Source organism: Gopherus evgoodei, chromosome 13, assembly GCF_007399415.2.
Source record: "Gopherus evgoodei ecotype Sinaloan lineage chromosome 13, rGopEvg1_v1.p, whole genome shotgun sequence".
Classification (NCBI taxonomy): Eukaryota; Metazoa; Chordata; order Testudines; family Testudinidae; genus Gopherus; species Gopherus evgoodei.
The window spans coordinates 19,693,874-19,837,080 of record NC_044334.1 but is presented as its reverse complement, the minus strand read 5'-3'; the positions used below and the strand labels follow the sequence as shown (position 1 = coordinate 19,837,080).

Genomic DNA, 143,207 nt, shown 5'->3' with positions numbered 1-143,207 from the left:
CCCATGTTTACAAAAAGAGAGAGAGTGGCAGTTGTAAATCCACGCAGCTTCTTAGGGGAAATCTCTGCCAAATACTGTCCATGTAAACAGCAACTTAAACCTTGAATAGGGGAAAAGAGGGAGGGGAGGACAAGTTTGTTTTAAAAGAAGGAAAATGTAACTGAAGTCCCACTGAAATTAGTGGGTTTTTCTATTAACTTCAATGAAAGTAGGATCAGTTCTGTGGCTCCATATCACAAACTAATGTTACAAGTTTCAGAGTAGCAGCCGTGTTAGTCTGTATCCGTAGAAAGAACAGGAGTACTTGTGGCACCTTAGAGACTAACAAAGCCAAACAGGACAGTCTCTACGCAAAAGAATAAATGGACACAAATCTGACATCAGGAATCATAACATTCAAAAACCAGTGGGAGAACACTTCAACCTCTCTAACCACTCAGTGACAGACTTGAAAGTGGCAATTTTGCAAAAAAAAACTTCAAAAACAGACTCCAAAGAGAGACTGCTGAACTTGAATTAATATGCAAATTAGATACAATTAACTCAGGCCTAAACAGAGACTGGGAATGGTTGGGTCATTACACTATTTGGATCTATTTCCCTTTGTTAAGATCTCCTCACACCTTCTATGGGTCATCTTAATTATCACTTCAAAAGTTTTTTTTTCTCCTGCTGATGATAGCTCATTTCAATTGATTAGACTCTTCCTGTTGGTATGCATACTTCCACCTTTTCATGTTCTCTGTATGTATAAATATCTCCTGTCTGTGTGTTCCATTCTATGCATCCGAAGAAGTGAGCTGTAGCTCACGAAAGCTCATGCTGAAATAAATTTGTTAGGTGCCACAAGTACTCCTGTTCTTTTTAATGTTACAAGGCGGATTCTTCTGTCTGAGTGGAAATTAAGAAAGATCAAAACTGTTTTTAAAATAAAAAAATAGGGTGAATTCAGGTTTACTCTTTAAAAAATAGGAAATCTAACTGAAGTTGTTCCTGTGTAGTCAGACTGAGATGTAATTTTGATAAACATACAGAGGGATAAAAGATATAAGAGGCAAACCATTTCAGTCTGGGCAGGATACAGTACAAAGAGAACATTTTATTTACTTATTATTTGTAAGCCTGCAATATTTTTGCTGTTAGCTTTATTACGTATTTTTTAAATTCAGTCTTCCAAGGTGTTTTCCCTTAGCCTGGAATATTATTATGCAGAAAATAGTCTCAAGCAATCAAATGCATTCTCTCATTTCTCTCCCTTAACCCCTTTATCCCATATCCTTTGGGTTATCATCTCTTTTCTTTCACCCTATAACAACTTATTGACCCTTTTCATTCTGACACTTAGGAATATTGATCCTGCCTTGGTTTACAGCCTTGCAAAACCAGGGGGATCCCAACTGATTATTATTCAAGTAGAAATCAAACACAACCTACCTGTATATAAACCACAAAGGAAACGTCCAATCAAAATCATCTCAAAGGACTTTGCCATCTTACTGAAGCCCCAGAAAAATGCAGCTGCTATCAGGAGCAGGTTACTGAACGTTAGACATTTCTTTCTGTAACAGCACATAAGAGACTCTCATAAAACTGGCATCATCATCATTCTTGCTTTCCCCAAATACCCTCTTTTTATCCTCTGAATATACAGATATATAGACTTTATCACTGAACCAAGAATTTGAAAGTGGGACCTAGCAGTTGCTTATGCCATACTGTTGAGTCATGACTTAAATTGATACCGAAATTGGTGTGATCTAAGCATAAAGTGGACTATTCCACTGTAAATGGGAGCACTTCAGTCAGATAAAGCACAGGCTATAATGAAAATTTTGAAATAATATTTCTTCAAAGATACTCATCCCAACAGACCTCCCACTCATGGATCTGTGCTGTTTGGTGGGAATTCTTTAAGTTCTGAGATTTTGGTTTCTCTAAGGGTTTCTGGCACTATCACTGCAGAGGAACCCCACAGTGCTCTCCTAGACAGTTCCTTTCTGAACACAGTTTGTGAAGGAGCTCCTCTGGAGATTGCTTCCCTGCTGTTCAGCCGCACTACAGCCTAGTTCTTTTTGGACACATCCCCTACAGGTAAAGTCTCTGTATCCTTTACAAGTGTTCGAATGTCAGCCTTCTTTGTTTAAAAAGAAAAAATATCATGGAACTTACTCATACCTGGGTTAGATCGCCAACAATCCTGGCAACACCCATGACTTCCACACCACCTCAAACATTTTTTGTTTCATCTTCATTTTTATTGGTGCTATCTGTGCTAATTAATGACCCTCATTGATGCTAGCAGCTATGCTGTGTCAGTGAACTTTGACCCATTCTTTTTTTTGGCCTTTTGCTCTTTTGTGCCTCCCTCCTCCACCCTTCCTCTTATGCCTTGTAAGGGAGAAGAATCTCAGCAACTTCAGGAAGCATTCTTAATGCAGTCAGATCTCATTCCCCAAGGACATGCACATTTAGCTAGCTTTCGAAGGAAGAAGGCTAGGGATGATTTACACCCGGTTGCTTTGGGTGTATGAGTCCTCAGTATTATCCAGTAGGGACTGTAACATCTGATTGATAGAAATTCTCATGGGTGAAAGAAGGCCAATACGGTGTACCCGCAAGAAGCCAGTACCAGCCCATACGCAGCCGATGTTAAAGCGCTGCCACAGGGCTGCCAACGAGGGGTAGGAGGGGCAGCTGCCCCCAGGCCGGCGATTTAAAAGGGCCTGGGTTTCCCAGCTGCTGTTACTGTGGCAGCAGCCGGAGCCCCAGGCGGTATAGACCAGGTAGCGTGGATGGGCCGGCTGGGGGAGGCCGAGACCCAGTCCCTTCAAGGGGCCCGGAGCCGGGCTTCCATATCGGTAAGAGTTTAATGTTACTTTCACCCTTGGAAATTCTGTACAATTGACTACCGCCCTCAAGAATGCACTAAAATTGAACAGTATAATGAGGCCATACATCAGAAAATCCATCTCCTGGGGGAAAAAAGGCACGTGGTCTATACACCTGGATGAAAGGAGAGATTTTTATATTAGATACTCCCTGACACTCATTCATCCTAGTCATTCTGAATCTGAGAGCTCAGTTTTTCTTACTTTTAAAATGTCATGGTAATATTCTATATTCCTTCCAAAGGACTATTCTAGACTGTTCTTCCTTTCTGTAGGGACAATTGTCTCAAAGCCAACCACAATTTTTCTACTTTGCTATAGACTACAGTTTTTAAAAGTGCTTTTTACTTGATACAGACTTTCCATGTTTTGCAGACAGGTATCTTGAACTGATGGCTCCCAAGAATCCCCCAAGGCTAAAAGTAGAGACAATGAAAGACCATAGTAATGTGAGGGTCTGCTCATCGATGACAGAGTGGTATCGCTCTTGCCAGGTGTCATTGATGAAGTTCTTGATGTACTAGAAAGAAAAATGGGGGGGCAGAGGAAGAGGAGTTTCATTATCCATTATCCTGATTATAGGTGTGACAAATATGATAATATTCTGCACAAACCTTACTGAATTAAATAAAACTTTATTGAATTAAGTTGAAGTATTTTAGGAGATCAGTCTATTAATGCAAATGTTTATGTACTATTGAGGGATTATATGCATTTCTATGGATCTGGGGCACCACAGCCCAGGAACTAAGCCCTGGGGACCACAGCCCTGGGAACTAAGCCCAGGAACTAAGAATAGTTGGGTCTAGTCAGACACATTCACTCAGGTTGTAACACCTCCAATGAGCTGCTACCACCACCTCGAGAAAGGCGTGCATATACTGATTTAAACTGGATTCTCCAGGGACCCACAGACAAATAAAGGATTTTTGGTTAAATAGTCTGAGCTAAAACTGTCTTGTGGTCTTCTTTCTGATCCAGCAAATAGACTGGATCTCAAGCCCAAGAGGATCCCCAATCTTTATGGAAGGGTTGGGAGGACTTTGGGCTACTGAGGCTCCATAAGACTGAAAATTCTTGTTCTGAGCAAAAACATTTGCATTTTAGTGATGAATGGGTGACCACAGGAAAAAGTCTTTTGTGAGTTTGAAGAACTGTTCGCTTGCCAGAGCCCTTGTTGGAGTTAGGGTGATCTCTGGTAAGCTTATTAATATGCATGTAGGTGCTTTTATTGTTTTAATGTATTGTCTGTAATGCTTTTACCTTAAGAATAAGTGTGCTTGCTTATAAAGGGCTGTGTGGTAACCTGTAACTGTTGGTGATTACAGTGTTGTTAGTCTCTGAAGACAAAGCAGAAGTGCCGATGCTGGTCGTACAGGCAGTCTGCCTTGCTAGGGGGATATCATGGTCAGTGGGAGCTCCAGGCACCAATGCTTCAAGCACATGCCTGGGGCAGCAAGCTGCAGGGGGCACCCTGCCAGTCCCTGCAAGGGCAGCAATCAGGCAGCCTTCCGCAGCTTGCCTGCAGGAGCTCCGCCCGTCCCGCAGATTCGGTGGCAATTCGGTGGCGGGTACGCCAAAGCCGCAGGACTGGCGGACCTCCCACAGGCAAGCCGCCGAAGGCTGCCTGACTGCTGTGCTTGGGGAGGCAAAAAAACTAGAGCTGCCCCGATCTTGGTGTAAGCAGTGGGCTGTGCAGCCTGGAAATATTTTGGCCAGGAGGGAGAGAGACACGTCTCTGCCTAAGAGATATGATGCCTGAGGAGTTGGGACCCTAGACTGGGTGCCCTTGCTGGACCACAGAGGGGGATTACAGATGTAGTTGCCCTGAACTGTGACAATAAGGTCTTTTATTATATCTAAAAATTCTGATTTAGAAAAAAAATTATAGTGTAAGTTGAACCAATTCTTTCCATATTCTGAATTATCCTCCTTCAGTTAAAGTATTATAATGAAGTTGGTATGGGAGATGAAGGCACTTCATTAGCTATAATAGTTCAGAGCTCAGACTTTAATTTGTACATTGAATTTCACTCTGTATCTTTGCTCCTTTCATGTTCTAGTCATTATAAGAGACACTTATGCCATCAAGGCCCATATGAGACTCCCAACAGTAGGGATACATGCAATGAAATAGACACTTTTTAAAGAGTAGCAAATCACATGAGCCTTCACCTTCTAGTAAAAATCTCTGGTGCAGTTAGTCTCCTGTTCCTTTGCAAAAGTCCATGATCCTTAACAAATTCTGCTAAGCTGTCATCCTATGGAGTTTTACAAACTATTCTTACTGTTCTTCATGGACAGAATGAGAAGAGAAGGAGTTGAGGAAAGAATTTCAAGGTGTCTTGAAGAGCATCCTGAGGCCAGAACCTGACACTATGTATTTAGCTGTAGAGGATGCTGTGCTTACCATGGAAGGAAAGCTGATCATAGAAACTTGGAAGCCATATGAGAAAGTTCCACCAATTCCCAATACAAAAATCATTAGAAATAGTTTCCGATACTGAACCTGGAAGATAGAAAACAAGTTTTTGGTATTCAGGGTATTCTTGCCGCCTCATCCTTGCACATACAAAATTCTTAGAAATATTTTATTAACAGGGGATTTGAACAACAAATCATGCCTTGAAATGCTAGACTATATCCTTAAAAAGCTCTTTAAATTAGAGGGATGTTTCTCACTTAGAATGTAAGCGTTCTTCAGCTGCATGTGACTGTCAAATATAGGTATTCAGGGCTTGAAAATACAGTATTTACTTTTTATTTTGTTTTCTAACTTTGGGTCACTAACTACATTCAAATGAATAACTGAACATTCTTCACTGATTACATATCCCTGAAAATAGGATAATATAAATTTAGAATAATAAAATTTTGGAAACAAACAGTGTCAAGTACCACATTTACTTTTCAGATTTTGGGGAATAAGTGTTAAAATGACTAAATTATTGAGTTTGATTGTCACTCTAGAAGTACAGGAAGTTCTCCCTTTTCTCTGCCACCCTGCTGGATTTTTAGATAAATGACAGAGAACTCACCAAGTCTGAGAGAAGGTTACCCATCGTCAGGGTAAGAGTATTCTTAGCTCTTTGTTTTGTGGCAGGTCTCTTGAATTAGCAGTCTGGTTGCAGTTATTCCTCACTTAAATTGTATAATCCAGGCACTAAAAGAAGCTTGTCTGTTTGGATCAGTCAAAGTTCAGCTTGACTTTGTACTGTTTGCTTTGCATTATGTTCTTTCATGCCCATTGGATAAGGTTCAGAACACTTAAAATCTGTCTGTGTTCATTCTGTATCATTCAGTATCCTCTTGTAGGGAGATATTTCTCTCCAACTATGAAAGTGTGTAGAAAGTGAATGTACATAGACTAAAAATTACAAAATTAATTGTATGCCTATAAGTGGTAGCTGTTAGTATTTGATTTGGTTTAGGAAATGGTTAATCCTGGAAAGAGACAAGGTGGGTGAGTTAATATATTTTATTGGACCAGATTCTGCTGGTGAGAGAGACAAGTTTTTGAGCTTGCATAGAGCTCTTCTGCAGGCCTGGAAAATATACTCAGGGCTTGTCTACACTTAAACCACTGCAGCAGCTACTCCACCTCCCTGAGATGCAATAACTAGGGCCTGGTCTACATCACAGAGAGGTTGACACAAGGCAGCTTACATCGACCTAACTTGTAAGTGTCTACACTAAAATAATGTAACTTGCCTGCTATGCCGACTTAATAACTCCACTCCCACAAGAGGGGTAGCACTTAGGTCGACGTAGTGCACCTCCCCTCTAAATCCCCGTGAATTTTTCAAATTCCATTTCCTGTCTGCTCAGTGTGGAGAGCTCACCTAGTGGCTGCCCAGCTGACCATTGTGGCTCCATGCTGCAGACACACACACTCTTGCCTAGAGTATACAGGAGGTGATGTAGCTCCTGGGTCTGTGAGGAGAAGAGGCTGTGCAGGCATTGCTCTGATCCTATAGCAATGTCTCCCTCTGTCTCCGATTTATGTGGCTCCCATGTGCTCTCTTAAAACCCACTCGGAAAACAGCTGATGAGTTTCAGGTGCGCTGGTGTCTTCCTCCTTAAAGGGCCAGTGTCGCCCTAGGACAATCCCTGCTTCCTCCTCTAACATGGTTACAGATACATCTTGCCTCCTCGGTTTCCTTTAACTTTTTATGTTCTCAGGATGTTGGAGTGTTATATAGATTGCCTAATTCATATTGCCATAATGATGAACATGGGATAAATGCCTAATTAGTAGGTAGTTAGAGTATATCTTGTTGACTGATTTATTGCAGGTATATATTTCTGTACTGATGTGTACTACTTCTTTATTACATCCAAAAACTGACATTAAAGGAATGGTATGATTGTGAAGTCAAACAATAACATTTTTGAAAATGTCAAATAAATTTGCAACCTTAATTTGGCCCCTTTGTGTGTATACATAATGTATATGTATGGTGTCTAATTACAAAATGTCATCTATTTCGCTGGACCCCAGCCTCATTGAGAGTGCAGGGTGGATGGTGCTCCTGAGAATAAATCAAGGTTGTGTAGTGAATAAGGCTTTTGTCTGTAGGAACCTTGCCTCATTATCTGCAAATTTTGGAAGGTGTGCAGTGAATGAGCCAGGAAATTGCAGAAAAGAAAGGATGATCTCATAGTTCAACAAGTTTAATGCTGCGATGGAGAACTGTATTCTATTCCTGCCTCTATCTCTGTCATAGAGTTCCTATATGATGCTTGGCATGTCCTTAAATAAAATGTTCACAGTCCCTCAAGGCTTCTATCCCCATCTGCTGCTGGCCCTCACTCACTAGCTGCTTCCTCTCCAGCTCCTGTCCCTCTGTCCCTCTGCTCTTTCCCACCCTCTGGCTCCTGCAAATCCCCCTCATTCCTCTGCATTCCAGTCAGACAGCTTCTTCTCTGTATCATGAACACTGGAACTGGAGATAGGGAGCCTTTGTTCCCTAGGGAGACTTATTGACAGGACACCAGTGGAACAGGAAATGCAGGAAGTTAGGCTGGAAGCGACTGGAAGCTACATGGATAGAGGGAGGCTATGGGGTTTAGTAAAGTTCCATTTGTTGAACTTAACTTGGATTCAGCTTCATAATTTTCAAATAAAACATTGTAGCAATGTCAGAGCTGTGAGTTCTCTGAAATGCAACAGCAGGGACTGTGAGCCATGGAGTTTGGTTTGAAGCCCTGGATTTTGAAGACATAGAACATGTTAGACTATGGACCTGGTGGAAAGAGGAGTTTGACCTGTACACAGACCTAGTCAGGCAGGGCGACTACAATGGAAAAGTAAAACTATTTTATCATATTGGGGAGCAAGGCAGAGAGATCTTCACCACTGCCACAAGCCTCACAGCAGGCCTAGGAGCCCTGGGAAACTATTGTTCCCCAAAGCAGAACAAAAGTGTGGAGTGACACAAGTTTTTCACTACAGACCAGTCCAAAGGGAGGGATAGACCCCTATGTTGCAGCCTTACACAGGCTGCTACATGCACATTTGGGGACTTGACAGACTCCCTGATTTGGGACAGGATAGTCTGAAGCACTTGGGAACACCATCTGTGGGACTAGCTGCACCAGGAAGCATAGGTGACACATGAATTTTGTGTTTGGGGAGGCTGGGCATGAGCGGCAGAAGCTCCCTAGAAGTGGGAGGGGCCATTGATGCCCAGACTGGGGCCATGTCCCCTGCTCCACCCGAGGCACTGCCCACGCTCCACCCCTACTGTGCCCCAAGGCCTTGCCCCCATCCCACCTCTTCCTGCCTCTGCTCTGCCTTTTCCTGCAAGTCGCTCCACCTACCGCTCCTTTTCACCCCCTCCACCTAGCCCCCCACCACTCCTTTCAGCTCCTTCCTGCCTTAAGGATGAGCAACTTGGAGAGGGGGGCAGAGAGCAGCGAGTGGCAGGCTGCGGAGTCCTCAAGGAAAGACGCGGAGCGAGGGCGGGAAGAGGCAGAGTGAAGGTGAGGCCTCGGGGGGAAGAGGTGCAGCACGGGCGGGGCCACAAGGGGAAGAAGCAGATCAGGCACAGGGCCTTGGGGCAGAGCAGGGGTGGGGCCATGGTCTGGGCACCAATGGTCTCCCCAGTTCTTGGGAGCTTCCGGCAGCAGCACTCCAAAGGTCGTGAGCTGGCAGACGCATCTGACATTTCTTGCCCCGTTTGGGGAGGCTTAGCCTCTCCAAGCCTCTTACATCCGCCACTCGTGTCAGGAAGGCAATCTCATATTAAACAGGTGCTTAGACATGAAGCATGCAGCAGAAGCCTCGAGAGAGGATGAAAGCGTAGGAGGAAGACACACACCCAGAAGTACAAGCAGTGAGACAACTGCAAAGACAACCAGATGGCCAGTGTTCCAATTCCACTGTGTGATGCATTTACTGCAGAAAACAGCACTAGCAGGTAAAGGAGAAGTGCCCTGCACTAATATAGCATTGTGTTGTGTCAAGTTGGACCATTTTAGCAGTACGTGCAAGAGCAGAGCCAGGTCTCAAAGATTAGTCAGACTTGTACAAGAGAGGGATGGCACATCAGACAGCAGGGATGATATCATGACTCTTTCCATCAGTTTGAGAAGTACCAGGTTCAGGTTGTCAGGACAGAAAAGCAACAAGAGACAATATCAACCTCTGTGCATGCAACAATGTTAATAGAGAAATGCCCTGTGCTATTTCAGCTGGATGGCAGGGCCCCCTTCAGTGAAATTCCTCAGTGTGAATTGCACTTGAACAAACCCATTACAAAGAACAGGCACAATGTACAATGAGAAAATAATGTAGCTCGTAGGAAAATGTGACTTTGTAATAACTTACCTGAAAAATAAGAAATGGTACCAATTGAAGTTTGTGGTGGTGGATGGCAAGCACTACAGACTCCTCTTGGGAAATACAGCCATACAAACCATGGATCCGTTCTGGGTTCAGCTTCAGATTTTATAGCTGCAGTGCAAGAAGCAAAAGGGAGAGTCTCATAGACAATGGAAACAACTTTAAAAGCATATGGATGTTTTCAACAACAAAGGGTGCCTCGAAGGAAAGCTAAGACTGAAAGTAGACCCCACAGTGGAACTTGTGTGCTTACGTCAAAGGAAAATTCTGGTGGCAATACATAAACTAGTATGCAACGAGCTTGAAAGTCTATAGAGCAGGAGTATCCTAGCACCTATAGAGACCAGTACAGCCTGGGTAAGCAACATGGTGGTGGTAAAAAAAGCCATCAGGCAAATCACATGTCTGCATAGATTCAAAGCCACTGAACTGGATATTGAAAAAAATGCCACTCTCCACAATTGATCACATATTGCCAGAACTCCAAGGCCAGAATTTTTATATTCTGTGATGTGAGGACTGGGTTTGGCAAATAAACCTTGATAAAGAGTCCAGCATGCTCACAACCTTTGCTGCGTATGGCTGCACATGTTAATAGATATAAACCCTGCCCCAGAGGTGAGCCAGATAAGACTCACCCAAGTGCTGGAAGGACTGCCTAGGATGAAAATAACTGCAGATGATATCCACATTCTAGATGAAGGTAGCAATGTCACAGAAGCTGAACAAGACAGAAAACTAACAACTTTTCTACAGTGATGCAGAGACATGAATGTAAAACTCAACTCAGAAAAAATAGGACTCAGACAGCAGGAGGTGAGCTACACTGGACATCCACTTACAGCAGAGGGACTAAAAATAGATCCCAAGAAGATCAAGTCAGTCAGACATGCCAGCTCCAATGGATGTGAGAGGGGTACAGTGCTTCATAGGAATGATACATTTTCTGTCCAAGTTCTATTCACATGTGGCTACAATAGTGCAACCCATACATCAGCTCAAAAGGCAGGATGCTGAGTGGGACTGGGCAGGTCCCTAACAGCAAGCATATTACATGCTTAACCACAACGGATGTCCTGGTCCTGAGGGACTACCAGCCAGGAGAGTCACTGACACTCCAGGGTGATGCATTGGAGAAAGGGATTGGGTGTAGCTCTTTTGCAGGAGCAGTCAGTCACTTATGCCAGCAGAACCCCATCAGACTGAACAGGGATATCCCCCAAAAGAGCTTCTGGCTGTCATATTTAGAGTGGAGTGATTCCATCAGTACACCTATGGCCACCCAGGAATAGTTTAATTATGGCAAGGCCTCTTCTTAATGTTCTAAAGAGATTGCAGTGCATGTGGATGTGTCTTCAGCCCACCAGGTAGAGATAATGTGCAGGCAGATTACTGGTGTTAGCTGACACCTGAGCAGGGCATTTACCCATCATCCGTGAGCTGGGGGAAGGGGAATCAGAACACTGTATCCATTAACATGCTGCATTATCTCCCAGTTTCAACAGCGAAGCTGATGGAAATCAAAGAGGTTACAGAAAAGGACATCTGACTACAGGCAGTATAGAGATACTAGCAGGGTGGCCAGAAGACAAAAAACATGTACCGATAGGAGCAGAACTGTATTTTCAAATTAAAAATGAGCTGAGTGTGCAGGATGGAATCATATTTTGAGGGCAAAGCTATTGTCCCTGCCTCATTATGCAAGGATATCATGCAAAAAATATGCCTTATACCTTGGCATTGACAACTGTCTTAGATGGACTTGAGAGTGTGTTCACTGGCGTGGAATTAATACATAACTGAACTCCTTAGAAGGGTGTGACCACAGCTGGTGGAGTGATACCTGCCAACAGAAAGACTCTTACTATATGAATTGCCCACTCAACCCTGGGAAAAGGTGGGAGAGGACTTGCTTACCTTCAAGGAAAGCCAATACATAGCTACAGTGGATTACTAGTCCAATTTTTGGAGGTTGATGCCCTACCTGTTACAAAAAGGAAATCAATGCTTGGCAAACTGAAGATCCACTCTGAGATATGACATTCTAGATTCTGTGCTCAGTGACAACAGACTCCTGTTTGGCTTGGAAGAATTCCAGGAATTTGCATATAAATGGGAGTTTGACCACCACACCACCTCTCCAGCATACCCGCAGAGAAATGATAAGGTGGAATCAGTTGTGAAAACAGCTAAGACTCTTACACAAGGCTTTTTTCTTCTGGTTCATACTCCTTGTTAGCATTTTTGGCACACAGGAGTACCTCATGACAGGGATGCCAAAACTGTCTAGCACAGGCACATGGGGAGAGCAAAAGGCACATTCCTGACACTTGGATGGCCATCCTGCCAAATGTTAAGTCCTTTCTTCAAAGGATGGACTTGGTAGAACTTCTCAACAAAACTGCTGTAAGAATTTTTTTTAACATGGGGAAAACATGTTTTTATCTAATCTCATTTTTGCCAACATCTGAACTGTTTATCTGAAATTTAAAGGAGAAAAAAGTGGTGAATATGAGGCATTGGGGGAAATCAGCCTGAGGCATGGAAAATTTCAGCCAGAACAGTGTAAATTTGGCAAACTTATGAGCAACTGAAAGCAGAATCTTAGAGTGGAAAGTATTGAGCAACCGTAGTTCTGCCTATAACACCATATTTTATGGAGAGTTATCTGAGCTCTTATCCCTTTGTGATGTGAATCAGAATTTTTCCCATTCAATGATGTTGGGCCAAAAAGAACAATGGATTTTCTCTCCTCTTTTTAAAAACTTTTTCTTGAATCTATTACTGACTAAACCTTAGTCCTGGGTAGCAAGCAAATAACTTCACTAATCCCAGTTTTGTATTGTAAAATAACAATTGGAAGTCACTTTGGAAGAGGTGGGTTTCTATTTCCTCTCTTTACTCATGGTTCAGCTGAGAGTTGTTTAAAAGTTTTAAACATAATGCCAACCTTTGATTCATTGACAGATGGTATAAAAGAAGATTAACAGTTCACCAAGTTAAGCCAGAGTTCTCAGTCATTCCAGTTTTGCGTGCTGGATCTGTTACTAATAGACATCATCCTGTTTCTGAGCTGACTGGAAAGCAGCACTTGGTCCCAGGACATTAGAGAGAAAAGGTGGGTTGAGGTAATATCTTTACTGGATCAACTTCTGCTGGTGAGAGAGCCTCTTCCTCAGGCTCTGTGTGTCTTGAAAGTTTATCCCTCTCACCAACAGAAGTTGGTCCAATTAAAGATATTAAAGCTGACTGTCCAGTGTGGCTTTACTTTCCAGTGTGAAAGTCACTAATGTCTCTTCTTTCTTCCTTTGCTGACTCCCTTTGATGGCCAATCAGAGCTGAGTGCAGAAATTATAATCTCCACTGATGTTCTTCTCCATGGCTGGGATACATTTCTTCCTAAAATTTAACTTATGGAATTCCTCTTGGATTTCAGTGATAGACTTTCCCTTTGTTTCTGGAAGCAACAGGTAGATAAAGATCCCAGAAGTGACAAGAACTCCCATAAAGATGAGGAAGAAGAACTGACCTAAGTTCTCCTGGGGAAAAAACCTGAGAGAAATATAAACAAATCTTCTGACTTTCAGATTCTTGAATGTGACTTAATATCTTTGAAGTCAGATAATGTTTAAATAAAGGAGAAATCAGTCTTTACATGTTTGAGTTTGAGATCAGTTCAGTCTAAAACTGAAATACACCACCTCTGTTTCGTAAGTGGTCTACATCAAGCAGGAGCCAAAAGATTCCAAACTGACCCAGCATTGTGATTTACTGCTTTTTATTCATCCCCATTTTCCTGCAAAGCTACTAAGGTGGTTTAAATTAGAAACAGTTGGGAAATTTTTCAGTTACAATCACTTACCACAATGAATGGGAAAATCATCCAAATCACAAAGATTCCAACCCAGTTGAGGGCCCCACCAATCACAAAGGCAGATGGTCTGGATGTCTGGTCAAAGATTTCAACCCTAATGGATATTGTGGCACCAGCTGAAAGGAAAATGAAACATGAATAAGTAATAATTGCTGTGTTGTTTTCTTAGCTACTCTGTTTCCCTTCACCTTCTTTCTTTCCTTTCTCCCTCCAGTGAAAAAAACTTTCAGTAAAAGTTGTTGGTGAAAATAGATAACCAAACTATCTTGCTAATATAATGGCCAAGGTAAGAGGTTGTATGGGATGCATACTGAATATAGAGCTGAAAGCTAGGATCTTGTGAGTTCTGATTTCTTTTTCTCCACAGAAACTTCACTTTGCGAAGTCAAACAATAACATTTTTGAAAATGTCAAATAAATTTGCAACCTTAATTTGGCCCCTTTGTGTGTATACATAATGTATATGTTTTTTGTCTAATTACAAAATGTCATCTTTTTTGAGGCTGGGGTCCAGCGAAATAGATGACTTCTCATTTGGGAAGTAGTGTTTGAATAGATTGTTTGAGGGTGAGTTAAGAACCTTTCTCCATGCAATGCAGCATTGTAATGCAGTGATGAAACGTTGCAATACGGAATTGTTCCCTTTTAATCTGTGCTGCTTGTGTATGCAATCCTTGCACACAAGGAGGGAGCAGAATATGACACTGACCAGGTTTTATCAGTTTTCTGCTGTTGCTGCTGCTGCTCTAGGGACCTGTATTTGTAAGATGATATTGTATCATAAATAGACCTGCACTATAGTCGCTCAAGGTACCTCCTTATATTTATACTCCTCAATCCAGTAGTCCCACATCACAGTGGGAATTTGCAAATGAGTCCTATGTAATAATTTTGACATTCGATTCTTAAGCTTGTGTGCTTGCATTACTCACCTTCCTAGACAGAGTGCATGTTAGCTTGGCACAGAGTTAGGTGTCTTCCTTCCGTGGCTAACAATTGCAGCACAAATTGACATATGCGGGAGGTAGTCCCACTACTTATCACTCCAATGATCTTCACTAGCTATCAGAAACAGCTACATATACCGGACACTGCAGGGACAGATCCAAGAATGTCATGGTAGAACATATTCTTCCTTCCAAGAATGCTGATGTGTGGAATCTTGCAGTACTCAAAACTATCACCCTTTCTCTTAAATATACATTTGAGATTGTTTGTGAGATTCTGAATTGCTATGGACTCCCATGTTAACCAAATACCAATTATACTGAGTCTATAGCATTTTCAAGGCTGCATAATAGTTTTGAGACTTAAAGTGAGGAAGAACTCAGCTGTATTGATGCCACAAATCTGCAGGGTAACTGTAATAATAATTATGGTATACAACTGCCAACGCAAGGATACTTCTTTCATTAGCTTCAAGACACTGAGAATCTTGGTGCTTTTCATTGTAGCCTTCTCCTTCATCATGTCATCAGTCTCTGCTTGATGAGTCCCTTTACCCTAGAAGTGCTTCATGGCTGTCCATGAGAGAGAAAAAAGTCCATCACGTTAGTCCATCTCTGTTATTCAGTTAACTGTTGAATTTACTGAGTAGATAATGCATTAATTGTTCAGTACCCGCATTGATTATTCCATTGAACTGACAGGCCATGTCTCATTAATCAATCAGAATGATCAGTGCAATAATGAAGTTAGCTGGTAATAGTAGAAAGCTAAAGCTTCCCCTAATACAGAATTTTACAAAGAAAAGGTTGTCTACTAATTTAGACCTGTATCAAAATCTGTAGGTCATCTGTATTCACAGAATCAGCTTAGTAATGGGCAGTGGGGAACTTGGTACCATCTAATATCACACACACCCTTAACAGGTGCTATTAACATCACAAATCCAAAAACCCAATAGAAATAAAAGTGAGGGCCAGGGAACTCTCTGTTAACTTTCAGGCAACCTTCCTCATCTCCTTTACATATCAGGAGGTAGGGTGGAGACTCAGGAAAGAATGGCAGAGTGACCAGCTGGATCAATGATGTAATTCCACAGGAGGCCTCAGTAATGGCCACAGTGATTCAGTTCCTAAATACTCCCTGGAGCATATAAAAATGTAAATATTATAAAATAGAAGTTCAGCAGATTTTGTTTTTTGAGAGATGCATGGGCAAATGGAAAACTATGAACAGAAAGATAAAGAATATAGAGAAATAAAGATAGGTAGGGAAGTAAATGTATTCTACCTTTGTCCCATAATTTGACCAAGGGTTTTTCCCAGGGCCCCAAAAAGAGGGATAGTAGAATTTGCAAATCCATGCAGCTTCTTGGGGGAAACCTCTCCAGCATATTGAGGATGTAGAAAAATACATAAACCTTGAATTGAGGAGATGAAACAAGACCATTATAGGAAATAAAATAGTGTAAATTAAAAAATTGTGTTTGGCCAGAATATAAGATGCCTCATGACTTGTTTATTGTATATCAAATATGGGGTCAAACAAGACTAAAGCAATCCACTATCTTTGCTGACTCTTCATCTACTGGGCAAGCTCTTTCTTATCCCATCCTCCTTGTGCATCATACACCACTAATCTGCAGTCTGTTTTTTTTAAAATGGGGGCAAGAAATTAGGAGTTTTCCTGTGAGTTGCATCATCATTATCATCATCATGCCTCCAGTGAATGACAGCTGAAGATTTTTAATGGAAATGAGAGACTACAAAGGCTCATCAAGTGAAAACCTTGTAGCAGTATTTGATCTGCTTCTAAAACCATACATGCCTCTCTCCTCAAACTTTTCTGAGGTCATATATCAGAAGTGTTGGTAAAGTACATTTTTGGGTACTTTATGGGATATTTCTGTAGCAAAAAATATTGGATTCCAGAGCAAATCATGAATATTTTTGTCATGTGTATCAGTTTTGCACATTACGTTGTTAATGTTGCAGATTTGGGGCAAAAAGTGCTATTTGTATCTTTTAATGAGTGAAATATTTAATCTGAACACAAAGGCATTTAAAAATAAATATTACATCTTTTGGATAAGTAACAGGTTTCCCTTAGTACTGTGATCTCAGCATACCTCTGTTTGATACTAAAGTAAACAAGGTTCTGATATTGTCCTTCCAGTTAGCATATGATAGCAAAAGCGATAAAGGTATGAAACTCTGTTGAATCAAATCAAATTCTGTCTGCACGAGAGCTCCTCATAGAAGAAATTACAGAGCATCCCAATGCATGGGCAAAAAAAATAATACTGCCATTCAATGCCTTATATAAGTTTACAAAAGTTTTTATTTCAAAATAAGAGATTCCTTTCCAAGGTAAGAGGTAGAATAGGTATCCTTTTGTGCAGGTGAGAAATCCAAGACATAATGGCATTAGCATGGGAAGTTTTTATTGACATCTGAGCCACCTGCCAGGAATTACTTTTATTAATTATCCCAGGTCATTTTCCTAACTCAAAGGAGTTCATGTGTTGAGGGAGAGGTAAAGAGAGTGTACTGAGAATTTTTACAGAGATAAAATAAAATGGGTGAAGCTCTGAATAGAGTTTTTCTTGAGAGATTTATGAGAACATTAGATTTAAACTGTGCTCTGTTTTGTTTTCCAGTATCATTGATCAGAACCATATGCTGCTAGAACTACAGCTTGTAATTGAAGTAGGCTAAGAACAGTATGTGTCTATTCATTTCTTCCCCATCAAGAAAATTACACATTATACTGTAAGCCCAAACTTTCCTCTGCCTGCTCTAGGGATTTTTTTTTTTAATTAGAATTTTGCTTTTTGTCAGCAGAATTGGTAACATTTTGATATATGTAAGAATAAGTGTTGTCACGGTCTCTGGATAGGTTACCCCTTCTGAGACACTTTCCCAGTCCCCTGAGGACATCCATTTCAGGCAGCTGGCCTGTTCTTCCATTTCTTCTTGGGACAGGATCCTGCAGTCCAGCCACACTCTGCCTGGGTTTCTGGCTGCCAACTATGTTACCTAGGCTTTGACCCTGCAAGAGTTCTTTTTTGGGAGCCTGTGGTCAGAAATAGCATGCAGTGACACTAAAACAGTTTCTCCAAAATAAAGTATGGTATATTTTACCCAAATTATACACAGAGCTTAGAGAAATAGTCAACAATAACAGAGACATCTACACACATTCTCTTGCCTGTGCTTGGCTTTCTCCTCAGGCCCCTAGGTAGATATGACTTAGCCTTGGTGCCCAGAGAAGACAGGGGACAAGTTACAGCTTGTTTGCAGATGACTCCCTGCTGAAGATCTGCTGAATGCACTCTGTCTTGGGTGTCAGCCTTATTGCATGCTGACTCTGTGTCCCTTTATCAGCTTCTAGCTGACGTGACCTTCCCCCACTATCCTTTCTGCCAGGACACTGTTTTAACCACTGTGGGTCATTTGATCTCATCCCTAGCCTTGAGAAGAGAAACACATCCTAACTAGGATTGTGCCAGCCAAGTAGATTCTTCCTCCAGTTGATGTCCCAGCTATTGTTGTCTTAACTCCTTTGCAGTGGGTATGTTAGGGGCTTTTTTATCTGTATCATTGTTTACCCTTCCTGAGTTCCTAAACAGCTCCCCTTGTGCAGCCTCCTTTGATTTGATTACACATTCAAGGGGGTAACAATTCCAGTTTGAACAGAGAAACAGGGTAATAAACAATCAATATTAATAAGAAATGATACCGACATTTCCCCAGTTTGTCACACTGGGCTGTCTGCTCCTTTGCTCTACACTGCAGGCACAAAACAGCTCTAAAACCACTGTATCCAACCATGGGAAGGTCAGCCTAGTGTCAGAGGATTCTCTCATGACCTAGTGCCAGAGCAATGTCTTCTACACCAGGGGTTCTCAAACTTCATTGCACCATGACCCCCTTTGGACAACAAACATTACTACATGACCTAGGGAGGGGAGGTGGGGACCAAAGCCTGAGTCCACCTGATTCCCACTGCCCTGTGCGAGGTAGGGGTCAAAGCCAAAGCCAAGGGCTTCAGTCCCAGCCCGGGGGCCTGTAACCTGAGCTCACCCCCCAGGGTTGAATCCCTGGGGCTTTGGCTTCATCCCTGTGCAGTGGGACTCGGGCTTCAGCCCTGAGTCCCAGCAAATCTAAGCCAGCCGTGGCGACCCCATTAAAATGGGGTTGCGACCCATTTTGGGGTCCCGACCCACAGTTTGAGAACTGCTGTTCTACACCACTCCCTCTTCCTGCAGCCTGTGTAAGAGGCATGATTTGGGGGGAAAGGGCAAGTTTGGGACTCTCTTGTGATTGGTTGATCCCTGACTGCTGTGTCAGCCGCTGGAAGCCTTCCAGCTGCTCTAACTTATGCCCAGGGACTTTCTTTGCCTAGAGCATGTCTAGGATTGGAGGAGGCAAAGGTGGGTTTTACATCACCTTGGCACTTGCAACTAATCTGCACTGTGTACTTGGGTAACTGCTTAAATCACTTCTTACCCATGTCAGCTGTTCTCAACCAGGGGTACATGTACCTCTGGGGTACGCAGAGCTCTTCCGGGGGGTACATCAACCTATCTAGACATTTGCCTAGTTTCACAACAGGCTACACAGAAAGTGCTAGCAAAGACAGTACAAACTAAAATTTCATACAGACAATGACTTATTCATACTACTCTATATACTATATACTGAAATGTAAGTACACTATTTATATTCCAATTGATTTATTTTATAATTATATCATAAAAATGAGAAAGTCCGCAATTTTTCAGTACTAGTGTGCTGTGACACTTCTGTATTTTTATGTCTGATTTTGTAAACAAGTGATTTTTAGGTGAAGTGAAAGTTTGGGGGCACACAAGACAAATCAGACTTCTGAAAGAGGTACAGTAGTTTGGAAAGGTTGAGAGTCACTGACATATGTTATATACTTAAGCAATGATAGCTGGTTTATTGGAATGCCATAGTACCAGTTAAATGTTATAGTGATTTTGAAGTGGTTGGAGATTTTTACACTCGTCTTCTGTTGCCTGCCAACAACTTTAACTCTTTATTGGTGTGTAGGAGCATGTAGACTTAGAAGCTCTTAAAAATATCTGTTATTTTATTGGTTTGAGATTTTAAATAATTTCCTTTCATTTATAAATTTTGGATTTTTCACAAACTTTCACGGGCCGAGGGATGTGCTGGCTGCCCTTCCCGCAGCCCCCATTGGCCTGGAGCGGTGAACTTCAGCCAGTGGGAGCCTTGATCGGCTGAACCTGAGGACGTGGCAAGTAAACAAACCGGCCCGGCCCGCCAGGGGCTTTCCATGAACAAGCAGCACACTGGCTTTGAGATTCACTGATCTAGTCTGACCTGCACAACGCAGGCCACAGAATCTCACCGACCCACTCCTATAACAAACCTCTAACCTATGTCTGAGTTATTGATGTTCTCAAATCATGGTTTAAAGACTTCAAGGAGCAGAGAATCCTCCAGCAAGTGACCCATACCCCACGCTGCAGAGGAAGGCGAAAAACCTCCAGGGCCTCTGCTAGTCTGCCCTGTAGGAAAATTCCTTCCCGACCCCAAATATGGCGATCAGCTAAACCCTTAGCATGTGGGCAAGACTTACCAGCCAGCACCCAGGAAAGAATTATCTGTAGTAACTCAGATCCCACCCCATCTAACATCCCATCACACGCCACTGGGCATATTTACCACTAATAATCAAAGATCAATTAATTGCCACTCAGCTTCTTTGCCATGGGTGAAGAGACCTCATCATCACCTCCACATTCCTCTACCAAATGTGCGGGTTTGGTAGTAATTCAAACTCTGCTTGTGCCACTGGTGCAGTTTTACAGACATATAGGAGAGGACGTGTGCAGGTACCTGGATGCTAGAAATAGCAGGTAGGCTGCTGGTGTGATTCGGACACTACACCTGATGGATCGGGTGTGTAGCAGATGATGTGCAGGACGCTGTCCAACTGCATAGGTAATGTATGGGTGCTACTGCTAATACATTTGATTAAACATAAAAAAAAATGGTACAGCTTTTCCTTTTGCCATGAAATTGACCTGAGTATATACTCCCCCAGGGATCAGTCCAACTCACATTAAAGTTAGTGATAGATTCCCATTGGCCTCAGTGAGAATGTTTCCATTGACTTTAACAGGAGTTGGATCAGACCCTTAACCTATGCTCCAAAATCCACTCTAACTGGTGATTCTGTTAATGTTACACAGAATATTTCTCTGTGTAAGAGAAGTAGGTAAAAAGTTAGGAGCATGAAATAAGTAACTGGGATCAGGTGAGTCATCTGTAGGAGGCACATAACAGGTTCTGACTCAACATAAAACTGCCCTGTCATACCATGACATTCAATGCATACTACCTGGGGAGAAAGGGAATCTTGAAGCTGATATTTTTGTTGCATCCTGACCATACAGATTTGATTTTTGTACCTAGCCCTCAAGAAATCCAGTGTGTAACTGGGCTTATTGTTGTTATACCTTTTACAGTGCACGTCCTGCCCCTGTTCCTCTGGGCTCCATTGCTGCTTTTCACTTTCTGAAATAATAAATCATGAAGTGACTCTGAATCCACTCTCACCCTGATGATTTGCTGTCTCAGTGGTGTTTTTGCGGTATAGTTATAGAGGAACAGAGTCAAAAGCCTGCCTTATGTACAAACCTCATTACTGTGGTGCAGCTTATCGGAGTTTAAAGCAAGTGACTGTCAATGAGGGATTTGGCAGTATGAGTTTTAAAACAAGAATTTCTACTGAAAAACGTCAATTGCACCATTCAATTTTTAAACGTCTTTTTTCCATGCCCACAGATTTCACTCTAAAAAATATTGTTTTAGGGACAGGCCTTGGTCACTAAAATTTGTTTTGAAATATTAATAGTTTTTTTTTACAGTTTTGGTAATTTATTTAGTGGCCAGCAACTTATGTTTTTAGTAGGGCTATCAAGTGATTAAAAAAATTAATTGTGATTAATCACATGATTAAAAAATTATTCGCGATTAATCTCATGAATAATCGTGCTGTTAAACAATAATAGAATACTATTTATTTAAATATTTTGGATGTTTTCTACATTTTCAAATATATTTATTTCAGTTACAACACAATATAATGTGTACAGTGTTCACTTTATTTTTGATTACAAATATTTGCACTGTAAAAAAGAAAAGATATAATATTTTTCAACTCACCTAATACAAGTACTGTAGTGCAATCTCCTTATCATGAAAGTTGAACTTACAAATGCAGATTTATGTACAAAAAATAACTGCATTAAAAAATAAAATAATGTAAAACTTTGGAGCCTACAAGTCCACTCAGTCCTATTTCTTGTTCAATCAGTCACTTGGACAAACAAGTTTGGTTGCAATTTGAAGGACATAATGCTGCCCACTTCTTGTTTACAATGTCATCTGAAAGTGAGAACAATCATTTGGATGGCGCTGTTGTAGCCAGTGTCACAAGATATTTACGTGCCACGTGCTAAAGATTCGTATGTCCCTTCATGCTTCAACCACTATTCCAGAGGACATGCATCTAAGCTGATGACGGGTTCTACTTGATAACAATCCAAAGCAGAGCGGACCCACACATGTTCATTTGCATCATCAGAGTCAGATACCTCCAGCAGAAGGTTGATTTTCTTTTTTGGTGGTTTGGGTTCTGTAGTTTCCACATCTGACCATTGATCTTTTAAAACTTCTGAAGGCATACTCCACACCTTGTCCCTCTCAGATTTTGTCAGCACTTCAGATTCTTGAAACCTTGAGTCGAGTCCTGTAGCTATTTTTAGATATCTCAGATTGGTACCTTCTTTGTGTTTTGTCAGATCTGCTGTGAAAGTGTTCCTAAAATGAATATGTGCTGCGTCATCATCTGAGACTCCTATGACGTGAAATATATGGCAGAATGCGGGTAAAACAGAACAGGAGACATACAATTTTCCCCCAAGGAGTTCAGTCACAAATTTAATTAATGCATTTTTTTTTAACGAGCATCATCAGCATGGAAGCATATCCTCTGGAATGGTGTCCAAAGCATGAAGGGGCATACAAATGTTTAGCATATCTGGCATGTAAATACCTTGCAACGCCAGCTACAGAAGTGCCATTGGAATATCTGTTCTCACTTTCAGGTGACATTGTAAATAAGAAGCAGGCAGCAGTAACCCCCCTAAATGTAAACAAACTTGTTTGTTTTAGTGATTGGCTGAATGAGAAGTAGGACTGAGTGGACTTACAGGCTCTAAAGTTTTACATTGTTTAGTTTTTGCGTGCAGTTATGTCACCAAAAAAAAAGCTAGTATTGCAAGTTGAGCCAAGTTGTGGAGGTCTAGACCTATTTTGTGATAGGATCGGAATTAGATTTTCTGTTTATATTTTTCCTGATATGATTGTGCACGTTGCTATATGGATGTGTGACATGCCATTTGTAACTTGTGGCAAAATATGGAAACAAATTACAGCCATCCTATTAGAAGGTAGATGTGGCAGGAAAACAGTAAATGTAATGGCAATTGAGTCTTGCACCCACTTACTTGTGTGTATCTGGGTATTACAGGAGAGCTGTATGCTGCAGATGTGCCTTCGTAAGGAATCATTTGTCCTAAACCAACATCTGTCTAATTGATTTTTTCAGTATGCAGTTAAAATGTTCTACCATATCCCAAGCTCTGCTTCTCATCCTGAGCTGTTAAACCTTTGTGTTGTAGGCCAAGTCTTTCTCAGTCCTATGATGTTCTTTTCATCTTGACCCAACAAGACTGAGGTTTTTTTATACAATTGTACTTAATTTTTGTCCTGGCTGTCTTTCATTGGTTGCAGTCCCTTTTAGACAGGAAAAACAGTAGTTAGGCTATTTACAGTGCTGTGTATTGTAAACAGATGATCAGAAGCTTGTTTGAAGAGATGTTCTTATGGTTTGTCCTCTCCCTCTTAACTATATAGAGATTCATTTGACAAATTAACACACATACTTTTAAGTCTCATTTCTTTGCAATGGTTGCAGCGGAAGGCGACTTCCAATAAAACTGACAAGTTTAGTTATTCCTGAGTGCTCATAACTTCCAGTTCTGGGAAGTGTCTGTTAATTACTAAAACCCTCCTGATACAGAGTTGTGTTAGGAGAAGGACACCATGGGTGAAGATACTGCTGTGAGCATGAAAAACAAAGGGGGGAGGGATAGCTTAGCAGTTTGAGCATTGGCCTGCTAAGCCCAGGGTTGTGAGTTCAATCCTTGAGGAGGCCACTTAGCAATCTGGGGCAAAAATCAGTATTTGGTCTTGCTAGTGAAGGCAGAGGGCTGGACTCAATGACCCAAGGTCACTTCCAGTTCTAGGAGATCATTATAATAACTGGAGATATACCTATTTTTTATAAAGGCCCAAATATAAAATGGGACTGCTAGGAATAAGAGGTAAGATAGATGTGAATTATTTTTCAAATAAAATTTTATTAAAAAAGAGTCTATTTTAGCTTCAGCTTCCAATTTGATCTTGACAGTGCATTGTGTCAATGAAATCTGACTTTGCAGGCCAGTCAGAACTTGGTGCAGAAGGTGTGTTCCAGAGGGGAATTCTTCCCCGCAGTTGGTAGACGTTTCTTCCCAAAATGTATTGTACTGAACTCTTCTGTGATTTCCATGATTGACTTCCCCTTTGTCTCTGGAAGGAACAGGTAGAAAAAAATCCCTGAGATGACAAGAACGCCCACAAAGATGAGGAAGCAGAAGGGACCGAGGGCCTCCTGAAGACAAAAATAAAAGAGAAAAAGATGAACAAATCCTCTTCTGACACTTACTCTCTTAGATCCCTGAAGGTTGCTTTGTTTCTCAAGAATAAGAAAAAAAGTCAGTCTAAAGAAGAAATGTTTCTTTACATTTCTAATATATGTATAAGACAGCAGAGGGTGATTGATGATTGGGCCAGCTCACACCCGTCATCTCAAGTCTATGTATGCCACCTCTACTACACAGCTGGCCACCGCAGAATAGGGACTTTGAGGTGGGTTCAGAACACTGATCACCTACATGGCATTGTAATGTACTTGCTGTGCCTTGCTGCCTAGGACAGCCATAAAAAGTGGTTTAAATTGGGAGCATTGAAGAAAAAATCCAAATTGAATTACCACAACGAAGGGGAATATCATCCCAATTACAATGAAGCCCATCCAGGCAGTGGTCCCAGCAATCACAAAGGCAGATGATCGGGCTGACTGGTTGAAGATTTCCATTATGACAGACATGACTGCCCCAGCTGAAGAAGAAATATGAAAAAGTAATAAAGACATTTATGTGGGGTTTTCCCATAGGAACTTTGGTCACCTCTTTCCCTCAAAATGAAAAAATGCAGATTCATACAATTCATATTTAGGAACTATATTTGATCAAGCAGAACCCCAAAGAGTATTTGTGCCCAGCACTTGGCATACGTGCAGAATTCCTGCTTCTGCTGGGGGCTAGTACCAAGACAGGTTGTCAGGGCACTCATAAACCATGGTTATGGCTATGATATGAAAACCTGAATAAAAATCAGTGACATACAATACTGATATAAAATATCTGAGGTTCCAGTGACAAAACATTGCCATTTGTCAGGGACCTAGAATTAGCTTTGGTCTCAAGTGAGGACCAAAATCCTAGCAGGGAGTTGTAAACTGGTTCTGGCATTGCCATTATATCTGATTTGGATTGAGATTAAGAAAGGATAAAGGGATGCTAAGAGCCCACATGCTCAGGGTTCAGCTGATTGCCATATTTGGGGTCAGGAAGGAATTTTCCTCCAGTCCAGATTGGCAGAGACCCTGGAGGTTTTTCGTCTTCCTCTGCAGCATGGGGCATGGGTCACTTGCTGGAGGATTCTCTGCATCTTGAGGTCTTCAAACCACAATTTGAGGACTTCAGTAACTCAGAAATAGGTTAGGGGTTTGTTACAGGAGTGGGTGGGTGAGATTCTGTGGCCTGCATTGTGTAGGAGGTCAGACTAGATGATCATAATGGTCCCTTCTGACCTTAAAGTCTATGAGTATGAGAAGGAACTGAACATGCCATCAGCTAACGATCCTGAATGGAGCTGGGCTTTTACTTGTGAACTGAGGATGTTGTAGGATTCTGCTTCACTCTCTTCTCTATGAAGATGTATTTACAAAGTCTAGTTCCATTTCCATATATCCACCCATATTAATGTGCTCGTATAGTATGATCCAGAGGTTTCCTATTACCACTTGAGTTTATGTACTCACATGGTCCAATTCCATAGGAGATAATGAACAAGAATATGAAAACAACACTGCAGTAGGCCATCCAGGAGAATTGATTCTAGACGGAAAGCAGTGAGAAGAGAAAGGGGGAATTAATATGGTGGTAGAATAACATGCTCATTACTTTCTACTTTCTGGTTTATTGATTGCCAAGGGTATGCTTTACATATGGGGAGTAAAATCACTTGTATCAAGGGCTAGGATGGAGGTGAGTTTAGCAGCTGAGGGGAGTGGCAGTGGGCCATTCTTTTTGCCGGAGACCAGAGTAGCAAAAGAGATTCAGGAGCTTAAAAGGGCATGTGGATGCTCTGCATTGGGGGAAAAAGAGATTTTCAGCAGCTGATATGATCATTGGGCAGCTGTCATAACCGCTTGAGAGGTGCTGGTGAATGAGAAAGGAGATGGCAGGAATGCTCATTGCAAAGATTTTGACAACAGCAGGGCAAGATACAACCACTGGAGCCTGGTGTGCGAGGGGTTAAGTAGTAAGAAGGTTGGAGAAAGACTAGATCAGGGCACCTTGCTTGTGGGACAGTTACTCTGGGAGCTGGAATGTGGATAATGCCAGTTTAGTAGGAGGCAGCACAGGGACCCCTCCAGTGAGGACAAGGATGAAGGCCTCATAGAAGGAGACATGAGTATTCACGTACCATTCAGCCCTGTATTTGTTAGAGTGCAAAACTAAGGCTGACTGTGAGTCTCCCACCAAATAGCACCATGGGGATCAGGCTTAATTTGAAAATAACATAAACAGCAGTTTCTTGGAAGTGGGAACAGAGCACCTCAGAAAGAAAAGCTTCCTTACCTGCAGTGAGAGAGCTGTTACTAGGAATGCCAGCATCCCTGCCATCAACCAATAACCACCCCATAAGAGCATCCGCCTGCCAAACCGGTCAATGATGGAGCTCTGAGGATCAGAAAACACATTGACATTACTGGAAGCATGGCAAATTTCAACTTCCACTCCCCAAGGGAATTTGGGTTTCATTCTCTCTTGCGCTCTCTTTCATTCCTTTTATCTCAGGAGTACAGAAATAGCTGTAATTGTGAAACATCTGTTAGCCCTGTGATCAAGCAAAGCACTGCTGGGTGCTAGCCCATTGAACTCTATGGACGTTTCGGAGCAGGAGTTATAATGGAGGCTGCTCTTTGGGGCCAGAAAGGGCAGCTTGTATTTCTGGAATGATTCTGTTTCCCTCAGCCCCTCACTTTCATAGTAAGTCAAACTCTTTCATTTGAATGTATTTCATTTAGAACCAATGAGATATTATTCTACTTTACTTGTGGTCCCATCTATTTAATTAGATGTTAATATGCCAGCTATCTGTAGCCTTGGTTTAGTATTCCATGCAGTCTGAACCTGGCTTGTGAATTTTCACTATAGCAACTATAATGGCCTTCACTGCAAATTCTCCTAAAATTGACATGCATGCCTCTTTCTACATGTGTTTAAAAACAAAAATTACAAATCATAAGTTTTATATGGTTCTCTCTCAGCTGTGTTAGTTCCTTCCTTCGTGTCATTGATAAAGGTGAAATTATTATATTATGGCCGAGGTTGTAAATGGATCCCAAGGATCCATGCAAAGATGGGTGAAGCAGATTTGAGGCTGAAGTTCTGTGGATACTCTAATTTCAGAGAAACTCTGGTAGGCAGAGTGAATGCCACAGTTAACATCCTTTCCCTTGCAAAAAATGTCATAGGGATTTTTGTACCACAGCTGTTTGGAGGTTCCATGTTACATCTCATTTAGAGGATGCAGCATACCTCCAACAGTATAGTGAGTCACCATTCTTTGCCATTTGATCAGTACTGACTCTGAGTGCCACCTACTGAACCACATCACTTTTTACAGCACTAGGGCATTTTCCCTAGATATTTCTCATTCAAGGAATGACTCACCTATACCCTATTTAGTTAATGAGTTACCATGAGGTTATATCCCGAGGTTGCAGACAGTCTCTATATCTGACAGACCATCACATAGATTTTCTGGGTGTTATGTACAAAATTGCCAAATTACACCCTAAAAGTCAGATTTTCAAAAGTGAATCCACCATTTCATGTAGCTGCTGAAGTCTGCCATTATCTTGACGTAAAGTGGCATTGTTCCCTTCTGCCTTTCCCATTTCTTCTGCTATATCTGACCTCTCTCACAGCTATTACCTGCATATAAACATTATTATCAATGGGAGCATGATATAAACTCCATTTAAAAATAATCATAAGTCTTGATTTTTAAAAGAAATTGTGGATCATGACACTCCCCTCCTCTCCCCCAAAAAGATGAGAAGTAATCTGGGGAGTAATGGGGAGGTGTCAGGGTTCTAATCTTTTACCAGATCCCCATTGGGGTGTTGATGGGATTGTATACATTTGTCTGGGTTCAGTCACTCAAGTGGAGGCACTCATTAGCATTTTGAAGGAGATGGATTCTCAGCCCTCCAGCCAACTTGTCTGGAAGCTTACCCCTTTCAGAGTCCCAGGGAACAAACAAACAACTTAGGAGCAGCAAAGTAAACAAAGGAAAAAGAAATATACAGACAGTCCCATTTGGCCACTGGCCTCTCTTCCTTCCCTGGGGAGGCTGTAGTGTAGCTCAACATCGGCTGGTTCACCAGCAGAATAGATAGATGATAGCCCCCTTTGCCTCTGTGGACTTGGGTGTCTTTTAGGCAAGGGTGTAGATTCTGGTCTCTGCCAGGCCTCTCCCTGGGAGCTAGGAAGCTCAACACTCTGCTCTTTTCAGAGCTGCACACCAGTGAGGTCTGGTCTACACTTAAAAATTAAATCGATCTACCTATGTTGCTCAGGGCTTTGAAAAATTGTGTGCCCTGAATGCTGTACTTAGTTCAACCTAACTCCCGGTGTAGCCACTCCTAGTTCGATGGACAAATTCTTCTGTTGACCGAGCTACCTTCTCTCAGAGAGATGGATTAACTACATTGACGGAAAAACTTCTGTCGATGTAGGAAGCATCTACATTGTGGCGCTATAGCGGCACAGCTGCAGTGACATAGCTATGCCACTGTCGTGTAGACATGCCTTGAGCTGAGCTTTCCCCATCTTAAACTTCTCTTCCAAGTCTCAAAAAGACTTGCAGGTGTGGTGAGGTGGGGCCACTTTAGCCTGGAGAAACTCTGTAGCCCCTTCCTGTTACAGAGTTTGTGTTGTCTTTCACAGTTTCATATGGTGGGGTAGTGGTGACAGAAAAAGTTTCTTCAGTTTGTGTGTAGAAAGAGCAGTTCATTTGAAGAAGGAACTGGCTCAAAACACATTTCCTTTTACCCTCCAAACCCAGGTCAGGTCTGACTTACACACAGGATGTTCGAGAAGAATTCACAGATCCCAACTCCTAAGGCTATATATGGAATAAGGTCTTCATCCAACCTGGCTGTGCGGAACACTTCAAAGGTATAAAAGTAGATCTGGAAAATGCCGTGAAAAGGAATTTTAACAATCAAGTGTAATCAAGATATGTGAGGTGTGTTTGTGCAGCAGCATTCAGATCTCAGTCCTTCACCAGTACAATATCACCAAGTGGGTTTTTATTAGGGGGTCAGGAGAGGAAACAGAGGGGCCTGGATTCCATTTGGACAAAGAAACAGGAGCTGAGGCACCTGTTTTTGAAATCTGAAATTCGAGGGTCTATTAGGGATTAACAAAAGGGTTTTGAGGTTCATGAAAAGAATGGAGCTTAAAGAAGCATTGTGTTAGGAGAAAGGAGGGAGTAAATAAGGGAATTGGGAGAAGGAGCTGTTTGGAGCCAAAAGAAGAATAGTATTGGCGGGGGGGGGGGACGAGAAAGAGAAAAGTTCTTAGGGTGCTTGCTGTCTGGTTTGGAAGAGGCTTGTAGAAGGAGATCCCTTGATACCACACAGAATGAAGGGTAGAATGAAGGATAGATGGCAATATGCATCTGCTACTAGCAGACAGGAACTTAAGGAAAACTGAGACCCAAATCTGTACAAAGAATTCTAAAGGTCCAAGACGGAGAAAGTGAGCTTGTACAGCCCTCTGTCCTAGAGAAAGAGCTTCTAGTGAGAACAGAAATGAAATCAATGGGACAATACCTTCAGGGAACATTAACATCCACTGTGCTGGACCTATTCTATACACAGGCATGTGTTCACTTTAGAGTGCTGAGAAGCATGGTACTGGTAACGTCAGTGAATGTTACCACATGACGTACTGCAGTGACCTATCTATGAGGAGGAGAAAAGAGGAGCAAGAGGAAGTAACAAGTAGAAACTGTGGCTCTATAATGTTCTCAGCACGACCTAATAACAGTTCTGAGGTTGGAATTGAGGAATACTCAACTGCATTCAAGCCACAAAGTTGTATACTCATCATAAGGAGATGCATTATACACAACTGCCGACGCAAGGCTGGTTCTTTCATCACTTCCAGGACACTCATGGTTTTGATGCTTTTCATTGCTGCCTTCTCCTTCATCATGTCATCAAACTCTGCTTGATGATCCCCTTCACCCCAGAGCTGCTTCATGGCTATGGAAGAAAAATAGCAAAGCATTATTATTATTATTAGTGTTTTTTATTTATAACACTGTAGTGCCTTGCAGACCTATCCATCAGCTGATCCATCCACTCCTCTCCATCATTCAATTGGCTAATGAATTAGTGATTAGATTATTTATTAATCATTCATAATTTAGTCCATCTATTGATCCATCAGTCACTGATTGAAGAAATCAATCAGATATTGCTTAATGGAACACACTATTACACATTGCTATTAGCTGGTAGATGTCTATCTCTTGTTTGTGTAATACAATAATATTTTAGAGGGTGATCTTGAATAACTGCAGATTAGTAATTTTTGTCTATACTAATTTAGATCTACATCAGTACAAGATCCTTGTTGATTAGAATTCTTAAGGAAGATAATTGGTGGATGATGGGAAACTTGGTTCCATCTAATAGGCCCACCCCTTCAATGGCTATTAGGGTGACCAGATGTCCCAGCTTTATAGGAACAGTCCCGATATTTGGGGCTACATCATATATTTGTGCCTATTACCCCTCACCCTCTGTCCTGATTTTTCACACTTGCTGTCTGGTCACCCTAATGGCTATCATATAACAAACCAGTGATTTGGAGAAAGGCTTGTCCCATTTTACCTTTCAAACAACCTTCGGTGTCTTCCTTTTGTATCAAAAGGTACGGGGGGGACTCAGGGAAGAATGGCAAAGAGACCAGCTGGACAAATGCTGCAATTCCACATACGGCCAACAGCAAAGGCCACAAGGATTCAGTTCCTAAAAACTCTCTGTAGACAGCATATAAAATATATTCATGGTTTAATAAAATAAAATGAAATAACTTTGTTTTCTGTAGCAAAAAGTGGACCAACAGATGCTATATACAGATGGAAATGGAGAAGATAAATTGAAAGAAAGAAAATTTGGAAAACTGGAAGGGAAAATAGCTAAGTACCTTAGTTCTATAGTTTGTTCTGAGTTTTTTTCCCATTATTAAAAAATAAAAATTCAGTGGAGTTTAATCCATGCAACTATTATCGAGATCAATGCTGCAATTCTACATAAGACTGAAGAATTCAGATCCTCAATATTCATGAGTTACAACTATATACAATTATTTATTAGTAACTTTAGCAACTTCTTTTTTGTGTGATAAGTAGAGAAACTGACACAATATGCACAGATAATGGGAAAAATGGATGAAAAGAAAAAATATTTAGGCTGCTTGGTCCATAGATAAGTACATATATTCTACCTGGAGAAAGGTAGTAGCCAAGGACTTGGGAGACAAGTTTTTGATTCTGTGTTTTGACACAGAGTTTTTTTGTGATGGTGGGCAAGTCACTTAGCCTTTCTGTGCCTCAGTTTCCCATTTTTAAAATGGGGAGTATAGCATTTATCTATCTCACAGTGCATTGTGAGGCTAAGTATATTAAAGATTGCAGGGCTTTGGAGCTGTGCTCCAGCTCTGCTCCAGCTCATGGCAAAAAGCTGCAGCTCCACTGCTCCGGAGCTGCTCTGCGCTCCAGCCCCGGGCTCTGCTCCAAAGCCCTGAAAGATTGTGGTGTGCTCACCTACTGTGGTGATGAGGCCATATATGTATGTAAAATAGATAGGTACCTTAATCCCATAATTTGTCCTAAAACTTTTCCTAGTGTCAAAAACACAAGAGCATTGGTGTTTGCAAATCCACGCAGTTTCTTTGGTGAAATTTCTCCTAGGTATTGACTATGTGCATTCAAACATACACCTTGAATGGGAAGAAGAAATAGGAAAGTTATATTTATAGAAAGAAAAATTACCTTTTTTTCCCAAATCATATTCTGCCAAACTGTAGCACTCTCCTTTTTTGAATTGTTTCTTAAGTATCACCTACAATAAGTAATCAAACTGGAAAATTACATCTTCTAAAACAAGATGTTTAAGAAATCACTGTTCAGATTACCATTTTCAGTTGAGTCCTTGTGGAAGTAGATGGTGATTTGCTATATTTTGTTATTGCACAATCCCTCCCCAGCTGGCTTAAAATATGCAGGAGGACTGCTTGAGCTGCACCATCCTATAGATGTATGCAGCCTGCTTCCTGTGATGCTGGATGTGGAACGGCCCCCACCTTCTCCCTAACCCTTCTTGCTCCACCTGGAGTGCTGTGCTCCCAGAGGAGCTCTGAGATGAAGTTGTCCCTATGTTCTCCCAAGAGAATAACTTGTGTACATACAGTAGTGTGGGGTCCTACCTGCACTGATGCCATAGAGGAAGCGTCCAATCAGAATCATCTCAAAAGACTTGGCGGTCTTACTGAAGCCCATGTGCAAAGCTGCTACCATTATGAGCATATTGTTGCACAACAGACATTTCTTTCTGTAGCAGCAAATGAAATACAGATGTGAATCAGGTTTTCCCATAAATATCTCCCCTGTCACTTTGAACAAATGGACTCCTCTTATCCAGTGAACGTACAGACCAAGCCATGGCTGCTCTTAAAAAACAATGCTTTGGGGCATAGCAATTTCTGTTATGTAGTGACATGAGAGACGCCAATGGGGAGCACTCCACTGAGGTTATAGTGGATTCCTGAAGAGAGAAGTGCTGAGAGAAAAATAGGTAAACAGTATTCATTGCTCCCTTTCTAGGATTCTACATCCCATCAAAAATATTACCCCTATCCCAAAACATAGAAGGAAAAAGCCATCTTTGTAAAAGCCAAATTAAATGGCTATATTGAACAAATAAATTAGAGTTTCATTCTCTCTTTGGAGGAGCAGAAGAGAAGTGAGCTTTGTTTACGTTTTCTGAAGCCCTGAATATATTCACAGAGGCAAGAACTTGAAAGGTTTTTTTAAAGTACCCAAGCAATTAAAAACAAAAAGCCTTCTGCTTCAGGCAATCTATCACAATCTCAGAAAATATCTTTTTACCTGTGGGCAATATTTTACAGCCGTTGTCCCAGGAAATAAATATTTGCATACTAGAGAATCTCCTGAGAATGGAACTCAAATAAAATTTCAGTGAAAAGATATATGTTTACATGTTACATTGAATAATTATTAAATGAATAATATATAATTTATGAAACGAACAAGGAAACAGTAACAATTGTGTATTTTTATCAGTCTAATTTACATATGCTTATTTATTCTTATAATAACATTATATCTGTTTTTTCACTTTCATCAGCAGAGTCTTTAAGAATTCCCACATTCACTATCCTATATTTCCCCAAGAAAGAATGTGTTTCAGTGGCAATTCTATAGGACAGATATTAAAATAATGTTTAGCCCCTCCTCCCAGGCTGTTGGAAAGAAATTGTATATACAATCAACCATAATGGAAATGTTTTTGTGTATCTTTAAGGGATGATGCAGCTTGTTAACCTTCGGAACTCTGATTTCTTGTTTAAGGACACTTGAAAAGTTTGTGTTCTGAAGGCTTAGAGGTTGGGTAGGGCAACTTGGTCTGGATTTTATAGAGACTTTCTGGCAGCTGAAAGTGGAGATAGATCTAGGATAGTGGCAGAAAAGATAGGTTGGGGAGGGTCAAGTGAAGGTGTGTATTCAAGAGAGTTGGTTGGAGAGGGAACCAGCAGCAGGAAGTGGAAGCATATAGTGTGAGAGTGGACCAAAAGCTGAGAAGGGGATTGGAGAGAGAACTGGGATGGGGGAACAGGAAGAAGCAGAGATACAAAGAGATGAGGTAGGGAACTAGCATCTGGGAAGCAGATACTATTGAGCACATCTGCAGTTTGTTGAAAGGGGTCTGCAGCTGGTATATTTACTACTGCAGGGAACACAGAATCATGAATTTAGCCCTGGTAGGTAAGTAAATGGAGAAATTATTTTCAAATATTTTGTTAGTGTGGGTGTGTTTCTATATCCATCTCTATCTTTGTATTTTTAAGTCTGCTTCCTCTCAGGGGTTCTGCCAAGGGAAGGCACCCTCACTTTCCATAAGAGGCTCTCTCGTTGTTTTGCTTGTGGAGACTGCAACAGGGAGGAACTAAATTAATTCATCTCCTGACTGCACTGGCCACACACTCTTCTCAGCTAGCAGCACTGCAGACTTGTGCAGCTGCAACCTCTCCATGGATTTTCTACTGCTGAGGGCCCTGCACCCTGCTTCACACAGACTGATGCTGGTGAAAAACAGGGGTGAATTTAGCCTATATTCAGTTAGCACTCAGTCCTAGTCCCTTGTAGTTTTGCAATTGACTTCAATGAGACAAAGTTTTAGCCTTTAATAATGTAGAAACTTAAATGGTTTTTGTTTTTATTTATTTAAAAATCATTTTGTTCCCTTTTCAGTAAAATGTTTTTCAATGTTATATTAACTAATGGTAGCCCAAGCAAACTGGTTAGCTGGTTTGTTAGCTGATTCCATTGTTGCAATTCCTCATTAGTGAGCTGTTCAGAAAAGATACGTACTTTCCATATTTCACAACCAGGTATCCACTACACAGACACCCCAGTAGTCCCCCTACACAGTAGATAGACACAATGAGGGACCACAGCAACGTGATGGTCTCCTGATGGAGGGGAGAGCCATATCGCTCCAGCCAGGTTTTGTTGATAAACATCTTAATGTGCTGAGAAGGAAAAAGGGATTTTCATTAACAGTAATTATACACAATCATACTTCATTATATTTAAAGCTGGTTTTGGTTTCAACAAATAGTTGCTATTTCAAGAATGACAGCATGAGACTTACTTGCAAATAAAAGTTTAGGAAAAGTCCACATACCCACATTTCTTGTTATTACCAATCTGTATCTCTGAAAATCAGTTTTGAATTGCTGTATATTAATTTCACAATGGAGGAATAATGGGGTGCTGCCAAAGACTGGCAGTATTATACACATCTGCAGTAGAATTCAGCGATGATGTCAGAAATGCTATTTATTATTTTTAATTAACATTTTGATTGAATTTATTGCTTACAAAAACAAGAGACTAGTAGTATATGAGCTTCCCCAGTAAATTCTGATAGTACACCTAATCCTTGACATGATGGTATTATTAATTAATTAATATTATTACAGTCAAAGGCTTCTCTCTTAAGCAAAGACTGCAGCAAATGTGCCACTTTTTTGATGACTGTATGATTCAATAACCAAACTTGTTTTCACGCATAACCTAAACAGTCTTTGAATCCAAGTGTTGAGAGAGGAAAGGCTACTGCACAAATTAACTGCACAATCTCATCCACTGAAACTTGGCTTGAAAAATGTTGTGTAAATTTCCACACTCAAAGGTCGGGTCCTGTTATGGATTCCTTTTAAATGTCCATGTTCTTGAGTGTAGGGGAGTGATGGGGACAATGGGAGGAAGCCCAAAGGACATTTTGAGGGTTGAAACCTCAACCACACCTCACCACTTCTTAACCTTGGTGTATACCCTTTATGTTCAAGTTTATAGTTCACACACAATCCTTACTACCCAGTCCATGGAGTGTGATCTAAGGGATTATAAAGATACTTCAAAGTGAAGAAGACAGTAGCAGAGAGGGATTTACCAAGAATCCTCTTCCTAAGTCCCTCAGTTCAGCAATAGACTACACAGAGAATAGTGCTCATTTCCCAATGTCCTCAGCCTTTCAAAACTATACTGGAATGCTATCTATGGAGTGAAGTTCTGTCCTTTGTCCAGCCTCTCATCTTACTCTTTCTTACAGTACAGAATGGGAATGGAAAGAGCTGGAAACTGTCTCAATGGAAACACTTAAGGAAGTATTTTAAGGACAAGGAGGATCCCCAAGCTAAGACTCAGCCCCATGAAAATTCAACCAAAGAGGTGTCTTTGATTAAGGCTTTGCTTACCATGGAAGGGTAGTTGATCACAGAAATATGAAAACCTGGTAAAAGGGTTCCACCAATTCCCAGCACAAGCATCATTTGAAATAGCCTCCGATACTGAATCTACAAAAAGATGATAAAACACACCCTCAGTTTATGATCAGATCCATGTATCTACAGCTCTCCCTTTCCAGAACCATGTCTTATTCACTGCAGACACTTCTAGCTATAGAAACCTTTTCACACTGTACAAGGTTCCAGCCCAAAAGGGTACCATCAACCACTCAGAGATGCCCCCCATCCCAGCCAAGTGGTCAGAGAAAACCAACATCCATTGGAGTCTCCTCATCTAAAGAGACAAGACAAAGAAAGACCCATTATTATCCACTACATGGGAAGGACCATTACATTCAGGACGATAGAGTTGACAATGTGTCAATGAACATGTAAATATGCTGTCCAGATGCCTATTAATGATAGTGAGATGTGTGAAACTGCAGAATTTCATCCTCTCTTATCCCATGTTACCTGTTTTATTTCTACAAAGGGAGAACTTTTATTCTTTACCACTTTTGTCAAAATAATAATTCAGGAACTGGCTAAACAAGATTTTTTTTCATTTTTTTTTCCATATTAAGCTTGCTATACTGAGGCCATATCTACTGTTCCAAGTTCTTAAGTTGACAAAACTTATGTTGCTCAAGGATGTGGAAAAAACACACCCCTGAGTGACAGAAGTTTTGCCGGCATAAGTGGTAGTGTGCATAGTGCTATGTTGGTGGGAGAGCTTCTCCTGCTGACCTAGCTATCACCGCTCATTGAGGTGGTTTTTTTATGTCGACAGGAAAGCTCTTTGCCATTGACATAGAATGGCTACATGAGTGATCTTACAGTGCTGCAGCTGCATCAGTACAGCTGTGCCACTGTACGCTCGCTAGTATAGACATGGCTTGAGAGAAGTTAGTTTTCGGATTGTCACTACCTCTGGGCCGTGAGAGAACCCTGACACCCCAGGCAAGTTTGTTTTCATTCTGCTGAATACTTTGGGAAGGACTCTTGGCAGTGCTATACTTTCTCTTTGCTCCTGGAACAACCTGGAGACAATAAAGGAGTGCTCCTTCTTCAGTTGGCCATCTCAATGCAACCATAGAGCTAAGATAACTGCAGCAAAGAGTCCTGTGGCGCCTTATAGACTAACAGACGTATTGGAGCAGGAGCTTTTGTAGGTGAATACCCACTTCGTCGGATGCATCCCACATGCATCCGATGAAGTGGGTATTCACCCACGAAAGCTCATGCTCCAATACGTCTGTTAGTCTATAAGGCGCCACAGGACTCTTTGCTGCTTTTACAGATCCAGACTAACACGGCTACCCCTCTGGTACTTGTAAACTAACTGTAACTTTAACAATTAGAACTATAACTCTGTCTTTCTCTACACCCACACAATGAGAGACAAGACAGACAGCATTTTTTCATTCTGAAATCTAACAATCTTTCTTTTAACTGATGGTTTTACTGATATCTTAAACTCACTTGAGTGGTGGCACCTTCTTTTTAGCTCTATGGATGAATAGCACTATGTAAGAGCTAATTGTTAGTTTTTACTATTATGTGGTTCCCAGATCAGTACAGTACATTGTGTCCTAACAAACTGCCATTGTTTTTTTTATGTTTATTGACAAATTTAATGTGGTTTCCTTTGTATTTTATGTCCTCATTGTATTTTGCTTACAGCCTGGAAGGATCCAACCCCAGGCACTGAAGGAATTAGTTGAAGAAATCTCTGCAAATGTTTGCAAACTCATGTATGGCAGGAGAGGTCCCAGAAGCTGGGGAAGGGCTAATGTAGTGCCTATCTTTAAAAGGAGAAAAAGGAGGAGCTGGGGAACTATAGACCAGTCAGCCTGACTTCGATATCTGGGAAGCTACTAGAGCAATTATAAAACATTCAATTTGCAAATACCTGGAGAATGAAGGAGTGATCACTAGCAGCCAGCATGGATTTACTAAAAATAAATCATGGCAAACCGGCTTAATTTTTTTTTTGACAGGGTATCTGGTTTGGTGGATAGGGGAAATGCGGTGGACATAATATACCTGGACTTCAGCAAGACTTTTGACATAGTCCCACATGACATTCTGATAAGTAAACTGGAAAAGTGTGGACTTGACTCAACTACCATTAACTGGATACATAATTGGTTAAACAACTGCAGATAAAGAGAACTATTAATAGAATTATGTCAGATTGGAGGGAGGTCTCAAGTGGGGTTCCATAAGGATATGTTCTAGGTGCGGTGTTTTTTAACATTTTTATTAATAACCTGGATGTAGGAATAGAGACCATACTGATCAAATTTGCAAATGACACAAAGCTTAGGGGGATTGCCAACACTTTGGAGTATAGAGCTAAAATTCAGAGAGATCTTGATAAAGTGGGTAAGTGGGCTATAGATAACAAAATGAAATTCAGCAAAAACAAATGTAAGATGCTACACTTAGGGAATTAAAACTAAATGAACAAATGCAAAATGGGAGATAACAGCAGCACAACAGAGAAGGATCTGGGAGTTGTGGTGTATCACAACCTCAACATAAGTGAGCAATGCAATGCTGTTGCCAAATTAAAAAAAGAAGGCAAATGCAGTTTTAGATTGCATTAACCAAAGCATAGCATGCAAGTCATGGGAGGTGATAGTACTGATCTACTTGGCACTGATTAGTCTCAGCTGCAGTTCAGTTTTAGTCACCAATGTACAGAAAGGATGTAGAGAAACTGGAAAGGATCCAGAGGTGAACGACAAAGATGATTGAAGGGATGGAGTACAAGCCATATGAGCAAAGGCTGAAGGAACTTGGTATGTTTAGTTGGGAAAAGAAGAGATTAAGGGTGGACATTATAGAGGTCTTCAAATACTTGGAGAAAAGTTGTTCTCTCTTGCCACAGAGGGCAAGACAAGTTGCAATGAGTTCAAATTACAACATAGCAGATTTAGATTAAATCTCAGATTTAGATTAATTAGCTGTAAGAACAGTAGGACAATGGAACAGACTGCTTAGGGAGGTTGTGGAAGCTTCTTCATGGGAGATTTTCAAAAGGAGGCTGGATAGCCATCTGCCTTGGATGGTTTAGACACGACAAACCCTGCATCTTGGCAGAGGGTTAGACTAGATGACCCTTACGGTCCCTTCTAACCCTATGGTTCTATGATTCTGTAATTCTTATTATGTCAGCATTGCTAACCATGAGACTTCAAAAATTATAAAACATAGCTTTAAACCTCCCCATGAGATTATGATGAAAATAATGAGACTCTAAAATAAATGTGATGGGTTCTTTGTGTCTATATTATTGTTTTTGAACTCTAGGGAAAGTTCCCCCTCTCTCAATGAGGAGGAAGAATGTCCTCATACAGGTGTTAATGCATTTTTAGATGAATTTTCACACACCAGTTCAATCTCTGTACTATTCCTGGAGCTTGGTTTCTCCTGCTTTCTCACATCACCTCACAGGCTTGCATACAGCTTTTTCTCATTTATACTTGTATATTTTTAGGACATGTTACCTCCTCCTGAGCCCCTCAGAGCGAAAGTAAAGGCACAAGTGTCTTACCACAATGCTTTTTTGCTCTATTTCCTTTTCTTCCTCCCTTGCTGTGCTTCCAACTGTCCCAGCACCTTGAGATAATCATCCATTATCAACAGTACCTCCCTATTTTTGTTAAAGGGGTATTGCCCCCCAAATAGTTTTTTTGCTCTATCCGTGATAATCACTACCAAAAAGACCGTTAGGTAGCCTCTTGCTGTACTCTTTGTAACTATCTCACACTGTTTTAAAGACTGGTTAATGAAAATGTGCAGTACCTTCTCCAGCATTGGAAGTGGAAGACAGATCCTTCCCATTATTAATATCTGATGTGATAAAAAACCCCAGGGTACTCACCAGGTCTGACAGGTAGCTGGCCATTTCCTATTGAAAGCTCGGCTATTCGTAATCACTGGCAAGTCCCTGTCAGATGGGTGATTTGCTTTCTAAGCTTTTTTACCGAGCATGTTATTTAAGTAATGAGGAGCTGGGATCATGGGACTGGAGTTAAATTTTTACTTTCTACGTTTTCAATGAATTATGTTATTTTTATTCATTGGACAGGGTTTAGACCTATTGGACTAAAAATTTCAAGAAAACAGATATGTCAAGCCCAGTCCAACATGGAGAGAGATTTTTCCTCCTCCTATATTTGGAGGGCTCTTGCTGACTTGGGATGGGAAGCAGGCAGCTAGTTCAGACATCAAAACTAAATAGTGTTCCAGTTATTGTAACATATTTTGGTTCTCTGATATATGAGAGATTGCTCTGAGGTTTTTTTTCTTGTATAATAACTCATTCATTTTAAGGCCAATGAAACGTTTAAACAGTTTAACGCCATCCTCAGACCTAAGCTCGGTTATTGTTGTTTCAGCCAGTTTCAGCCTTTAAACTTCTTACCTCACTTTTAAGACCTTGCACAGCTCCCTTCATCTTTGCTTTCATTTCCTCATCCTCTTCTTCACTTTGTGTGTGCTCCTCCCAATCTTCATCTAAGTGTCTCACTTGTATCTTCTCCCACACTTTTCTTCCACACTTCCCCTTACACTCTGAACTTCCTCCCTCTCCTTATAGATTGGATCATCTCTGCCTCTTTTGAGGCATCTCATGCAGGCCTCCCTAGTACCAACTTTCCAAGCATAGGAGGCAGTCCCATTTCCCAGTGAATACCACTGAAGACATGAGACAGGTTTTAAAAGACAATCTAGCAGTAACTGAGAAATACTGATTAAAAATCACAGTGAAACAGACAAGTACAAATCTCATACAAACGGGCGCTGGAACAATTTTTATAGTGGGGATGATGAGACCCACTGAACCACAAATTGAGTCTGTCTCCCCATGTTAAGTATCCTCACACCTTCTTGTCCACTGTCAATTGTCTGGCATGGGCCATCTTGATTATCACTACAAAAGTTTTTTTCCCCTGCTGAGAATAGCTCATCTTAATTAATTAGCCTCTTAGAGTTGGTATGATAACTTCCATCTTTTTGTGTTCTCTGTACGTATATAATCTTCTTACTAGATGTTCCATTCTATGCATCTGATGAAGTGCACTGTAACCCATGAAAGCTTATGCTCAAAAAATTTGCTAATCTCTAAGGTGCCACAAGTACTCCTGTTCTTTTTGCGGATACAGACTAACACGGCTGCTACTCTGAAACCTGTCTCTTTTGCCAAATTTCTCCTTAAAACATACTCCTTTTGGGGAGGGTGTTTTGGTGATAATCCAGCTGAGAAAGAAATGTTATTTTTAAAAACATTGACCTACATCTGGACAGACGCTGTTTGTATTCAATCTAACTATTTATTTTGGTTGTAAATTCCTTATGGCTTCCTTTATATTCTGTACTGTACTGGACATGCCGGCAGGCAGCATTCTCTAGTGTGGAAGATGATATCTAGCAGGATAACTGGTGCACACACATTGCACAATGGCAGAGGTAGGGGAAATACTAGCCAAGAAATTGGGGCAAACCCTTATTCTTGCAAAGAGTGCTAAGATATATTTAATGTCTACACAGAAAAGACAGGAATTTGGTTTTTAGGACCTCATCATGATACAGTTTATCTTCCTAAGAAGAATGAAGGGTTGAGTTTATCCTGCTAAGATTTAAACCTATGGTTCCAGCAAGTATAATTATTCCAAATCTGATGCTGTGATCACTAACCCTTCCCTGGCATGTAGTATTTACAATTTATAAATTAGCTCTATATCTTGTATGCATGTACCACCCATTTGATCAAGCACAAGAAATTCATGGAAATTGCATAGTTTCTCCCTCTTGCATGGCATTGATTAGGTTTTTGAGCAGTCACTTAACCTATGCTCCAAAATCCATTCTAGCTGGTGGTTGTGTTAATGTTACACAGAGCATTTCTCTACTTGCTGATCAAGTTCACATAGAGAAGGGAAGTAGGTGAAAAGTCAGGCAGACTGAATGAATAACTGGGATCAGGTGAGTTACATTGCATGCTGTATGGAGACACATATGAGGATCCCACTGTGTAAAGCTGCTGTGTCATACCAAGAAATGCAATGCAGACTGAAGAAGACTCTTTAGACAGATGATTTCACTGCATTCTAGGAGCCATAACCTAAGAAGTGTTGTGGGTCCTCAATCCCCATTGAAGTCAAAGGACGATGAGGATGTTTAGCACGTCACAGGAGTGGATCCAAAATGCATAGACTTGGGGACAGATTTACGAAGGCATTTAGGTACCTAAAGATGGAGATAGGCACCTGGAGCCAGATTTTAAAAGGATTAGGCATGTAGATGCTTTTGAAAATTCCACTAGGCAACTAATTGCATCTTCAGGTGCCTGAATATCTTTGAAAATCTACCATGTTTGCAGCCTTGAGTCTCCATGATCAGCTGTGCCGGCGAGATCTCCACGCTGATCAAACAGGAAATGAAAATTCAAAAGTTCCTGGAGCTTTAACAGAGGAGCAGCTGTTTCCTGTGTACCTGGCTGACATGCAGTGGAGTTGAAAGTGCTCTCCAGAGCGGTCACAGCGGAGCACAGTAGGACACCTCCTGGAGGCCTGTAAGAGTCTGGCGCTGGGGCTCGTCCCTCTCAGGCGCGGTGGGGAGCCAGGGCGCCTCCCTACAGGCAGCAGTCCATGCAGGGCCCAGACCTGTCAGCAGGGGCTGAGCAAACGAATAGTCTCTAAGCAATTCAGAGTCCTAGCCCTTCAGCAGGGGCTAAGCTGACACACGGTCTATAAGCCCAGCCCTGGAGCAGGGGCGGGACAACAAGCAGTTCAGGCTCAGAGCCCTTCAGCAAGGGCTGAGCAAGTACAGAGTCTATAAGCAGTTTGGGCTCAGATCTTTCAGCAGGGCTGAGCAACACAGTACATAAGCCCGGCCTTTGGGTGGGGCAGGGCAGTAAGCTGCTCACAGCTCAGGCCTTTCAGCAGGGCTGAGCAAATACAAAGTCTATAGCCCAGGCCCTTGGGCAGGGCAGAGCAGCAGGCAGTTCAAGCTCAGGCCTTTCAGCAGGGGCTGAGCAACAAGGGAACAGTAGCAGTCTGTAAAGCCCAAGCCCTGGCTCAGGGCAGGGCAACAAACCCAGGTAAGGGTCAGATCCTCAAGCAGGGGCTGAACAGCGAGTTAAACAGCACAAGAGGCCTCCTCAGGCCAGGGGGAGGGGGAGTCTGCCACCCTTGGAAGGGTGGCAGGGGGGACGCAGGCCCTCCCACTCCACTGCGTCCCAGCCGGCGTCGTCCGGCAGGTCCCAGACCATGGGTTCCTCAGGATACCAGGCGTAGGGAAGCTCGGGCAGCTCCTCTGGATACCGGGCATGGGGAAGCTCAGGCCAGCGTTCCTCCGGGCACGGGGAAGCTCAGGCCAGCGCTCCTCCGGGTAGTGAGCATGAGGCAGGCTGGGCCCAGCGGGAGCTCAGGCACCACCATCTGTCCTCTCCAGCCGTCTGCGGCCAACTGAGCGCTGAGTCCGGGCGTTTTTACTTCCTGTCCCACCCCTTGACTTCTGGAGGGCGGAGACAGGCGGCGGTGGCTCCGCCCACAGAGGCACCTGTTCTGGCTCGTCCCTCTCAGGCGCGGCGGGGAGCCAGGGCGCCTCCCTACAAGGCAAATTCATTTTTAATTACACAACCCAGTGTCTACACTATCCTGTCGACCTGAGGATGTCTAATCAAGCACTACGCCGCTCGCGGAGGTGGAGTACAGAAGTTGACTTTACAGACCACTTACGTTGGTGGAAGGGACTCAGTAGTGCAGACACATACATTATTTGATTGATTTAATGTGATTGTGTCGTCCTAAGTTTGTAGTGTAGACTAGGCCTATATCTGTGATGACTCATGTTTACTCAGTGTGTGGAAACCTCTCTGGACTTGGGAGCCGGAATGTCTCAATGTCTTTTCATTAACTTTAATGGGCCATCCTTGTCTTTTCCTGGGCTGGACAATGGGACATTACCTGGAGCCAGTTACTCGTAAACAGCGGGCTTCAGAAGTGCCCTTCCCTGCTATGAGTTATAGCTGACATTATGAGCACAGTCTCCTAAATATACAAATGCGTAGATTCATAACCACAAGGGGCGGCTCCAGGCACCAGCAGGCCAAGCACATGCCTGTGGTGGCAAGCCATGGGAGGCGCTCTGCCAGTCGCTACGAGGGTGGCAGGCAGGTTGTCTTTGGCGGCATACCTGCGGAGGGTCCACTGGTCCCGCAGCTTCGACGGATCTCCCGCAGGCGTGCCGCCGAATCCACGGGACCGGGGACCTCCTGCAGGCAACTGCCGAAGGCAGCCTGCCTTCCATGCTTGGGGCGGCAAAATACCTAGAGCCGCCTCTGATAACCACAGTCTGTATATGTCTCATAACGATTATGATGATCAGAACATTACAAGCTTCCATTAAAGACCTTACTTGATACACTTTTATAGTACAGTAGTACAGCATGCAATAGGCTGGTTCAACTGCTCATTTTTGGAGCTTAAACAGTCTATTCGCTCCCTGCTTATTGTATTTCAGGAAAAACAAACCTGAGGCTGTGTATTCTCAGCAAATCTCTTCTGTGCCCTCTTCTGTTAAAGAGGAATCAGACATCTTACACCCGCTTCCCTGACTCTGCCCTGCATAGACCCCAAAACACAGAACTCCAGGGAAAAACTACGCTTACATTCAAATTGTCTGCCTGAAAAGAGTTCCATCCTTCAATACGTGAACAGTGATAATAGCACAAAGGCTGCGGAATAACTGTTTTTAAAAAATATATGAATTAATACCAGCATTTAAAGCATTAGTGAAGAGGCAGAATACTCCTCATGAGTAACTTGATAGGGCATGAGAGGAAGTGATGAGAACTAAACAGCAGCAACTTCCTGTCCCTGGTGGCTATGAGGAGGAGTATACCTCAAGGGCATGAACTAGCAAGAAGGTCCTGCTGTGCTCTGCATAGAGGTGTGATCTCATGTTACTCTCCAGTGGCTGGCAGAGGAAACACTAATATCACTGTTGAAGAGATCTTCTTTAGCGCAAGTGGTAAAGGCCCATGTCTGTGGAGCTGGAGTTTCTGTATGTGCTTGTGTGAGTTTTCTGGTAATTGTACCTGTTGTCTGCAGCACATGGATCTGTTACAGTACTTCCCCTAGTTCTCCAAAAGATACATGTCTTAAGGGCATATTTTCTTACCTTCAGTGCAGCCCTCAATGCCCGTTCTGTCTACAAGGGGGTGGCGTGGATGGGCGACATGGCCAGCTGGATTAGTGCAGGGATTGTACTGACAGCCACAAGAATGGGCCAGAGGGCTTCTACTACTTCTATCCCAGTAAGAATTTTGATTTTCTTTGTTGAACTGCCCATTGCACATTCTTCATCCCAGAACTCCTTTGCTCAAAAGCTTGTGGTTATTGATACAAACTCCTTGAGGAATGTAAAGTATCCTATTTCTGTTTCCATGTCAGCTGAGGCTGAGGAATTTGGGCTAAGCTGATTCAGCCTGCCACAGTCTAGCTGCCTGGGATACTAAAAGCAGCTGCTAAATTGCCTTTTACAGGCGGCTTGTGTTAACATGTTCCTATATTTTAGTAGGAGAAAAAAATGAAATTAAGCCTCATGTCTCATTATCCGAGTCCAGTGCTGAATATCCTACAAACGTTTCAATAGCTCCGGCAGTGGATGCTGTTACGGCAATCACCCCAGGCAGCTTCTAGAGAGCACATTCGCCAGCACACAGTGATCCTTGTGATTTGCTGGTACATTTTCCATTTGAAATAGAGGGACCTGGCTTTGGTGTGTTTGTTTTATAGTAGGGTAATGTAGGGGGTAGTGATGGGAAGAGATACGAGGATTATGCTATAAGATATTTAGGAGCAATGCTAAGCCTCAGTTTGTAGATGTTTGACAATAGCTCCAGGTTTTAGTAAATATTTTAGTAAGTGTGTTCCTTTGGGACATTTATTTCTCACCCAGATGGCCTTTTCATGTCATATTTTCTACAGGAGGCTGCTAATGCTTCATTCCATTTTAAATCACAGATTTCAACAGATACCCAGAATGCAACGGGCTTTGTATCTTGCTCAGACCTGACCTCAAAGCCTTTTATGCAATTATATTTTTATTCCATTGATTTGATAATGTAGTTATTTTTCATCTTCAGTAACACTTTTTAAAGAACCTGTAATACAGAAAGCAGTGCCTGTCACAGGCAGCAGCAACAGAAACATAGGGGTTAGTTTTCTGTTCTGTCAGCATGTTCCTAAATACACTGTGCACGTTTTGACATTTTCACTGCTTTGCTGCACTCGTTATATAGACTCCGGTGTAAAGAGAAGAGTGTACAGAGAAGGGAAAGGAAAGGTGGTACATTATGAACTTTAATTATTATTGCTACTATTTATTGAATTAAAAATGTACATGACAACATAATTCTGTGTGATACTTTACAGAGATCTTTAAAAAGTTGCAGGCACAGATTCTCAGCCATGGTAGGACCACTTTGCTGCTGCATGGAGGAATCCTTCAGTGGTGTCAGGTGGCTGTACTGGCTCTTAAGCCTCCCTTTCCCACCCAATATTATTTATATAGTCCAATAGGTGTGCAAATTTACCTGCACTGACTCCATAGAAGAATCTTCCAAGAAGGATCATCTCATGTGATCCAAACGTCTTGCTGAATCCTATCAGACCTGCACCACAGAGAGCAGGGATGTTGTTATATAGCATAACTTTCTTCCTGAAATGCATAGCAAACAGATCTAAATACTGTGTGTGTCATTCACTGATCGATAATAGTTGCATAACATGTAAAATGGCTAAAGATTGTGAGCTGTATTTCACTGTAATGACACCATAGTCAGCTGCTCCTTGAGGCAAGGAGGGATGGGAAAGAGACAACTGTCTTTTACAGAGTGAAAAGCTATCTGGAGTTTTTGGTGGCTATAGCACTGCATGTGTGTGCTCCTGTTGAAACAAGACTCTATGTTCAGATTGGAGGATGAGCTTCTGTAAATTATAGTTGAAGGTGAAACTTTCCCCAAGTGGTTTTCCTTGAAGTATTGGCTCAACTCAGGTAATTCCCTTAAAATCCCTAAGGGATGGGGGTATTTTTTTTAACTTATTGGCTTTTTCTGTTTCTTCACTCCTATTGGCCTTTCATCTGAAGAATCGCATAGTAGTGAATCCCCATACAGGACAATGAGGTCAGCAGTCAATCTGTTTTCTTTAAGACATGAGTCCCTTGAGTTAGTGGGCATTGAAGTAAACAGAAGAAGACTAGTGCAAAGGTGTTCCTGACTTCCAAATCTAACAGACAAATATCCAGAACACATGGACCCCAGCGGCCCCCCGGTGCTGTAAATGGACACGATGAAGGACCACAGCAATGTAGTGGCCTCCTAACTGAGGGAGGACCCATATCTCTTCACCAAATCTCACTAATGAAGCTTTTGATGTGCTTGGAAAGAAAAACAAAAACAGGTGAACTTGGTCAACATTTCCTGGCCACGCTGAAACCAATAGTAAAACTCTCATTGACATCAATGGGGCCAGGATTTCACTCTGTGGACTCTGTGCTCCGTAGGGCAAGGATGGACCTGATTGTTATTTAGCTATACAGCAAATAGAATAATTGGATCCTGATTCTTGATTGCGGCCCCTAATTGCTACTGAAATAAAAGTAATAAATAATATCACGAATGTCATCAGCTGCAGGACCACGTGAATTCAAATTTTGCCAACTTTTTACATTTTCACCTCCCCAATCTGAGTCTTAGCCCCAAGTTTTTCCTTTTCTAACTGTCAATACCTGCTGCAGACCTTGATTCCAGTACCACAGCCCAGCCTTGACCTTTTTGGACCTGTGGACAGCTGCTCAAATTTTGAATGTGAAGCCAAGGAATTGGGTTTAAGGGACTTCACAGAGCAAGCTAGAGGGATTGTTCTAGGGCTGAATAATAGCAAAGCATTGAGTGCTATAAATTCTCCATAACCCTTCTCCATTTCCCAACTCTGTGATATCACAATGGTACTAAACTCTGATGGTTACCATCAAAACCGGGAGTGTGAAGTGACAAATATTGGAAACAGAAGCTAAATGCTTTCTGAGGGAGGCCAGGAGAAGGGAATGAATGTGGGGAAATAATTTGAAGTAAAAATTGGAGCCTGTTGTTGCATATCTGATTTTTCTCAGTAATTATGTCTCTGTTTCCCTGATAGCCTTCACTTATTTCAGAAGGAGAGTTGATGATAGAAATTTCTAAACCAAACTGGAAAGACCCACCGATGCCCAAGTCAAGAGCCAGGGGTAAGACCTTCTAGCTGTTCAGCTATCAGAAAGAAGCAGAAAATAGGGTAGGTGGAACTGCTGAATCACATTCAAAATAGTCATTCTATTTCTATAGTGGTAACCCCTGCACACAGAACATCAGCAGGAGAAAACCCACAGGAAGCCAACTGCTTCTGCTTGAGATGTGGGAGTAAAGGTACAGTACAGGGCAAGGGACCCTGAGATCTAAAGACAGGGCAGAAAGGAAAAAATGGGTGTATCTCTGTGAAAACGAGAGACAAGTCGGCCCTTGTCTTTCACTGCCCAGTGTCATGTTTCAATGCTTTAGTCCTTGGCTTCAGAGACTGTGTTATCAAGAGGTCACTAGAGATGTTAGTGTTACAGTACCCAAGCTGCTGGGTACCATACGTATGCGTAAGGCATGGCTTCTCCCTTCTCCTCCAGTTATCCCACCCACTTATTGTTGTATTATATAACTGAATATTACGCTCAGCAACCTGAATGAGTGGGAAAATGTCAGCGAGAGATAGCTAGATTCCCAGGTTTTGAAGGGCATTCCTGATTTTGATGGGTTACTTCCATGTCCTAGAATTCTATCTTGCAGGATGTCTAAAAATATCCCAGATATACTTTTGTGAGGGAAACATCGCCACCTTCTGCCTGTGTTGATTACTGTCTATCCTTACAATGCTGTGTCATGATGTGATGACGTGATGCAGCATTTTTATCCCACAGGACAAATGTTTGCTGATGGCAATATTGAGCAAGGACTGTAAAACCTTTATAAACGGTGTGGCAGAGCTCCGACCTTGTCCCCGTGGGTCCTGCACTTCTAGGCAGTATATGCTAGCCTCAGTGGCTCACTGTGACCCTCCACGTAGCCCTTCTCTCTCTAGGGCCAGGGTTACAGTCTACTGAGCCCTTTACATCATAAGACAGCAAGGAGGTTGGTGTGAGAACTCCCACAGTCTCTGTTGTCCCTAGGGCTTATCACAGAACAGTTTAGCCTGCTGTCCTGACAGGGGCCTGTCTTCCCTTCCCAGGAGGTGTTTCTGTAGTGGCAGGTTGGGGGGAACCCGGGCCTGCCCTCTACTCCGGGTTTCAGCCCAGGGACCCTAATGGCAGCTGACCTTTCACTGCCAGAGTTGCTACATTTCCCTGGGCCACTTCCCCATAGCTCTCCTGCTTCTCCATTCTTCACCCTTACCTTAGGGCTCCCTTACCGATGGCTTGAGGGTGTCTTCATTAACCAGCCCTTCAGCCACACTTCCTCTCCTCTGGCTTCCTGGGTCTCCCCAGCCTGACAGGAGTGGGGCCTTTTATAGTATCAAAAGGGCCTTAATTAGAGTCAGGTGTTCACATTACCTTAATGGACTGACCTTACACTTTGCAGGTTAATTGGAGTCAGGTGTTCTTATTAGTCTGGAGCAGCCCCTGCTCTGGTCAGTCAGGGAACAGAAAACTGCTAATCCAGTGGCCAGTATATCTGCCTTCTATTACTTTGTTGTACCCAACTGGCCTGGGTCTATCACAACGGGTTTATAATCAGAGGAACATTGCTGCTTGAAGACATGGTGGGCCAAATTCCCCCTTGGTGTAATAACGCTAACTTCAGAGTTGTCACAGTAGCAATAAATTTCACACTTTGTTCATATCTTAAACCATGACACACTCCTGGTTGTTGCAGCAGCAGGATGGAATTTGGCTTACGGTCTTTGACACCAGGCTTCTCCTCATATGACTGGTGTTACAAACAATGTAACTTCTCAGCACGAGACCCACCATCAGCAGGAAACTCAAAAAGGCCTATTTTAATTATATGTGTATTAATATCCTGCCTATAGCATAATTTCTCGTACTTTGCCAGTCTGTTTTAAAACACCTGCAGGAGGAAGGGCTTCCACCACCTTTCTTGGGTGACTGTTCCAGTCATACAGATCTCACTTTCTTCTTGATATTGATCATAAATATCTTTTTTTTTCTATTTTTATGCTATTATTTCTAGTTTTACCCTCTTATACTGCTCTAAACAAAAACAATTCCTTTCCGTCTTTTCATGTTTACATCTTTCAGGTAATTACAAATAGTTGTCATGTGCCTCTACCTCTGCCATCACTCATCCAAACTCTCTTAGCTCTTTTAATCTAAGTCAATCCCTCTGGCTCTATTTTGTTGCCCTTCTCTGAACTCTTCCAGTTTGTGTTCATCTGCCACATCTCATTGCTTTAAATGACAGAGGTCTCAAATCCATTTTTCACTATTTCTTTTTTTAAATTATCTGCTAAACCAAACATTGAGATATTTGATCTCTCAGATATGACCTCCTATTCTACTATTTTAAACCATATTTGATTTCAGATAAGAACTGGATTGATTTACTGAGTTTATGCAACAAGGCTTTAGAACAGCAAAAGGAAGGGAAAAAGTAGTGCATAAATACTGTTTGGAGAAAAAAGAGAAATGTACACCAGCTTGGTAGCCATCTCAGCTTGCAGATCAGGTCTCTCTTGATGGTTCCTTTAGGTTCTGAGGGAACAATCACACTTTATATAGAGAGGGAGTTTAGATCATTTTTCAATGTATGAGTGCCTTCGCTCTCTCTCACTGTCTTGTTCACACACACCCTTTTTGCCTTTTCATGGAGTTCTTGTTATGCAGTTTGTCATTATCATGGTGGTGACTGATGAAACTGCCCATAACTTTGATGGGTCATGATCTGTCTGCTTTCATTCCAGGTTGTTTGGGAAGAAGATGTATAAAGAAAGCTGACAAATGATATTCAGCTGGAGGAGCTGGGTAAAGGGCACTGATGAAAGCCAGTATCAAGGGACTGGTGTAAACTAGAATGGACTGGCCGAGAGTGTGATAGCTAATTTAACAAGACTTTTGTTCTGGCTGAGATTTTATTGGCTTGAGTAGTCAAGCAACACCTTCTAAATAAATAATATTTGACCATTCCCTCAGGCCAAAATGTAATCAAGGTTTCCATAGCTAAAAATACTGGTAGGCTGCATGCAATGGATGCTAGAGATGGGAAAAGATTCCTCAGCTTTGAAAACAATGTCGTATATGCTGACAGTTGCACTCTGAAGAACTCAGGGCTACAAGTGTGTCTTTTTCTGAGGAGGGAGAAGATGATGAAGTAAACATGAGCAACTAGAGCATCTTAAAAATTCACAAGAGGACATGCCTGTAACTAGGGAAAAACCTAAGTGCAACCATTATTAATATTTTTACATATTTTATTAGTAATATTGTTTGAATAATTTGAGTGTTTTAAATTTACATTTTTTATTTTTTCCAACTGTCATACGGAAATGGGCAGCACATAAAATTCCTGTAAGGTACCTAAGAAATGTGAGCATTATGGGGATCTAAATGCAAATTAGCCCATCATGACGGTTTCAAAACACTTTTTGGTAAGCCGTATTCTCACCTGCCCTGGATCGGTTCTCAAGGGCTTCTTTGTGATCTGTGTAACTAGCTGTTAGGATGAAGTCCTGATTCAGATACGAGAAATGACCTAGGCATATGCACACACAGCCTTTTAAAGAGCTAGCCACTAGCTTAAGGCTAAAGTTTTCTGTCTGAAAGAAAAGTTCAACAGTTAAGCATGTAGGGACACTCCATATGCTAGATGGTGATGAAACAGGATATCTTTATTTTTGTCTGTAATTCAAGACAGGATCTCTCCTTAAGTAACCGTTCAAATTAGGTAAATTGCTCGTGTTAGGAGGTGAAGCTGCTGCACTTGGTTCACCAGAGCCAGATTTTGTTTTTCAGGATGTGATAGAACAGTGACTGTCAGCCTTTCCATAGTACTCTACCCCTTTCAGGAGTCTGATTTCAGCTCTGGGCAAGGCTTAGACTTTGGCTTGAGCTCCAGGCAATATGGCTTGGGCTTCAGCTTGTATCTTAACTTCATGGAGACCCCTGCTTGCCATCCCTTAACGCCAGCCCTGCACTTCTGACCCCCACGCAACTCTTCCCATGACATTCTCCCCAGGAGTCACCACCCCCAGATCGAGAAACACTGATATAGTGTAGAGAACAGTATAAACAAGTCATTGTCTGTATGAAATTTTAGTTTGTACTGACTTCACTGGTGCTTTTTTTGTAGACTGTTGTAAAATTAGGCAAATATCTAGATAAGCTGAGTACCCCTGGAAAACCTCTGTGTACCCCCACGGGTACATGTACCCCTGGCTGAGAACCACTGCGGTAGAAGCTCAACTGATCCATTTAGTATTTGTCAGAGGTGTGTGTAGATGTGATGGGAATCATGTCTAAAGGAGAGCCAGTTAGTGATAGTATTTGTAACTGCTGCTCTCTACTGTGGTTGCTGGAAATTGATTTGGAATGATTGTTGCTGACATTTATTTGTAGGCTCTAAATCAAGTTATGAATCTTTGATATTTAAGTTTTTTAAGATGTATGTGTGTCCAAAGGCTTGGGCAATGGGCGTATAGTGTATTAATATTGATCTACATATGTAACTTACATTTTTACAGTTTATGGAGTTCTTTTAATTGATTAACAGTTAGTTAATCAGCCTGTTAAATGCTCTGAGTAAAACATAACCATTTAACAATTTGTGTCTGCCTCTGCTTGATTGCTCTAAAGGCAACTGCTTTCTAGGGAAATTCAAAAAATGCTTTGAAGTTAGATGTGTTTGTTTTCTGCACCATGTGCACTAACAGAGATGGCACTTACATACAGGAAATTAAATGAATATATGATCATTCCCAATCTGAAGTCTTTTGTAAATGCTCCATGGAAGGCTTAATCTTCTAGTAATGTTAGGCATGTCTTGTAAGTAGTCCTAATTCAGTGTTGTAACCAACAGGTTGTAAATGTGCAGTTAAGCAGCGATAAGATATGTCAAAGTGTATTTTTGGTCAATGAATATGATTCAAAGATTCTAAAGCCAGAAGGGAGCATTGTGATCATCTGGTCTGACCTCCTGTATAACACAAGAGCGTAGAACTTCCCCAAAATAATTCCTAAAGCAGATCTTTTAGAAAAACACCCAGTCTTGATTTAAAAATTGCCAGTGTGATGGAGAATTGACTGTGACCCTTGGTAAATTGTTCCAGTGGTTAATTACTCTCACTGTTAAAAACTGATACTTTATTTCCAGTCCGAATTTGTCTAGTCCAACTTCCAGGCTTTGGATCATGTACGTTTTTTCTGCTAGATTGAAGAGCCCATTATTAAATATTTATTCTCCATGTAGGTACTTACAGACTGTAATCAAGTCATCCCTTTTCCTTCTCTTTGACTAAATAGACTGAGCTCCTTGAGTCTTACTGTAAGGCAGGTTTTCGAATCCTTTCATCATTCTTATGGCTCTTCTCTCCAATTTATCAACATCCTCAGAACTGGACACAGTAGTCTAGGAGCGGTCACACCAGTGCCAAATTCACAGGTAAAATAACCTCTCTACTCATATTTGAGATTCCCCTGTTTATGCATCATAGGAGAGCATTAGCCACAGTGTCACACTGGAGCTTATGTTCAGCTGATTGTCCACCACAACACCCAAATCTTTTTCAGAGTCACTGCTTCCCAAGACAGGGGCCCCCATCCTGTAAGTATGGCCTGTGGTCTTTGTTCCTAGATGTATACATTTATATTTAGCCATATTAAAACACATTGTTTGCTTGTGTCCAGTTTACCAAGCAACCAATCCCTATGGGACCCCACTGGATGACAATTCTCCATTTAGGGTTACATTTTGAGAGCTGTCAGTTAGCCAGTTTTTAATCCATTTAACGTGTGCCATGTTAATTTGCACCTTCTGTAGCTGAAATCATGAAATCGCACTTGTCTGTGATGTGTTTGTGTACATATATCAGTGATTCTCAAAGTTTTGTACTGGTGACCCCTTTCACACAGCAAGCCTCTGTGTGCGACCCCCCTTATAAATTAAACACACTTTTAAAAAATATATTTAACACCATTATAAATGTTGGAGGCAAAGCGAGGCTTGGAGTGGAGCCTGACAGCTCGCGACCCCCCACATAATAACCGCACGACCCCCTGAGGGGTCCTGACCGCCTGTTTGAGAACCCCTGACATATATAATGTAGATCGGTATGTTTGTGTATTACTATACAGCTATTCTGCTTCCATGTGCCAAATACTCTTTCAACTACATAGTCAGACCTGTGGATATAAGAAATCAGGAGGGACAATAGTTAGAAACTCTAATTTTTCTTTACTCTTTTCAACACATCTATTTAAAATCATTTTGCCGAACTGTTGTAAGGTTACTGGACATTTTGGAGCCTCCACCCTTCAGCCTCTTCCTCTCCCATGATCCCGGATATCTCTTTAGCAGCACTTTATGGACCACCAGCCACTTTAAAATCTCACTTTCTGTTGCATGCTGAAGTGAAAGATTGTTAAACTCAGCGGTGCACCAGGTTTCCGTGTCTCAGTTTGTCTGTTCTTTCAGCTCTCAGGTTTGAAACACCTAAATTCCCTAGCACCACAGCTTTAATTCCCATCAGCAGTTCCGCCCTTCACCCTTCTGAAGTACAGACATTGAATTTCATGCAGTTTAGTTATGTGACGGGGTTTCTGGTGTGATTTTAAAACCTAAGGTCAAGTCCATGCTGCATGTTACATCCATGTGGTGCCTAAGACGATACTTTGATCATACACCAGGGCCCAGAGACACTACTGCAATACAAATAACAAATAATAAAATTAAAGCTCTGCTGGCACGTTTGAAAGGTTATGATTTTGCCCCAGTGTCTGTGTACTATTGTATAAATGTAAATGTCGCTTACACTGTCTACTAGCAAAGATTTCGCAAACAATAGTGTGTGTGTGTGTGCGCGTAAAGACAATTCAACAATAACAATAATACTGAACAATTTTCAGATTTATCCTTTCATATATTACGTACTTTAGACACTAAAATATCAAATAATTTTCATGCAGCTTCCTTTTCTACAAAACAAATCTTCCTTTCCATTCATGTCCAGCATGATATTAACAGACATTCAGGATTTTATATTTAAATTCATTGCATTCAAGAATCCTGTTTTTTTTTTAACTCTGCAGTTTTAAAATAATTGTACAAATGAAGCTGTTTGGCAACAGATCTCTCTCTCTATTGCATATGATCCTTTGTGACTAGCCAGCAGCAGTACTGTAGCTTTTACATAAGCAAAAGCAGAAGAGAAGAGCTGGATGGATTATGGCTTGCAGGCTATAAATAGAAACTGGAGGAGAACACAGGTGGAGCTCACAGACATGCCCAACAGCTACAGTAATAGGTATGTACTAAACGAGAAGCCCTGGCTATGTCCTGCACTCAGTTGCTGAAATGGTTGGTATAATACATGGGACTTCTGATTGTACAGATGATGGAGCTATCCTGGAGTCTTTCACTGTTGGGAACATCCTGCTTACTGCTGGAACACAATGCACCTAACACAAACAAGCTGCTACGTCTGCCATAAAAAGATACATTGTTCTGGTATCTGGCCAGTGATATCTGCTTTCCAGGAACATTTAACCATGCTTTTTCGTTTGATGCACTGTAAGAGAAAGTGGGGTTTTTGGGAAGATCCCTGACCCCAACAGCTACAATTTGGTGCACAAGTACCACAATGCTAGCGACCTTAAAACACATATGGTAGATAAATCCACAGGAAATGCTTCAGCCCAAAGCCAAGTTTCTTATTGCACAATTAAAGATGTGACTGAGAGAGCAAATGTTAGTCTCAAGCCCTATGACTAATAAGCACTGGTGCATTTAATACCTGGTCACTAAGGGCCAGATTTTTAAAGATAGTTAAACATCTAGGGGGATTTTTCAAAATCACCTCGGTGTTTAAAACTCATTGATTCAATTAGTGCTAGGCCCTTGGATATGCTTTTGAATCTCTCACTAGGCACCTAAATACCTGTAAAAATCTGTCCCTAAGAAGTAACTGATTCAAAGGTGAAACATAGAATTCCACTGCTGGAATAACTGCTGAGCAAGATGCATAATGTTTAGTCATATTGAAATCTATGCAATGCTCAAAGAAAATTGAATCAGAGAGCTTGGAAGTGGAGTTTGCTGTCCCTATGAGCGCCTACTTCCCTGGGACTGTTCCTCTGGGCTCCTGTTAACCCAAGCAGCAAGCTCATAACGCTTTTACCAGGTGAGTTGGTTAACTGACACAGCACAAGGTCTGGAGGTCAGCCAGGAGCATGGCACCAAAGCTGTCTGAAGTATGGCACACCTCTGTCACTTGGCTGGCAGATGCTGAGCATGTCCATGACGTATTGTGAGCATTTCATTTTTGGCTTTTGAGGGACTGGTTAAGTTACAGGAGCCAGGCAGACACACACAGCCAGAATGTCACAGAGAAGAAGAAAAGGCAGTTTCATTGTAGCCTCTCAAGCAAAGGTTGGTAAGAATAATCCCCAAAGCAACCATTTACCCTCGTCAAGCCTTTCAAAAACAGTGAGAGACACCAGCAGCACTTCAGTGCATTGAGTCAAATATCTCTGGAGTGGACCGGACTGAAGTCAAATGGATTCTGTGAAGCTTTAATGGATTTAAACAAGGTATGCCTTTTGGCCCATTAAGGTGGGAGTTAATATACAGCATGCCAGCTATTATAGCAGGCCAACATTTCAGTGCTAGCAAACCTCAGTACCATGGCAAGAGCTCCTGTCTATGAGCCAGATTTTCTGGACTGCCAGGTTCACTCTTCACGGCTTACCCAAAAGCAGCCAGAGATTGCCACTGGAAAACTACCCACACACAGGGGGAATCTGTCGGCGTAAAGCTGGAAGAGGCTGCTTTGCTGTTGCTGGCTTCATTACCTGGTTTTCCCAGAACCTCCCCTCCCTGTATGGTGAGGAGGAAAGGCAGTGGGTGAGGAGAATGGAATGGGTAGAACAAGGCTTTTCGCTACATCTGATTCTCCAGTGGCGGTGTAAGTTACATCTGCCTGCTGCAGCTTGAGCGTGATGCACATAACAGGATCAGGACGCTGTGACTGGCTCTCTACTCTGAGCTTGGCAGAGCTCACATGAAGAACCAAGCCCTATGAGAAGCATGAAGAGCACCCCTGGGAGCCCATGTGCCTCTCATACAAACAGTGCAAGAGACGTAGCTGTATGCATTTTAAAATGTACATAAACCACTATGAGCAAGCCATGAAGAGAACCAGTTCAGAATAAATAATTCCAAAAGCACTGCCCAAAAGTCAGGGGTACAACAAGTCACTGATTAAGCAGGAGGAGTTGGTTTCCTTCCCAACCTGTTAAATGATTAACAGCCAAGCACTGCTCACCAGGTTGGCATCTATCTGAGATCACGTTATACCATCAAAAACATGAGCACTGAGATGAGGAAATAAATGTCATCTGGCTTCTGAAAACAGAATTTAAGATTGGCCTTAATATGATTAATTATTTCAGAGTCAGGTTTAGAGGCAAAGAGTTGAGAGGATTATAGCGAGGTAGACATTGTTTGGGTGAAGAAGGGCTAACGAAGAAATATAATTAAGCATTAAACTGGGGTCTGGTACTGCTCAGAAACACTTTAAATGAGGATTCCCAACTATATGCCATTTAGCCTTGAAAAATACCAACTGATCGTTAAACTTTCATTGAGATGTATCAGTCATTTGTCTCGTGAACGATGACACAACTGTCAGTATACACACACCTGGGGCAGCTGAGGCACAAGGCACGACAGAGGACTTCTGCACACCTAATGTGTCTGTGTACTTTGACTGTCAAACATGCACACTGCGATAGGTCATTGCATTTATCAAATAGTCAATGGCTAATTCTGGGGAAACCCCATTTGCTAAACAGGTATGGATGATCTTTAAATGAAGGCCCTTTTTAAACACTAAATGTTTTGGCCCAAGTTTTCAGATTTGGGTGTCTAAACTCAGGCACCTAAATCCATATTAGGGCACCTGAATAAGTGGCATGATCAAAATCAATAACATATCATGGTGTTTTAGGCTTCAACTCATTAAACTTACTATCTCAAGCAGCACGTATGTTCCCGTATTATGTGTCTGGAAAACATACTCCAGTTAAAAATCAACTCTCCTTCAGAAAGATGAACGTCCCTGCGCTGCACTTGAGTGGATGGGATTACAAAAAACAATAACTGAATCTCATCACTGACACAGGCAGCATTAGTGCCCCTTATCTGAATGTATGAGGTTATTTGAACCACAACTAGTGAGGTAGCTAAATGAGAGGAAACCACAAGCTGATAGTGACCTCTCACTGTTTTGTCCTGCACAAAGTGTTAGGTGTATATTTCCCCCAAATAAAAGTCCTCTAAAGATTTCTCTAGTATTTGTCTAAAATTAAAAATAAATCAAAAGTGATGACTTTGATGGAGAAAGGGAAGCAGAAGGGTCGGGGGGAAATGAACACATTATTTGCTCATATTTTAATTTTCTGTTTCATGAATAAAGGGCTTGTAAAAGGTTAATGAATGATTGACAGATTTTTAATATGAGGTTTATCAAACTTTATAGATTATTACAGAGGCCAGAAGGTCAATTGGTGGCTTTTGATTAGAGTCCCTGCTTTTTTTTTTTTTTAAATCCACAACAGTTTAAATGGCAGAGTACTGAATTTCATGGAGTTTGAGTGGAATGAATTTTACAGTTAATGTTAGTGAATTTCAAAGATGGAATGAAGTTTACAACTAAATTGAGTCAATTTCAAGGTTGGGAACTGATTCCATCCTTGAAATTGAAACTGATTCCATCCTTGTAAAATTCATCCCGCCCTTTAAATTGACTACTATGTGTAAAATTTATTCCATCCTGAAATTGACTCAGTTTAGTTGTAAAATTCATTCTGTCTCTGAAATTGACTACCATTCATGATTTGGGGTCCTGGAGCATTTTTACGATTTCTGTGGTCTCCGTGAAATTGTGATTTAATGAGGGCTCTAGTTATAACCATCTATAACACCTTCTGCTTACAACAATCTATATCGCATACTACTCATCTCTGTAACATGTATAACATCTATTAATATTTCATTAACCCTTTATAAACCATTAATAAATGGAATCATAATATCCAGTGTGATCCATTCTTTTTAAAAGAAGCTTTCAAAATGGTTTGTCAAAGTAGCATCTCACTGTGGATGCTCCCAAGAGATGGCAAAGGGCACTGTGGAATAAATAAATGCTACAGTTCTAAGCAGAAATGCAGTGCATACTGTTTTTAACAAATGAAGTTTTTAACAAACATCAGCTGAACTTCCAGCTTTAGTATGAAAACTTTCCACTACACAACCAAGACTACATCTTCTCCCTAGCCCCCACCTCTTCTGTCTCTACCCCAACAAAAAAAAGAGAAACATCTCAGGATATTTTCCAACCACCAGCCACCTTTACTTATTCCCAGACTATAACATAGTGGATTTGATTTCCTCAGGGCCTTTCCAAAACCTCTCACATGTCTGAGCTTTGAAGTTGCGCTTGTTGAACTCATTGGAGATTTCCAGTAAGGTCTTCCCCTTTGTCTCGGGAAGAAAAAACCCGACATATAGAGCGGTGCAGACACAAACCGTGAAGAACGGAAGGTAGCAGAAGTGAGCAAGACCTTCCTGCAGGGGGGAAAAAAGAGAAAATTTTGGAAATGTACCACAGTATGAGGCAAGCCCCCTCTACAATTTCTCTCCTACATATAATTGCTTCAGTCATGAAATATTTCTGCACTGACTTAAGGATCTTACATACATGAGTAAGTAGCTCTCCTCTAAAAGGACTAACAACAAGATATTTATCTCTGGCAATATGATCTTGCTTCATTTGTGTTATAAACATTGGACCTGACTGGCAACAGATTGTAGCTACTGAAGGGGAAAGTTTGGGAGATATGGCATTTTGCATTCTTACCATGATGTAAAAACAGACTCTCTTTTCAGGATTCACTGTTGGACATAATACAGGGGCACTTATTGTGAAGAGACCACAGGAGTCACTTTAGGGAATAGGGTAGGGGTGCTGGCTAAGAGGCAGCTAATAACTTCTCCTCTCCCAACCTTTCCAAGTTGGGGACAGAATGGGAATGTTGGCTGTCAGGGACTCAAAACTATTCCAACCCCAGCTTTTTCCAGCAGAAATCACTATAGGGAAGCAGTAGGAATCTTGGCTAATAGAGAGCTCACAGCTCCTCCAGTCACAACTTCTAGCCAAAGTCACCATCGACAGAACTGTAGTGCTGGCTGCCTGAGACTTGCAGACCCAGTCTCTTCCAGTAAGGGTTGCTATAAGCTGCAGTGCAAGAGCACTTGTTTGTGAACTAAAAAATGGTAGATGATTGTACCAGCTTCCAAACCTACCACAATGAATGGAAAGGCCATTCCAACTGTAAATAGATTGGACCAGATCAGAGAGCCACAGATCATGTAAGCAGCTGGACGAGACATTTGATCAAAAATCTCTGTCGGCAAAACTCCTGTCACACCAGCTAGAAAAAGAATTTGCAAACAAATTTATAATATGTCTGAAATGTTAAAACTAGAAAACATATGCTGACAAATATGTAAAAGGTATATAAAAAGGACACAGACCAATTATTAATTGATTACATTGCCAATTATTCTCACTAGTCAACATGGCCAGAACAAATAGTCACGGATGTAACTGCATCAGGGAAGTTTTAGGGTAAATATTAAGAACTGCCTAATTATACAAGCCATCTGGCAATGGAATGACTTGCCAACAAAGGTTTTATAATCAGAATCACTTCATATTTGAAGGCTAGACTGTAATGGGCAGCTTAAAAATAATGTAATCAACCCCGAGACATTGCAGGGACATGGGCTAGATGACTCATTGGAAGTTGCTTCCAACTCAAATGATTTCATGACAGTTAGACTTGATTCCCTTCTTCCTTGCACCTGTTTTATATTGACATGAGCAGAGAATCATGTCCACATTATGTACCAACATAGCAAACATCATGTGCGTGCACACACCCACACCCGTACACACTGCCTGGTTCTGAGAAAAGCTGCAAGCTCATCAGTTTAAAAAAACACATGAAAATACGTGTTTAAATTTATATTCAAAGAAATTACAAAGTAATAGAGCTCAACAACCTTTAAAGCCATACTGTGAAACAGTGAAGCAATAAGAGCCCTTGGTTACAGCCCTAATGAACTGGTTAACAAATCCAGGAACTGCTGCCTATTGTCACAAATTAGACAAGAAGTTACTACTTAGACAAGGTTGTTTTTATGCTTCAAGTTTCCTTTCACACTTTGTCTCTGCAGAACTCCAAGAGAATATAAACAGAAATGGCTCCAGAGAATGATAGGTTGTCACTACACACCCTGAGACATAACCATCGTTACCTACAAGCACTGCTGATGCAACTACAGGTAGCGAGTGTTTGAAATTTATTGTCCCTTTGTTTCATTCAAATGTGATGTGGCTAATTACAATCTTCAGCCCCCGCAGTCACACAAGGGTTGAGGGAAAAACCTCAGACAACTGACCTGGTCCAATTCCAAAGCTCAGGATATAGGCGAAAATACAGGCCATGCTGAGGTAAGGCATCCAGCTAATCTGACTCTATTTCCACAGAGAACAAGGGAATATAGGTAAAGGCCAGTGATTTCCCTATACCCACCCCCTTAATTTCCCCAACCCCGCCCCCAGTTTTGTGAACTAGTTACATGCCAATTTAGTGACTTTGGAAATTTGAATTGAAATTGAAACATTAATACACACTTTAAAAGCATATACAGTGTATGATAAATTACATGTATCTGAAAAAATATAATAGATTTGAAAAGTATGAACATAGACTAGCTTCCTTATACAGCTATTGTTTTTATGACAATGTCAGTGCATTCATTTCGATGATGTTGGCCAACCTAATAATTTCAAATGATGATTTGTAAGCAAAGTCTAAATGAGCTCTCCCTGACAGCTAGTGATGAGCTGAGGGGAAAGGCTTCAGGACCAGATTGTATTTACATTCACACCTAATTTACCTAGGGATCCAGCAAACAGAGCTGTATTGCCCAAGTGATAGATTTTGGCTGGGGTTGGGTTACAAATCACTGGAATGCGGGGGTGGGGTGGAGGGAATGAAATGTTGTTGTTATTTTATGAGTAAAGGGCAGCAGAACTGTACTTAGCCTGTGCTGATTGAGGTCATCAATAGAGAGGGTGGGGACCTGTCCCTCTCCACTGTTAAAAGACAGAGCTGATTAGGCTCCATAGATAGTCTTTTGTTCTGTTAAGTGACCACTGCAGCTGAAATCACTGATAAACAGGTCTAAGTGCGTAGTCCTGTTGTGGGGACAGTGTTCCTGTGGGGACAGTGTTTTTGTGTATGAGACAGCCCAGACTGCATTAGCAGCGAGGTTCCCCCACTCAGAGCTCAGCTGAAATCACTGAGAGCTGGGTGGAATTTCAAGAGACCAGCTCGCAGAGATCACAGTGGCAGGTGGCGGCAGAAGGTGACTGCGCAGGGCCATTGGCAACAGAGTGGTGGAGTGAACGGTGGCACAACGAACAGCAGTGGCCAGAGTGAACAGTGAACAGCTAGAGGAATGAGCAAGGTGCCTTCTTGCCCACACCTGGGAGGTGTACTCATGTGAAAGCACCTCTGAACTCTGAGTCTCCACTGACCAAGGACAACACCGGTGAGTGGGGTGCGGTGGAGGGAAAAGTGAGGGGCATGTTAAATAAACATTTGTTTGTTGGACTATATTTTAGTGACTTTGCTCCAGAATGCTATATTTGTGACTGGGAATGGAAACTTATATAAAATATGTTTCCTAGTAAGCCAAGATTTTTAAAAGGCATTATTTGCCAAGGTTGTTATCTCACATTGTTGTTATCTTGAGAGGTCATTATGTTGGGGAGTTTCTGTACTAAACATTTTTATTATTATAATTAATTTTTACATAAGAATGGTCATACTGGGTCAGATCAGTGGTCCACATAGCCCAGTATCCTGTCTTACGACAGTGGTCAAGGCCAGGTGCTTAAGAGGGAATGAACAAAACAGATAATTATCAAGTGACCATCCCCTGTTGCCCATTCCCAGCTTGTGGCAAACAGGCTAGGGACACTCAAGAGCATGGTGTTGCATTCCTCCCCATCCTGGCTAATAGCCACTGATGGACCTATTCTCCAGGAATTTATCCAGTTCTTTTTTTAATCATGTTACAGTTTTGGTCTTCACAGCATCCCCTGGCAAAGAGTTCCACGGGTTGACTTTAAGTTGTGTGAAGAAGTACTCCCTTTTGTTTTTTTAAAACCTACTGCCTATTAATTTCATTGGGTGACTGCTAGTTCTTGTGTTACGTGAAGGATTAAATAACATTTCCTTATTCACTTTCTTCACACCAGTCAAGATTTTATAGACCTCTATCATATCCTCCCCTTAGTCGTCTCTTTTCTAAGCTGAAAATTCCCTGTCATTTTAATTTCTCCTCCTCTTTCATATCCCTAATCATTTTAGTTGCCCATCTCTGTACCTTTTCCATTTCCAATATATCTTTTTTGGGATGGGTGACCAGATCTGCACACAGTATTCAAGGTGTACACGTATCATGGATTTGTATAGAGGCAAAATTATATTTTCTGTCTTATTATCTATCCCTTTCTTAATCATTCCCAACATTCTGTTTGCTTTTTAGAGTGCCGCTGCACATTGAGCAGATGTTTACAGAGAACTATCCACAATCACTCCAAGATCTCTTTCTTGAGTGTTAACAGCTAATTCAGACTCCTTCATTTTCTATGTATAATTGAGATTGTTTTCCAATGTGCATTACTTTGCATTTATCAACATTGAATTTCATCTGCCATTTTGTTGCCCAGTCACCCAGTTTTGTGAGATCCCTTTGTAACTTTTCGCAGTCTGCCTGGGACTTACTATCTTGAATAGTTTTGTATGATCTGCAAATTTTGCCACCTCACTGTTTACCCATTTTTCCAGATCATTTATGAGTATGTTGAACAGTAATGGTCCCAGTACCAACCCCTCAGGGATACTACTATTTCTCTCTCTCCATTCTGAAAACTGATAATTTATTCCTACCCTTTGTTTCCCATCTTTTAACCATTATTGATCCATTAGAGGACTTCCCTCTTATCCTATGATGGCTTTCTTTTCAAAACTCAATTTAAATTAAATACATTTAAAAAAAATTTACATATCCTTATGTTAAATTCGCACCATCCTAACAAAACATTTGCTTTATTCATATCTCTTTTATATATCTCATCAGCCCTGACACACACACCCTGTAAATTCGAACACCACCCCCTAATTTCAATTCCTGGGGAAACCACTGGTTGAGGCACTTATAATTACTTGCCCCTCCTTAACATCTCCATCTTTGTCAGAGGCATAACCAGAATCCATTTCACGTAGATAATTCAACAGATTTTTTTTTTACCTGCTGGGATAAAGCAACCATGAAGATGATGGCCCATACTGCCATGAGGCTGTATCCCCCCAGAATCAGCAACCGCCGCCCGGCATGCTCTATTATTGCATTCTGAAACAAAGCAAGACAGGACACTTAATAGCTATTCCTGTTTTCCTGTCTCTCATCCACATTCCTGCCTTGCTTCCATTTCAGGTCTTAATGGTAGCTTGCGTGCAACCTACTTCCGGGGCAGTACCCTTTCTTTAGGAAAAAGAGAAAAGCTCATGCAATAATAAGGACTGTGTTGATAGGATTCAGTCAGGCTGGGCAATAAGGAGATGTCAAGAATCTGTCACAACTGCAGGCTAAACCCTTTTGCTGCAAATTGACATGTTTGGAGCAAAAAGCTGACGCTCTCCAGAAGACAATTTCTCCACCTCTCAAATTCTGTGCTGCCCCAGAGATCACAGACAGAGGGAATAAAGTCATACTTTGAGAGCACCAGAAGAGAAATGTGAGTTCCCACAACTTAGTGGGAAAGTAAGAGAAATTTTTGACTGCAAAGTAGCAAGCAAAAAAGACAGGGGATCTGTTTCTCTGGCTCTGTTTACATTTATTTTCTCTCTTGTTGTCTATTTGACATGAAGGAAAACTGACCAAAACGTACAGTATCAGTATGGTTGGATACAACACATTCTCTAGGAGTGCTGCATTTACTGTAAACTGCCACAAGGTGACAGTGTTTCAGAACATTACAGGTTTTACAGTACCTAACTTGTATTCTTAGGATGCTGTATTGCAGGGGTCGGCAACCTTTCAGAAGTGGTGTGCTGAGTCTTCATTTATTCACTGTAATTTAAGGTTTTGTGTGCCAGTAATACATTTTAATGTTTTTAGAAGGTCGCTTTCTATAAGTCTATAATCTACAACTAAACTACTGTCATAAGTAAAGTAAATAAGGTTTTTTTAATTTTTAAGAAGCTTCATTTTAAATTAAATTAAAATGCAGAGCCCCCCGGACCAGTGGCCAGGACCTGGGCAGTGTGATTGCCATTGAAAATGAGCTTCCGTGCCGCCTTCGGCACGCGTGCCAGAGGTTGCCTACCCCTGCTGTATTGTGAAGACAGACTGCAGATGCAAAGACTGCAAGCCATGATTTGAAAGGTAAGAGTCAGCTTCTGCAGCAGCAGAGGCAAGCCAACTGAACTGGAGAGCTCCAATTGTAGCTAGCATTCACTGGGAACCCAGAGATGGGTTCTTTTCTAGATAGTTCCTACATTACTGTTTTCTCAAGCCACTAACTTTAAAAATGCTGTTCTCTACCAGCCTACAAGGCCTTGCCCACAGCAACTGTCAAGACAAACAATTACTCTGGCTCCAGCAGGTAAGTCACATTTTAAATGTTTATGTCTAATTGGAGAAGCTGGACTTCAGAGAGTGGGGATACAAGAGAACTGCGATACCTTCCAGTATTGTCATATTCACAAACAAAAATCTTTGCTGGAGTCCATTGAAACACTTTCAAACAGAACTCTTTTCTGGCAAACATACAGCATTTTTTTAAGTATGCAGATGTCATAATACCTGAAAATGAACACTAGCAGATTTAGTGATTGCTGTATAAATAATTTGTAAAGTGCTTCTTTGGGAAGAAAGTTATTGTAGCTGATAAGAAAGTTGCCTGTTGTACATTAGTGGCGTTTGCTCACATAATCAAATTCCATTAGAGATTCTTACACAAGTAACGGCTGTGATCAATTCGCAGCAGCCGGTGCCGATAATGACATATTGGATTGTATCATATGGAATTCCAGCCTCTTGGAACACATAGGAAGCATAAAAATACATCTAGGAAGAAAAGAAAGGGAAAGTGAATTGTAAGAGAAGTTGCCCTGGAATTGCACACCACTGCCAGTACCATCCCCTCAGACGCCATGTTCCTCCTCCCAATCTGGAGAGTAACACAGTCACCCAGAGAACTGGCTACTTGTGCTGCCATTGAAACTGCTTCTCCACAATGTCCATATGCAATCCATTCAGTAATGTGCATTTAGCTGCCAAACACCTGATATTTGCATCTAGATGGTAGCAATGAAATGCTCTCTGCAAACAATTGCAAAACAGATCCGTAAAGTAACTCAAATGTTATTTCAATAGCGCAGGCAAAGAGAACTCCATCAACTACAGAGCTCTCCCCAGAATAAAAATGACCCTTTCTATTATGCCCAATGTAGCAGGTATGACATGGGCCACTCATAAGCAATGCCAGGCACTCCCTGCCTCTCCATGTTTCCTGATATCTCAGAAGACCAGTATGCAAATATTTCTCTTAATGCATTTATGTTCCCCTTTTCTTGTGTTCTAGTTTCTTGGGCATCTCAGACTGCTCTCTCCTCATCCACCCTTTCCTGCCCATGAGTGGATGGCAAAAGGTTTTTCCCCATCCACTTAGGGGGACATCTAAGCAAGGACCTAGCCTTTGTACCCACCTCTCTTTTTAGGCCACCATTTTACCTGCTTTTATTTCCAATTCTCTCCATCGATGCCTCCTGCTCTGGTAGATTCACACTGCTCTCTGGAGATCACCAGGAGGAACTCTGCAAGGGAAGCAGGCTAACTTGCCCTCCCCTACAGAACGGGGGGAGATTCTCAGCCTCTGTCTGCCCAAAAAGTGACAGTCTTGCTTGCATTGTTGTCTCACATCTGATACCTGCTGATGAAATGGTGGCTATCATGCTTACCGAGTCATTTCCACAGAGCTGCATGGCACTGCTCAGCACAATGATACTTATTAGCTGCCATCTTACAGCTGGATTCTGGAACAGCTCCCACGGACTCTTTGCCCTCTGACCTTTGATGGCAGCCTGTTCTGCTAGCATTTCCTCCAGCTCACTGCTCAGCTCACCATTACCTCTCAGCTTCTGCAATGCTGTAAGGAAAAAGGTGTCGTTTATCTACTATATGGAAGCACTTTAACTTCATCAATTCATCTCCCTGTGGGAGTGAGGGATTGGGTGGCAAGTGACAGTCACAGAAAGCAGTGTAGTGGTAGGACTTTGTGATCCAAGAAACCACCTTTGATAAGCGGAGAAGGCAAGATGTGCTATGCTTGATGAAGCTATTAGAAAGTCTGAGACTTTGGGGAGAAGGGGTGACAAACTCCATGCAACTTTCTTACCAGGGAATATGTCCAACCAGTGCAATTTCAGCTACCATGCTTCTGACTCTTATAGGGAGAATATTACTCTATGGTAGCTCTCCAATGACTCTAAGGGAGTTAAGATTTTTTGGTGCACAGCATATGTGTAATGGAAACTAATTCCAACCTGGTCTACATCTGGAGATCGGTATGTTACAAATGTCAACAAATTTCCTTATATGAAGTGGATTCAAATTTGGCCACTGAAATCTTCATCTAGCCTTCATTTTACATTATAGTTACAGACTATATACAAAGTTATCTAGGTCTCCTTAAACAGAGAGCAGGTTACATAATAATTGCCTTTGGACTCACTATATTAGTGAAAAAGTCATTTGCAGCAACAAATAAGTACCTTAACAGGTCAAAAAACAGTTATCATGTAAACTGCACTCTAGTTTGGAAGAAAGAAATAATGACATATTTACCCTGCTTGCCCTTTGCGTGACACTTACGGTAACTTACCATATAACATAACTGAGGGCAACATTCTCAAAAGATGGAGGCCCCAGTCTGTGCCTAGGTACAAGTGCATGCTTGTTTGCACCTACAATTATTGCAACTGTCCACACAAATGGTGAGATGGCTGCCAACCTTGCAGTATCCAAGTGCACATGCAGCTGAGGCTGCACTTTTGCGTATGCATTTTATGCACAAAGAACATGGGCCTCTGTTCTTGAAAAATGTCACCCTAAATGTTCGGCAGAAAGTGGCATAGACGTTGATTGGGCTAAAGTGTTTGGTACTCATTAAAGGGGTCCAGCAGCGCTACAGGACAGAACATTGACTGTGGAAAAAACATACAATTCAAGCTGCTTGCTCCAGGCCAAACATGCTGGACTAAGCTATGTCACATATTAAGAATTTACAACAAAACTAACATCAGTTTGTTTGCACTGTTCGTAAATCTTGCCCCCTGAATCGGACATTGACACGATCACTTTACACTCACCACGGATGCAGGATTCCTTGTCACCTCGGTCAATCAAGAGGTACCTAGGGCTTTCTGGTAACCAAGGCAGAGTAATCAGCTGGATCAGACCAGGCACCACATTGCTAGCTAAAAGAAGAGGCCAGCTCTCCTCTCCCCCTAATAGTTCTCTGAAGAAAAATAAAACATAATTAACATAAATCAATCAAATGTTTCGTAAGACAAAATACAGTGTTCTGAGCTGGCTGGGTGAACTGGTGGCAGCACAACACGCTGTAGGTGAGCTGGGTTTGACGCACTCTTTGGGCTAGTAAAGCATCCGTGCATCACGCAAGAGAAGCAGCTGAGTTTGAAAGTGATGGTGATACGGTCTTCTGCCTCACAAGTGACTCCTTAATAGGGGATATATGAAACAACAATGCCATTTGCCTTCACCTTAGAGAGAATGAAACCTTCCTGGAGGTTAGTTTGGTGCTGAGATGTGACAAGAGAGCAGGAGGTCAGAGGCGTAATGAAGGGTTAGAGAACTCCATCTGAACGGGCTTTTGGGTCACAACCAGGGACACCAAAAGCTCACACTGTGGTGCTGGGGGGCACTGGGTCACACCACAACTTCCAACCAACCCATGCACCAAAACTATAGCCCATCTTGCAGGTTTTATATGTTGGACAGCTGCTTTTAAGGGACAAGGCAATCCTGCCAACCTGGACAGATGGGACATGATTAAAAAAATCTCCTCACTGGAGCTAGGTATAGTTATTGCACCACTTTGATATTCAATGGGTATGAAAAAAAGTACCAAGGGTGGCAGTGGAGGGGTTGTAGCAGGAAAAGCAACTAAAACAAAAATCTTGCCCCACATACTCACTTACATCTTCTCCCCTAACACGCAAAGCCAAATTCAGCCCTGACATACACAGGCACATTTCCCACTGACATCAACGTCACAGCAGAATTTGGTCCACAGAGTCCCAGGCCTGGTCCACAATACAGCGTTAAATCGATTTAAACAGCATTAAATCGATTTAACGCTGTACCCGTCCACACTACAAGGCACTTTAAATTGATTTTAAGGGCTCTTAAAATCGATTTCTGTACTCCTCCCCAATGAGAGGAGTAACCCTAAAATCGATATTACTATATCGATTTAGGGTTAGTGTGGACGGAAATCGAAGTTATTGGTCTCATTCTTTTACTGAGCTACCCAGAGTGCACCACTCTGGAAATCGATGGTAGCCTAGGACCATGGACGCACACCACCGAATTAATGTGCCCTAGTGTGGACGCGTAAAATCGATTTTATAAAACCAGTTTTATAAAACCAGTTTTAATAATTTCGATTTTATGCTGTAGTGTAGACGTGGCCCCAAATTCATGCAAGTTACGCTCATTTTGTACATTCACTGAATGCCGAGTGAGTGAAAACAGGGCTCTCACTTCCACCCAGAAAATTTACACAGGGCTATCCATAAATTAGGTGACACATTCGAGGGTGGGTGGGTCCTTAATTCTGCATGTTTATTTCAGTGTCACAAAGTGTTGCAAGCAGTGGGTGGGTCCTGAAAAATCACCAAAACATCTGTTATGTGATTGATGGACAGCCTTGATCATCACTTATACCACTGCCGTATTTGGTCCCTAGGCTCAAAACCATCATGCTGTCCCAGGTATACGTAGGCATTTGAGCAGGAGACGATGGGAGAGGAAAGAAAGACAAGAGTTTGTGAATCAGAAACATAGTGGAGTCTATACATTACCTAAGTCCAACAACTTGTCCCAGCACCAACCCCAGGGCAGTAAATGATGCAGAAGTCAAGGTCACTGCTCCTCTGACCTTCTTGGGAGCACTTTCCCCCAGGTACATAGGCTGAATGTTCATGCTTACACCTGGACAAGACAGACAAACACTGATCTCAGCTTATACTCTCAAGATGTAAAAGATAAAAAAGAAAAATTAATACAGCCCCTCCATGAGGTAGTTAGCTGTATTCTCTCTGCTTGTTACAGAGTATGCTGCTTACATGGATCTCTCAATGCCTTTTACACTAATATATTTCCAGTCCCTCTAATTCACTGTGTCAATTTTGGTAAATACAGTAACTCCTCATTTAAAGTTGTCCTGGTTAACGCTGTTATGTTGCTGATCAATTAGGGAACATGCTCATTTAAAGTTGTGCAATGCTCCCTTCTAATGTCCTTTGGCAGCTGCCCGCTTTGTCCACTGCTTGCAGGAAGGGGACTTATGGCAGGGTGTCTCCCTCCCCCCCCCCCCCCGCTTCTGCACTCCGTTATCCCTCCTCCATATAGAGCAGGGAAGGGACAGGATAGCTTGGGGCAGCAGCTGCTGTCTCGACTTCCTGATTCACTTAAAAAGACAATGCACACAAGGCAGCACGAACACGAGGGAGGGGAGACAGCATGGCAGACAGAGACAGACACACACCTTGTGTGGGAGAGAGAGAGAGATGCACACTGCCCCTTTAAGTAAGCGTATGTGTTAACCCTTGAGGGCTCTGTGGAAGATTTCCAGCACAGTTTGGCCTATACACTAGAACATAACCTGCAGCACCCCCTGCTGTTTCATTCTTGGCACTATCTTGGTCTTATTATTTTGTATTAGAGTAGAGCCTAGAGGCTCCAGGGAAGATCGAGGTCTCATTGTGCTAGGTGTAGTAAGAGACAGTCTCTGCCCTAAAGAGCTACAATCTAAATAGACAAGACAGACAAAAGGTGGGGAAAAGAAAGTACTGTTATTCCCACTTTACAGATGGGGAACTGAGGGAAAGGAATTAAATAGCTTATCCCAGTCTCACATTAAGGCAGAGCTAGGAATTGAATCCAGGTCTCCTAAATCCCAGTTCAGTGTCTTAACCACAAAACCATTCTTTTTATTAAGGGTGAGTATGAGATCAAACATATTTAATTTGTGACAATACTGGATGTGGGGTCCCACATCTTCAAATGTGAGCTGCTAGTGCACTAACTCTTCTGTGCGCAGGAAGCAGCTGTCATTAACCACGTCAACAGTCTCAGGTGGGAAGCTGAATAATACAGAAATTCCATATGTGCAATTCTTGTCACTACAAATAGCCTTTAGGAAAATTATCTTCTGTGTGTGTATGTTTCTGGATATTAGGCACAGACTTTGATAAAGACTTTTGCATAATATGTTACAGAAGCATATTGTGAAATGTTACATGGAAGAAGCCGTATATTGGTTGACAATCCAGGTTTATGTCACCTCTTAATGGCAGGGAAAGGAGACTGGCATGTTCTTTTGGTGCCAGGGGTCATCAGTTAAATGCCAAATGCAGCACCAGGGACTGCAGAGCATGTCAGAAACTGTTTTAATGCCACAGACATTTCTATTTGTACTGGTGTTTCTATAGTCCTGTTACCATACTATCACTGTTCCTTACCAGCATTGATTCCAATGAAAAATCTGCCGAGCATGATCATTTCGAAGGATTTGGCCATCCGGCTGAATCCTGACAAGACTGCAGCTATGATCACAAACACATTATTCAGCAGCAAGGATGTCTTCCTTCAGAGAGAATAAAAACAGAACTGAAGGCTCAGATTTCACCAAGTCTGGGTATCAGAGCCAATGGTGAGACCCAGTAGTCCAATTTTCCAAATTTAAAAGTTTAAGTCAGGGTGCCCATTTCTATAGCAATACATTCAGATGGGCACTTAGGGCCCAAATTCCCCTGTCTGGTGCCTACATGGCAAGTGTCCAGTTATGAAAACTGGGTTTGACATTGTCAAATAAACTGTCATCTGCATTGCACAGTGCATGGCAGAGTTAGGGATTGTTCACCTGGAGGGGAATCCCATCCATTGTGAACTAAGATAACTGATGATTGCAGGACCAGATTCAGGGAACCAGTGTTGCTCCTGCTCTCACACTTAACAAAATCCCTTTTTAATGAAACAGAAGGATCATAAAATCATTATGAACATCCCCAAGAAACAGGGTGAGTTCTGGATCATAGCACCACTGCTTAGCCCATAATTACCTCCTGAAATGGTAAAACTGGTTCCTTCATTACATAAGGGGGAGCTGCAATTTTTACTAAAAGCACACCATGGGAACGCCATACTAGAGCTGGACAGAGAGGCAAGTACAGTGTAACTTTCTGTGGTTTCATGATAAAAACATTGATTGTTCTTCCAGAAGGGGAGGTTATACCACGTGTGAAATCTGAGGATAGGGAAATATAGATGTTTTTTATAGGCTCCCAAGCACAGGGAAGAACAGGAACTTGGAAGACTCAATGGATAATCACATTTTAAAGATATTTCAGTCGGAGAAGCAGGAATAGCCTGTGAGAACTAAAGTGATTGCAGACCTGCGCTCTGGCATGCAACTGTCCCAGTTTTCCAGTGGTGCAAAGTACAGTGCTGTGTTGGATGATGAGAAGTGAAATGCTACCATTCAAAGTAGCTTCCTTCAAGGGCTAATGTCAGATTGTATGGGCTTGTTTTCTTAGGTTATGAATGAACTTCATGATTTTCAGCTGAGTTGAGTAATCTGGAATTGGGCTCTTATCAGTGTAACATCCAAGTGTGGTAGGCATTTTTAGATTAACGAAAAACAATCAACAAAGTTCAAGGTGCAAATCCAAAGGCCTCTTACCTTCCCAGCTTGATTGCCATGGGTCCTGCAATGAGTGCTCCAGTGAGTCCCCCCAGAGAATAGACAGAAACAATGAAAGACCACACCAGCAATATCACACCACTCTCCAGAGATGCACCTGTGCGTTGTAGCCATGTTTCATTTATAAATGTTTGAATGTACTGCAAGTGAAGGACAAGAGTCACTTTACGGTAGGATTAAAAATAAAGATCCCTGAGAAATAGCAAAGGTTTTCTTCGTATTTGGTATGATTTATGTGACGATCATGACTCCAAAGTTCAGCTTGAAGAAAGCATTCAATTCCAAGGTGTACTTTTGACATCCCCCTATAAAATTTTAGTTGTTAAGAAGCCATACTAGACAGATTGCCTTTACAAAGTGAAATTATCTTGCATATTTAAAAAAATTATCTAAATATATTTCATGGGCTCAATCCTGAATTCAGCAGGAAAGCTTGATTTTGAAGGGTGCAGGATTAACCCCTATACACTGAATGCTCCCAATAGCAAAATTATAAGAGGTGCTCAGTACATAACTAATTTTAAACTAACCTTTCTCTCCCAATCATTTCATGTCCCCAGAGTCACACCAGCAAGTTCCAGATCCATTAGAACATTCAGCATGTAATATGCGGTACATTTCAGCTACCACAGAGCCCCAAGAGAGCTAGCCAGCAGGGAATCAGATAAATGGTTGTCATGTATTATGTAGTCTGGTTTTGCAAATGTTTTAAAAATTATTATTTTATAAGGTAAGACAAATTTATCTAACTCTTAAAAAATATTCATCTAAGACTGGAAAGTTTCAGAATTATATTTGCTAATGTTATGCCTGATTAAAAAAGGTTCGGCCTGGCAATCCTGTGGTTATAACCCCTTCTGGAGCTCAGCTGTATCACCGCTAGCAGGATGCAACAGTTAAATCAGGGATAGGCAACCTATGGGCATGCGAGCTGATTTTCAGTGGCACTCACACTCCTTGGGTCCTGGCCACCGGTCCGGGAGGCTCTGCATTTTAATTTAATTTTAAATGAAGCTTCTTAAACATTTTTAAAACCTTGTTTACTTTATATACAACAATAGTTTAGTTATATATTATAGACTTCTAGAAAGAGACCTTCTAAAAACATTAAAATGTATTACTGGCACGTGAAACCTTAAATTAGAGTGAATGAATGAAGACTTGGCACACCCCTTCTGAAAGGCTGCCGACCCCTGAGTGAAATTTATTAAATATGTAAAGGACACAAATCCTTCCTTTCCTTTCCACCGTCAGTAGCAGCTGACTGAAGGGTTTTGGCAAGATATGCCCGTTTTTTCCCAGACTGGTGGACACTGAGGATCTCTGTAAGGACTGCAGAGTTTAGACCTCCCAAGATTCACCGTCTCAGGAGATGGCTGCAAAGGCTAGTAGAGAACTTACTGTAGTTGGAGCATTGATGATGGAGATGTTGTAGCCATATTGGAAAGTCCCTCCAATCCCAGCAGCGCATATGGTAAGAAATAGGACCTTGCCTTGAAGCTGATATAAATATATAAATATATTAAAAGGACAAAAAACGTTGATCGTTTTCCACTGCTGAAATGTAAAATGGTTCAACGGGACCTTGGCCCAATCATTTGTCTAGGATGGTTTGAATGATAATAGGTGAAGACAGAAGACATCATGCTGGCTCTAAAAAGGAAAGGTTCCAAAAGACAAAATAATCACACAAAGAGATTTTAAATTTTAAGATGCCTAAAAAATTATTTTAAGAAATAATTGCAGTTAGTGAGTTCAGGGCTGGTTCTTTGCAGCAGTGCTGAGAATGTCCAAAGTTTATATTTAATGTGTGCGTTTCTAAAAGGCAGTTTGACATTCTGAAACTATCACCGCACAAGCATGCTCAGCAGCTAGAGCTGCCACCAGTTCAACTCCATACAAACGTCTTTACTGACATCATGAACGTATTATACAAGGATTGCCAACATTTAAAACACAGTAACAATATCCATCTGCAGGGCTACCGGGGGGGGAGGGCAAGTGGGGCAATTTGACCCAGGCCCCGCAGGGGCCCCCACGTGAATATAGTATTCTATAGTATTGCAACTTGTTTTTATGGAAGGAGCTCCCAAAATTGCTTTGCCCCAGGCCCCCTGAATCCTCTGGGCAGCCCTGTCCATCTGAGGTTAAATGTCTCCCTCAGATAAGAGTCCCATAGGTTATTGGAGTTTTATTCCATGGCCATTTACAGATATGGTGAATTTCTGATTTGGTGGGATGCTATTTTTTCTGCCATCTCTTTCCTTTCACCTAGAATCATGCACATTTTTTCTCTTGATTTTTAATGGAAAGGCCTTTCTCTTTTCTAGTCATTTGAGGGTGTATCTTTCTTGCGCGCCTTCACATTTTGTACATTGCAGCAGATGAATTATTTCAGTTTCAGTCTCTCCTGTCACAATTGGTTGCACGGCTCTTCTGCTATGCTTTCTCCTCACAGTTTGTGATCAGCAATTCTGTATCTGGCGAGGGTCTGCCTGTGTTTTTCATAGTTACTGGGGTGAGGTATATGCTTAGGTGTTGGAAGCAGGGGTGCTGCTGAACCCCCTGGCTTGGTTTCCATTCTATGCAAGGTTACAATGCTCTCAGAATCCCCACTATAAAAGTTGTTCCAGCACCCCTTCTTGTAGGAGATTTGTACTTGTCTGTTTCACTGTGATTTTTAATCAGTATTTCTCACTTACTGCTAAATTGTCTTTTAAAACCTGTCTCATGTCTTCAGTGGTATTCACTGGGGAATGGGACTGCCTCCTATGCTCAGGAAGTTGGTACCAGGGTGGTCTGCATGAGATGCTATGTAGGCTTGAAGAATATGATCAAGCTTTTAGTGGAGGTAGTAAGTGCTGCTCTAGGTGAGATGACGCCAGAGGCTGAGAACTCATTTTCTGTAGGTCCATCAGCAAAGGGATTTATCTTTTTTCCCTCTTTCTCTGAAATGGCCCTAATTTGTAATTGTAAGGGACAAGCCCGCCAATGGAGCTCTACACAACACAATGCAGTCAGCGTGCAATTGACAGAACAGGAGATGTGCTGTGATCCAGCAACACCCTGTGTGACGCTGCCCTCCGGGAAAGCGCCCCACAGCCTCTGCAGGGTGCTGCAAAGAGCTCGGAAGGTGCCCAGCGCTGGCTCTGCAGGGCAGAGAATTGTGGGGCGGGGGAGAGCTGGGGCCCCTGGCTGTACAAGCCCCACGGCCCCGCGAGGGAGAGGGGAGCAGCTGCTGCCTGCGCTGCACCTGGGCTGGGAGAAGTTGAGTGAGGTGAGCGGGGCCTGGCGCTGCGCTGGCGGACGCAGGAACCGGGCAGGTCGCGGCGCTGCAGTGGGCTGGGGAATGCGGGAGCCGGGCAGGGCGCAGCGCTGCGCTGGGGGATGCGGAAGCCGGGCAGGAAGCTGCGCTGCGCTGCGGGGTGCGGGAGCCGGGCAGGGAGCTGCGCTGCGCTGCGCTGGGGGGATGCGGGAGCCGGGCAGGAAGCTGCGCTGCGGGATGCGGGAGCCGGGCAGGAAGCTGCGCTACGCTGCGCTGGGGGGATGCGGGAGCCGGGCAGGAAGCTGCGCTGCAGGATGCGGGAGCCGGCTGCGCTGGGGGGGGAGGGGTGCGGGAGCCGGGCAGGGAGCTGCGCTACGCTGAGGGGATGCGGGAGCCGGGCAGGCGCTGCGCTGCGACGTGCGGGAGCCGGGCAGGGAGCTGCGCTGAGGGGATGCGGGAGCCGGGCAGGAAGCTGCGCTGCGCTGGGGGAGTGCGGGAGCCGGGCAGGGAGCTGCGCTGCGACGTGCGGGAGCCGGGCAGGGAGCTGCGCTAAGGGGATGCGGGAGCCGGGCAGGAAGCTGCGCTGCGCTGGGGGGGTGCGGGAGCCGGGCAGGGAGCTGCGCTGCGCTGGGGGGGTGCGGGAGCCGGGTAGGGAGCTGCGCTGCGGGGTGCGGGAGCCGGGCAGGAAGCTGCGCTGCGCTGGGGGGGTGCGGGAGCCGGGCAGGGAGCTGCGCTGCGCTGGGGGGGTGCGGGAGCCGGGTAGGGAGCTGCGCTGCGGGGTGCGGGAGCCGGGCAGGAAGCTGCGCTGCGCTGGGGGGGTGCGGGAGCCGGGCAGGGAGCTGCGCTGCGCTGGGGGGGTGCGGGAGCCGGGCAGGCGCTGCGCTGCGGGGTGCGGGAGCCGGGCAGGCGCTGCGGGACCTGAGAGCTGGCTCAGAACCGCCCCCTATCACCTGGGCCTGCGCTCCGCCGTTCAGCCCCTCTTCCTCTTCCTCCATTCCGGGCTCGGGCTCGGGCTCGGCACGCCGCGCCCCGGACAGGCTGGAGCCGGCTCCTGCGGGGCGGGCCCGGCAGGGACAGTAGCCGGGCACTCGCCGCAGCTCCTCCCCCGCAGCGCTGCAGCCCGCCCCGGGGCGTGGGCCTGGCTGGCAGCGCTGCGGCAGAGCCCGCCTGGGCAGAGAAACCTGCGGGGTCAAGGCCTTTGCCGGGGCCGTGTGCGCCCTCCAGTGCCAGCCGCGTCCCGGCCCGGTGCCTGGCCCAGTCACTCCCGAGCCTGCGCGCCTCGGCCGCGCTCCTGCCCCCTGCCCTTCCCGCAGCTTTTGGGAGCCCAGGCCGGCGCCTCCACACAGGTCCTGCCCCGTGCCAAGGGCTCCTGGCGCTGCCCGGGCCGGTAACAGCCATAAACAGCAGCCGGGACTGCCTAGCCCGCAAACCCTGCGTGCCGTGTGCCTCCATCAGAGCAGCGCAAACACGCGTGGGGCTCAGCGCTAGGGCTTCTCATAGCACCGCGGGCGCTGCACACAGAGACCCGTCGGAACAGGGCACTGCTTGTGGCACGCAGATCGTCAGCTACGGGACAGCTGAACGCAGTGCTGCTCCCACGCTGTGTAATTTTCCTGGGAAACTCTCCCACACGCCGGTCGCAGGAGGCAGGAGAAAAAGATCTGAGAATGGGAGGAGATGAGTATGGGCCCTTCAAAGTTCTCTCCTTCACCCTCCCTCTCACGCACACATTTTGCCCTGGTTTTTCAGGGATGTCCTAAGCTCTGTCTCCCTCCATTAGGCAGTGATCATAGTAAGCACCTGCACTGACAGAGTAGCCCTTTTAAAATGAAGGAAGAAAACACCTACTTGATAAACCTTGTACATGTTTTTAAAAATATATCTGCCCCTTTGCAGAGGGGTGGGGGAAATCAGTTATGTCTCTGCCACTGAGGGAGGGCAGTAGGATGAGTGAAGATGTATAGGTAGGGGTTTGTGCAGCTTTTACAATTCAAGTCTTCAGGCTGTGAGCAAGCAGTTATTTTGCATAATAGGGAAGGTGTCTTGATACACAACACCTTTACTTTGCAAGAAAAATATTAGATCTGTACCGTGCAACATGAGCTATAGTGATACATAACACCTTTACTCCATCAAATCTTTGGTTGCCTGTAGGAAAAAAATCAGAGGCATAATTTTTCCAGGGTTAGACAGTTGTGAGTATTTGAAAGGTGTAAATTTTAAATAGGTTGGTAGTTGCCAGAATGAACTTCAGGAAGAAACAGCCAACTTTGGTTAATCTTTCAAGAGCTGTTAACACATTTTATAGTGCTGAACTGTTAAAACACATGGCAGTTTTCAAGTGCCCTTTGTTTCTTTGAGAAGTGAGATCTGGTCACCCACTTCTGCAAGGCTGGAGCCTTGGCTGCATTTTAGGAATCTGGCATGCTAACCTCGTGGTTACACGGCAGTTATAAAAATGCCTGTTTTCTGTCTGCACAAGTGCTTCACCATTGCTCCCACCAGTGAAGCATACTGGTGCTGGTGCAATGGTGGGAGATCTGAATAACGCTAAGGAAGAGACAGCCTTACTTTGATTGTTTGTCCATGCCAGGGCCACCCAGAGGATTCATGGGGCCTGGGGCAAAGCAATTTCCGGGGCCCCCTTCCATAAAAAAAGTTGCAATGCTATAGAATACTATATTTTTGTGGGGGCCCCTGCGGGACCCCGGGGCCTGGGGCAAGTGGCCCCACTTGCTCCCCCGGGTGGCCCTGGTCCCTGGTTTGGAAGCAGAAGACCAGAACATAATGGAGCACTTTTGCATTCAAACTAATGTACCAACTTTAATCTGCTATCCATACATGGGAGATTTAATTACTCAATTCCCCCATATATATTATTGGAAAATTCTTGTTCCTTCAAATAAAATTCCAATTTTGAAAAGCCTGAGGTACTGAAATCTCTACGTGGGAAACTTCTGCCCGCTGTCAATAATGAGTATTGCCTTAATTCATGATTACATTGTTGTTGCTGCAGAGCGAAGTCATACACTCTCAGAAAGGGATAATGGGCTAGATATTAATCTCTGTTACATCAGTATAAATCCATAGTAACTCCATTGACTTCAGAGTACTTACACTAGTATACATCCAACATAACAAGAGATCAGAATCTATCTGTGAACCTTTCTTACTTTCTCCATCAGTTTTCCCTTTACCCTTCGTTTGTGGTATATGAGTAGGTGAAAATAACCTGCTCCCATGCCTGATAAAGAGGGGGTTCTCAAATCACAAATTCAGATAATCTTGGAGACTGAGCATCTCCATGCCTCAAAGCCCTCCTTTCAAAATCAGCATTTTATTATTATCACACATTAGGAAAGTGAGGGAGAATCCTAATCTCAGTGTAGAATTTCCCTCTTCTCCCTCCTCCACAGGTCCTGCATCACGGTCTTTTTCCTCGTCTGAGGAAATTTTGGGGGATCTCCCTTCAGAACCCATCAAAACAGCTCCCAGTTTAGCCAGAGTGTTGGCTGCAGCATGATATGAAGTGTTTCTTCCCCAAAGTACTGAATATGCTGTCTCGGCACTGTTCTTGTCTATGGCCAGTGCAGGGACATGGCAGTCAGAGCTAACCCTTGGCGGGTCCTGGCTTTAATTTGTTTTGGGTAGTCTGTTGTGATCTCATCAATTAATTCATTATTTCTTTAAAATACCTTGATACTTGCAGAAGTTGCTATACTAATCAGCAAATAATAATAGTAAAATACAAAATTGTACCAGTCTCTGCAGTTTGTTCATTCTTCGCTGGTATGTTTCCTGTCTGTCCTTTTCTGATGAAAAAGTCTCTTGTACTTTGGGAAGAGTTCTAGAGGATTATTTAAATCTCCAATGCAGGAATGTGTGTATTTAGTCATCCATTAGATTGCGTTACAAACACTTGACTTGGCAGGTGTCTTGCCAACTGAATGTACTTCTCAAAAAGGGATTGCGGGATCATAGATGAGGGCTTGGTTGGTTGGTTTTATTGAAAACACATGATATGTAAGCTGGGGAAAAGCCTGATATTCACTTAGATAGTTTCATCCTTACACATATCTGCCAGATTTCTTTAGACTTGACTTCCTTATACAATCTGGGGGTTTAGAGGACCTTTCTGGGTCAAGCAACATTACACTGAGGTTTGCACTGCATCCTTTTCTGCCAAAGAGCAGTTCTGGGGTTTTATTACAGGTTTTAGAACTTTTTAGAGGTTTGTTAATTCTACAAGTTTAAGCATGACACTGACTGCTACTGTATTTAGCAAGAGATGATGCATCTTCTGTTTGGGATTACTGGAAGCACCTGTGGTCAGGAATGGTCTCATACAGTACTGAGAATGCTGTCAGTGCTTTACAAATAATAATGATAATCACTTACTATGCAATTTAACAAATGGTGAAACTGGGGAGAGTCTAGCTCCTCTTCCAAATCTTAACTTTTCCATCGACAGCCTGCCACACACAGAATTTGACCTTGGGGCAACATCTCTGGCATCGTACTGTTGCCTCTTTTAAATAAAGCGTGTTTCTACTTTGAAAAGTGAAAATAATACAGTGGGGTTCCATAATTACTGCTTTAATTGATGTCAGTATTAAATGTGCTCAGATTAGAGGTAAAACAATGTTTTGACAGCTGTGCAAACTCAATCTGGGATCTGAAAGTCAAGCTGGGTTGTTTCCTTCCCTCAAATTCATACCAGTAATGAAAGTTCTGCAGGTCAGTTTAGGCCCTTGGTGATACCTATGCAACCCCAGTGTAATGAAATTATGCCTCAGTGACATCTGCACACCTAATTGTTGTCTTTGGGTTTGCCCAGGACAGGTATAATTGATAGGTGTAGGGGACCATCATTTCATCCACAGGAAGAAATAGAATCCTGCTCAGTCTCTTATAGCTGTATCACCGTGACAGACTAAATGGGATTAAAAACTAGTAAAATCTTTGTGTTGTCACTAACATGGCATACATGACTTTAAATACACAAAAAGCACATTTGATTAATAAGAAGGCGCTGTTCTCACACGCACACACTTTTTAGAGTAGCACTGCATTTTAAAGTACTTTCTAAATTACATCAACATTTGAAATCTGATGTTGCAAATAATCTTAGCACGGGGGAGGGGAGTGGCAGGCTCTCATGGGGAAGGGCAAGTATATCATGTAAAAATATCTATATTTAGTTAATTTTGGTGGTTACATACAACAGGGTAATTTTGTGCAAACTTCCTCCAGAAATTTGTCATTACATCTCTCACTCCTGGCTCTCTTTTGTGCAGTGTCAAAGAGCTTGGTGATTTTTGCTTTATGCAAAAATGTCAACCAAGGAATCAGCTGAAACCAAATATATCTACTTAACTCTTGACTTAACAGTCTTTAATAGTAAAAGGGGAGGGGGCAGTAGCGGATTAACAAATTTGCTGACGCTAGGCCCTCAAAAAATTACTGCCCCCACCCCAGCTCACCTCCGCTCCCCCAGGGTAAGCCTGGGAGGCAGGGGGGAGAAGGGGAGTTGTGGCGCGCTCGGGGGATCGCAGCGGTGGAGTGATGGTGAGCTGGGGCAGATAGCGGTTCCCTGCCGCCCCCCAAGAGTTACTCCTTGCGCCTGCCGGCCTCAGCTCACCTCTGCTCCGCCACCTCTGATTGCGCCGCTATTTACTTCTTCCTCCCTCCCAGCGCTTTCATGCAGCAAGCCTGGGAGGGAGGTTGAAGGAGGGAAGCGCGGCCCGCTTGGGGGAGGAGGCGGCCTGGGGATTTGGGGAAGGGGTCGAGTTGGGGAGGGGGCGTGAGCAAATTTGCCACCCCTGCAGGGCCATCCTTAGGATTTATGGTGCCCTAGGCGGGATTATTAAACAGGTGCCCCTGTGCCTGACTTGCTCTGAGCAACACAAATATAAGCTTACAGTATTGGAAAACTTGCCACATGCATGTTATTAAAACCAATTTAACTTAATGAAGCACACTGTCATGCTGATGGACTAGCACTAAAGAAGTAGCACTATAGAAAAAATTCTGATTTGACAGAATGATGCAAATAATATAATTTTTTTAATTTGTCAACATTTTATTGGAAATGTATATGAAGAGGTATTGAAACAAGGATCTGTTTTTAATTAAAAGCAATCTTTCTGGCTTTTTTGGCTGCAAAATCAGTAATGCCATCGTATGACAAAGACAAAGTGATGTCTTGTTCGACTGCAAGAATAGCAAGACCAGTCAAGTGTTCCTGATTCATTGTAGAGCGGAGATAGTTTTTAATGAGCTTTAGTTTTGAGACACTCCGTTCTCCTGATGCTACTGTTACAGAAATTGTCAGTAGAAATGAGTAGCAATGTACACATTAGGATATATATATATATATATATATCTCAACAAGTTTGCTGGTATGAATAAACTGTACAATGTCCATCAATGATTTTGCATGTGGCAACACTGATGACAGTGTACTCAATTCTTCGTACAGTTCAAGTCCATTTAAATCAAAACTATCACCGTGCTTCAGGAGGCTCTCTAGGTTCTTGTACTTTGTCATTAGTTGCTCTTGTTTTCCTATTTCGTTGAATTTAGTCCCACTCAGCCTGCTGCCAGCTGAGTGAATGGAACCCCAGGCGGACAGTGGGTTGAGTGGCTTAGCTGGGGTCTCAGTCGCCGGCCTGCTTAGCCCGCTGCCAGCCGGGGGTTCCTTGGGGGTCCCCAGGCCAGCAGCGGGTGCTGAGTGGGGCCGGTGGCCAGGACCCCAGCTGGCAATGGGCCAGCAGCTGGAACCCCAGAGCATCAACATGTCACATTTGGCACGTGTGCTGTAGGTTGGCGAACCCTGCTCTATACCAGTGGTTCCCAAACTAGGGTTCGCGAACCCCTGGGGTTTGCAGAATGTTACAAGGGGTTCGCCAGAAAAATTTCACTAATGGCGGCCAGAGGACCCCGGGCATTGGAGACAGCAGGTGGGACCCAGTTGCAAGGCAGACACCCCAAGCCCCAGGGAGAGCGGGGCCGTGCAGTTTGGGCTGGTAGCCTGCGTTCCAGCGGTCAGCCAGGGTGCTGGCAGCCTGAACCCCTGTGCTCTGACCGGGGCTGGCAGTCCGAGTAACAGGAAGAGTGGGGCTGGGCAGTTGAGGCTGGCAGCCTGAGCCCTGCCCCTGTCAGCAGGGGAGCCGGCAGCCCGAACCCCAGCCTGAGCCCCAGGAAGAGCGGGGCGGGCAGTTGGGGCATCCATCACACTGAGGACATTTAAACTTAAATCCCTGAAAATATTCATTTTTAGGAGGGGGTTCATGACATTTCACAATTTAGTGAAAGGGGTTCACGGGATGTTAAAGTTTGGGAACCCCTGCTCTATATACTAATAAGGAGATAAGCATATTACAGTTGTTGGAGGGCTCTATTTAGCAGTAACAGGGCTATAGGAAAGTCAGTCAACATATTTTGTTTCTCTGATGAAAACTGGCCCACTCCCTTCCCCATACCAAACTTGTCACAAATAATTGTCAACAACTTAATTTTCTGTTTTTGGCTAAGATATTGATTTTTTTTTAATTGAAATTGAATTCAGGATTGTTAGAAAGCATTTTTGGCAAACAAATTTGTTAAATGACAATCTAAATGGCAACACAGCACTGCTTTCATGCTTGGCTCACCCCTAGCCTGCTGGTCCAACAGCTGCAGTAGAGGAGGAGATAGGTGGAAAACTGCAGGACCCCAAAATCCACCTCTTGGGGTGCAGAGTGGCAACAGCAGCAGCAAACCCTCAAGTCCGATCACACGCCAATAGGCGCCTTCGCCAGCCCAAAGGACCATGGTAAAGTTAGCACACCATCTGATCTCAGGGACTGGGCACCCACGGAGCCACTGCAGCTCATCCTCCCCTGTGCAGCTCCGCCCGGGGGAGAAAAGCGCTTCCCAGATCCAGATGTTCTGATTTTATAGGGCCAATCCTGATATTTGGGGCTTTGTCTTATATAGGCTCCAGGAGTCTATATAAGAAAAAGACCCCAAAATTGGGACTGTCCCTATAAAAGTGGGACATCTGCTCACCCTCCCCCAACTCCCTGTCCTGATTTTTTGCACATGCTATTTGGCTATCCCCAGCTGAGCGCTGTGCGACCATTCAAATCCTGGCTGCCTGCAAAGGAAGTGAGTTACTTCCACTTTCATTCCTCAGTAGGCAGCCAGGGAGTGGAGGGGGGAGATGGGGTGCTCCGTGGGAGGATGGAGATATGTGGGGTGCTCCATGGGGTAGGGGGGAGAAGAATGGATGTTATGGGGGACAACAAAGGATACTGCCAGAGCCACCGAGCCTGCCTCACCTCACACCAGGGGGAAAGAGTCAAACTCACAGGTGATTTCCTTCCCCCACCCCTGCCCAGAGACCCCAGCAGCCAATCCTCTCTCTCAGAGTGTGCTGCATTCGGCTCTCTCTAGGACCCAGCAGCCCTGCTCTTACATGCTCCGCTGCTTCCCATCTATCTGGGCTCCCAGCAGAGCGGTGCCCTCAGACCAAGTGGTGCCCTAGGCGGCTGCCTATTCTGCCTATGGCTAAGGACGGCCCTGCACCCCTGCAAATTTGCCACCTTAGGCCTTGGCCTTGGCGATAATATGCCGCTAGGAGCGGGGGCTTACATCTGAAATTTAATGGATTTGGGGAAGGGTCCCACTTTGCCACACATCCTGAGTGCACCATCTTTTTCTATTTTGAGTTTTAAAACACAGCTGAGTTATGGTTAAAAATTTAAAAGACTGTGTAGCAGTGAAAAAATAAGAGATGCTCAAGCTAAATTCTAACAGCAGAAAAGGTTTTATTATTACACCTTGAGGAACTCTGCACTTCAGTGCCCGGCTTCCTTCACGTGACCTTTCATCCTTTTCTTTGGCTTATTTTTCACTAGGTTGTGAGTTTTACACTCTGCTTTCTGGAGGCATTGGTTACACACCATTAAATTAGGACACAGGAACTGGAGGCATGAGCCAGTGAGTCTGGCTGAAATAGCAATTGTGTATTATTCCAGAAATAGCTGTATTTTCCCATCTGGGTACCAGAAGACAGTAAGGCAGTAGTAGCAACAACAGTGGCGGAGTTGCTTCTGTCCTGCAAGTGAGAGTCCTAAGCATTTGAAGTTACAACCAACAGTAATAGCTGAACTGCTACATCATATAATATATGATATTTATATATAATGATGGTATTTTGCATCTTTCATCCTGAAGGATCCCAAAGCTCTTTTACCTACTTTGCAAACTGTATAGGGATCATATAATTAAACACTGAAGTACTGCTACTTCAAGTGTGGGATACAGCATCCGGTAGCATAAAGTAGCAGTTTTGGATATAACCTGAAGAATCTCATGATCATTTGAAACCAGAGTAATGTAGGGAGACAGAATGCACAGGTCCTGTGATTCCCTACCTGGCCCATAGACATGACACAGGTATGGTGGAGTGCTCACCCCACCCACCTGCAGAAAAGGCTTATTGGACCTGAGTGGCCAATTAGCTCCCCTGCTTGCACCTGCCAAGTCTAAGTTGTAATCAAGCCCAGTTGGGGAAGAGCTGGAGGAGGGTTGCATAAAAGGACTGAGAAAGCTCAATTCAGGGATACTTGGGAGAGGGGGGTAGAAAACTTCTTTGGAGGGAAGGAAGGGCCTGAGGCAGGCTATAGTGATGTGGTTAATCAGGAGATGAGGTGGTATTAACTATGGGCTGTGGGGAAGTAGCATTAGAAGCCTAGAGATAGGAAGGGGCCCAGGAAGAATCCTGTGCATCTTAAAGAGCACACCTAACTATTCAGGATAGGATCCTTGGGCTGGAACCCAGAACAGACAGAGGGTTTGTTGTAAGGACTATTCGTCCCAGCATGGGGCTGTAGGCTGAGCCTTGAAGATGGGCCGAAGAATAATCCAAAAAGGGATAGAAAGATCTTGTGTTGAGATGTTTGGGGGCTTTCTGAAGAGTTGGTATCCCAGAAGGGGTTGCGTGACCAGGTGGGACGGGAGGACTGAGTTACGGAAAGGGAGGCTGCCAGAGCAATGGTTGGCAGCAGTTGCCAGCTTGGGGGAGAGCAAGCCACTAGGCCATGCTCAGCCCCAAGAGGTGCCTTAGGGGTGAGTGAGCTCTGTAAGAGCATTAGTCCTGTTGTGACAATGCGGTGATACTTGTAGGTATGGGTGTTCTGGGCTGCAACTCTGTCTCGGCTGAGGAGGTTAATGAAATTAGAGGCATGGAAGGGCTTCTGTCTGAGGCAAGAATAAAAAGTTCCAGACTAATTAGCAGAGAGAGGATGTGAGTAAGAGATGACACGTTAATAATATCAGGGTTGGAAGGGACCTCAGGAGGTCAGCTAGTCCAACCCCCTGCTTAAAGGACTAATCTCCAGACAGATTTTTGCCCCAGATCCCTAAGTGGCCCCCTCAAGGATTAAACTCACAGCCCTGGATTTAGCAGGCCAATGCTCAAACCACTGAGCTATAACTTACATAAACTGATAACATACTGATTAGTTGAACACTCCAGTTCACCCTTGCTCAGAATAAATGAGCAAAGGGGCAACCAACTGAATTTAAAGGCAACAAATTTAAAACAGATGAAAGGAAATATTTTCTTCCTGCTGTGCATGATTAACCCATGGAACTCATTGCCACAAAGATATTGCTGGGACTAAGTGTAGTAGGTTTCAAAAAGGGTTAGATACTTACAGGAATAAGATCGGCAATTACAAGAGCTAGTATAAAAAAATCTGACTTTTGTTTCCCCTTCCCCAACCCGCAATGCTGCTAGAATGTGATGGAATTACAGAGTTAATCTGCACCCCACGCCTACTAACTAAAGTCACATGGGAATCACTGACTATGGGTTGACTATCGTTGGTATGGTTCCCTCTACCCCAACTCTCAGACCTGTTCAGATGAGGGTTGGACTAGCAGGACTGGGTTGAATCTGGAATGGAAAAGCATGCTGGGTCTGCCTCTGTCCCCCTCTGTGGGGTAGAGCTGGAGTGTGCAATGGGACCGTAGATGAGGATGTCTTTTCACTCTTCCTCATTTGCTAATGGAGGTTAGAGTGTGGATTGGAATAAGAGGCAGGTGCTGGCTCTAAATCTTTCCACCTTTTGGGATCAGGTTAGTGTGTAGAAACTGCATGGCTAGGCTGGAGTCCTCCTTCCAAACACACACAGCCTGCTTTGAGGTTAGTCTGGCTGGCCCCTGTCTTGTCCTCTCACAGGGTGAAACTAGAGTGTGGAATAGAATACACAGCTTTTCTCCCAAGGATCCCAGCACCAGTGTCCACTGCAGCAACGCACAATGCGTTGCTGAGAAAACAGTTATCTTCCTTGGTACTATATGGCTAATGACATGCACAGCACAGCAATGTTTGCTACTGCTCAGACAGGTCTCTGGTAATAGCTATGCTGCTGTATGACCAGAAACCCTTTGCAGCTGTAAGCTCATCCCTGCACAGCTCTACCATGGCTAGCACAGCTTAACATGAAGTGATAAAGACACAGATTTCCTAGGTCTGTGGACACAGGAAGTTATTACTGCACAAACTCACCTCATTCATCTCTCTCCTAAAACCGCTTTTCTGCCTTGAAGCCTGCAAGACATGAAAGGGGAGGAAACATACTCAGCAAAACATCATTTAAAAAAAATAAACTCTCCAGATATATGCATGCTTTCCTAAGTAACCATGTGATCCTAGCATTGTCACCTTTTTCCTGCCTCTCCTCTCCATCTTGTCCAAGTTTCATCAGAACAAGAGTAAAGTCCTTTTGGACAGAAGAGGCTCCATCTTGTTTGTGAGGCACCTGGCCCATTTTCAGGCACTCAAAAAAACAATTCTGAAGCATCCATCACACATTGCAAATACCTCTTCTATCCAGGCTGTCTTGTAGGCCAGTGTCAGAGTGGGAAAGATATAAAAATTGTAAAATGTCAGTTGTCCTCAGGAGAATTTTGTGGCCTCTTGGATCCATAAAAGGACTCTGTCAAGTGGAAAGTGTGTGTGCGTGTGTGTGTGTGTGTTCATTCAGAGAGGTGTTCTACTTAACGCTGCATTAAGCTTTGACCACTAGATGGCAGAATAAGTGCAAAGTTCCACCCCTAGAATACTAAATCTAGTGTGTAGCTGAAGCATCTAGAATGGCTATTGCTGTAGAATATAGGTGCTATAGACCTCAGCAGGAGTCACAGTATATTTAAAAAAATAGAACCTAAACTCTCCATACCATCCTCATTTTAGCTGTTGTCCTGAATGTGACCAGTTTTGTTGCTGTCTTCCAGGAGGCCAATTCTCAGCCATCTGTAGGTCTATTATTGGGAGAAGGTCTGTGCAAAGAGAAGAGTCTTGGACTGTAGATTATAAGAAGCAAAACTGGGATTAATCCTGATCACTGACAATAGGGAATTCCACAGCATGGGGAAATCACTGCATATGGAGTATAAGAGCTTCCCCTTAGGGATGATCAGTCAGTGTCCCTAATAATCCTAGCTATCATGGCAGGGGAGAGGTAGTCTTTGAGCTAGATTAGGGCTATAGCATGAATGGATTTACAGATCAAGACAAACATCTTGAAGCCAGTCTGGAGCTGGATAGGGAGCTAGTAAAGAATAAAGCGCACCCAATGTGATGTGATCTTCTTAGTGAGTTCCCCTGGGCAACGGGGTGGCGACATGATGAGTCAGATGCAGCTTTCTTGAGGCTTTAGTGGCCAACGCCAAAAATATCATTTTGCAGTGACCCTGCCTGGAGATGATGAAAAGCATGGATCCCTGTGGTTAGAGCTCCTGGTTTGTTGAAGATAGAGCGTGTTACTAGACACAGTCATAAGAACATAAGAACGGCCATACTGGTCAGATCAAAGGTCCATCTAGCCCAGTATCCTGTCTCCCAACAGTGGCCAATGCCAGGTGTCCCAGAGGGAGTGAACCTAACAGGTTATGATCAAGTGATCTCTCTCCTGCCATCCATCTCCACCCTCTGACAAACAGAGGCTATGGACACCATTCCTTACCCATCCTGGCTATTAGCCATTAATGGACTTAACCTCCATGAATTTATCCAGTTCTCTTATAACCCTGTTATAGTCCTAACCTTCACAACCTCTTCAGGCAAGGAGTTCCACAAGTTGATTGTGTGCAGTGTGAAGAACAACTTCCTTTTATTTGTTTTAAACCTGCTGCCCATTAATTTCATTTGGTGGCTCCTAGTTCTTGTATTATGGGAATAAGTAAATAACTTTTCCTTATCTACTTTCTCCACATCACTCATGATTTTATATACCTCTATCATATCCCCACTTAGTCTCCTCTTTTCCAAGCTGAAAAGTCCTACCCTCTTTAATCTCTCCTCATATGAGAACCATTCCAAACCCCTAATCATTTTACTTGCCCTTCTCTGAACCTTTTCTAGTGCCAGTATATCTTCTTTGAGATGAAGAGACCACATCTATATGCAGTATTCAAGATGTGAGTGTACCATCGATTTATATAAGGGCAATAATATATTCTCCATCTTATTCTGTATCCCCTTTTTAATGATTCCTAACATCCTGTTTGCTTTTTTGACCGCCTCTGCACACTGCGTGGATGTCTTCAGAGAACTATCTACAATGACTCCAAGATCTTTTTCCTGATTCGTTGTAGCTAAATTAGCCCCATCGTATTGTATGTATAGTTGGAGTTATTTTTTCCAATGTGCATTACTTTACATTTATCTACATTAAATTTCATTTGCCATTTTGTTGCCCAATCACTTAATTTAGTGAGATCTTTTTGAAGTTCTTCACAGTCTGCTTTGGTCTTAACTATCTTGAGCAGTTTAGTATCATCTGCAAACTTTGCCACCTCACTGTTTACCCCTTTCTCCAGATCATTTATGAATAAATTGAATAGGATTGGTCCTGGGACTGACCCTTGGGGAACACCACTCATTACCTCTTTCCATTCTGAGAATTTACCATTTATTCCTACCTTTGTTCCCTGTCTTTTAACCAGTTCTCAGTCCATGAAAGGACCTTCCCTTTTACCCCATGACTGCTTAATTTATGTAAGAGCCTTTGGTGAGGGACCTTGTCAAAGGCTTTCTGGAAATCTAAGTATACTATGTCCACTGGATCCCCCTTGTCCACGTGTTGACCCTTCTAAAGAACTCTAATAGATTAGTAAGACATTATTTCCCTTTACAGAAACCATATTGACTTTTGTCCAGTTCTGCTGCCCTGACCTCCAAAGCAAGAAGTTCCTTGCACTGACTGCACACATACGCCACCCGCCCACAGGGCAGGTAATCATACATGCTGCACTCAGCGCAATAAACTGGGTAGCCCCCATTCTGCTGCTGGGCTTCTGCCTGCATTGTCTCCTGCAGCTACCTAGTTAATGAAAGGGTTTTGTTTAAATCAAAAAGTTTTGAATGTAGTTTAGTTTACAGGTTTTAAAGAACAGCAAGTGGACCTTACCCCTTGCAAACTCCCTGTTAGCAGCCCCTGGTTGCAAAGTCATTAACTGAGTTCTAAGAGGCAGCAAAGAGTCCAGTGGAACTACATACTATGTCAGCTACAGGAGGGCAGAGTCTGTGGCCACAGTTTCCTGCCACTCCTTCCAAGAGTTTTCCTCTTTCTGTTAATTTCACCTCCATCTTCCCTGAATTTAACAGAGCCACTTTCTTCCTTCCAAGTCCTGTTCCCTTCAGATACTGAGACATGAATGTCAGTAATGGAGGCAAAAGTGGTAGAGTTGGGTATCTTTGGCACACTGGTGACCCTGTAGTACATGACATCTCCAATGAATACGAGGGCTGACAAGTTCTGCAGGACTCTGCAGGGAAGAGGAACAATCACTCATGATTTCCATCTGGAATCTGTGAGCGGGGAAATGAGCAAAACCAACTTAAAACAACTCCGCCTACCCCTCCAAGCTCTCTTAGGAGAGTCAGTAGGACATCATGTTTGATTGTGTTGAAGGCTGCTGATAGGTCAAGCAATATTAGAGTGGACATCTCACTTCTGGCCACGGCCAGAAGGAGATCATCAGATGCCTGATTTCAACAACCTTTTGGGTGGGAGGGTGGGGAATACAAAGTCTCTCTGCACTCCCTGTGTTCTCTTTTTTTGGCCTCTGAGGATTGGAGTACCTCTTGGTTCAGTTCTTCCCATACAGGTGTGTTACATGGGAAAGGTATCTTAAAGAAGATAGTCCCAAGATTCTCTCTCACTTAGGAGAAGACCTCATAACCTCTGAGAGTGTCTGTACAGCTGTGGGGTCACCTCTGCAATCAGGAACCAAGCAAAGTTATCAGCTGGAGCGTAACCAGCACGTTCTTTTCACTAGAACTCATAGGTTTAGAAAAGCTCTATACTAAACTCTGGCTGGCTTCCAGCACCACCTCTCCCCTCAGATCTCTTCCTTTAATTTTTTTTTAACTGAACTCAATCCTGTCATTATCAAGGTGAAATATGATGCCATTAGCATGGGAGAATAGTTATTTGTAGAATGAGACGGCAGCTTTTCTGCTTGTAATTATCTGACTGTATGAAAAATCCTGCCGTTAGGAACAGACTGTCACTGCAGCAAGAGGCTGTTTGATCCACCGTGCACTGAGACGCTTGTACATTTTAGAACTTTTCTACCAGAAGACAGGACCCTATTGACAAAGTGTAGCAGCAGCACTGCTGGGGAGTCGAGGGGGTCTAGTGTCTTAAGTAAGAGTCAGGGACAGAATGGAAATGCCCAGCGATTCTGAGCTGCAGGGCGACAGAGTGGCAGCAATTGGCATAAGTTATCGAAAGACCAAAGACAAATGACGTCATGGGCATCTTCAGAACTCTGATTTCTTTTTCCTTCCTGCTCTTCAAGGAACACTGCCCAAGAAAATGTCTTGAAAACAATTCACTAAAAGAAACTACAGCTGGACAATATTGATTTCTATTGCAACAGCCACTGGCCAGGTACCCCATAGGAATGAGATATTCTAGTCCTCTCTTCTAATCCCTTGTGACCTCTACGTTGAAAGCATTGCTTTTAAATCACATTATACAGTATTGCCCAAGCTGCTTATCTGTGGGTCTCATTCTGAATAGCTGCATTTGTACATCGGTGCTATAAACAAACACATTTAAAGAAGGCAGCAGACAAAATGTTCTACTCTCTGTGCCAATTCCTCGAACAAAACAAACTGAACTGAGTTCACCATTGACTAGGTGTGCAGCTACCCTATTAAATGGGCTGACCCATCCATTCTATTCTTTTCTTTGCCCATAACTGGAGGCTGCATTTTATTTCCTTTGAATTATCCATCAGTTTCTCGAGATGATTCTCCTACATTGTCACTTTTCAACAGGTTTGTCTTGTCATGGTCTGGAAGCAACTGCTAAAGTTAAAGACACAAATATTTTTGTCATGACTAAAATAGACCAAAATGGAAAACATCAACAAAAATACTTCAGCCTCATTGTCACTAGCTTGATTAAAAAACTATTCTTTCTGTATATACAACGAAGCACAAATATTTCATGTGTTTGTAACGGCCTACAGGACAAATTCAATACAGGGCAAATCTACCTTTGATATAACTCCATGGAAGCCAATGAAGTCATACCACAGATTAATTTTGCCCTGTATGTCATGAGTGATCATTCCAAAGTTCCTCAAATGGTAGGAGTGGATAAATCAGCAAGATTTCAAATAAGCAGCTTTTACTATTCAAGCAGCTGAGATTTTTTGGTGGTTAAAGCAGTGCTTTGCAGTTCTCGGTCATTAAATGGGATTTTCTTTGGAGAAAATGAGTCCCCCCGGGATACCATTATTCTGAATTCCCACTGCTCCATGGGTATTAGAAGAAAATACGTTAATCCATTCTGGTTACATGAGTTTGCAAGGCTTGGTAATAAGATCTAAGTGCATTTCCAGATGGTCTATATTCAAGAGATTTCTCAGGGCAAGAGCTCAGTACAGAGGGAGCTTCTCTTGTCACACAGACACATGCTTGTTTCCAGAATGCATAGAATCCAGATATGTAAAATGCTGTTGAGCAGTGTAAAATCACTGAGCACACAGTTTGACAGGATGGACTTTGTTTCATATTTTCATTGGCAACTAGACTTGTACTTTCTCTTTTCAACTAAGATTTCTCTGGACCTCTTGGAAGAAGGGCCTTTCCTTTCACCTACTGGGTCAGGCAAAAGAGGGCAGCTGGAAGGAAGTGGCTTTAATTTTCATCCACATGCAAAAAACAGTTTTTCATGGACATCCAGAAAGGCTCCAATATTTCAAGCACTTGAAACCTCTTTCTTTAGGCCACACACAGCCTGTGCTATGCAGCTGTTGAGCTCTCTCACTCGTCTTAACTCCTTATGTGCCCCATCACTGCTGCAACGCTTTAATTTAAGCTGGGCATCCTGAAAGTCACAGAGATGGCACTTTACTGGATAAGCATAGAAGGAACCATTCTCTGTGTTGCTCCCAATATATCTCTGTTCTTGAGCACAGCAGGAAGGAAAGGAATACAGACTCTGCCAGGTAGGAATACTGAATCTTTATTCCAACAGGAGAAGCAGGAAAGTCTGTGAAGGTGCTAGATTACGAGGACTAATTGGCAGTTAAAATTAATTGTGAACGGTGCATTGGGACAAGCTAACACTGTGCTGTTGGCAGTGGAGTTTGCAAAGCTAGAACTGTGCCTGTATTCCTGACGCTGCTGAGACCCCATCTTTCTTTAAAGATGACTAGTAAGGAACAAGCCAACTGCTTACGCCCTCTCGCTGTAAGCATCCCCTGGCACCCTGGCTGGTAAATACCTCTTTGCTGACTCCACTACCTTTTTATTAGGCCCTATTGTCTGCCTTCCTGATGCTGTGACCTTGAGGGTTATGAAATACATGCTGCAAAATAAAGGGCCTAATCCAATTCACTGATATCAAAGGAAGCTGGACTGTGCTGTAAGGGGCTAGGTCACACGAGTGGAAACTTTTAACAGTGATGGTACTTAGCCATTGCAACAAATTACAAAGGGAACTGGTGGATTCTCCATCTCTTGATATCTTTAGATTAAAATTGGATGCCTTTTTGGATGATATACATTAAGCAGATGTAAGCTGTTGGGCTAAATACAGGGAATTCAGTGAAACCCTATGGGTTGTGTTATAAAGAGGTCAGACTCGATCTATTGGTACTTCTGGCATTAAAATCTATGAAATTATAAAGGAAGCTGATTTCCATCTACAGCAAAGGCCTAAACAAACCATATGTTCTTCTGGGGCTTTAACTCAGTTTTACTTTTAACTTACCCATATGGAATTACCTAATCTGAATGGCTCACTTTTCTTTGATCTTTCACCACTAACCTGTACATCTAATTGGGGAAAAGAGATTACAAAAATAGTTTCCCTAATGAAGGGGAAAGGATTCCTTTGTGGTCATTAGACATCTAAAAATAAATCCTATGAAATGAAAGGTGGTTATGATTATACAGCTTTTTGTTGTAAAAAGATTAACTGATTATATCCAGCATCATTAAGAATACATGGCCCTATATTGCTAATATAAAGTCTGTGAACTCTCATATCCATCAAACTATACATTCCATCACATCGCTCATCGGACACATAAAGAAAATGTGGGTAATGTTATAACAGTGTTGCTATTTCAGATTCTGTTACCTTTTCTAATACAGAGGGATGAGGAGGAGGAAGGACAGAATGCTGTTCTTTGAGAAAAGGTTCCAAAGGCAGCTCTATACCTCCTAGAATGGAGACCCCTCTTACTCATGGGCATGATGGTGGTCCCACAGGAGTCAGTTTCCCCAGTTTCTTAGCATTTACTGTCTAGCCTTAGGTTGAGCCAGGTACTGGGGCTGGTCCATTCACAGTGCCTACTGAAAAACCTACACTGTGGCCCACAATTAGTGTGGGGTTTTTTTTCAATGGAAGATGAGAGTTGAAAGAGCAGCCATGTTCAAGGGGAGGGTCTCTTGAGCCCAGGGAGCCTTAGTGGGTTGGGAAACAAAAAGGGACACTTTTCAAATGTCAATGTTAATCCATACATTCCAGTTAGTTAAATGAGGTATTTTCTTCTTCTGACAGGAACTATTTTTCACAGTGGAAGGATATGTTGGGAGTTTCTCCAACAAGTTGCTGAATTTATTTTTTCACAAATTAGTCTTAAAATGAAGGGGACATGTTCTGATATTAGGATCCCCTTCACAGTGTGGGTGGGAGGCTGTTTCTTGCAATTCTCAGGTGGCTGAGAGCATGAGGGCCTGTGCATCCAATGGCTTACTACTAAGCTACACGCAGAAGCAGCTTATTGCTCTTTTTCTTTCTTGCCCCTTCCCTATTCAGGGTTGGTGACTTCTGTAGCCTTCTTCCAAAACTCCTGATCGTACGCCTGGCTGTCATGTAAATTGGTTGCTCTACGGTTTGCTAATATCTGGTCCATATACAGTCTCTGGTCCTCCCCCCATGGTCATCTTCCAGACATGATCATTGCAAGGGCCATCGTACCAGTATAACTGTTGGGTCTCCATTGGACATGTCCGTACCAACATAGCCTAGCCTCCCTCAACTTGTCTTTCATTGGGGCAACCCATATTAGGCCCCTCACAACCTCATTTTGTTTCCTGTCATGAAGCGTCCAACCATTTGACTCCTCTCAACATCAACAGTTCTGTAGTGGAAACATCCTGATGTATTTTCCTGAGGCTGGCCGCGTCTCTATTCCATACATTAGAATGGGTTGGATTACAGTTTTATATACTCTACCTTTTAACTTTATTGGCCTCTTTTTATTACAGAGAACTGGGATTGGCTCACACCACTTGCACCAAGCAGCTTTGGAACTATGCTGGGGACCATTGTCAGCAACCATTTAATCCTAGGTATTTAAATTCTTTCACTCTTCTAAGCTGTCTGCCTGTAATATCCTTTATGGTGGGTCCTCCTCCTTCAGTTGTCAAAACCTCAGTTTTACCAGTGTTTCTTCGACCCTATATTGCCATTGCTCAAAGTCAGTTTGCAGGGTCTTACAATCTTCTACACAAATCACTAAGTCATCAGTGAACAACATATCCCAAGGCATCTCCGTTCATATAGTCTCATGTATACATCCTTGTAAACAAAAAGGGCTCATTACTCTCCCCTGATGCGAGCCAATGTTTACTGTAAATTCTTTGGTTTAGCCCCATTTGATTTTGACTATGGTAGTCACTCTATCGTATATATCCTGGATAAGGCAGCCATATCCTTCTGGCACACCTCTCTGTTGCAAACTCCACCAGACTAATTCTCTCAGTACATGACTGTATGCCTTAGCCAAAGACCATGCCCAGTTGCCATCTCTTTTCCCTGAACTTCCCCAGGAGGATTTGTAGAGCAAATATGACATCAACTGTACACTCTTCCAGCAAAAATCCATACTGACCCTTCCCAATTTCAGCTGTTCCATGCAGATGATTTTCAATAATATTCTCCCAGACTATCATAGCAAGTGATGGCAGCTTAACTGAGTGATAATTATCACATAGTATAGTATCTCCTTTATGTTTAAAAATGGACACCACAAAACTTTTATGCCACTCATCCAGCATTTTCTCTTTCTTAAGAATATCGTGTTCTTAGATTCTCATTCATCACTCTTTCAAAATAATCACTCCAGACTTTGTTGGTTAAATCACCATTTGTTTGCAATATACCATGTTCATGTCTAATATAAAAAAAACTTGTTCACATCCCTCATCATTTTGTCTTTTAATGAGTTTGTAGATGGTCTTTTCTCCCTTATAGTCGCCTAGTTGGTTATACAGTTCATCTGAGACCAAAGTTTTAGCTACCACAATACTTCTTTTGGCTTTGTTTTTGCCTCTATATACACCATCTTATCACTGCTCAAGCCACTGCCCTGCCATTTTTTTTAAGGTTACATTTTGTTTTTGTCTGATTCTTTAAATTGAGGATTCCACCACCAAGTCTGTCTTTCTATCCTTATCAGCACTGCTTTAATCACTGTTAGGACTTCATGTGCCACTTCCAGCAACAGTAACTGTAGTTTGTATCCTTCATACATCCCTCACTTGCTTCTTTAACTTTAGCGGCCTTTTCCCAGGTATAAGAATCAGGTGAAGCTGTGGCTCCTTGCAAGCAACATATGCCCTAGCCCTCGGAGGTACACTTGATATGGGAATGAAAAAAATCTTTAAATGAGAAGTAATGCATAGACTTCCTGACTACGTGAACACATCTTTTGGATGAATTTTACAGGTCGGCTGTCCAAGCTTGACACACTTGGTTTGAAATCTGAATTTCCCTTTTCCTCAATGAGCTACCTACCAAGGCAACCAAATCCCACCCACCCTGGCAATAATTGTTTTAATGCTGTCTTTATTTGCCTTGTTCTTGTCATAGGACCTATGTGGTATTTCACAGAGGTAGCTGTGCCACCAACTACCCCACCTCGCCCTGCTGAGAGATGCCATTAGTTGGTCCATGACTGCTTATTGGACATTCGCAGCTGTCCTGCATCTGCAGAATGTTCCCCTATCCGCCACCCAGGGATGTGCCTTATGGGAGTTACACGTCCCTTCACAAGGCAGAAGCCGCTTATTGTTCTGTGTTCAAATCTATTTCGCCATTGATACTTTCACCCCGTGACCTGGCAGAATGCTGTGCTGAGCAAAATGGGAGCTGCTTGCTTTAAAGAGATCATCTGTTTGCTCTTGAAACCATTAAAAAGGGCAGACATGTTCCTGAAATAGTTACAGAACACAAAACAGTTACGACTGAAACAAGTTCCAGATGGGATCTGAAAGGGGTTTGGTTTTGGTAACAACAAATTAAAATGGATTCCATGTCTTAAAATTCCTCTGGTATCTAATGAACAGGAAACATGAATTACAAGTAATAATTTACTACAAACAAAAGAGATGAACTCTGAGACAGGCCCATTTATCTTTGTTCAAGTGCCTCCTTGAGGTTTGCATGTTTACCTCATGACGAGAGCTAGTGGTTTTCTTCCTCAGTCTTTGTGTTTTCAAACTCTTAGCTATTTTAGGTCCAACACAAAAGGAAAGAGGAAGATGCTGAGCTCCTCCTGAAGGGCCTGGCTTACCTGTGACCTTGGAGAGATACATAGACGTTCCTTGAAAGCAAACAACAGAGAGAAAACATGAGAAAAGATTGCAAGAGGTCAAGGACTAGAGGCAGGTTAAACAGGAGAGAGGAGCTTGATATTCCTGCTCCCCCAAAGCTGCTGCACATTCAGGAAATATTTCAGTTAGAAATGCAGGACCAAATTTATCCCAGGTGTAAAGTGGACTTGCACTAGGGATTATTTGGGCTCTTAGGCTACAGGGACATTTTCCTCTGGCTTGATTTACTGACTGCAAAGCTTTTGAGCGCAGCTGATAATAGTTGCTAGGATTGCAATGTGGTTTTGTAATACTGTACCACTGATAAGCCTGTCTTCTGTGCAGTTTTCTTTGTTTCATGCACAAATGTGTCAAGTGAGGTTATAGATGGAAATGTTTTGCCATCAGCTCCAAGAGACCTACTAAACATGCATCTTTCAAGGTCCATTTAATAACAGCTTTGATCTGGATCTAGCAGTCAGGCTGGTTTTATAGAAATTTAGTTCATAACCTCAGTGGACAGCAACTCCCAGAGGTCCTGGAACTGGATACTACGCAGTAAGGTAGTGTCAGCAGTTGCACAAACCTCCCCTCAAAGGGGTGAATGACTCAGTGAATGGCAGAGGAACTACTGTAAGTTATTGCTGAGGGGAGCAACATTAGCTGTATGCCTGGAGCCCTCCCTCATGGCCAGGGGCTGATAGGACAATGCCACAGAGAGATGGAATCAGTCAAGAAGCCTCGGAACAATGTTACTGTTCATGCGAGCCGCTGACATACAGTATTTTCTGTTTTAATTTTTGAATAAATATGGTGTCCTTCCTCTGTAGTTTTAACTTTACAAAAACTAGCCAGAGCTGAGCCATACAAAAATGAGTGTAACCTGTTGTGCAATTGTATTAATGTGCAAGAGAGGAAAAATATAATTCCTGAATCCCATAAAATGTTGACATGATGATAAAAAGATTAAAACTATCTCTAGCTATATTACCCTGAATGCACCCAGCCTTGTTTGAACTCAGCAGCGAAGCCAGGTCAGGCAGGGTTGGTGTTTGGATAGGAAACTGCCTAAGATTTCATCCTCTAGCGTCTTTTGCTTCTTCCAACACTAGGTGGCAGTTGTCTCACTGTATTTACTTATTCCCTTCCCTCTGCTTCCCTTAAAACAAAAAGCAAGAAAGAGCTTAAAAAAGAGTGGACAAGCAGCACTTATCCCCGTTAGTCTGCATACAAGAGAAAAATAGGAAAAACAGGTGAGACTGTGGAAGTTAAACCTGCTTAACAGACATTCCTTCTCCATAAGGACTGAGCTTTTTATATTGGGCACTGAATGTTTGTTTGTTTGTTTGTTTGTTTATAGACTTTTCCTCTATACAGTTACCAAGACTCAGTGTCTTTAACTCTTGACACTGAGATTGTTAATTCTAGCAGACAGTGTCCGAGGGAGTTAAGCAGGGTGTTGGGAGTCGGGCCTCCTGCATTGCATTTGCAGCTCTGCCACTCTCTAGGTAAGGGGACTGTTGTCCCCTTACTAACACTCGGTGGGGGTGTTTTGGTTGCTAGCTCCCAGTACCAAAAGAAAGGGGAAGGGTCGATGGGAAAACCAGGACCCTGAGTCTGACAGTCCCCAAGAACAATGGGGAGAGGCCAGTGCTCCAGTTCAGCTAGATTCACAGGGCGGGCAGGCTAATCATGGAGTCAGGAAGCCGGGACGGGGTCCCGTCCTCATCCTCGCTGTGAGCTGGAATTGCCTGGGGCAGACAGAGTAGGGCTGAGCTAAGGAAAGAGCAGCGGCCCAAGCTGAGCTGGGGGGCAAAGCTGTGCCAGCTCCAGAGGGGCCAGAGAGCTGGAGGCAGAGCAGCAGCAGCAGCAACCGTGCTGGAGCTGGAGCTGAGGCAATCTAAAGCTGGGTGCAGTGAGCAGCGGGGGAGAGCAAAGGGGACCCTGGGCGGTGGGTCCAGCACAGGGACATGCCCCCAGCCAAGACGCCCTGCAGGCCAGGTTTGGAGGGGGATTGTAACCCTAGCGGGGTGGGGGTGATGCTGGGAAGAAGGGTCCTGCCACCTGGAACCGGAAGGGGTGTGGCCACCACCACATATCTGACCCGCAGCGTCCCTGCAGCACAGCCAGGGCTGAGAAGGAGCCTTGGACTTACAAGGAACAGACTGAACTTCCCTTACATTCCAGAGACACCGGTTGTGATGTCCCTGTGCCACAGAGCAGGGTGATGTGTGTTCCCTTAACCTTTCCCATTTTGTCCTTATTTTTTTTAACTGATTGCAGTACATAAATAGTATTTGCTTTGAACTGTATGCAATAATCAGTGGGTCGGGGAAGCATCCAGTGCAGAGAGCCCTCTGGAGTGGGGACACCCTAGCCCCTGTCCTAAGTGACCACGACAAGGTTGGGGGTCAACCCCCTCCCCCAGTTTATTTATGAGATAGGTGTATCTCATAGAACTGGAAGGGACTCTGAATGGTCATTGAGTCCAGCCCCCGCCCTCACTAGCAGGACCAAGTACTGATTTTGCCCCAGATCCCTAGGTGGCCCCCTTAAGGATGGAGCTCACAACCCTGGGTTTAGCAGGCCAATCCTCAAATCACTGAGCTATCCCTCCTCCCACAATAGGGGACCTTCCCCCGCTTACATCTAGGGTGAGGTTTGCCAGGACACGTGCCTTCTCCATGCCTTAGTTTCCTATCTGTTAAATGACTATAATAATTATGTGCCTGATGGAAGAGGCCTAATTAACCTACCTGTCTGTCTGCTGTCTAGGGTGTGTATCTAAGCACCATGTACAATGTCCTTCCAAACTTCCACTAAGATTTTTGTGTCACCAAAACAAAGTTTATGAACACAGGTTAAATTCAGGGTCCAAGTTCACCCTTCGTCCGCTCCATCCCTGGGATTCACTCGATCCACAGTCCAACTCCAGAGTTAATACATCAGGTATCCCCACCTTAATGCTGTCAGGCCACAGCCAACTTCCTCAGCACTTCAGACCGAGGGCACTCAGCTCTTCTATCACCAAACTGTTTCAGTTTCACATGTACTCACTTGTCTTATTTTTTATTCCTCCCCTGACATATTTTCTTTAACCCCATGATCCTCATTTTCCCGCTGGGTTTTGTTCTCTACCAAACAGCTGTCCAGGCAAGTGAAAAGGAGAGACTCTTCACTTCCCCCCCACCCCATTGATGACTTCATTTCCCATTAATGAAGATTTAAAAAGAATCTCAGGGCTCATTAAGACTCTGGTGACAGCTTTACCTTCTTATGGAGAAACTTAACACCAGACTAATTCCCCTGTGGCTAAAGCCAGGATGGCTGCAATGTTAGTTCTGACTCCACTGGAGAGTTCTGGAAATCATGATCATGCTGCAGCATAAGTGGCTGTCAAGAGGTTTACTTAGATCTTTATCAGATCTTCATTTCAAAGGGCATTTCATAAAATATTTGACACAGTTATGCAGGGAGCTGAGTCTCTCTGCCACCTCCCCAAGAACTGAATGCTAATCTTTGTTACTATCACCTAGATGATACCCAAGGACACTGCAGGAGCATGTCTCAGAAATGCAATGGGTGAGCATGGGGTTGTTGAAATGTTTCCGGTTGTTAGCCTGCCAGTGAACTTTGTCCCATTTACACTGTCCACTTATTTCCCTCTGAGTCTGGTGTGATGCCTTCCCTCTACTACACAAGAGGTACTGGGCTTTTTCTCTTTAGTAAGAATCAGTTAAAAAAAAAAAAAGCCTCCCTATGACAGAGTGCTAGAAGCAACACCCTGACCACTGACCTTGCTGCAGCATGTGAAAGGCTGCAGGCTCTGCTGGGAGCGATGAAACACTTTCTGCTGGGGTATTATGAGCACCCAGATGGTAACCCTGGGCTAAAGATGTAATTGGGAGGCTATAAGTAGAAGGAACAGGAAGCTGGGGGAAGCTCAGCTGGTGCGATATGATGAGCCTGTATGAAAAGCTCCTAGTACAAGGAGCTATGTGCTATGTTGTGTGTGTAAAAGCAATAAAAGGTTCATGGGATAAATGGCAAACAGCCTGTGTGTGCCTGTGAAGTGACAGAAACAGGCTAGAGTGGTTCTCACCCTACGGCCTGCGATGAGCTGCCAAAAGCTTAACAACTGGTTCCCTATAAAAAGTTCTGATTTAAGGGATGTTCCACAGTATGTATTTTTTTGTACCTTTCTCCATAAGAAGTGGCAATGCATTGAGTTGTTGGGAGTCATACTTAACAATAGAAACAAAGTATTGCTTTATTTCACGAATGTAAAATACATTTGAAAAGAAGAAAATATAAAGAAGAGACATATGAGTAAGCAAACGGTAATATTTAAGAATGAAATGTCTATTCTTGTATTTCAAAATATTACATGTGAGCTACTTAAGATATTTTAAAAAAGTGTAATATATTCATGTTGAAGTATACAAATGCAACAACAAACAATATTTTAAAAAATATTTAAGTACATGATTTATTACTAATTAGGTAATAAGTTCCAAATGGCTTCTTGATCTTCTCCATAATCTTTGGTGTTGGATACACGAACTCTGGTATCTAATGCGGATCGATGACTTCTCATCATCCATGATTTAACAATATGGTATTGGGTTCCAGGAACTTAGTGGTTTTCCCAACAAATTGATGGTCATAAAGCTTGAGATATGTTTAATTGTTAAATTCGGCCTTTTATTCCTACAAATAATATTCATCAACGAAAAAGCTCTTTCTGCTTCTGCAGAACTAACTGCAATTGTGTTCATAATTTGCTTTGCTTTCCTTATTGTTTCTGGATCAGGAAGATTTTTTGAGTGAATGTTATTCTCTACATAGTCACAAAAATCATTTAAATCGACTACAAATGTTATGAATTTATTTAATTCATGCACTTTTTCTTCTCTTGATTTCCAAGGTAATCTGACTTCTTCAATATTCCATGAAGTGGGATCTATGACACTGAATAATTCAACTATTTTAGGTGTATTACGAGAATGACGTCAATTATCTTCTTTATATTTAATGTGATTTTCGTTTAATAATCTTGCCTTCATTTTTTCAATAATGCACTCTATTTCTTTGTCTTGTGGCAGTGATTGAAACCTTACATTATCTTCAAACTCTATGCATTTAAAAGCATCACTTTCTATCATTTCATTCATTTTAATTTCGTATATACCAAAAATATCTTTTAATTGTATGAAAAAAACAATCGTTCATTTGATTAGCTTATCTGCCTTTGTTAAACTCAATTGTCTCACTTGCAGTGCATTTGATGATAATGCAAGTTCATCCAAAATGTCAATCAATAATGCCAAGTCTTTTAAAAATTCTTTGTTTTTCAATCTTTTTGCCATGCCAGAAAAGTTCTCATTTTTGGAAAAGTAACTATAAAGAGCTGGATAAATTCTCCAGACTGCTTTGACAGCTCCAGGGCTACAAGAAGCCCATTGTGGGCCAAAAACATGGCCTATTTTTGATGATTTCAATATACAGTTTTTCAGAAACTTGTTTAAGTTCAAACTGACTTTTATTTGACTGCTGAAAAATGGCATAAATCTTGTCCAAAAAAACTTGAAATGGCTTATTTCATTGATATAATTTATAGCATCATCTAAAGCCAGTTGTAGCTGATGATTCAAACAATGCCAAATTATAATGTTTGGAAAATCTTGAATCAGCCTTGTAGCAATTCCAGATTTATGTCCAAGCATGGTGCTCATGCCATCAGAACAAAATCCAATTAAATTTTTCTTTAAATATTCTGTGTAAAATCCTGTATCAGTTAATGTACACCTCAAAGCATTACAAATATTTTTTGCTTTTGTTGATTCTAATTCCACTAAATTGAGAAAAATTGTTTGTGAAGAATCTTGTAATTCACATTTTAGAAGAATTACAAGCACAGTTTTACTTGAAATTGTAGAAGCTTCATCAATAATAATAAAAATCTTTGAATTGTTTTCAACTATTTTACTACAAATTTGTTTTCTTATTAATTCGGCAATATGTTCTACGATTCCGATGGCCGAAAATCGAGAATATAGTCAGTTCCCTAAATCAGTTTCATTCTTAATTTGTAGCTATACTTCATCCACCATATCTGACATTGGTCTGTTTCTTTTTACTGAGCTGTAAACAATGTTGAAAATTTTGCTGGTTATTGCAATATTTTTTGGAGTAAGTTTATCAATCACTATAGTGAGAGGTTCTTTTTTAGATTCAAATAAAATATTTATAACTCTCAAATGAGAGCTTGATTCGAAATGGTCCATCATTTTTTTTCTTAAGCTTGCTAACTTTTTTATCAGTTCCAGATGCTTTAATAGTACACTTTTGCCATTCTGAAGAAATGTGTAAAGATTTTCCTCCAAGGACCCCCAAATATGATGTCTTTGAAGGCAAAAAACTTGGCTGTTCCACGGTACAATTATCAAGCCATTATATTTCCTTAAAAAATATCGTGCCTGCTCAGAAGTCCAACAAGCAGGTACTACATTTTCACAATCATGTAAATCCTCTTCCATTGCAGACACATTTTCAGATGATTCAACATTTAAGATATTTTCATCACCAAAATTATTGTCATCGGCGTTTTCAGTATTTAAATCATTATTTTCACTACTGGAACTACTGACTAATGATCTTGTCATTTTACTGGAAAACCAATCAGTAATGCTTTTCTGGCGTTTCATTATGAAGGGTAAATAATATTGAATAGAAAACTTTAATCTTCGAATAACAGTCCAGTTCGTATTACACACCAAAATATCACAAGCAGTTTACTAGAAAAAACAGACCGACTATGACTGGTCGTGTTGAATTGTATAGAAAACAGTTGCGGAAGTGCATGAATGAGGCAAGTGCGACTTCGATTAATTAACACAAGAAACAAGACATTCTCGTTCTCTCTCTCAACAGGACAAATTTTGGCAGCGATGACATTTGACTCACATGTGCATATCAACATAACGAACGAGGAAAGTGCAACCTGTTAATAAAATAATAAACTAGACCGGGGTGGGCAAACTTTTTGGCCCGAAGGCCAAATTGGAGTTGCAAAATTGTACTGGGGGCCAGGTAGGGAAGGCCGTGCCTCCCAAAACAGCCTGTCCCCCCCATCCAACCCTCACCCATGTCCTGCCCCCGACTACCCCCATCAGAACCCGCAAGGGCCGGAAGCAACCTATCAACCCCCCTACTCCTTGTCCCCTGACCACCCCCTCCCGAGACTCCCCCACCCTAACTGCTCCCCAGAACCCCTCCCCAACTTGCCCCGCTCCCTGTCCCGATTCCCCCAACCCCATCCACCACTAGCACGACAGACCACCGGAACTCATGCCTACTCAACCCCCGCCCCATTCCCCATCCCCTGACCACCACCCCAGAACCTCCGCCCCCTCCAACTGCTCCCTGCCTGGCCCCTGCCTTATCCAACCCCTCCTCCCAGCCCCGGCCTGGTCCCCTTACCATGCAGCATGTAAGAATGCCGTGCGGCCCTTTGGCGCTCGCAGGGCCCCCCCCTTACCTTGCTTCTCAAAGTGCCAGGAGCTGCAGAGCAGCCCAGAGCGCGGCGCCGGAGGCTCGGCACGCTGCACTCTGCGAAGTGGGGGGAAAGTGGGGAAGGGGCCAGGGGAGCCTGCCCAGCTGGGAGCTCAGGCGGGCCCGAGACAGGATGGTCTCGTGGGCCGGATGTGGCCCGCAGATCAGAGTTGTTTGCCCACCCACCTGCCCCTTTAACAGCCGGTTCTACACTGGCTTCTACATTTAACAACCAGCTCCAGCTCACCACTGCTTGCTGCCCAGTCAGCACAGAGCTGCAGCTCATATGATATCCTCAGGGCCATACAGGTAGTATTGGATGCGGCCCGCGGTCCAGAATGGTAACTAGGTTGAGAACCACTGGGCTAGACAGTGTGGCACACTGATTATCTGACAGTGCCCTGTGATCCTCCCCCTAAAGCTTTACCAAGACAAAGTCATTGTGTATCATCCAGTTTGGGGTGGGTTTTTTTGCCAGGTTTCCATTAGGTCAAACTGATCAAACTGTTTGGTTGCACTGATCACAAATCACTGAAGTTCAATAGCTGTAACCTCCTTTTGTGGCATGACATTCACGAGAGTGCACTACATCCTTGGAATAGCCCTGCCGGTCTCATGTTGCAGGAATGACCTCAAACGGCTCCTGCACTCCAGCCCCCGTGTGATTAATGATGACATGTTTGCCCCCTTGGGGCCTTTCAGCTCTTGTGCAGAGTCCACCTGTAACTGAGCATCCCATTCAGGAAACTTTGAAAGTGCCTTTCATCTCCTCCATAAATCACTTAGTTGCTGTGGGTCTCTGCCTCTCTCCTGTGTGATGCCTTTGGGTACTTTTCAGAGGCCACTGCCTGGCTAGAAGGGGCAGAGGTGCTTGTGTCATTTCTGACCCCTCTGCTAATCTAATAACAATGTTAAGAAGCATTTCATTAAAGCCAGCTTCACTGGTGCTACACTACTGCTGTTACATTTCGGGGGTGGGTGGGTAAGGTGGTCCTAGATAAATTTACTCAGCTCTTACGATCTAGGACTAGACAATCAGTGCATCATGGCTAAAAACTAGTATCTAGGTGCAGAAGTTTACTCTCCATCTCTCATTCAAAGAATCGAGAGGGTGCAAATCCTGTGTAACGGCAACACACAACCAGATTGCTGCCTTGGTGGCTGCAGGGGACAGCTTCATTCTAGGTAAACAAATAACATCATCAGAGAATGTTCCAGTCAGAGAAATCTAGAAGACTGAAATCCAAAAGTAGGAAATATTAATAAAATTCAGCTGGAATTACTTGATTCATATACATTCTCCTGGCTAGGCAGCGGGAGAGCTGTCATCACTAATTCTGACAGTACACAGTTCTTATTAATTGCTACCCCCATCACCCCAACCTCACCCAGCCTGCTTTGTCTTAGCCGCTTATTATTTCTTACCTTCGAGAACGTAAGTTCTTCGGGGGCAAAAGCTGTAATTTACTGTGTTTGTGCAGTGCCTAGCCCAATGGGGCTCAACCTGTTGCCTTTATGCTCTACCACAGTATGAATAATATTCGTTACTAATACACCTTTTAGGGTGGTTATCTTGGCAGAGAGACCTCCCTTGCAAAACTTCAAGAGATGACACTGTAAAAATATAGCTGCTGGCATTTGAAAAAGGATATAAATGCCACACAAAGACCATTTTAGATCTCAGTAAGTGATAAGTGGACCCTCGAGTATTGTCCTGTAGTGAGGAGGTGAAAAGCAGGAATTGCATCCTACTTAATTTTCAAGGCTAAACATGCTTTGAGCTTGTTAACAATTCTGTGAGCTGTTCATATCTACGTATTGGTTGATGTTTCTTTTTTTTAAGCTTATCCATCTTTCCGTTCTTTGCAATAGGAATTGAGAGTGAAATTCTCCCTGTGCAGAAGGCCAGAACGATGCCTAGGCACCAGTTGAGCCCTTAAAACAGGGACTTAAGTACATAGGCGTGGGGTTGGCCCTTTGTAGATGGGGAATCAGAAGTTGTACATGCTTCAGCTTGCTAGTTTTCTTCATTCCTCTGTAAAAGCTCCAGATATTGAACAGATGGGTGCCTGGTTTTAAATCCTGCTCTGAGGATTATAGGAGTCTTCTTGTCTGTACTTTGTAGCCTCCTGCTTCAGAGAGCCACACAACTCAATCCCTTCTCTTTGCACATTCTAGTGACTTTACCCTTGCCATTGCTGATTTGTTCCCTGCCTGGTGAGAACCCTGGTGCCTTGGGAAACAAGGGTGTGAGACACACTATTAGGCCTTTCCTAGTCTCTTTTTTGGAAACAACTTTTTACATGTGAAGGTCCAGAATCCAGACTTACTGCTGAATGTTACACTCCTGCCCCCATCCCAGGCTAGGATCACATTGGGCGGTGGGGGGGGGGAGGCATAGGGAACGTCCAATGATTCACTCATTAAAAACAGCCCTAGACCATAACTCCAGTTGTAGCGGGGCTGAGCTGGAAGGGCAGGGGAGAGTTCCTTGACAAGTCAGCCAGGGGAGCCATTGCAGATTTTGGCAGGGGTGGGGGGCAATTTTAACAGTGATTCCAGGGGCTACTTAGGCACTTGAAAACTCTAGTATTTTTGGTAGATAATTTAGCAATTTGCTGACAGGAGCGCTTGAGCTAATTCCTATGTAAGAGAAAATTAAATGTTTATTAGACCCAGTCAGCTGTACTACTAACATGTTCTGACATCTTGTGGAAAATCACTTCAGGGACACTGATTAGATTTAAAATGTTGAACGTTGCTAGCTCTGCAGAGAGGGCAACCCCATCAGGACAGCTGGGTTCTAGCTCAGCTCTGAGGGAAGTGGTATGGTATTGGGTTACAGTGGGGGGCAGAAACATTTGGGTTCTATAAAAGATCATCAGAATGGCCATACTGTGTAAGACCAATGGTCCATCTACCCCAGTGTCCTGTCTTCCAACAGTGGCCAATACCAGGTACTTCAGAGGCAATGAACAGAACCGGGCAATCACTGAGTGATTCATCCCATCACCCACGCCCAGCTTCTGGCAAACATTGATGGACCTATCCTCCAAGTACTTTAGTTCTTATTGGAACCCTGTTATAGTTTTGGCCTTCACAACATCTGTTGGCAGAGTTCCACATGTTGACTGTGAAGCAATACTTTCATTTGTTTGTTTGAAATCTGCTATTAATTTCATTGGTTGAGCCCTAGTTCTTGTGTTATGTGAAGGAGTAAATAACACTTCCTTATTCAATTTTTCACACCATTCATGATTTTATAGACCTCTAGCATATCCCCCCTTAGTCATCTCTTTTCCAACCTTAAAAGTGCCAGTCTTTGTTTAATTTTTCCTCACATGGAAGCTGTTCCATACCCCTCATCATTTATGTTGCCCTTCCCTGTACCTTTTCCAATTCCAATATATATTTTTGAGACGGGGTGACCACATCTGCACGCAGTATTCAATATGTGGGTATACCATGGTGTTATATAGCAACAATATATTTTGTCTTATTATGTAACCTATTTGTAACGGTTCCTAACAGTCTATTCGTTTTTTTGACTGCTGCTGCACATTGAGCTGGTGTATCCAGAGAACTATATCCACAGTGACGCCAAGTTTTCGTTCTTGCTGGCTAACAGCTGATTTAGACCCTGCCATGTTGTCTGTATCGGTGGGATTATATTTTGCCATGCGTGTTACTTTGCATTTATCAGCAGTGAATTTCCTCTGCCATTGCTCAGTCACCCAGTTCTGTGCGGTCCCTGTTGTAGCTCTTCGCACTCTGCTTTGGACTTAAGCAGCCTGAGTAATTTTGTATCATCTGCAAATGTTGCCCCTCCCTGTTTGCGCCTGGTCCCAGCTCATGTATGACTGGGCTGGACAGCGCCGGTCCCAGGACAGACCCACCCTATGAAACTCCAGGGGGCTCTGTCGTGTCCCCCCAACTGCTCCAGGGGGCCCGGGCCACCCCCTACAAGCGTGGGCTCTTCCTATTGGTCTAGGTGGTCCGACGCTGTGGCCCTTTGGGGCGCTGATTGGCCGCCTGTTACAGACACGTGTCCCTCTCTTCTCCCGCCACAACAACATTCCCCCTTCCAGAAGAAGGGACTGACTCGTGCCCTCCCATTGGCTCCGGGCCGTCTCACTCTCTGCTCTGTCCCACCCCCACAGAGCTGCGCTTCCCAGTGATTGGTTTGTCGCCGCTACCCGCTCTAGTCCCCTAGAGTCAGAGCGGGTTTCTTCCGGGTTGGGGAGGAGGGTGGCAGGCGCCGGTTGGCTGGTTAGCGCTGTCTGTCACTTCTCCCTGGCGCAGCGATTGGCGACGGGGGCTGGGGGTGGGGCTGAGCGTGCCTCTGTCACTCCGGCCGTACGGCTGGGTTAAAGGGGCCGTAGCGCCGTTTTCTGCCGCCGCCGCTGCCCCGGACCCGGCTCCCCCGGGCGGCGCCATGGCCTACCAGGGCTTCACGCAGGAGTACCTGGGGATCCCGGCCGTGACGCGGGCCTACACCACCGCCTGCGTCCTCACCACCGCCGCCGTGGTAAGGGGGCGGGGCCGGGCCGGGGCTGCGGGAGCGCAGTGGCCGCTCTCCGACCCCCTTGGGCACCGGAACGTGCTGCGGGTCCCGGGCGGCCCGGGGGGGGGGGTCTCCGCTGGGCGGCCCTGCCCAGCTGCCCCCCCGCCCGCCCTACCCACGTGCGCGCCGCAGTGTGGACACGGGCTCTGACACGTTTCAGTTCCCACCGCCCAGGACACGGGCTTGCTGTGGGGGCGCCCTGGGACGGGCAATGGGGTGAACGCTCGCGCCGCTAGGTCGGGGTCTTGCCAAGCGCTCGGAGGTCGAAGCCCAACGCGAGGCTTTAACAGCTCGGTGGCTGCTCACGCCTCGCGTCTGCCCAGCCTGCCCCGTTAACGAGCCCTTGGAGTCTCCTTTCTAGGGACGGTTCCCGTGTCTTCTCTGCCGTGCTCACCTGGTGCAGTGGGAAGCACTGCGGGGATCTGGGCTGAGGCTGGTCCTTGGGCTGTTTCCTGTACATTGTGCGCCTCTCCTCAGTGCTAGGGAGGGGGAGAGACTGTGCCGGGGCTACTTACCTGCTGGACACTTGGTTCGTGGGTTTGCCTGCTCCTTGTTTCCTTTCCGTGGCGGGATAGTTCAAAAAACAACAAGATTTTCACCTATTTCTTTCTTTCTTTTTTTTTTTTTTTAGAGCTTATTCCCTAGTTTGAGGCTAAATTCTGCTAATAGTGGGAGTGGTGGGCTTGCATTCTGGCTCTTAGCACTCGCATAATTTGCTCTGATTTTCTCTAAAGCGCACACACACTCCTCCTTTCCCACCATCAGCTGGCAGTGAAAGACGTTTGACCCTCCAACAGGGTGCAATATCTGTAATGCTCTCTGAGGCCAGGCTCTGCTAGAAGTAGATGCTTCAGTAGTGAGGTGTGCAGCTCACCATGTCTTCCCTGAACCAGCCTTGCAAATGACCATCTCTTACCTTGCTGGGTAGGGGTTGGAATGTGCCACATTGTCAGAGGTTGCATTTAATGTCCTCTGTGGAGTGGCAGGTAGGATGTGTTTGTGAAGGCTGATGTTTTAGCCCCCTTACACACTGCAGATTAGACAAATACCCGTCAGGGCTGGCCTAGATACTTAGTCCTGCCATGAGTGCAGAGAACTGGACTAGATGACCTCACAAGCTCCCTTCCAGTCCTACGATTCTATACAGGGACATATAGTGTTCACCCAAAATCAGAAGACCAAATGCTGCTTGCTTGAATAAAGAGCATCAGAGGGTGATAACAAGGGACTCAGAAAGCAGTAGGTACAAGTCTAGCAGCATGCACAGCGAACAAAAGAGAGTGACTGCTCCATTTATGCAGCAAGTGGCCCATTCCCCACTGAAAACACTTCATGCTTTTCCACTCCTCCAGTGACCTGGTTCTTTCTGTCTCCAGCAAACTCTGCCTTTGTCTCCAAATTGCTTGCACAAAGATCCTCCCATTGAAACAGATTCTGACCATTCCACCTGCATTTGTCTGCTGGTTCTTTCCCTTGTTCCTCTGTTGCTTTGTGTCTGTCCTGGCCCCGTTCCTCTTTCCCTGAAGCTTCCTACTTCCAACCTTGCCTGATGTTATATGCCCACTTCCTTCCCGTCTACCCTCCCAAAAATAAAGAACTACCTTGGTTTGTCAACCATCATTATTACATAACAACCCTGAGTAGCTGGGTGATCTACCCACTGTGTCCTTTGTCCTCCTCATCCCTCACTGCATCACTTGATGCTCTCACTCATGGCATCGTGTGTAAAATTAAGTGGCAGGTTTCTCAGTGCAAAGTCTGGCATACCCGTGGTCCTGTATAAACAACACTAAGTTCTCCTGTCTCACTCCAGCATTAAATGGTGGCTCTCTTGGTTTCTTGCAGCAATTAGAATTCATCACCCCTTTCCAGCTGTATTTCAACCCAGATCTGATTTTCAGAAAGTTCCAGGTGAGATTCGTTTCTTATAAGGGGTTAATTTTCCATTGAGTCCTTCACCCTTTTCCTAGCCTGATAATCCAGAGATTCCATGAGCTGGAGGTGGAGCCAGCAGGCCAGCCGAACTTCCCTATTTCCTTATCACAAGGAGCCCTACTAGGCCTGGAGGAGCTTCTTTATTCCAGATACTCTCTTGTGCCATGTCTGGTGGTGAAAGTGGCTGCTGGGCCTTGTGGGACTTTTTCCCACTAGCAGATGCTGTGGAGGCGTGGCTATAGTCAGTGTTTTCCCCACACCACAGTGGGTCCCTTTCCTGTTTTACTCACATCCTACTAAGACTGTCACTCCAGTCCACTTTCAAGAAGAATGGTGGGTGAAATTTATGACCATCTAGTCTCTTGGGGCTGGATGGGGGAAGCTCTCCTTAGGAAGGAGTCTTGCCTTGGGTGATGGGATTGTAAGTTGTCCCTTCCCTTGGGGAAGGTGTGGAAATATCACTCACCAAGGAGGAAAGACTGTCTGGTTCTGAGAGGGTAGATGGAATCCACAGGAGGTGGGAAATAGTGGGGGTGATTACCTAGCAGGGTAAATGGCAGTATGGAGGTACACAGGTGTGGGGGGCCTTCCAAATTGGGGAAGAGATATGGCTATCCATCTCGTTCTTCTCCTGTCTCTTCTCTTGCAGATTTGGAGGCTGATCACCAACTTCCTCTTTTTTGGGCCCTTGGGATTCAGTTTCTTTTTCAACATGATATTTTTGTATCCTTTGGTCTCAGCAGCACTTTCTGCTCCCTTTTCATTTTAAATACGACTCTCCACTCGTCCACCTTCCTGATCTAGTTGGCTTGTCTCATCAGCAGGGCTGGGCTGTAGAGTTCCCCCTTCCTCAAGTTTCTGCCACTCTGAACGGAACAGTCAGTTCCCAGACAAGGTCATTCCAGAGCCTGCTGGTGTCTTGAGATGGGAGAGGGCCAAGCTCACTGCTGAAGAGATTCAGCTAGCCCATCACTCATTCACTCTGCCACCCAAAGTACCTGTCTGGTTGGAGCAGCCCCCCTTGAGGAATGCCCAGTGTGCTGTCAGTGAGACAGGCAATGTTAGCTACCACCAGAGACTACAGAGCTATACCAGCTCCTGTAACTGTGCTGTCCATTGCCAGTGCAGTGTGGTTTCTGCAGCCATGCTGGACAGAGGTGACTTGCTATTTCCCTGAGTCTGGTAACACAAGACAAAAGATGAATCTCCCTGCTCTGGCTCAGGGACTTGTGCAGCTGGCTGGCAGCTTCCTCTAATGAAACCTCTTGTGGGAGCTTTTCGGCAAACCCCTGTGGCTCAACCAGTGATGCAGGGCGGCCAGCTGTTAAGTTTCCTATACTGCAAACCCTCTCGTTTCCCGCTTTCAGGTACAGATATTGCCGAATGCTAGAGGAAGGCTCCTTTCGGGGAAGGACTGCAGATTTTGTCTTCATGTTTCTCTTCGGGGGATTTCTCATGACAGTATCCTTTGGTTGAGTTGGTCAAGACCCTCTGGGCTGCTGTCCTATGATACTCTGTGATTAGGCTGCTAGTCCACTGACTCTTTGTACCAAGGACCTTCTTAAGCTCTTCTGTATGCCTCTCTATGTTCTGGTTGGCTTTACCATAAAATAGAACAGGTGGCTGCCTAGAGTGGCCAAACTTGGACTGTGGGATGAGAGGCGCATGTTTCCTAAGGCAGACAAACCCTGAGCCATCTGGCTGACAGGTGCAGTTTCTGCTCCTGGGATGGCTCTTCTTACATAGAGCAGCCTCTGTCCATGCAGGCTCTCAAATAGTAGGCTGGCAACTCCCCAGGCCAATTCCTTTTGTTGTACACTCTGTTCATACTCACCAGGCCCTGAAAGGACTCATCTAAGACTTATTCTCCAGCTACAAAAAGTTGACTTTTGTGTCCTCCACTGACCACAGGCGCTCTATGTCTGGAGGAGTCGCATATAACTGGGCAGAGGAGTGGGATGTTGTGTAATCATGGATGCAGGAAGCTGTCCGATCTGGAGGCTTAGCCAGAAATGAAGCCATATCTCTTTTCCCAGATTAAGTGAAAACCTTAAGTAACCCTACTGAGCTATGAAGTTCCTATTCCCATATCTCCACACTGATCCATGCTGTCATCTCGGGGGAGGGAGCGGGAATAGGGGTGGCTACTCCACAATAACAGCTCACACTGGAATGTGGTTAATTTAGAGAAAACAGCAGCAATTAAAACATTTAGCTCCAAGCTCCCGGAGTGCGTGGGACTGGCAAAGGAGCTGCACGCATGCAGCTTGGCCCTGAATCTTTAGCAGACTGTGTACCATAAGGCTTTGCACTGTGGTGTTATAGCTCATGGGCATGACCAGGGCTACTTCTGATTTTTTTGTACCTAGTGTGAACATTGTTTCATGCTTTGGAACCATTTTAAAGTAAGAGAAACATGTCTGGGAAGGACGACAAACTCCCTCTGCAGACAAGCCCGCTGCCATCTGTTGCAAGGTGCACTCAGAGAAGGGTGTTAAATGTGCGTCCAGATGGAAACGAGCAGTATCAAAAGATGCACTTTCCCTAAAGCTGTGTATTTTCATATGCAAATGCTGAGCAGACTCTGACATCCTGGTGCGGTGTCTATAAGGGCTTAGCTAGGCAAATGCTAGTGCCTCTGTGGTGTCCATACTCTTGACCTGCCAAGACTGTGTCAGAGCCCCTGAGCACAGCAGGGAAAATGATTGGGAAGCAGGGAGAGCTCTAATTGAGAAGAGATTATGGTTTATCTTTGACAGAACTCTCTTGCCGAGGACAAGTGTGATCGGCTTGGATGCCGATAAATATCAGGTCCACCTCTTGTGCTCAAAACATGAAACTTAACTTGACGAAGTGGCCTGGCTGGCTCCTAACTGTTGTAAGGGGATACAGACTCTTTCTCTAAGGCAGCCATTCAGACCTAGCCCAGGGTAGTAGTTATAATCCTCTGGTGGTGGTTCACAGCCCTGTTTTTCGAGTTTCCTCTCAGTCCAGATCCCACTGGACCAGTGTCCATGTAATGAAAACCACCGTGTCGCACTAACTGGTATCCTCAGCAAAGAGCAAGGAAGGCCTTGGCCTGGATACTGACCTCCTACCACTCTCAGCCTAAGAAGGCAGCTTGGTCTTGTGGGTAGGGCATGGTACAGGGAGTTGGAGATGGCTTCTATTTTGGGATCTAGCACTGACTCACTGGGACAGTAGGCAAGCTGACCTCTCTCTGCTAGCTTCCCCATTTGGGGGGAAAGCAGGATAATTCTACTTACCCGCCTTGGAAAGTGCTTGGAGCTCTTTTGCTGAAGTACTGATTCATGGTGATATTAGAACCACTCCCTTCAGAGCAATGGTGAGGGGCTAACGAACAGCCCTGCTGCTGCCTCTAAGGATTTCAGAGGGCTTGGGGCTCCCTGCTGTTAGTCAAGCTGCTCCCACTAGCACTAGGTTCATGCTCTGTAGATTTACAGGAGAGAATTAACAAAAATAGGGTCCTCCTGTGAGATGAGCAGGCTGGACACTTGCCGTAGCAGCAATAAACATCAGTTTGGACATTGCTCCTGAAGAGCCAGGTGGTTTTCCAAGGGAATAACAGCTGTTTGTGCTATGCCTACCCCAGAGTGGGAAGTGTTCTTCCTCAGCAGAACGGCGAGCTGACTAATTTCCGTTGCAGGCACTGTTATGGAGGGTTGGGTGCAAGGAGGGGTGAGTATGGGGGGGCTGTCCCCATGCACAGGAGAGGGATGAACTTCTGCAGGACAATAGCTGGTGACTTGTCCACTCATTTTGCTGTCCATGTTAGCTGCATCCAGACAGGCCCTGCTCACAGATTCTTACGAGGCCTAGGTCCAAAGGGACTGCTCCTGTCCAGTTTCTCATCTTGCACAGAGGTTTTTGGCTATAGTAACACCCCTGGAAGCTTAACATCTAGTGAAGCCTCAATTATTGCACCAGGCAGTTTCATGTCTCTTCCAGGCTATGGAACACTTCTCTGGGTTTGTTAAAGAAAAATGATATCCAGTGTAGGGGATATTGTCCTCTGCTTACAGGGGAGGCCAGTGTCCTGGGAAAGTGAAGGGGGGTGGTGCTGCAGAAGTGAGGGTGCACAACCCCTGCTTACCACAAACCCACACCAGGCCAGCACAGAGTAACTGAGGTGTAAATGACGCTGATCCAATGCATGTTTTGCTACTCGGCAAAGATGAGGTGGGCCTGGGCAGAGGGACTGGTGTGTACTATCACTTATTTTAACTCCAGTACACAGAAATCCTAGGCAGCTGCCTATGTATCTAACTAATCTGTCAGAACTTCAGGCATTTGTCAGGGGCTTATGAGATTGTCCCATCTTCTGTCCTGCTGCCCTGGTCTGTAGCCTAAGCAGAACATGCTGTTCTCCTTGACTCTGTAGCTCTCAGCTCTTCGGCCTCTTTGCCAGCCTCTTCTTCCTGGGCCAGGCTTTCACCATCATGCTGGTGTACGTGTGGAGCCGCAGGAACCCTTACATCCGCATGAACTTCTTTGGGCTTCTTAACTTCCAGGCCCCCTTCCTGCCCTGGGTTCTGATGGGATTCTCTCTGTTGCTGGGCAATTCCATCATCATTGATTTGTTGGGTAAGAGGACACTGGGAACCCTGAGGAAGGGTGGCTCTCCCAGCTGAGACCCCAGTGGTCTGAGTTCACCGGTGTTGGGGGCATGCCCTTTCTCAGAGGAGTACAGCTGGCTGAGTCTGATTGATATACACGCAAGTTCAGTCTTGCTGTTGAACTAAGTGCACTTTGAATAGTGTTTGGGATGGTGCCGCCTATGAATCCACAGTAGAGCTGCCCCGGCTGGCTCATCAGTAATGGGGATGGGGAGAAAATGAGCTCATGCCCCATTCCTTCTGCCCTCCCAGTTCATACCCAAGAGTTCTCTGCAGCCATGCTTTACTTTGGAGCATAAAGCATGAGTACATTCAAAAGCCAGGCCCTTGCTAAAGGTGACCCCCACCCCCACCACAGACAGTGATGACTCATGCAGAGGCAATGCAGCTGTCTCCTGGGACAGGTGCTTACAGGTAGCTTTTCTCCTGTCTCAGAACTTCAGCGAGCAGCTAGCTAGCTGTGTCCCCCAGAAAAGGCATGTCTGAAGGTAACACTTCTGCCTTCCCCTTCTCTACAGGAATTGCAGTGGGTCACATTTATTACTTCCTTGAAGATGTTTTTCCCAACCAGCCTGGAGGGAAGAAGTTGCTGCTCACTCCAGGTTTCCTGTAAGTGAAATTTGAATCGTTTTTCCTGGGTCTTGTGTATCATCACCACTTCCAAAAGTTTTCTTCATAACAAAATAGCTAACCTGTCTCAGTGCTGGGTAACACCCTCAGCCTCACTCGCGCCAGTCATGCCTCGGAGCAAGCTAATAACCAGGCTGTGCAAACGCTGACAGCTGTCCACGTTGGACCCTGTCTGTTGTGGAAAGCACCACATGCCTCAAACTGCTGCCCTATCAGTACATGCTCTGCTCCTGCTCCAGCGCTTTAACTCAGGCCCCCTTGTTGCTGGGAGTCAGGTTTCCTATGGAAGGAAGTGGCCCTTATTGGACACTTGAGCAATAAGGTATTGCGGCACGAGGGCAGCTCGAGGCTTTAGAACTTACGTACAGTGCACAGGTAACTGAATTAAGGCGTGGGGGAGGGCAGCCAGCAATGCATTTGCTGTTTCCCTAACTCCGCTGAGAACTAGGCACTATGGAACCCCCCTATGCAGTACAAGGGATGGTCCCTGAGAGTGGGTTGGGTTCCTAGGAGGGATGGGGTGGCTTTCATCCCTCTCCCACCTTATTCTTAATGTTCACTTCTTTTGGGGGTGGGCCTGTTCCCTGCCAGGAAGCTGGTATTTGACACTCCTGAAGAGGATCCCAACTATAACCCCCTTCCCGAGGATCAGCCAGCTGCTGACCAAGACCAGAACCAGCAGCCGCCGCCTCAGTAGCGGGGGAGAACCTGCTCTCCCTCATGTGACCGAACTCTTCTCTTGCCTGCTGGACTGATCCTGTGCCATGGACAGATGCTGTCTGAAGAACGGCTCTGGTCACTAGACTCGTCTGTATTAACATCTCACTGTTCCCTGAGGATAACCTGTTTCCCGAGTTGTTCTCTGGAGTGTCATTTACAAACTGAATGGAGTTATGTAGATGTGTGTGTACAGAAGTGGGGTAAGGAGGGGGTGGAGGCTAGCCCTTGGCTACACTAAATCTCACAGCACCCTGGGCCTCAAACGTTCTTCCTAGTCTAGTTCTGTTATAGCCATGCTGTGTGCCAAGTCACCTGTCTCCTCGGTACGCCCATTGGGCCTCCTTCCTTCCCATGAGGCTGCGGGTGGTGCTTTGTGCCATGGAAGTGCTGGATGCTCTAGCTATTACTCAGTTGTAGTAATGTTTATGCCCTGCCCCCAGGACTGGAGAATGGCTCATTGCCTTGGTTGTGCTCTTGCCCCTTCCATTCTCCCAGCTTCTTTACATTAAAGTTTATATTTTTCAAAGGAGTAGCTGTGCCTGGTAGGACAAGAAGCACCCAGGGCTGTGCTGCAGAATGGTTATTACTTAGGTCCTGACACTCTGCAAGGGCTTCGTTTCTAGGTGCAAGTTATTTCAAATTCAGCTCAGACAAAGGGAAGACAGACTAGTGCACTTGCCCAGTGAGGGAAGAGCCCCCCCACAAGGACAGATGGGAGCTTGATGGCTGCATAGAAAAGAAACAAGCAGTGCAGGTGCCAGATAAGCTGAGGGAGACACAGGATATTTAAAGACAGCAGCAAGGCCCTCTTAATGCAATTGGCACAGGTTTGTTTCAGGACCTGCCTAAAGGCTCGAACAGCTGCTCTGAGCTGAACATCTTCCGGTCTCCTCTAATCAGGGTACAGGGGCTCATGTTAAATTACTAAATTTAATGATAAGGTTTGTCCCTGTACAGCCAAACGATAAGTTTTAGGTTTTATCTGCAGCCACCAAGTTGCATTGCTTTAAAAGCCCACTGGGTTACACCAGTGCTAATGCCTGGATGTACATCTGAAGGCTAAACCTGTGTCACCTATTAAGGCTCTGCACTGAGCTGAATCAGTTAACAAGGCTGAAGAGAGAGAGTGTCTCTCTCTAGACCAGGCTTAAGTGTTTCTTTCAAACCACAAAGTTTGTATCATGCAGCCACCTTTGGGGGGCTGGCCTGTAACCAGGCAGAGCCATTGAAATCAAACAGTAATGAGCAGCGAGTTAGCCAAAGCAAAATGATGCAGAAGCCTTTAGGCAAAGGAAACTCAGGCCCCAACCCATCACTTAATTCTCTGCTGTTTATCTCAAATGCTGCTACTAGAGGAAAGGCTGACCCCTCCTTACCGCAAAATAGGCACAGGCTTAGTACCCACCACCTGAAAAATCCATTGTAATCACGCTCCATGGGAGGGGGCACAAGGAGATCTACTCATGGAGTCACTGAAAGTCTAAGCTTAGCTGTGTATAAATGCAGCTTTTGGCTGTGGGACTCCCCTCCCCCCCCACTGGAATAACCTGTTGGTGAAAGGTAAGAGGCAAAGACTGGCCTCGGGGCCAGGCAGCTGGTCAGTGTAAGGGTTAAGAGTGCAGTGACAAAACTGCTGAGTTTTCAAGTTCATGGCTTCTGCAAACTCCCTGCCAGCTGAATTTTTATTCTTCCCTCTCTCCCGACACAGAAACCTGGTTGCTTTCAAACAGCTATGAACTGGGGCTGCCATGGTGCAAGACGAAGCATGATAATATTCATGCTAAAAGGAGATTTCTGACTGTGCTAGAAGCGTGGGTGGGACTATGCTGGAATAGGTTTTACAGCTTCCTTTAGCACAAGGGCCATGACACCAGTGGCAGATTGTCAATGGAATCTGTGCTGCTTGCAACATTTTCTCTTGGGTTTCCTGGAGGAGGAGTGCAAGCTCCAGCAAAGCGCCAACAAGCCAGCAGCTTGGCTCTGAGTCTATTTAAAACAATTCAGTACAAAGCTGACAATTTGTATCTTGTTTAAAACAGCCAAGTTCCACGCCTCCTGGGAAAGAGCAGGTCTCTGCCTTCTCACCAGCTTTACAGACTCCTGGCCCCACCGTGTTAGCGGCCCGTGTGAATCCAGCTTTATTCCCAGTGAGCTGAGTTCATTCATTGGCTGCAAGTGAGGGATCCACTGCACATCATCATGCACAGGGGCTACAGGGGCAGCTTTTTACTGAAGGAAAGATGCAATTTCAGCAACTACAAGTCAGACAACTGAAATGCAGAGTCTATAGTCTTACCATCAGTTCTGGGAGTTTTGAGGTCTTCTCCCCAGCTTTGGCTTCCAACCAACACACACACACTAGACAGAGATGAACTTCAAAGCCTAACGGAAGCCATGGACTACACCATGCTCACCGAACTAACCAGCCAAGCTCCATTCACTGAGACATGATTACAGACAGACAGGGCTGGTTCTGATCGCTCTGAGTGCAATAAACAAATAATCTATAAGGTGCCCCAGGACTCTGTTACTAACACATGTATTGGAGCATAAGCTTTTGTGATGAAGTGGGTATTCACCCACGAAAGCTCATGCTCCAATACGTCTGTTAGTCTATAAGGTGCCACATGACTCTTTGTTGCTTTTTAAAGATCCAGACCAGCAAGGCTCCCCCTCTGATATTAAACAAATTGCTCCTTCGTGATCCAGACACTAACATTCTTTTGGGGTAGTCCTCATGATCTTCACTATTCCCACCCCACTGAGTCCCAAAGCCCAGTCCCCTGGTAAAAGGGAAGGCCTGGGCAGGATTCTCTTCGAAGCCTATTAGATCTATTCCAAACAAGCAACCAGAGGACAGGACTCCCTAGCTCATGTGAATATCCAGCTGACCTGGAAACAGCCCATGCAGCTCCAACTCCTCCAGCATTAGGCCATCAGAAGGATCAATTGTCAGGAGCCCAAGCAATGGGAGCTGAACTCTCATGCATGTAAGTTACTGATTCAGACCAACCATTATGCATTCCTTTTATTTCAAAAGTTGTCAACAGTGCACCTTGCACCTATACCAACCCCCCCCCCCCCCAACCTTTACTCAGTCCACACACAGGTACATGAGGGGCTCTGACAGCTGCCACAGACCTCTGATGGATAATGTGCAAATGCAACATTCTCGGCACATGGCATTAAGGTGGGGGCAGGGGCGGGAGTCAGCAGTACTCTGAACTGCTTGGCAAGTGGAATGTGTGTCCTTATTCTGGGCCAAAAAGATTCAAGACAAACCCCTGCCAATCCTAGGTCCTTTTGGGAAAGAGGAGTGGAGACAGAGTCCGGAGGATGAGCACCACTGTCATGTCAGGGAGGGTTACCAGGCTGGAGCAGTGTTGGCCAAACGTCTCATGCGCCTGTAGGAAGTGAGGGAGAAAAAGGCACAGTAAGTGATGGGGAAATGATGCTTTAGTAGAGCTGCCTGGAATCGCACCACAGCCCTCACAGATGCCAAAGGGCAAGTTACTGCACAGTCTTAGGGGCTGCTAGACAAATGTACTAGTTAACAGTGTGGTTCAAGTAAATAGTATCACCAGGTGAGGGTGTTATCTGCACAGTTCCTGAAGCGTGTATGGCATTGCTGCTGCGAAATCTGCTTACCTTGTTTCCATGTATTTTTAGCCTGAATTGTGTTTCAACATCAATCGGCCATTGACAGTTTAGCTTTACTGCAAGAGCTTACAGCTACTGCGTATCAGAATGTCTCAGTCTTACCAAATTGAGTATTAAATAACTGGGAGATGGTTTATCAGATACTAATGGAAGGGTCTCCAGTTTTGAGCAACCCATGAGTGTTGCTTGAATCTCTCAATTTTATTACCTACAGTATCTTGGGGAGATAAACCAGGCTGATTTCACTTCAAACCCAGGCAGGTCTGAACAGCCTAAGCTATTTATTTGCTTTGTGGGTCTCTCCCTACAGGGAGCAAAAGCTGCTCTTGTAATCACAATGGTGTTCCTATCTGTGCCAGCAAATAGGCAGAAGTGCAGTTAACCAGGCTGGGGTTTGGAACATCACTCCTACTTCAAACAGTGCATCTCCACACATAAAAGGGAAGCTTTGTCAGGATGTCTGCATGTGGCATTTAGTCTTATGACTCCTAGAGACCCCAGATATTACTGCACTAGAGGGGAGCTGGCTTTGAGCAGGAGATGGTTAAAATGAAAATGTGAAGACACTTGCAGAGTGATGTGATAACAGTTTAATATCCTGAAGCAAAAGAGAGAGAAATCCTCTTTCTGGTGTATTGATCTGAAATCTTGCCAGTTGGCTCTCAGCAGAGAAAAATAAAACATCAAAGCTTTTAAATTCTATCCCAGAGAGGGGCCAGAATGAAAACTGTAGGAACGGGCAGCACCTTGTGTTTCTGTCTTGGTCTCTGATCTTCTTCTCCATCTCCGCGTCCGTTAGGGTTTCGAGCAGAGGGCACCACTGGTCAGCATCACCTGTGTTGCGAATGGCAATCTCTACAGTTGGCAGAGGGTTCTCACTAAAGCACCAAGTCAAGACAAAAAACAAAAATTCAGCCAAATCTGAATTGCAACAGCCAAGACACACAGACTTTTCACTCCCCTTTGGCACTGCCCCAGAGCTGAGAGGGGAGGGCTACTCAATGGCTGCTCTGGCTGGGCACTCATTCTTACATCTGCTTGGTACAGTCTGGTTTCTGCCCAGTAGACAGACAAGCTATATTTCCTGGAGCCTGGAACTGCCTTGAATCTAACTACTTCAAAGCTATCGTCTCTTGTACGCACCAGTGAAAGGGGATTCCTCAAAGCAAATGCTGAACACGTCCTCCTTATTTTAGAAAGTTTTGGCCATCAGGAGGTATATGATCAATAACAACAACAACATGAAGACTGCAGTTTAAAGAGCCATGCAGATTTTGAATACCAACCACAGTCTCAATAGATTTCCCCTCTCTGAAGGCTCCCTATATAACTGGCTAATGGACAGACGACATTCAGGCTGAATGAAAAGATCATACCAGTTTATGAATGCTGAAAGCTTTGTTATATCCAAGGGGACATTCATGAACTGGGAGAATACCCTGTCTGCTCAGAAATGTGGCTTCCTGAGGTTCCTGCCAGCATTTCTGAGGCCATGTCTACAATTACTGGAGATCAAGGCTGGCGTGATCGATGCAGCGGGGGTTGATTTAGTGGATCTAGTGAAGACCCACTGAATTAACCACAGAGCACTCTCTGGTCGACTCCGATAGTCCACCGGAACGAGAAGAGTAAGGGAAGTCGACCAGACAGCATCTCCAGTTGACACAGCGTGGTGTAGACACCACTGTAAGTCGACCTAAGCTACCTCGATTTCAGCTATGTGGAGTAGTATAACTTGAGTCGACTTACCCCCGTAGTGTAGACAAGGCCTCAGTCTGTGCAAACTGCACGTGGTACTGTAATTCTGAGTTGCCTAGTATAACTGCTCTTCCTTCGCAGCCTTTGGCAACTCCTTATGTTCATAAGGCCTGGTGATGACACTCTCCCAATCTTCCACTGAAGAATAACACATTGCAATTGAATCTAGAGACCCTAGTCATGGATTGGGTTCCATTGCGCTAGGTATTCTACAAATATGCAGAATAAGTGAGGGTCCCTGACCCAAAGAGCTTAGTCTGCTAGTGCAAGTTACAAACTGGTCTGCTACGAGCAGCTACACCGTCACATGCTCACAAAGTGGTCTTCACTTCACTAACCTTTTAAGAATTAACTAGTACAGCCCCTTGTGGTTATGAGAGTGGGTTCCTAAATACTGAGGAGCTGGAAATGCAGTGTAAACACAGGCAAGTCTCAGTGTAAATATTGGGTTCAAATTTTGAGAAAGTGTGTGTGTAGGGCTAGCCCAGGTGCACAGCCATGTCTGACCCCTCCCACAGAGACACCACTACACAGGCTAGCGTCCTATCACTTACATGCAGCTAATCGCAGCTCTCTGATTCACAGGACATACTTCAACTGCTGATCACCCTGGAAAGGGGTTGTCTGCAGCAAAGCTGGTGATCTAGAATAGCAAACCTTTAGGGCCAGATTCTGCCTCACACCTGCACAAATCAACAGACTTCAATGGGGCTGCAGGACTGGGCCTAAGAGCATGATTTCAGCACAATCTTAAACTGGATCCCACATTTCCATGGACTGGCAGGTGTCAGACAGAGAAGAAGGGATTCTGCAATCTTGTGACAACACCCCAACTTCTCAAGAGCACAATGCTGCTGCCAGGCTGGCGGAGTGGCAGACGGGATACTCCCAGCGTAGGAGGCATTGTGTAATACACCATCAGCTGCATAATTTTTAGTAGAATGAGGTGAAGTAACAAAAAACAAAGTTTTGCCCTTCCCTATGTCCTGGTCCAACCTTCTGGTGACAGGCTGAGGTAACATTCATATGTGGCAGGGTCCATATAGCCAGCTGAGCAGGGTGACATTTTCTACTGGACACAAGGATGACTCCCAAGGCAAGGAGTGTTTGGTGTCTGGTAGAATCAGCTCCCTCCATTAGCTATTCAGGTGGAAGCTCTTTAGGTCAGGGAGCTTGTTTGTAACGAGCTGTGTATATAATTACTAAATACTGAGTAAGTCATGGGGACAGGAGAACTTGATGGGTCCCATTTCAGCCTCCTCTTACTGCTCCTTATATCTATTTGATATACTTTGCTATATAAACAGTCCTGTATAGTGGCTCACAACCCCACACTGCTACATCATGCTTTTTGGCTCTGACCTTGCTTTGCGCTAACAGTGCTGACCAGCAAAAGCAGAATCCCACAGAACCACATGGTTTCACCTCTCCCTCAGATGATTAAGATCTGCGTGACTCCTCAGACTATGTCAGTCCCTGGAGATATTAGGGCTGTTCTTTTGATACTGCTACAGCAGACCCTTCTCCTACAACACTGGAATGTCTCTCTTTAGCAACCGCCACCAGTGTGGTTTGGGAATTCAGGAACTAACCAACCACAGAACCCAAATATCATTAATCACAAGAAGGTTTCAAAGCCACTCCTCTGCTGGAGGAGAAGCAGAAGGAAGAGGACATTTGCACTAAGAGAAACAAAACAAGGTTTTAATTAGTGTTTTTGTTTAAAAACGAGATGATGTCTAAGTATTGACGGTTACTTTGTTCTGTGAGGCCTCCTTACCCCCATTCCTCTCCCAGCAGCAGGCAGCACTTTGATTTCATTGTTTGCAATAAGGTTCCTTTATCTTTGAAAGGAGGTTTAAAGTCTACCTATTGTAAACACTCTCTATGTGCAAACTCTCCTTAATAATCAGGGCCATGCAGAAATCCTTGGTAAACTGGCTTTCAACAAGCCAGGGTATGAAGTCACCTGTTGGGACCACAGGCTGGTATTATAATCAGCACTGTCTGACTAAAAGGGAGGTACATTTTCATATCATGCAAGCAACCTCCCAAAGGAAAAAAAACTAGCTACCTGCAAATAGCCTCTATCCTAACCAGGTCATCTGGGATAAATGGGGAAGCAGAGGATATTAGAAAAGCCTTTTGGTACCTATGCAGGTTCACAGGGCCCCTCTGAAGCATTAAGGGGCAAGAATTAGGAAGAGGGACCATCTAGGAATGCGAGTCTCCACTGGATATGGGATACACTGTAATGGGGTGGGCAGAAAGCAATTTACACTTACAAGGAATGAAGGACTAGTGTCTGGGCTAATCCAAAAGCGGACTTCTGCCCAACACAGTGACGAGAGGGCTCTGCTCTTCATTTCAAGTACTGTCACAGGTATAAACCAGGAGGGAGCTACAGAGAAGAAAACTTGAACTCCCAGCTGTGCTCACCAGCACACATTGCTAAACCAGCCAACGGTCCCCCTACCCTGCTTGCTTTCAAAGAGTTTACTCCCCAGCGTGGCCAGGATAGAAGTCTTCCCAGCACCACTGCACAGAGCTGGAGACGTACTTCCACCCAACCTCAGGGACTGCAACTACAGTCAGGAACACACCTGTGATTCTGCGTTGGTGGAGGCTGTAGTGTACTCATGCCTAGGGCATTTTTCCCATTATGTCATACAACTCTACTGAGAGGGGGTTAGAAGACAGTGGGAAAGACACTACACTTCGGTCCATACTTCAGCTTTTCTAGTGCCGACAAGACTAAAAGCACTTTTGGCAATGGTGCCAAAAATGGTTTGGTCCCCAACCACACCAGGAGATACCAATCAGCTTTCCCTGGCAAAGGAAGGTATAGGTCACATCCTGAGATGCTAACAGAGAGGGGACGCTGGCAGCAGGACACAGGACAAACACATGAGCTCTAACAATTAGATTGTTCTCCTGCTTAAATCCTAACTACAAACTCCTCTCCAGAGAGGCTCTTCTCCACACTGAAGCAGAGAGGATTTTAGGTTTACCTTTGGTTCACACTGAGTCTCTCTCCAGTCTCTAACAAACATTGCTTCGGCGATAATCTTGGAATTACACTGTTTCTGGGGACACCACTGAGGTATATTCCTGAAGGAAAGCGAACTGAGAAGTGCCAAGAGGCAGACGAGGAGTAAAAAGCAGCTGGCCCACAGCACTCCGGTGACCGGCTGCATTTGCAAAGGAGGCTGCCACGATGCTGGTTGTGGACAGTCAGGAATATACAAAGACCATGGAGAACGGCAGGAGCAAGGACAGAAGGTTACGGTGACGCAGACATATGCTCATGGTGCCAAGAGTGCTAACTGGCTGGGGCTCTTCTAAAATACTGAAAGCTGACTGCTAACTCCTTGGTTTCTCCAGCAACTTATTAAACCACAGTGTGAACTATAATAACCCTAGGCACTCTCAGGATTGCCTCTTATACAATAAACATGTCAGGCTCGCCATCTAAGTGCCAGCACTGAATTCTCTTTATTTGCTCCATTAAGCAGAGTAATTCTATGGACTAGCCTCCAACTTCTACAGTAACTCGAGGAGGTCTCAGAACCTTGAGGATCTATCTCCTGTTTTCTGCTTCTATGCTCCCTCACGCCCTGGAATTGACCTCTAGGCATTGCCCGTCCCTCCAATAAAGGGTTGGATGCGGTTCTCTTCCAACCGCTGGAGTGTACCACTGTGATGGCCTGAAATGGCCACAGGGAATTACTAAAAGCCAAAGCAAGGCAACTTCCTTTCTCCCAGCCACTGCTGGCCCTGCAAATCATCTCAGGTGTTGAACTCTGATCCTTCATATAGTATCACAATGCGCAGAGTTTAGTCTGCCAGGCCAACTCAGAGACTAGCTCATTAATGCACATTCCCAACTTGCACACTTGTAATATATTATAATGAAATACATGAAGGATAAAAACCATCCATATACTAATTCACCACAGACCACTACATAATACAACTGGAACCTATTATTGTCAGGATTCATAACCTGTCTTCTGGTGATAAGTAAATCACACCAGCTTTTATTCTGGCCAATGCAGAGCACTACAGTTGCTGTTTTAATCAACATTAAGCTTGAAAATACCTAAGACACCCTGGTTCATGAGTCTTCACGGCACAGGGAACACAAATGGCTTAGAGGCCTCTAGAAAAAGGTATCAGTGTGTATGTTATGAAAGGAGAACATGATTAAAGGGCACATATTTTCTGTACGAAGACGATGAAACAATAGCTGTTACCCATTAGCTATAACAAAAGGCTGTGATGTGGTAACAGCTGATATTTCAGCATCACAGAATAGCATTGCCTGGGCAAGTTACAAACTGTACATAACACCCCCAGTGTGTCTCAACACAACGGTCACTTAGGAAAGCAGCCATTTCTAGTCTGTTGGCTCTATTTTAAACCAAAACATACTTAATATTTTTGAATGGGTGAAGCAGATTCCTCAAGTTACCCAACCACCGAGAGCCACCAATGAGACACAGGCCTGAGGGGCAGCATGCAGAGCCAGGTTTCTCTAGAGTTTGTGGTGTTTGCACTGGTTCCATTCCCAGCCCCACTAAGGCTAAACTTCATGCTCTCCAGAGTCAGGCTGCACATTACATCCAAGCAAGGCTATGCTCCATTTCCCCACAGCACGCACCAATTCTGATATCAGCTTACATCAGTGAAACAGCACCTCTCCCAAACAGCCTCAGCACATTCACACCTTGCCCTCTGAGTCACCCCGTGCGACACAGCCTGTGAACCACACGAGAACGTGGGAAAGAGGGAATAGTCTCTGCAGGATCCTCAATAGGTGACCATAAAGGAGCTGCCAATACCACACAGGAAATGTCTCTACATAATATTGGCTTTTGGGAATTCTTTTGACGTGTGTTACTAAGACACTTACATGAATGTAATCTCGTTACTGCTTAGGAGTTCATCTGCTCCTTCCTCATCTGATAAACCACTCCACAGCAACTAACTAATGTCGAAGTGAGAAGGGCTTCAGGTGACAGAAGGACCACAAGAGCTCAAGAAGCCAAAACCATAGGAAGAGCAGAGTAGGAACCAGAGTGTGGTACATCAGCAGGATTATCTCCCAGAGAATCTCTTCCACAAAGAGGCAACTATTTAACAGATAGTGAAAAGATTACAGTGTTCTGTACCTGAAGGCATAAGTCTTCTGATGCCAGCTCAGTTGTCCCCGAATGCTGTAAGCGATGGTGGTGACAAATTCCCCACCCAGCCCAAGCTCTGAACACAGCTTCAGTGCAAACTTCTCCGGGGAGTTCTCCTTCTCCGACATGTCCCATTCAAACTGGTCTACCAGGGAAATGTTCCCCACGTGGATATTTAGCTGGACACAATGCCATAAACACAAGTCAGATTTGTTTGCATTTCAAATGCTCCTACGCATACCAATCTCTTGCATTACCTTGTCACGGTCATGCTTATTTAATGCAGGAGGTAAAGTTCAGAGGCAAACAAGATAAATGGCTGAGCCAATTCCATGCATTTCTAGAACTACTGTATTTGGGTTCTTTACTACCATTAGTGCTAGGAAACCCAAATGATGTGTGAGGACTTCCAGCTCCTCTCCCCAAAGTGTGACTCTGTTCCTTCCTCCTCTGGAACTCATCTATTACATAGGCTACGTCCAGACTACCCGCCATATGGGCGGGTTAAAATCGATTGCTCGGGGATCGATATATCGCGTCTAATCTAGACGCAATATATCGATCCCCGAGCGCGCTTATATCGATTCCGGAACTCCATCAACCCCAACGGAGTTGCGGAATCGACAGGGAGAGCCGCGGACATCGATCCCACGCGGTGTGGACAGGTGAGTAATCCGATCTTAGATATTCGACTTCAGCTACGTTATTCACGAAGTTGCGTATCTAAGATTGATTTCCCCCCCGTAGTGTGGACCAGCCCATAGTCATCTCAATTCCTGGCACAGACAGCAGTGTTCAGTACTCTGCCACCAGGGCCTCAACATAGAGGAGAGAGATGTGATCTAGACACAGGACCGGGGAGCCAGGAACTCCTAGTTTGAGAAGCCCATGTGCTTTTCCTTCCCCAAACAGCCTTCTACAAAATAATTTAACTCGGGTCATGCTTTTCTCCTTTATTACCTTAATAATAACTCGTTGATCTGACTGGTCCTCTAGGATACTGTCAGTTGGATAAGACTCAATCTGTTGTCGAATTGCAGAGGCAATGGCAGGGACAAAGGTCAGAGGATTCAAATCCAGGTCATCACAGAGTATCTCTGAGAACATTTCTGGGGTCATTAGCTTTTCTGACGGAGGTGAAGAAAGGACAACCAATTAGAACAAGCCAATATTCCCAGTTAATTCAGTCAGGGCTTACAGCAATTAGAATCTTCCTCTCACTCACGGATTACAAGGCATTAGGCCTCTGCTGTAACCTGCCATGCAGAGGGAAATCTCAAGTCTAACCTCTTTCTAGTAAGAGTCAAAGGATGGTTTTAGACTCTGGTTTGTAAGGACAAAAACAATCTACAAACTTTGACTTAAGGAATGGACGACATTTACTATTTGTTCCTATGGAAACAATGTAGCTGCAATCTTAATACAATACACACGTGAATGAGACTATGGAGATACAGGCTTTCTGTGCTTTTGTATTTGTATCTCATCTGAATGCCGCATGAGATCAGAGACACTGGACTGTGGCATCACTGAATCAGGTCAGGAGAACAGGCCAATTAAAAAAGATGGCCTCAAATTACACACACACGCCTAGTGCTCACTGCAGCCAGCAGGAAGGACACATGATACAGGATGAGACATGATGATTAAATGGAATCTCAGTGAAATGTGAGGCCTTGACAGCTTTGCCAACGTGTGGCAGGGGATCTCTCTCTCTCTCTCTCTCTCAAAAATAAAATTAAAAATGCTCTTGTATAGATGCAACCGAATCCCTCCAAGCTCCTTAGACAAGACTTGGCTGCCTACATACCATTCATGTTCCACGTAAAAGCATCTCTGAGTTTCTGCCCATCGATTTCCATGTCCAATCGGATTGGAACCAGAACCTCTGGCTGGGATGCATTCTCATGGATTACTGCTGGGTCATGGTCATCAAAGCTGAAAACAAACCAGGACAACACGCATTAGACACTGGTAGAAGGTACACTGGCATCCATGAGAAGAGAGACAGGATTTACCAGGAGTACCTCCCTCTGACAATCACAGCCTTTGGGTGGGCTCTAAAACATAAGCTTACAGATCCAGGGCAACAATGGACCCTGGGTTTCATTTTCACCTTTAACACATCTGAGATAAAATAATACGCTAGAGAATTCAGTGAGGAAGTTCCTCGAGTTTGCATGACTGGCTCCCTCTGAACTCTTCAGGTCAAGTCTTCTATGGAAGATATAAAATCATCATAAGTCATAGCAGCTGGACAATGTTGCAGAGAAATTACAGTTGAAATATTTGCACAAAGGCAGTAAAATACACATTAGTATGATGTAGGGGGACACAATTTGACCTGATCCAGCAGCTGGAGAAAGACTATGTAATATGATTTTAATGATCATTCAGTGGGATACACAGCTCCTCTCTTCTAGGCCAGAGTGTTCAACTTCAGAACACATCTTTAGCCATTACTACTGTGTGGCTGGTTAGTAGCCTACATGAATTGAGCAGTAGTCTTAGTTCAGTGCCCAGAGGACAGGTGTGCACCTCACAAATACCACAACAATTGGCATCCTTGTTGACAGTCTTAGCAGAGTGGCCAAGGAGTGGATAGGAAATGAGAGCGAGCTGCTCTCCTAACTCCTGAGGACAGCCCTTCCTGAGACGGGGGCAGCATGGGAAAGCTTGCGTGGCCACCTGTGCAGTGTCCTATCAAAAATCAGGAGGTCTGCATCCTGGGCTGCCAATCCAGCACATTCCATGAGCACTAGTTTAAAGAAATTTTAAAAAATGCATGTTACCTGATTCTTTAGTGGTTATTGATTAATTAGTAATTAATTGGAAATCAATTATAAAGAGCTGGGAACTGTAGTATTCTAGTTCCAGAACCAGGCACACGAGAATCAAGGTTATCCACTTAAATGTCTGGTTAGGAACCCAGGGCACTCACGCCAAGGGCAAAGCAAAACTTTTTATAAACTTTTATTAGCACAATAAGTGAAGACACAAATAAAAAGAGAGCAACAGTACAGAGTTTACAGTATCATATGACACATAGACACACCTTTTCTTGGGAATCTGATGATAAGAGACAGGCAGTTGCCTACAAGGGTTCTACTCCGTCCCTGGCATGTCAAACAGGTCTGATGGTCCAAATCTCTCCTTACATACATGGTGGTCTGGGCTATTCTAGGGCCTAAGGGCTGTCATTAATATTCATACAAATACCCAGCCTCCCTTGGCCATATCTGACTTCCTAACCCTAAGAATGTTGGGACGTCCTTACCCTAGAGAGCAGTATATTAATGATCCTAACTTAGCACATACACCAATCTGTTGCCAAAGCAAGTTCGTGGTTAAGCATCTGCCAGTATTTCTATCCTAAACTAAACAAGCCTACAACTAATTCAAATATCCCTGCAGTTCCCTGCTATCATTTTGCATGGACTCTCTCTCTCCCCAGCACAATATTCCCAGTTCTCCAAAACTCAGGGGGACTGTGGGGCCACTTATTTATGCTAAAATTCATAGGCCTCGAAGTCTTATGCTTACTTAAGCTAATGCCTTACAGGATACAGGTCTATAGTTTCTTTCACTTACTACTAAACAGAATGCTAAGCTAGCTCTCTGGGCTCCACACACATCTGAGAACACCATTCTGTCTCTATGGATGGCTGCGGACCTGACAGTTCTGAGACAGGCAGCAGCGGTAGAAACACAGATCAGCAAGGGAGGAGGTCACCCCTAGAAATGCATAAAATCTGAAAAACCAGGGAGAACACATTTTCTGCTGCCACTGAATTTTAATCATATGGGATGAAATTCACCCTGTGCAGAGGCCAATGCAAGGCCTATGTGACACTCAAGTTTCAGAGGCATTAAATGGTGCAAAGGCCTAATGAACAAGGCCTCATATACTACGCAGGGGTGAATTTCATGCAGGGGGCATAAGTACTTAGCTGCAAGTAGCCCAGTCTAACCAAGAGTGTCTTAGTTTGGGGATAGCTGGATCTTTATCACGAAGTATAATGTGCAATTTTAACAGCATCTACAAACCCTGTACAAGTCAATACAACATGCCTCCTGCCTCAGAGCCATCCTCTAGACAACTGTCAGCATGCAGAAAAACTCAGCAGTTTCCAACAGTAGGTGACTGACTCACCAGAGAGGGAAGGTTCTCTTCTTATCCCTGCCCATGCGGTTTCTGTTGATGGTTGTTGAGCATGGCACAGCATCGAGGTGATGAGAGCTGTTGGGTAGGGTTGGCACCCACTGGTTATTCCTTTTTGCCTTCTGCTCTCTGAAGGAGGAGACTTCGTGTTAAACTTGAAGTTCAAGCACTGAATATTTCTATTGTCATTATTTATGGTATGGTCATATATATAGCTCTAAGCCTGATCACAGGCTACCCCAATGGTAAGGGGGAGGGATAGCTCAGTGGTTTGAGCATTGGCCTGCTAAACCCAGGGTTGAGAGTTCAGTCCTTGAGGGGGCCATTTGGGGATCGGTTCTGCTTTAAGCAGGGGGTTGGACTAGATGATCTCTTGAGGTCCCTTCCAACCCTAATAATCTATGATTCTATAAATCTGAAAGCTGCATGGTGCATTTGTTCCATTCGTAAGTCTACAATTGGCTGAGTGGAAACATCCCAACCCCAGGTGGGAGGGTGTGGGGCTGGCCTTCTGGAAAATAAATGTTAACCATCTGATAATACTTGGCCCTTCTGCAGCACTTCATTTAACGTATACATGTTCCAATCCATTGACCAGCTTTTTCCTGTTTGATCTCATTTTATCTATCCCCACCAGTCCTTTTTGGGCCAAACAAAGAGTCCATTGCCAGGACTTACTGTTTAAGTAATACTACTTTGCCCTTCAACAATGCCTCTTATCCACCATCTCAAAATGTTTTACAAACTTTAAATTATATCCTTATGCTACCCCTCTAAGGCAAGTCAATTTGCAGACAGGGAAATTAAGGCACAGAAAGGTTAAGTGACTTGCCCATGGTCAGTCAGAGCCAGGAGTAGAACCCAGAGTCCCAATTCTTGGCGCACCAAGCTCTAACCATTAGGAAGCACTCCCTCCCTTAATTAAGAGACTATCATTGTCTAAACTCTATTTTTAACCCTAGCAGAGAAATTCTACAGCCACATGCACCATTTTAAATAACCATATTAATATTTGGATTGTGTTCATTTAAGTGACCACTGGAATATATAACTGTCTCTCTCTTATGCCCAGATTGTGCTCAATGTGGGTACATTTTTCCCCAGAACATACGCTAGAAGCTGGAATGAAACAGTCCTAAGGTAAGCAAAGTCACCAAGTTTCAAGGTACATGTATGCCAGAAATCAAGTCCTTCCATATTAGAGATCTTCATTTAATGAAACAGTGATTAATATTAGGGAACGCGGAGAGAAATAGATACCTCACTACATAATACCCTAGTTTTATACAGTTTGACAAGGTAGAAGAACTCTTCCAATCACTTCAACTCGGATCGTAGCCCTCAGCAATGTTTATTACCTGAGGTAGGTGGGAGGCTCTGTGCTGATAGACACTGCCTTGTATTTCTCATCATTTCCATCCAAGATCTCTTCCACTTCAGAGGCTTTCAAGAGAGTCACACTAGTGGCTAGTGTCGTATAACCGTGATCTGTGACCAGAAAGCACGTAACTGGTTAGCCTTTGAAATATTGTCAGTCATGGTACTAATTAAGGATTCTGCTGCTGGGGATAGGCAATGTTAACTTCTACTGAGAGCCTCTAAAAAACTGAGTAGCTTGGATGCCTTCATCTTTTCCCTTTAAAGCATTTCACTTTAGAGGAGTTTGACCTGTCATTAGAGCACTCAGTGCACAAGGAGTTGTGAAATTCTGTTGGTCCACTCCTGCCCACAAGCACCAACAGGCCCCAGCCCTATTGTGCTAGGTGCTGTACAAGCATAAAAATGGTCCTTGCCCCAAAGAATACACATTTTAGTTCTGGGGCCAGTTCAGCCAGGTGAGGCAAGTTTGATTTTCTTTGGCAATGTGACAGTCAGGTCCAGTCCCCCTAAGGGGAGAATAGGGGCTTGAACCTCAAAGAATACACAACTGAATCACATGGTTGTATAAATGTTATTGCAGATGAAACTATGACGAGTAAGGTCTTTTATGAAAGCCTGTAAGGTTCTGACCTTGATGGTAATTTGATATATGTATATAGACTATGGTTATGAATCTATGTATTTATAGACGTAAAAGTGTGCTCATAATTTGTGCTACAACATACAGCTCCACCTCACAACAAGGAGGTGGCTAATCAGGCATGGAGGAGCTGCCTCCTTAACCAGACGAGACTAGCTCCAAGCACCTACCCTTGTACAACCCAGGAAGCGACAATGGTGGACTATTAAAGTTAAAGGAAAGACACTAAAACTGAATAGAAAACCCCAGTCTTGGAAAACTAAGAAAGGAGGGAGATTCCCTTGATCTGGACAAACACCAATCACAAGTCTGAGGTCTGGTCTACACTAGAAAATTAGGTTGGTATAACTAAGTTATTCAGAGGTGCAAAAAAATCCACACACCTGAGCAATACAGTTAAACCAACCTAACCTCTGGTGTAGACACTGCTAGATGAATGAGAGAATTGTCCTATTAACCTAGCTACCACCTCAGAGGTTGTAGCTAGAATCCCTCCTGTTGGCATAGTGTCCTCACTGAAGCAGCATTGTAAGTGTAGACAAACCCTGAGAGGGAAAAAACCTTGCAAACCATTAAAAAGAGAGGGTCTGAAGTAAAAAGCATCCAAAAACTGCAGGCCAGCATCGAAGCAGGGTCCTGTTGGTGAAACAAATGGATCCTTTCTAGGCCAGAGTGCACACTGGAAAACTGGTCAGAGGCAACAGGTAACTTGTATTAGAAAAGGGAATTTAGCTAATATAGAAGTGTAAACCTGAAATTACACCTTTATATTTATTTTCTGTGCAACTTGTGTTTGCTTTTCCTTACTATTTCATCTCTGAATCTGGGATTTTTTCTATTATGCAAACCTTTTATTTGTACCTCAAAAAGGTCTCCAGTGCAAAGTGTGTAGAGAATGTCGTCCAACACGAGCTAATAACTGAGGAGCACATTTCACTGAGTCGGGGTAACAAACCAGAGGGGAAGAGTCCAAGGGTCTGTCAGTGAAGAACCTTGGGAAGACTCAGGCCCAGAAAGCTGGAGAAGTCACCCTGCAAGGAATAACTAGGATGGCAGAAGCCAGGGCAAGACTTTGATGATAGAAGGGTGGCTACTGAGGGTTAGGGGTCTGAGTTGATGTCTACACTGCAAAAAAAAATCTGCAGCAATGGTTTCAGAACCTGGGTCAATTGAGTTTGGCTCCCAGTGCCGAGGTTGCAGGGCTAAAAATAGCAGTGTAGGAGTTTGAGTTCAGGCTGGAGCCCAGGCTCTGAAACCCAGCAAGGGGGAGGGTTTTGGGGCCTCGGCTCCAGCCCCAGCAGCAACATCTACACTGCAATTTTTAGCTCTGCAGTCTGGTCAAGTGACCTGGGCTCTGAGACTCTGTATCACAGGTTTTTCTCTGCAGTATAGACATACCCTGAGCCATAGAAGCAGAGCATTAAGGCATCCAAGGGTGCAGGGCAGGTGCTGACAGAATCCCTTACTGATCTGGGTGATCCCCAAAATGTCACAGTAGGTCTTATTCAAATATACCCCAGGGAAGACACTGCAACCCCCCTATGATGTGAAATGGAGAAAAGACACAGAAAATAAGACCCAAAGTGAAAGCTTTGAAGGGCTGGTTAGTGACGGTCCAGCATGACAGCAAAAAAACTGCTTGTGCAAAGTCTCTGTTACAAAGAGAGAAGGGGCTAGTTGTGCTGTGGGCAGGAACTGTGATAGTTCCCTTCAAACATCCCTACCAATGTACCTCAGGGATAACCTCCTATAACTCTGCTAGGCAGTGCTGGGCCTCATGAGCAGACCATCAAGAACTGGGCTGTGGCTCTGTAATATGGACAAGAGTCCACAGAAAACAGACTGAGGCTTTTACCAAATCCACATGAACCCAGCGCTTCCAGAGCAGAAGACTACGTCCATTATTTACAATGTCAAGTAGCTTTTTTTGAAGGACAAAAGGAAGAGCTCCAGGTTATTTTAGTAAAGAAACTACCTTAGTTTTCCTGAAAGAAAACAAACAGAAATCCCCAGGTCCTCATTAAAATAAGTGTCAGAGCTACATCTAAGGTGCAGTCTATTAAAAATATGACTTCTGGCCTGGAATTCCCACTAGATGCAAGAAATCCTACTAACCTGCTTTTCTGGGACTCAGCACCATAACCCACCAACCACGCAGAGACATTTCTAGAGGCAAGACCCTTACACAGAATGAATAGGGGCTGAGTAGGCAGAAAAACAATAGCACTCAACTTTCTTTCCCTGTGCCACAGAGGTCTGTAAGTGCCATCTCAGGTGTAAGCTCTGATGTGCACTTGAAGCCCTCTGGAGTGACACAGTTGAGTACCCACTGCAGCATGGGAGGAATATCCCAGAAACTAATGAACCCTGGGATGCATAAAGGTCTGGAATGGTGTGTCAGAAAGTGGTAACAAAGGTTAACCTCAGAACTGAATCGTTCAACAGACCCATCAAAAACATTTATAAAGGCCTGATTCCATTGTGGCATATAGGAGAATTAGTGTCTGTAAAACACTGTAAGAACAAAAATTGGTCATGTGGCAGGGGCAGACCCTAGTAAATTGCAAAAAACCATGTGTATGTTGAGTGCCCACAAAGTCTCATGAAAAGGAAGAGAAAAGCTCATGAACTAGGATATCCAGTCAGTGCAATCACAGGAAAAAAATTCCCTCTTAAAAGTGGCAAGAGCCAAGGAGAGAGTAACCCTGAGGGAAACACATTAACCCATTCTTTACATATCTGAGTCTAATAAGCCAGAAGAGAAAAGAATTAAACATCTGAATACACATATTTGATAGCAGCAGGGGCCACAAGAGGGATTCTTTCTTCAGCAGAAGGTAAGAACAATATAAGCCAAAGACTTACATCTTCTGGGGCTGTGACTCCGCTGAGACTCTGTCGAAAAAATAAAAAGCAACAGGTCAGCAGAAAACTCAGAGGAGAAGTAGACATAAATCTGTAATATGTCGAGTTTGTTGTCTCCAGCCCTGTAGCTTGTAAGGTTATCTTTTAAAAGGAAACTGTTTCATTACTTGCTTCCCTTGCCAAGGAGACTTCTATTAAGATAACAAGATTCTTACTCTCTTCTGTTTCTATTGATATAGCTGTTGAACAATACCAGTTCTGGAATCTCTTTCTTTCCACCCCTTTATCCTGAGAGACAACCAAGGTCAGACAAAACACCTCGTTTTCAAGCAAAAAAAATCCTGCAACATCACAAAGGGGTTGTGTGTGTGTGTGTGTATATATATATATATATATATATATATAGAGAGAGAGAGAGAGAGAGAGAGAGAGAGAGAGAGAGAGAGAGAGAGAGAGAGAGAGAGAGAGAGAGAGAGAGAGAGAGAGAGAGAGAGAGAGACACACACACAGCCTCTTATGCCAAATGAAATTGTATGGGATTAATTTAGAAATGTATAAATCTTTTGCAATTCAACACCTGTAACTAGTTCAATGAAAATCACAGCTTATAGGTATTTTTAAGAATGTACTTAATTATTTCAATTTTTAAAAACTACCCTTTCCGAGTTAAAACATCAGGAATATTTATCAATTTTCTTACCATGTGAAGATGCAACTATTTTCTTCCTCTCTTCTACTGTGGCTAGTCGCCTCCAGAGGGAGGGATACCTCTTGTATAGGGAGCCACGAAACATACGCAGGTAGTTCCCCACCTACAAGCAAAAAGGAGAAGGTTTGTTTTAAGGGATGCAGCTAAAATGGCAAGTGTTTCCAGCAGGAATCTGAGGCATACTGACTCCTTTGTGCTGGTGAAGTGGGGCACCCAATGATGGTTCTTTCAGCAACAAAACACTTTCTCAGATAACACCAAGACTTTTGCAGCAGTACAGGAAACAAAACTTATATTGACCAACATTTCTTTTACCAGCCTGGTGAGAGAGAACCCCATCTTAACAATTCTCGATTTAATAAGACCGCCAGTAGTTTATATATAATTTCTTAACAATCTAACCTTTCCTAGTCTTACTCCAGCTGGAATTACCCAGATCTCCCACTATAGGTTTGTATAGTATGTTTTGATATTATTCCCTCACTACCATCTTTTATATTGAACCTTTTATGTTTCCAACATTTTTCTTTGTGCAGAACCTAGTAACCTAAGACCTGGTTTGTATTTTGTGTTTTAAATGCTTTGAGGAACATGCAGAGTTCTAACACAAATCAATTCATGACTCACTTGCCAACAATCCCTTTTAAAATTCAGTCAACATCTGTAAAGCAGTTTTATTCTTCCTGGCATAATGTCCACACCTGTGTTATTTTATCTAAGCACTAAACGTTACAGTAAGCTTTAGAGAACAATGAGGCTATTTCTAGACTATGAAACTAACATCTGAGGCAATAACATACCAGCAGCCTGCAGAATGTCATACAATGGGGTTTTCTTCTATATTAGAAAAGACACAGTTTGGTTCTACCTCTAGCTTCAGGTTTCCTTATACTATTTTTTGGTATTTGATGTTTATCAGTAAATAGGGTTACAAATTAGCTGGTAGCTAAGAGAGTAATGCTGTATTTTCCTTCTACACCACTGAGATTGTGATCTTGATGGTTAGAGAACCGCAGAGTTAACACCTCTGCTTTTTCACTTTACAACCTTTCCAGTTCTTTCAGAAGTACCATGGGTCGGAGCCTTGTCATTGCTAAAAATATGCATCCGGAATTCTAAGTTACCCACGACTCCTCTCCCCCATCAAATGGGTCTGAAATACACATTTTTCTGTTCTGAAAGTATAAGCAGATCTCTGACACTGTTGAGCCAATCAAAGGTTAATGCCTCAAATGAGTCAATTCATGGAGGCAGTGCTACTTCTGTGACTGACAGAAGCTCTGCTTCTGCAAATAGTTACTCCACTATGCTAAAAAACCAAAAGGGAGTCAATGACAACTGTAGGAGCATTAACCGGATTTTCCTTATTGGCCACAAAAGCCTGGACCTAAAATGATCATTTCAATTAACTTAATCATATGGCAGTTTCTGGACATTCAGGATCTTTCTAAAATAAATGTTCAGATATCCACAATATATCATATCATTAAGAAGTGTGATGATGCTCAGGCCGTTGAGACTTGGGGTACATCCAGCCTACCCAGCGATCGATCCCCAAACGTGCTCCCATTGACTCCGGAACTCCACCAGAGTGAGCAGCGGTAGTGGAGTCGACAGGGGAGCCACGGACGTCGATCCCGTGCCGTGAGGACGGGAGGTAAGTTGAAATAAGATGTCAACTTCAGCTATGGTATTCCCGTAGCTGAAGTTGCGTATCTTACATCGACCCGCCCCCAGTGTAGACCTGGGTTTGGAGAACACAGAGACAAGTTCCTGGTTTAGGCTGAGCTTTAGGCCCCAATGTGGCGAACACTTAAACGTGCTTAACTTTTTGTGTATGACCAGTCTCACTGAAATCAACTAACTCAGATCCTGCTCCCCACTCACGCTGTCACTCTTCCCGAATCATGACAACTGAAGACCTCCTAAAGCAGGGGTTCTCAAACTGGGGGTCGGGACCCCTCAGGGGGTTGTGAGGTTATTACATGGGGGGTCACGAGCTTTCAGCCTCCACCCCAAACCCCGCTTTGCCTCCAGCATTTACAATAGTGTTAAATATATTAAAAAAAAGTGTTTTTAATGTACAAGAGGAGTTACACTCAGAGGCTTGCTGTGTGAAAGGGGTCGCCAGTACAAAAGTCTGAGAACCCCTGTCCTAAAGTCTCCTAGCTATAAACATCACAAGCCAGAGCTTGACAACCAGCCCAGCATAGCGCTGGAAGCACAACTGAACCTTGGGGGCGTTGAAGATGCCCCTATTACAAGGCAGTATGAACCAGGCTGTGAAGAGGGGCAACAACTGCAGTGCCCCTCCCGGACTGACAGATTCAGACAGCATCTGGGGAAAACAACAGTTACCTCAGCCTACTGGATCAGGCCCATCTCCAAGGGGGCCAAGCAGTAGTGGGAGAGAGATATGGGAGCATGGTACCACTACGAGGGCTGCCTCTCCCCTGTTCCTGGGCAGTCGCACAGTAGGGGAGAGCCAGAGCCCCCCTGCCCCAGGATGGATCCTCCTGCTCCTAACCTCCCACTTTCTGGAGCCCAGCTCTGCCAGGCCAGGCCCAAGCAACCCCTCCCCGCCCCCCAACAGCCCTATTCCTCCTACCCGCGCCCCCCCCGCCAGGCCCCACGCATCCCGCCCCGCCCCCCAACAGCCCGATTCCTCCTACCCACGCCCCCCCCGCCAGGCCCCACGCACCCCTCCCCGCCCCCCAACAGCCCTATTCCTCCTACCCGCGCCCCCCCCCCGCCAGGCCCCACGCAACCCCGCCCCGCCCCCCAACAGTCCGATTCCTCCTATTCAGCCCCCCCGCAACCTCCCCTCCGTCCCCAGTCACACTCCATTTCCCCGCCCGCCCGATTCCTCCTACCCACCCCCACCCCCCCGGCCAGGCCCCACGCAACCCCTCCCCCTTCCCCCAGATCCCCCCTCCACCTCCCCGCACGCTGCCCCCCCACGCCGCCGCCCCCGCCGCAGGAGGCTCCCACAGCAGAGCGGGGCCCGGCCGGGCCATTGTCCCGCAGCCTCCTCGCCGGCGGGCGGGCGGGCGGGCCGGTACCTCGGACCCGATCATGTAGAACTCGCCGTCCTCCTCCAGCTGGAACTTGACGGGCTTCTGCCCGAAGGTTTTGCTCAGCGCCATCATCATCATGGCGGCGGCGGGAGCAGGGCTGGGGGCGCCGGGCGCGGAGGGGAAGCAAGCAGGGGGCTGCGGCCTACTCCGCAGGATCAATGCGCATGCGCCGGAACCGCGGCTCGGGGAGCCCCTACCCGCAGTGGGCGCGGCCTTAAAGGGGCCGCCTCCAAGTCTCACACACCCCTTCAGGGGGCGCGCGGGGCACGTGCCCGCTCGGTCCGGGCCACGCCGCTTGGCGGGCACGTGCCCCGCCGCCCCCCCTTGCGGTGCCTGGGTGTGGTGCACGCGCCCGGGGTCCAGTGCAGACAGGGGGGCAGCGGAGCTAGGGGCGCGCTGTGGCCGTGGGGCGCGCTGGACGCAGGGGGCGGTGCAGCCTAGGGCCGCCCCTTGGCTTTCTCTCATCACCCTTTGTTAGTTACGCCACAAGAGCCCCCATCCCGCCCGGGCAGCATGGCAGGAATTGCCTTTTTTGCAGAGCTGGATTATGGTTTTGTGAGGCCCTGAATGGGGGGTGGGCGCCTTCCTACTGCTTCTGCCTGTAGTCACCCCCTCCTGCTGGGGACCAGGGTCTGGATATGGGGGCTTCCCCTGCTCCTGTCAG

At 44.0% G+C, this 143,207-nt stretch overlaps 6 protein-coding genes across 7 annotated transcripts in view; 1 reads left to right on the top strand and 5 right to left on the bottom strand.

Annotated features, from left to right (window-relative positions):
* LOC115661080 (solute carrier family 2, facilitated glucose transporter member 11-like) overlaps positions 1 to 5,950 on the bottom strand; it is a 16,417-nt gene extending 10,467 nt beyond the window's left edge. The window contains exons 1-5 of the mRNA XM_030583206.1: positions 5,927 to 5,950; positions 5,299 to 5,397; positions 3,248 to 3,408; positions 1,435 to 1,559; positions 1 to 100 (exon numbers count right to left, since the gene is read on the bottom strand). The exon at positions 1 to 100 is cut by the window's left edge and continues 30 nt beyond it. Coding sequence (XP_030439066.1) covers positions 1 to 100; positions 1,435 to 1,559; positions 3,248 to 3,408; positions 5,299 to 5,397; positions 5,927 to 5,950 — 509 coding nt within the window. The remainder of the gene's footprint in view (positions 101 to 1,434; positions 1,560 to 3,247; positions 3,409 to 5,298; positions 5,398 to 5,926) is intronic.
* A 7,117-nt stretch (positions 5,951 to 13,067) lies between these two features.
* Positions 13,068 to 19,069, bottom strand: LOC115661079 (solute carrier family 2, facilitated glucose transporter member 11-like). The gene is given in 7 exon segments (XM_030583205.1): positions 13,068 to 13,274; positions 13,598 to 13,725; positions 14,920 to 15,112; positions 15,509 to 15,660; positions 15,663 to 15,697; positions 15,845 to 15,974; positions 19,066 to 19,069. Coding segments are annotated over 7 exon segments (849 nt in total).
* A 5,003-nt stretch (positions 19,070 to 24,072) lies between these two features.
* LOC115660899 (solute carrier family 2, facilitated glucose transporter member 11-like) lies at positions 24,073 to 42,712 on the bottom strand. The gene is made up of 12 exons (XM_030582761.1): positions 42,693 to 42,712; positions 36,159 to 36,257; positions 34,768 to 34,928; positions 32,583 to 32,707; positions 31,967 to 32,096; positions 30,986 to 31,134; positions 30,165 to 30,352; positions 29,162 to 29,272; positions 26,649 to 26,750; positions 25,826 to 25,901; positions 24,713 to 24,840; positions 24,073 to 24,331 (listed from the first exon to the last, which is right to left on the bottom strand). Exons 2-12 carry the CDS (start codon positions 36,231 to 36,233, stop codon positions 24,125 to 24,127), a joined length of 1,452 nt encoding a protein of 483 aa, XP_030438621.1. The 5' UTR covers positions 36,234 to 36,257; positions 42,693 to 42,712; the 3' UTR covers positions 24,073 to 24,124.
* Positions 42,713 to 59,848: 17,136 nt separating this feature from the next.
* LOC115661039 (solute carrier family 2, facilitated glucose transporter member 11-like) lies at positions 59,849 to 77,998 on the bottom strand. Its single transcript, XM_030583164.1, has 12 exons — positions 77,891 to 77,998; positions 75,077 to 75,175; positions 73,655 to 73,815; positions 72,435 to 72,559; positions 70,773 to 70,902; positions 69,036 to 69,184; positions 67,626 to 67,813; positions 66,622 to 66,732; positions 64,912 to 65,013; positions 61,987 to 62,062; positions 60,826 to 60,953; positions 59,849 to 60,087 (listed from the first exon to the last, which is right to left on the bottom strand). Exons 1-12 carry the CDS (start codon positions 77,933 to 77,935, stop codon positions 59,887 to 59,889), a joined length of 1,515 nt encoding a protein of 504 aa, XP_030439024.1. The 5' UTR covers positions 77,936 to 77,998; the 3' UTR covers positions 59,849 to 59,886.
* A 32,957-nt stretch (positions 77,999 to 110,955) lies between these two features.
* Positions 110,956 to 119,635, top strand: DERL3 (derlin 3). The gene is made up of 7 exons (XM_030582530.1): positions 110,956 to 111,148; positions 113,030 to 113,095; positions 113,769 to 113,842; positions 114,487 to 114,580; positions 117,529 to 117,724; positions 118,275 to 118,365; positions 118,978 to 119,635. Exons 1-7 carry the CDS (start codon positions 111,056 to 111,058, stop codon positions 119,081 to 119,083), a joined length of 720 nt encoding a protein of 239 aa, XP_030438390.1. The 5' UTR covers positions 110,956 to 111,055; the 3' UTR covers positions 119,084 to 119,635.
* Positions 119,636 to 122,109: 2,474 nt separating this feature from the next.
* On the bottom strand, positions 122,110 to 142,720 carry SMARCB1 (SWI/SNF related, matrix associated, actin dependent regulator of chromatin, subfamily b, member 1). 2 transcript variants are annotated; one of them, XM_030582527.1, is made up of 10 exons: positions 142,529 to 142,720; positions 139,458 to 139,569; positions 138,758 to 138,787; positions 135,231 to 135,360; positions 133,864 to 134,001; positions 131,521 to 131,648; positions 130,671 to 130,837; positions 129,699 to 129,889; positions 123,513 to 123,644; positions 122,110 to 122,510 (listed from the first exon to the last, which is right to left on the bottom strand). In XM_030582527.1, the coding sequence occupies exons 1-10, from the start codon at positions 142,619 to 142,621 to the stop codon at positions 122,471 to 122,473; spliced, it is 1,161 nt and encodes a 386-aa protein (XP_030438387.1). In that variant the 5' UTR covers positions 142,622 to 142,720; the 3' UTR covers positions 122,110 to 122,470. The 2 variants fall into 2 exon arrangements, with proteins under 2 accessions (XP_030438387.1, XP_030438389.1); XM_030582529.1 differs by lacking the exon at positions 142,529 to 142,720 and adding an exon at positions 141,825 to 142,052.
* Between the last annotated feature and the right edge of the window lie 487 nt (positions 142,721 to 143,207).

What these genes read in the sequence shown, in the direction of transcription:
- LOC115661039 (XM_030583164.1), bottom strand. Translation starts at nt 77,935, where the DNA reads ATGGAGGAAGAGGAAGAGGGGCTGAACGGCGGAGCGCAGGCCCAG. An exon ending in TGATCACAGCCGTTACTTGT is followed by an intron (nt 65,014 to 66,621) that starts GTAAGAATCTCT and finishes GCTTTGTTTCAG; the next exon opens with AATGCAATAATAGAGCATGC. An exon ending in TGGCCTTTCCATTCATTGTG is followed by an intron (nt 60,088 to 60,825) that starts GTAGGTTTGGAA and finishes TCCCCCCTGCAG; the next exon opens with GAAGGTCTTGCTCACTTCTG.
- LOC115660899 (XM_030582761.1), bottom strand. Translation starts at nt 36,233, where the DNA reads ATGATGCTTGTGCTGGGAATTGGTGGAACCCTTTTACCAGGTTTTCAT. An exon ending in TGATCAACTACCCTTCCATG is followed by an intron (nt 34,929 to 36,158) that starts GTAAGCAAAGCC and finishes TTTCCTTCTCAG; the next exon opens with CACATTAAGATGTTTATCAA. An exon ending in TAACAGCTCTCTCACTGCAG is followed by an intron (nt 25,902 to 26,648) that starts GTAAGGAAGCTT and finishes CTTTCCGTCTAG; the next exon opens with AATCAATTCTCCTGGATGGC.
- DERL3 (XM_030582530.1), top strand. Translation starts at nt 111,056, where the DNA reads ATGGCCTACCAGGGCTTCACGCAGGAGTACCTGGGGATCCCGGCCGTG. An exon ending in TCGGGGGATTTCTCATGACA is followed by an intron (nt 114,581 to 117,528) that starts GTATCCTTTGGT and finishes TGTAGCTCTCAG; the next exon opens with CTCTTCGGCCTCTTTGCCAG. An exon ending in CTGCTCACTCCAGGTTTCCT is followed by an intron (nt 118,366 to 118,977) that starts GTAAGTGAAATT and finishes GTTCCCTGCCAG; the next exon opens with GAAGCTGGTATTTGACACTC.
- SMARCB1 (XM_030582527.1), bottom strand. Translation starts at nt 142,621, where the DNA reads ATGATGATGATGGCGCTGAGCAAAACCTTCGGGCAGAAGCCCGTCAAG. An exon ending in AATAGTTGCATCTTCACATG is followed by an intron (nt 138,788 to 139,457) that starts GTAAGAAAATTG and finishes TTTTTTCGACAG; the next exon opens with AGTCTCAGCGGAGTCACAGC. An exon ending in GAGTCACAGCCCCAGAAGAT is followed by an intron (nt 135,361 to 138,757) that starts GTAAGTCTTTGG and finishes TTCTGGTCACAG; the next exon opens with ATCACGGTTATACGACACTA.